This window comes from Archocentrus centrarchus, chromosome 7 (assembly GCF_007364275.1).
Source record: "Archocentrus centrarchus isolate MPI-CPG fArcCen1 chromosome 7, fArcCen1, whole genome shotgun sequence".
Classification (NCBI taxonomy): Eukaryota; Metazoa; Chordata; class Actinopteri; order Cichliformes; family Cichlidae; genus Archocentrus; species Archocentrus centrarchus.
The window spans coordinates 35843056-35987234 of NC_044352.1; the positions used below are offsets into that span (position 1 = coordinate 35843056).

Sequence of the window (144179 nt, forward strand, 5' to 3'; positions counted from 1 at the left end):
ACTTTGTAGCCTCCCTGAACTAATGATGGGCTCAGTTTATAATGAAGTATTACATAATATCACATATGCTTTTCATTTGTATGTCAAAAACCTATTCTCAAAATTTATAGCTCAGGCTGTCAGGCACATACCAATAAAGCGAAGATTATATCTGTTCTGTGTAATGTTTTCAGGTAGGCATATAAAGTATCAAAAATAGGTCTGCACACACCGCACTGTGAGGGGATTTTAAAGGGGGTGGGGGGGCTAACCTACATCTTACTGTAACGTGAGTAATGCCCTTCTCCGCTCTGCCTATTGGCTTTTAAATGATCAGGAAACTGTTACGTCAGACGCAGCTAACAATGTAACGACCAGTCGCAGCAGAGTATACCTTTGGCTGATGCAGTGTAGCTCAAACCAGGTCAGCTGTGGTTTATTTCAAAACTGCAGTAGAAGACCTGCAGACTGCAAAATCATCACATTATAAAAAAATTGTGTTTGGGGCTCTAACTGTGAAACACAGCCACATTCTGCACAGTGAAACCTCTCCTGCAATAACAAATAATGATGCTAAAGTGCACAAGGGCGTTATAAACTCCACAGAGATGCTGGTCTGGCCTTAATATGTCCTGTGCCCATACGGCTGTTGATGTAATATCCTGTTCCTCTTATTTATAGTTGCCAAGAGGGAGTTCATTACTCTGTTTCTCACTCTCTCTTTCACATTCATGCACACACACATTTACACACAGAAAACAAACATCTGCTTTCTGCTACCATCTTTCTCGTTTTTGCTTGAGGATCTTTGAGACTTTTTTAAAAAGAGGTAAATCTCATCTTAATATTGGTGCATCTCTCCTTCCTGGAGAATGCCTCATAGCAGCTGCCAGGCTTTCTTTCTGCATCGTTTCAGATTGTAAGGAAGGACTCAGCACCCCCCACATCAGTATCTCATTATTTCTTCTTCTCGCCGGTTTTGATGTGAAAGCCTGCAGGACTCCAAAATCAGACCAAAAGCGAGAACAAAGCAGGTCAATGCAGACATACAGTATAAAGTGAATCATCATTAGTTGGATATGCCTGTGTTGTCAGCCCTTCTTCTGAGGCTATAGCCGAGGCTGCTGCATCAAGAAACTGACCCCAGGTCGCCGCCATTATTAATTCATTCTCTTCTCGCTGAGGCTTTGTGTTTTGAAGGCCCTGCTCAGGCAGTTAAATACATTTTCTCAGTTCTAGCTAATGAATGGAGCTCTTCTTGTTTTTGTCTGAAACTGCTGCATTGAGCTATAGACTGTATCCAGAAGATGGACACAGCCACCAGGTCTGCAAAGTGAAGCCAGTGCATTCTTTGCTCCTTTAGGCTTTCACAACTGGACACATTTCATTGACCATACATGAAAAATACACCCAGCCAGCAAAAAGTCTTTGAAGAGACACTGAAAACAACTTTTTCCAGAAACCTTAATGTTCAGATTTGGACATTTGGAAAGTCATCTTCTCAAATCATTGAAAAGATGTCTTGAAAATGCTGTGTTCTCATGTCTTAGTTTGGCTACAGCACCTCTGCAAACTCATCAGACAACAAGCAGATCCAACCCACACCAATTTATCCTGTTCTAGCATGTGGAAAGCCCTGTACACAGTTCAGCCTGCAAAACAAAATGAGACATGACCTCATGAGAAACAGAAATACATGTAGCAGCATATACATGGTATTCATTTTACAGTACGGTATTTATTTAGTTGTATTTCTGTAATCAAAACTTTTTGTACCTGGAGTAGAAGTTGTGTGGCTGTCTAATCAAAACTATTTCACAAGAAAATAAAATGTCAAACAAATGATGAACGGACCGGCTCTAATACAGCGTTTTTCTACTCTATGTTGAGCACTCGACACGCTTTATACAACATACCTCATTCACCCACATCACTTCTTTGTAAGCTTAAGTTAACATTCATACTGACAGTTGCAACTTGGGGTTCAGTATCTTGCCCAAGGACACTTTGACATGCAGGCTGGAGCAGCAAGGAATTGAACCACCAACCTTCCAATTAGTAGATGACCTCTTCTGTGTACTTCGTGAGGTACAGCCACCCTGAATGTTGCAATAAACGAGCAAAGACACAAATTCGCAATTTGGAAATAATGGTTAGATGTGATCAAGACCTTAACTAAGCATTTGTTTTTCTGGCTTTTAAGTGGGCTGTAGCACTCTTGACTTTGGGAACCACTGGTCTAGCCAGTTTCCAGTTGTGGTGTGCAATACTTCAAATTTTGGTTTCAATCCGATACCAAGTAACTACCAATACATATACTGATACTTTTAACTTACAGTATAAAGGCAGTTTATGTAGCAGAGAGCAGTGTGCCATGATTGATGAGATTAATCAGCATTAATTTGCAAATTATGAACACATTTTAATAACCACTGAATAACTGTTATTTTTACTTTCCACCATAATTAGTTAACACAATAAAACACAACTTTCAGCTTTTCATATATTTTGAAACTTTTTTTCTTTGGGAGACCTGGGATGTAAGTGTGCATGTCTTGTCTGAATAGTCTATATGTAATCAATCTGCTAAAGTAACAATTTTGATGATCAATAACACTTGAACATTAATGAATCCTCTAGAGGATATTCAAATGTGCATTGGAGTTTGCCCTACCAGTCTACATGTGTTTGTGGACTTGGAGAAGGCATTTGACTGCGTCCCTCAGGGTATCTGTGGGGTGTCTGGTCCGTTGTTGTGGGCCATTCAGTCCCTCTACAACCACAGTGAGAGCTTGTTCTGTATTGCCGGAAATAAGTCGGACTCGTTTCCTGTGGGTGTTGGACTGCACCAGGGCTGCCCTTTGTTACCAATTCTGTTCATAATTTTTATGGACAGAATTTCTAGGTGTAGCCAAGAGGCAGAAGGCTTCCAGCTTGATGGCCTCAGAATCTCATCTCTGCTTTTTGTGGATGATGCGGTCCTGTTGGTTTCATCAGGTGGTGGCCTCCAGCTCACAGTGGAACAGTGAAGCGGCTGGCATGAGAATCAACACCTCTAAGTCTGAGGCCATGGTCCTCAGCCGGAAAAGGGTGGAGTGCCCACTCATGGTAGAGCTGCTGCTCCTCCAGAGCCACTTGAAGTGGTTGAGGCATCTGACTAGGATGCTTCCTGGGCGCCTCTTGGGTTCCAGGCATGTCCTACCAGGAGGAGGCCCTGGGGCCTGGGAATGCCTTAGGGTCCCCCCAGATGAGCTGAAGGAGGTGGCTGGGGAGAGGGAGGTCTGGGCTTCCCTGCAATCCAGCCCTGGATTTACAGAAGAGATGGATGGATGGATTGATGGATGGATGGATGGATGGATGGATGGGTCACTGATTTCACTCTAGTCAGTGATTGAAGTAAATAATAAGATAAATATTTAAATACATTGGTGTTTGTTATGTGGCTATGCACATGCTATTGTCATTATAATTATTATTATTATTATTAGTAGTAGTAGTAGTAGTAGTAGTAGTAGTAAGAATAACTTTATTGATCCCAGAGTGAAATTTTTTATGTCTGGCATAGCACATCTGTTATCTGTATGAGAAATAAAAAGTCCGATGGCTGTGGGTACGAATGATTTTCTGTATTTCTCTCCCATTTTACAACAGAGAGGGGAGTCTTCCAGTCTCGATTTTTTTTTTTTTTTTTTATTTGTTCCATAAAGATAATGATGAGTTGTTCAGGATGGTTTCAGTGGTGGTGACTGGTTACGTGCCAAATGGTGGTAAGACAGCAGCTCTGTGAGCTTCTTTGACATACTGGGGTACAGCAGATCAAGTGTTTTATTTTCTCTGGTAGGACAGTCGACTAACTGTGTGAATCCAGTCAGCTGGGAGGACACAGAAACAGGATTGTGTCGTGTACGAGTGGTGTGGCAAGCAGAGTGGACCCAAAAGCAGACTCCAAAACAGGACGGAAGGTTGATGGTGGTTTATTACTGAATAATCCAAAATATAAATACAAAGGCAGGGAGTATTTTAACAAAACTAAACTGATAAGTGGCCAACTGGATAACTGGAACAAAAACCCACACCTCCACGAGGGGGGGGGACGCAACAGAGAACACAGGGAAACGCAGACAATATATACAGAGGGAATGATGAGGGATAACAGGACACAGCTGGGGAGAACAGGTGGACAGAATCACATAATGAAAACACAGGAAGCAAAACTCAACACAACACACAGGGAACACAGGACTGTCAAACTAAAACAGGAAGTAAACAAACAAGACACAAATGCAGACTAAACCCAACATGAGGACTAGAATAGACAAGAGACCAGGAACTAACAGACACTGAAACACCGAGACGCGGGGAAGACAAGAACTGGATACAATAACCAGACTAAACTCAAAACCAAAACAAACTGAAAATCTACACGAAAGAAAACTAATAAACATAATCAGAGATATAACAAAACATTACCAAAATAACACAAGACACTGGGCCATCGGCCCAGGATCGTGACAGATTGAAGTTTCCTGAAACTATGAAGAGTCTCTCTGGGTGTTTACTCTGTATTCTTGCAGCGGTTTCATGGAGAACTTCACATTGAACTTTGGCCGTTGCCTCGGGTGGACTGTACAAGTATTGATATATGACTGAATTCTCTTGGCATATGATTGCATACCAACTGTCAATAATTTCAATATCACGACAAAATATCCTCTCCTTGACAGTGACGTGCAGGATTACATCATCTGTGGTTCACAAAAAAAGACAGACCCCCACCTTTTTTCTTGCCCCTAGCTTTAGCATCTCTGTCTGACTGTATGAAGGTGAAACCAGGTAGATCCTCATTAGAGTCAAGATAGATGTTTTGATTAAACCATGTTTCAGTAAAACACATGAGACTGCACTCACAGCATATAATCTGAGTCTTCACCAACATCTCCAGCTCATCATTGTTGTTGGGCAGAGAGTTGACATTTCCCATGATGACTGTTGGGAGAAAGGACTTCTATCTGCACTTCCAGACCTATTTTCCTCAGCTGGAATAGGGTGGTAGCTTCCAGATTTGCTCCATTTCAATGAAAAAAAGCTCTTCTCTTGAGTAAACTCTTCTCTCCTCAGAAGCTCCATCAGTACTTGAGTACACTGAGTGACCCTCATTCACCCAGGCACTTATTTCTACACCTCAGCGCTTTCTAACATTCACACTCCAGTGAACACATTGGAGTGAAACTCGGGGTTCAGTATGTTGCCTAAGGACACTTTGGCAATGCAGACTGGAGCAGACAGGAATCAAACCACAGATCTTCCAATTAGAAGTTGGCCTCCTCTAACTCCTGAACTACATCCACCCAAAATGACACCAAACAGTTTTTAAGGCAAAATCAAAAGTAGCTACAAATGGCCAAACATACTCTGGACTCCACAGAGGGCAAAATTTAATCTCCCTCAGATTCATCTGATATTTAGTGCACTGTAGTGGAATGTCAAGAACTAGTACCAAAACCATCTGTATCCAATCCAGATTCTGGATTTGCAGGCTAGTTGAATTTAATGTGGGGAAACACCATTTAATGCATATTTTTGGCCACATCTCAGCTGAAAAGGATACTCAGCATCCTCATTTGTTGCAGTAAGAAGGATATTACTATCACATCATTGATGGAACCTTTAAGACATTTTAAATACACAAGTTTGTACTGTATAGTTATACTTTTAGATGCTGTGTTGGGGCTCTTTTTGCACAGTGTTTCACAATGTCAAATTAGTTCAATTAGTTCAGCACTGATGAATAGAGGCACAGTGGAGCAGAAGTAAAAGACAGAGCTTTCAGTGAGAAACTTCAGCTTCACTGTAGCAGCAGTATACTGACGTCACTCATGACTGCATCCATGAAGATGTCAGAGAGTGTACATTTTTCACTGTTTTTCCAAAATATTTAAGCTTATCTTATTATTTGGAATGAAAAATCTTTAGAGCATTTGATATACAGTGATATAAGCTATATTTGCTTTTTACAAAGTGAATACACAGGTTAATATATAATGTTTCGTTAACCTTATTGCACAGAGGTGGCGCTGTTTCAGTGAAGAAAGCTGCCTGAAAAAGTTGATTAGTTTTGATCAGTTAGAATGAAGCCCACAGTGCTGTATAAACAGATTTCAATCATTTCTTGACTGTGTCAGTAATTGTGTGCATGCTCTTTGATGAAGTCAGCCTCACACTGTTTTTTCTTCAGTTGCACACGACAAACAGACTTAATGAAACAGACATTTTTAGCATCACTCAATACACTCCACACCCAAAGCACAAGCTCACACACAGCAAACATGTTTCTCTAAGGGGATTGTAATTAAATGGCAAACTGCTGAGATTCCTGAATCCTCCATGCCACTCCCCCACCCTACCCACAGGGAGCTTTCCCACTACTTGTCAACAATCATCACACTCAGTGTCCGCTTTACTAGTCAAGAGCCTGCACCCTTTCACAGGCTAACTCCAGAATCAGGTTCTATCCCAATCAGACAACACCATCTAAGGAGACATGTAAATGGACTGGTTTTTATGGAGGGCTTTTCTGCTCTACATGCCTCTTTCATCCCTTCACACAGATTCATTCAAGCACTTACTAAATGCTTTCTAACATTCACATACACACCAGTGGATGCATTGGAGCACAACTCAGGATACTTTAGCATGCAGACCGGAGCATTCAGGGATCAAACCACCAACCTTCTGATTGGTGGATGACCTGCTCGAACTCCTGAGCCACAGCCATCCTTAAAATTAGTCACCTGGGTTTTGGCCTACTATTCTCTGGACAGACCATGTCTGGGTATTCTGCTTTATTTAAGTCCAACTCCAGAACAAAATTCCTTTTCTATTGTGTATGCCTGTGTCATGTTTAGTGAAAATCTATTTCTCGATATACTCAACTCAACTCAACTTTATTTATAAAGCACTTTAAAATCAATGCCATTGGCCAAAGTGCTGTACACAAGTAAGAGCAAACAGGTTTAAAACACACATATAAAAACTAAAACATCACAGGGTCTCTGCTATAAACCAAGTCCGCATGCTTTAGCATTTAATCTTCACATTGTTCTACAGTAATCCCTCTCTATTTCGCGGTTCGCTTTTCAATCAATATTAATGTAAAATATTTATCGCGGTATTTTGGCTGTTTCGCGGGTTTTTGCGGTACTCGGTCTTCACATGCGTAGTACGTTTTGTACTGTAATGTATATATTTGTTGTATAAGTGTGTGGGGAGGGTTTATAAAAACTTAAAATAGTGTATAACTACTAAAATAATGTATAAGTATTTAAATAAATATAGCGTCCCACTTATCGCGGGTGGTCCTGGACCATAACACCCGCGATAAGTGAGGGATTACTGTATACTAATCTGAATCTGAAAACGACTCATTTTGCAACAGAGTTTACATTTCCCATATTCTAAAGTGTGCCTGAATGCGACATGTGTAATCATGCGCACTGAAAAATGACATCCGGCAAAACGTTTCCCTGCCATTTGGTTATGTATGGATATGAATGAGTCAAATTACTACGTCACTGTCTTGTTTTTCTATTTTTAAAGCTTTCATATTAGTTAAAGTGAAAAAGAGCGGTAAGCACCGACGTGGCCATCAGCCTCTTTTAGTCGATTTTAATGAGATCCAACAGGTGTGAGCTGTTATGCCACAAATCGCTACCTTCCACCATTCGGCACATCTTTGGTATCTCAGGGACGAGTCCTCGAAATTTCACATTTATGCCAGTCGGTCCAAGGTGCGCAAACGCGTAAATGACGAAGCCAGTTTACTGTCTGTAAACAGTGTTTCAAGATGTCCGCCTGGCAGAAGCGTCACAAAGGGCAAACGCGGAGGTCACGGTGAGTCAGCTACCATCGTTTGTCCTTCATCTGCGCACACCGCAGTTCGCTACATTACAAAACCTGTTAATATTATACCGTTGTTTATGTTTCGGACCAGTGACGTAATTTGTGTATTCCTATTATAGGATCAATTAAGGGACACCAGGACAGGTTTTAAATTCTCACACTGTGAACATATAAATATAATAATAGTGGTTAATAATAGATGTTATCAAGCTGTCTGATGTGCAATAAAGGTAACCATATTGGAGAAGGTGTGGGATACACTTTTGCGTGAACAGAGTAAAGCTCCCTTTTTTTGGGTGAGGACAGGAGTTTCGCGTGGATGGGTCAGCGCGTTTCATGACATTTGTCTTTTCCAGCTCATCATAAATGTATAATGTTCAAAAAAAATGTCCTGGAAAAATATGGGAGGTATATTCCAAACCAATAATGTGGTGGACTAAAGCAATATCATCATATAATGATGACATGATGATTCCCGCTCTCACAATTTTGTGTGCTATATGGCATAACCCATTAAATTATTGAGACATACATAATGTGCGTTGATCAAAGATAACTGTTCAACTCAGGTTTTAGATGGTGATTTTGTTTATTAAGGGGAAACGCTATCCAAACCCACCGTGTGAAAGTTATGGTGATGATGGTTTTTTGTTGCTGTTCTTAAAGATGTTATAAATTAGGTGACCAGAGTTGTTCAGGATGGCTTCTGTGGTGGTAAGACTGCAGCTCTGTTAGCTTCTTTGACACTGGGGTGCAGCAGATCAAGGGTTTTATTTTCTCTGGTAGGACGTCGACTACCTGTGAATCCAGTCAGGTGGGAGGACACAGAAACAGGATTGAAGTCTCCTGAAATTATGAAGAGTCTCTCGGGATGTTTACTCTGTGTTCTTGCAGCAGTTTCACGGAGAACTTCACATGAAACTTTGGCTGTTGCCTTGGGTGGACTGTACACAGCTGTTGTTATGATATGACTTGATTCTCTTGGTACATAATATGGTAAATATGGATTTCCATCTCGGATTGGACTGCTCTGGGAAGGAAGAAAAGGCAGAGGTGTGGAGCTGAGAGTAGGGACTCTACATGTAGGGTCAATGACTGGCAACGGGAGAGAGCTGACAATGGGATGGAGAGAAGGACGGTAGAGCTATAGTGTGTACGGTAGACCAGGTGGAAGGGAAGCAGGGTCAGGAGCGCTGGAAGTGGAGTTACACTTTTCCACTGTGGTGTAGTTAGGAAGAGAAATGGAGTAGGGGTGATGATGTGAAATAGAAAGTCTGCTCCTCTAAAGTCACTGACAACATGCAGGTGCAATGAAACCACCGTCTTGTGCAATACAGAATTCAAGTGCAATGCAAACTGCTCAGGTACCAGATCAGTATTTTATTTTTCTTTTTATAGTGAATTATTTATTCTGTTCTAGTTTCTTAAATTATGCTATTCTATTTTGTAAATGCATAAGTGTGTGTAGCTTTCTTTACTGGAAGGAGTGAGTTGGATGAAAGTGGTAGGGAATGTCCCCGGGGGGGGGGGGCAAAAAGTTGTGCCAAAAAGTGATTTCCAGTATTTGCCAAAAAGTGGTTGCCTGTATTTAAACTGTTGTAAATGATTGACCTATAATCTGTGAAACGTGTCAAAAATTTCTCTCATGAATGATATTAGAGTTTCTTTCATTTTTATGAGCAGTATATTAAAGTGGAGGAAGGTTCAGACAGGTGCACCTTATGCAGAAGGTGCAAAAGAGATAGGAGACTTGTGTTAGCTAGGCAGAATTGGGCTGTAGCCTGGAGCATGGTTTTAGATGTCAAAAAGAGTGAAGCGAATTAAATGGTGGAAAATGTTGCATAGAGTTCAGGAAGGAGTTGAGACAGGCTCTGGGTGACAGGTAACTGGAAAAATACACCTGTAGCGCTGTGGGAAACTGTCCTGGATGGAGGATGAGGAGACTTGATAGAAGAATGGGGAATTACAGGAAAGTATTCAAAGGAAGAGGTTAGCAAAGAAAAAGTGGGATAGTCAGGGAGGTTAGGCGTACTGCAAAGAAAAAAGTGGCAAAGGAAAAGGCTTAGTGAGTTGTACGTGAGGCTGGACAGCGAGGAAGGAGAAAAGGACTTGTATCAGTTGGCTAGGCTGAGATATTGAGCTAGAAAGGATGTGCAGCAGGTTAGGATAGTTAAGGATAGAGATGGAGATGTGCTAACAAGTGATGAGAGTGTGTTGAGAAGATGAAAGGAGTGCTTTGAGGAGCTGATAAATGTAGAAAATGGCAGAGAGAGGCGGATGGATGAAAGACAGTTGTTGAATCAGGAATCAGGAAGTGCAGGGGAAAAGTGAAGAAGAGGATGAAGGGTGGAAAAGCAGCTGGGCAAGATGACATACCCGTGGAGGTATGGAGATGGCAGTGGACTTTTTGACCAAATTATTTACCACAATCTTAGAGAGTGAGAGGATGCCTGAAGAAGGGAGAAGAAATGTACTGGTACCAATTTTCAAGAACAAGTGTAACATGCATGTCTGTATTAACTACAGGGGGATAAAGTTGATGAGCCATACCATGAAGCTATGGGAAAGAGCTGTCGAAGCTAGATTAAGAAGAGAGGTGATGATCAACAAGCAGCAATGTTGCTTCATGCTGCTACAGGTGAAATGTTTTCTTTGTGAGTGTTGATGGAGAAGTATAGAGAAGGCCAGAAGGAATTATACTGTTAGAGAAAGCATATGATGGGAGAGGAACTGTGGTACTGCATGAGGAAGTTGGGAGTGGCAGAGAAGTATGTGAGGGTGGGGCAGGACATCCATGAGGACAGCAAGACTGTGGTGAGGAGTGACAGATGGTGGGGGTGGGATTGCATCAGGGGTCCGCTCTGAGCCCCTTACTGTTTGCGGTGGTGATGGACAGACAGGTCAGGCAGGACTATGATTTTCACAGATCACACTGTGACCTCTAGTGAGAGTAGGGAGCAGGTGGAAGCAAGTCTGGAGAGGTTGAGGTATGCACTGGAGAGAGCAAAAATGAAAGTCAGTAAAAGCAAGGCAGAATATGTGTGTGAATGAGAATGAGGCGAGGTAAAGATAGGCAAGGTAGATGAATCCTGTGGTCAACCACCCAAGGCAACGGGCAATGCACAAGAGAAGTGAGGAAAAGTGAAAGCAGGGTGACAAAAGAATAGCAGCAAGAGTGAAAGGTAAGGTCTACATGATGTATATGATGTATAGTTTGGAGATGGAGGCACAGCTGAAGATATTACGAATTTTACTGGGAGGGAACAGAATGGGCAGGATTAGAAATGAGCACATCAGAGACACCGCTCAGGTCGAGCAGTTTGGAGACAAAAGTTAAGGTAAAGTTGATTTAGACATGTTGAATATGGAGCTGCCAGGCAGGAGGAACAGAGGAAGACCTCAGAGGAGGTTCATGGATGTAGTCAGAGAGGACATGCAGATGGTTGGTGCGACAAAAGGGGATGCTGGGGATCGGATGAGATGGAGGCAGATGGCCTGCTTTGGCAACCCCAGCTGAAAGAAGTAGTCCTTATGATTCAGTTGGTGGCCTGAGTTGAAGGGCAGATGATGATGGTGACAAGCAAAACAAATTCTAGTAATGAATCAGGACGGTTAGCTGACGCTGGCGGGGCTTCATGGTGTGGATTACTCTGCATCACTTTGTGCCAGGCACTCTGTTTAATTACAGATAACATGGTGAGAAGGTAAAGCAGGATTTAACAGTTTGCTGGGGACAGCGTACCAAATTAAGAGTGCTCTAAGCTTTAGGAGTGGGAGGATCATATTTGTGGTGATCTGTGAGGAAAGGCAACTTTCAAGATTATGAACGTGGCAGAGAGCCCTTTGCAGTAATACATGTGCTTGCTTAGTGGGGCAACTTGTGGTGTAGGGAAGTCAGTATTAATATGCAGTAATTTTAATAGAACTGACATCTAGCTTGTTTGATAGTCACTCTTTCTTTGCCTATTTTTAATAGTGGCAGATATATGCACAGAATATTACTTGGGACAGTCAGGTTTATCCTGCCAAATCCTCATAGTTCATCTTTGCTGGTGATGACACTTGCTCTAAGAGTTTGGAGGAGGAGGAATTGTGAGATCTGGCCTGCTTCTAATTTACTTCGTTGGCAGGCAGCGGCTTTCATAATAGGACAAGTTTTTGCCTGATGCTCAAAAAAAGCTTTTTTTTAAAAAATGTTGTTCTCTTGAACATGTTGCTTTTTGATTGGTCACACTCCACTGCACAGTGATTAATAACGACCTAAATGGACTGTAATGACATACAGGCACAGTTCATATCATTTGGATAAATACTGACGTTTCAGTCTTCGTCTTGCAAATGAGGCACTGAGTGGAGGAAACTGTTGTTTCTGTCTTTGTACAACAGTGCTTGGATTTTTTTTTTCTTCAGTCAACTTTTAAAGTTCAATACGTGTTGCAGAATAAGTGTTTCACTCCAGCTGGCATGAAGCTGGCTCATATCTTGGTCAGACTGTGATCTTATTTCACAGCAATGATCCAGTTTCTGTGGAGCAGAAAATCCACTGATTGTGCACATTCATGTGAGCTGGAGGCTGTGTCCGTACTCTGACTGTGGGCTTTTCACTGACCTCATCTCACTCAGTCTCTGAATTACTAAAATAAGCAAACGCAAAGATATTTTTAAACGTGTGCAGTGAATTTACATGGAAATTAACTGAGTTCAATTCTCCTGTGTGAACGGTGTCCTGTTGAAGACACAGTGGAGGAAATAAATGATCCTCGGCTGAATTTGCAAGTTTGCTCGCTTCTAAAGAAACGAACAGTCTCAAATTTTTATAGTACTTTCATTTTAATAGAGAAAGATGGAATATCAACCAAAGATCCAGAGGAAACATTATTTAAAAGTTATAAATTGATTTGCATATCATTGAGTGAAATAAGAATTTGATCCCCAAGCAAATCATGATTTAGTACCTGGTGGAGAAACCCTTGTTGGCGAGCACAGCAGTAAGATGACTTGCATACATCTCAAGAGGGATTTTGGTCCTCTCCTCTTTACAGAAACTCTCTAAACCCTTCAGGTTTCTTGGCTTCTTCTTTAGCTACTCCTTTGTTGCCTTGGCAGTATGCTTTGGGTCATTGTCATGCTGTAAGACCCATACACAACCCATCTTCAGTGTTCTGGAGAGGGAGGTCTGGGCTTCACTGCTCAGGATGCCACCCTGCGACCCGGCCTTCTCCTATTCCTCCTGCTCTCTGACGGAGACGGTCACATTCTCTCTCTCTCCTGCCTCCCTGCCCTCCCCCATCTCTCCTGCTTGCTGCTTACTATGAGAGCGTCTCTCACACACTGACCGAATAAGAATAAGATTAAGAAGCAACATGGATCTGGCAAACTGGGCCCTCAACACCACTGACTGAATTTTCTCCACTATGAGATCGGAGAAAGAGGAGCCTGCCTGTCCGAGTGGAACAGACCCGGTCGGATACGTCTTCGATTCTTGGAGTTCATGGAGACCTGTGTGCTCTCAGCTCTGGAGGTTGAGGACGTGGAAGACGTCTACATATTCGGCTATTTGGTAGCAGGATCTCTTCTGTCTGGGCTCGGAGGATACCTGATTCACCGGGAAATTAAGAAAATCTGGGCAGCAGTTCGACAGTTGCCGAATCTGCAGACCCAGGTGGATGGGCTGTGCAGAGCCGTACAGACTCAGACTCAAAGCCTGTTGGACCTGAGCTGCAAGCTGGACGCGTAGTCCAGCTGAGAGCGTGCTCGCAGGAGAAAGGGGTTAGATCTGGAGATAAGGTTCGGTTCCTGCACGGCGAGGACGGTAACTAATGAATTTGGATTATTGGATTACTGAATGGTTCCCCAGTGAGACTGAAGGCTGTTGGAAAAAACTAGCAGCCTGTTCCAAAACAACATCTGCATTATCAGGAATTCGGCTCCCTAGTCGGCCTTGAGCCTGGTAATCATATCTCTCCAGGACAATGTGTGATGGTCGCTCTTCCCCTCAGCCCTCTCTGTGATTTGTGTGAGCTGGATCTGGTGTACCACGGCCGCTGATGAACTTCCACCACTATCAGCGAACTGTTTTGGCTAGGAGCTGGAATCTGGCTTCACAATGCCCCCACCCTCTCATCTCCGTCTGCAGTGTTCATGATGCACAGTGCATACTGCCACACAGTTAAGCAGCATTTAAAGTGCGATTCATTATTAAAGACTGCAGTTATGGTTTCCAAAGGCTTTTGTTTAGACCGTAAGCGCTTTGAGTGCTCATATCTGAGTAGAAAAGCGCTATATAAGAACTAGTCCATTTACCATTTACCGTTTTTGACATTGTCCATTAAACAGTCCTAAAATGTAACTTTATATCTGAGTGTTGGTTTTAGACTAGCTGGTTAGTCTATTTATTCTCTTGTTTAGTCGACTAAGTCACCAGGAACATCCCTACTTGTAGTCCAGGATTTTACGCTACAGGCTCCGTCCACTGGCCCCTCAATGCAGTGAAGTGTTTCTGTAACTTTAGCAGAAAAACGGCCCCAGAGCATAATGTTTTCACCTCTGTGCTTGACTCTGGGGATGGCGTTCACTGGGTCATACTCAACATTTCTCTTCCTCCAAACACGACAGGTCAAGTTTAATCTGACCACAGCATTCAGCAAACTTGAGATGGGCCTATTCTTGTGTTTTGTTGAGCAGGTGCTGCAAGACCTCAAACCAGTCTGGTGTAGTGTGTTAGCAATGGGGGTTTTTTTGGTCACTGTGGTCCCAACTGCCTTCAGATCACAGGGATCTAGCCAGAAGAAATTCATAGCCCAGTACTGTCAGGTTCCCTGTGCATTGGACAACTGCTTGCTAGTGCTAATAGTTGCACCCGGTTGCTAATTGTGCTAATAGCAAACAGCTCTCAGCGTACCTGCGCCTGGTGCAGCGTTGGCTAGAACCCCGGATCATCAACAAGCTCCTCCTGTGCAGTTTTGGGCTGATCCACCACATTTCCCATGATCATCCTTACCCCATGAGGCAAGATCTTACATAGAGCGACAGACGGAGGGCGATTGATGGTCAGTTTAGATTTCTTCCATTTCTGAATAATTACACAAGAAAAACCAAAACTGCAGCCAGCTAATGTTACTATGAAGTATAACTTCAGTTACAGTTGTGTGTAAGCATTTTAGCAGTGGCAATACCAGTTGTCTTAAAAAAGTAAAAGGACAAAAGTGGAACATACTTCCATACCTGATTCTTACTGCCTTTCAGGGCAGAGTCATCATGGCATCTGCATGTGTAGTTTTCCTGTGCGTCTTCATTCTTTTTCTTCAGAATTATAAGGATGGATAAGAAGGCGTAGGTAGAAGGTGTAGGTATGCTGCCCCTGTCAGTTCCATAAGAATTGCAGCCTTGATACATACAGTACCTACAGTACCTGTGGTACAAAAAAAAACCCAGCCCAAGTACTGTTTTCATAACTGCATCAGGTAGCTGTGGTAATACTGTGGTGCATCCTCTGTGTTTAATCCACATGCTCTGCCTCAGGACTTTGTATTGGCAAGGAGAAAATACCTATCATGATACAGAGGTTATGATTTCATATGTTAGTACCCTGGGAAATGTGACACATTGCAATATTTTAAATTAAATTTTAGAATAACCATCATAGTATAAAGACGTGTTTGTTACAGACAGCATCAGATCTTTGCTTTTTATGCAGTCTGAACAAAGGTGTAATTTTGGCTGGTAATCAGTGGACTGTCGGTGATTTCCTTTGATTAAATATGGACAGTTGAGATGTGGTTTTTGAATCACGTCTTCTTACTTTTTTAACACGACACGCACGCTTTCCTTCCTGCAGCAGAGCTTTATGCTTCATGCTCATTGTCAGGTTTTGTCAGTTCTCTAAATAAAACTGTTCCATATTCAGTACCTGGCAGCTGTTTGTGGAGAAGACGAGCTGGTTGGTCAGAGGTCTGGATCCAAAGGCTCTGACAGCGTCTGCATGTTCAACAAGCTCAGGTCAAAAACCTGGAATTTGATCTGTTTCAGCTGATAGTTTGTTTTGTTCAGTAGGTGCTATGATGAAGTTCTAGCAGCCAGATTTATGAATCTGATGTGGGATAATGGTAAACACATCATATACATCTGTGGCTGCTTGGGTATGTGGGTGAAAGGATTTACATACACAATGAAATAACCATAGTGAGTTTTTAATCTGAGCCTCGGTAAGGCAGCCAGAAAGACAGAGTGGGTGCTGAGTGATTTGATGAAAGGATTCTTTAAACTTTTTTGGAGCTCGGCTGGGAGTATGTGATATGTGCAGACAGGTGAGGGTACATGAGACCTCTCTCTGTTCAGACCGTCAGAGGAAACAGCCCTTCACTTGACTGATATCAAAGAGACTTTTTAATTGTTCCTGGAACATAAAAGAAACTTTGTCTTTAGTTGGGCTTTTATCACGGCTTGATGGCTTTTCTCTCTTTTCCTGTGGGTCGTTGCATTTCACTTCACACGTTTAGCAAATCTCCTAGACCGGGATTACGGCTTCCTAGGGATTTAGGATTTCTGCCCGCCCAACACATGTTGCACAGTTACCTTTGCGAGTTGTGATTTCAAGTCTTTCCTGCTTTCCATTGCTGGAGCTGCAGTCTCTCTGCAGTCTCTCCAGCCGTTTTCATGGCTGAGCGCTAACTGAGGGAGGAAATAAGGAAACGATGACACAGCATCAAGACAAACTGTAGCTGTGGAATCATACATCTGCATCTTTCTGCTCTGAAATGGAAGAATATTGAGGAGATGGCTTTGCAGTAAGCAGGTTTGCTGGGGCAGTAACATCTGAAGATCAGTTACAAATATTCAGAGACTGAAAGGGATTTTTTTATGTGGGCTTTTCTCTTTGCTTCTGTTTTGAAGCTAAAAAGGAAAGCACGTACTGATAATTTCTTTCTTTTTTTTTTTTTTTTTGAGAGGTGAAATAACAGGATTACCCATAAAGAACATTTACTATAAAGCACTTGAAATAGACTTCTGTTTGCCAACCTAATTTATCCAAAGCTGAATTTATTCTTTCTGTGGGAACATTCGTGTGACTTCTAGACAGCGTCAATAACGATCTGCTATCCTAAATGAACAAATCCAAGATGAACAGCTTCTTCCCCGTCAGCCCGGTGTCTTCAGCCCTCACCGCTGCAGTGACCGGGGACAAGCCTGGAGCTCCGGCTAAAAGGGCTTTCTTCCCCGAGGAGAACGAGGACAAACAGAAGGAGCTCGTCCAGCAGCAGGCCTTTCTCACCCACGTGGTGGAGGAGTTTTTCTGGATAGGCAGCAGCATTGTGGCCTTTTCTAAGTGGAGGCTTGGCTACATGGGTAAGCTTAGTCAGCTGCAGTGCTGTGTTGGGCTGGTGAGAAAGTTGACAATCAAACTGTGACCAGAGTGAGACCGAAGAGAGGATTTACATGGAAGCAAACAGAGCAGTCACAGAACTGTGTGATTGGTTTTGTCAGTTTAAAAGCTGAACTGTTGTGTGCGGTTTATTAAATGCTCTGGAATCCATCTTAAAATCTATACAAGCAGGAAGTTTAAACTGTGGGCTGTCCCACAGTAATAGCCCCAACTCTAATAACAGGGGATGCTATAGCAATATTTATCAGGAAACTAGTGCCAAACATTGATATTTAGCGTGCTCTTTAAATGAGATCCTCTTGCTAATTTTAGATTTATTGTAGTCTCTACCTCAGTGACACAGTGACTGTCAGTCTTCATTATGTCTGCTGCCTCAGCGGGGCCATCTGCACCATAGGTTCACCTGTGTGTGTGTGTGTGTGTGTGTGTGTGTGTGTGTGTGTGTGTGTGTGTGTGGCTGCAACATATGGCCTCCAGACAGTCCAATCCCCCTGGGCTTAACCTGGTGGCCTGACAGAGGAGAGTAGCTGACTCCACCTCCTTGGCCCATATTGTGACTGTGGTAGCAGGTCAGCAGCCACTTAGGTCCCTGTGCCACATCACTGAGGTCCGAGCCTCAGCTTTGTCACTGTGGAAAGCTGCTACCTCCATTGCCACCTGTTGTCTGCTTCCTGATTTAACTTCATTAACAAAGCTAGGACTCCCAGAAGGACCACTAATGCCCGTTAAATACTGGATTGTTGATGTAGGTCATCCTGTTACACGGCATCCCATCCACCCAGGTGCTGAATGCAGCTGATGTGGTTTAACAGCCACAGAAACTACAGAACAGCTACAATTAATGAATCAAGTGCACCTTTCCTTTAGTGGGCTTTCGCACCTGCCTTCAGTTCAAAACTTACTCTCTGTTCAGTTCATCTTTAACCGTTAGTAAAAGTTCATCTGTAACCAAAATGACAGGAAGAGCCTTTTGGTCAACAGGAATTGTGTAAGAAGTAAAAGGTGTAAACGGTGTCTGTGGACAGTCCTGTGGAACAATCAGTAACAGCTGCCTGCAGCTGACTTTGTCTCCAGGGGTCACTCACCTGCTCTGCTATCAGCAGCTTGTGTTCGAGGTGTTGGTTGTTGGCCTCAGCTCACCATTGCCCCTTTGTGGCTACGGTGCAGACCTGCTGATACACACACACCACTGATCTGTGCACCACAGCTGAGGCTGCAGGCCAGCAGGGACACAGTTTGTTTCCCAAGACAAGTTAGCGTGGGCCTGCTGTACAACATGTTTTTTCCTTCCTTGAATTATGAACTCAAATTTAATTATAAGGAAATCCTCTGTTTTGAAACAAGACTTGCATGAATCTATTGCAAACCCAGAGTGCAGCTTTACCACGTGCAGAATAAATCGAGGACACTGAAATTTGTCCACCTGGATGATCTCACTGGGTGTCACCATAATCTGGATCCCAATAAAAATGTGCACTGAATTTTGTTGATTCAGTGCTTTTTTAAAAATTTGTTTTCTATTTACCTTTTGTTCAAAATCGGAGTAATTTCTGTGCATTTAAAGCATCATTTAGCTTCAGTTGCAATTTCTGTTCCCAAAGCATGATAATTGTCTCATATGTTTCAGCACAGCTGGCCTCACCCCCGTCTCTCTGTGATGTTTTTATATATGTTTTTTCATATCATTGCTACAGCTGGATAAAAACCATGCACTTTTGTTGAGCTGTTATCGCTCTTGTTGCGACTTCTGTAGCATCATTAGTCAAACTTTCAGACAGAATCTGAGCCTGTTTTCATTAAACACTTTAAATATGATGTTGTAACCATGGCAACAAGCCCAGCTCCCCAGAGGTAAAGAGTGTGCAGCCTTCCTGTGCGCCTCCTGCTCTAGTTTTGTCTCTAAGAGCTGTTCTTCATGTTTGTGATGGGGTTGTCTCTCAAAGCAGGATATTCTTATTAAACATTTATTTTGCTATTATATGAGAACAATTCTGTGTTTTTCCTGTGCACTAATTAAAAGGATTCTGCTGATGTTGTAAATCCCAGCTGTGGTTAAGGACAGAAGCTCAGAAACACCACTAGGTTGGAGTGGGAAAACAGCAGAGCGGAGCACAGAGCAGGATTTTCTCAAACTAATTGTGGGTTGTGCTGCGGCACAGTCAGAACAGCCGAGCTGCACAGCCTCACACAGGAGGACAGAAGAGTTTGCTTCTAGCTCACAGCATGAAGAGGTCCCAGATTTACACCCGTGGGAGAGCACTGAATCACTGACATACTTCTTTTTCTAGTTTTTATGTGTAAAGACAGCTAACGGGAACAGAAGAATAATATTTTATATTAGATAAGTTAATGGCTGAAGTTTTCCAGTGTATAGGTCAAGGCAAGGTCTTAAGGTGCAGTGAGCTGGCAGGCTTGTAATACTCTGGTTTTAAAGCATTATCAGGTCTCGGTTCACCACCTGTTTATCTGGCAGCAGGGTTCACCTTACGGCTGAACACATCGAGGCAGTCAGATTCTGTTATCTCTTTCATGTCTTCACGCTGTGTAGATGGTTGGTTGGCTGTCAGCACTTGATGCTTGTTAGGTTTTAATGTTGTGGTTGATGGGTGTATAGCTTAAGCTTGTTATTGTGTATAAGCTACACACTGTTGAAGAAATGCCACTTGCTACCTCATAAGCTTACCTGCATGTGTACACACTTCTAAATCAAGTTTCTTTATGATCTATAATTGATCTATGGGCCTCTTGGAGCGCTGGCTCCAACTGTGGACACAAAATTTTAACTAAACAACTGGGCTGATGCTGTGATTACAGCAGCCTGTGTTACCCAGGTTCAGTGAGCCTTCCACAGGCTACGATTAAACTTACAATAGGCAGACGGATTCCTTCATCTGTGCGCTGTCAGGTCCCTTTGTTGTTGTTTGTTTGTATTTTTAACTGTTTAAATCATCATTAATTTCACTGGTAGGTTGTGTCAGCGAGCTACAGTGTTTGAACACAAAAGTACGATTTAATTTGGACACCCATACCCTTCCCTGACCGGTTTTACTCCGCCAGCCGTTACCTCTCCATGAGGGCTCCATAGCTATTTCAAAGATTAAGCTGACTTCCCAAGAGATTATTCACACTTAGCCAGCTTTGAACAAACACATTCTCCTTTTAGCACAGCGGCAGGGGAGCACGAGTAACGCATGTCTTCCTTTGTTGTCCCCCCCATATCAATCAGTGATTTAATTATATTTAAGGCAACCACAAAGCAGTGTGTGTTCCATGTTTAAATGAGTCTCTCTGGCAGCATTTTGAGTGAAATCAAACAAATATGCTGCTTGCTTTTTTACTTTATGGATATCCTGAGAGTTTCCCTTCTAATCAAGAGGACAGTAGGACTCTACATGCATGCAGGCAAAGCAGGAAATGTAGGCTAGCAGACTGTGCTGGCTGCTAGAGTGCATTTCAAATCTGACCACTGATCAGTGTGTCAGTGTGCCACTCTGTTCAGAGGGCCTGCAGAGACCGGAGGCTCTGACAGCAGATCATCTCATGGATAACTCCCCCCTTGCTTGGCTGAAGGAGTGGAGATGCCTGGGTCCATTACAGCTACTAGGCATCAGGCACTGCAGTCAGTCAACAGCCACAGAAATAACTCTTCCCTTGAAATCAATAAAAAGCTGCTTCACAGCCATGTTGTAGTTATGTTACAAGAGAGGATCCACTTCTTTCCAATTTGTTGCAGCAGCAGGAATTTGTGTTGTAGTTGGGCTGCTGTGACTCACTCACAGGATGCTGCGTGTGCGCTCTGTGTACATGATCTCATCTCTGTGGAAGCCTATTAAGATATTTAAATCTTTTCATTATTAAAATAGCTTAATTGTAATAGTTCACACTCAGAATGCGTACCCTTTGTTTGAGCAGTAAATTGGTTCATGCTGTCCCAAACTATTGGGTCCTTTGGTTAGTTATTGCATGTCCTTAGTTCATGCACTTAGCCAGAACTGTTGTCTGAAGACTTATGTCAGCAATGTGGACAGTGCATCACTTTTTATTCATCAGCTATAGCATGATAGAAGGGTTAATACAGTGTCTGGCACAGTGTCGCTGTTAGTTTTGTCACGAGTTTTAATTAAGTGTGGAGTCCAGTGTGAATCTCACAGCTTGGCTATGCTATAGAAGCATTTTGCTGGCATGATATGGGGTCAGGTCAGTTATCAATATACTTAAATTAATCTTCTGAGATGTTATGTGGCCAAAGTGGGTCACACTGGGTGTGTTAGATGGATTTTGTCTGAAGGCCTTTACACACCAGACGCATAAAATAAATAAAGGTTTCGTGCGTTATTATTAATGCAGCCGTTCACACTGGTATTTATTATTTCACATCAAGTTCGATTTTTCCGATTTTGGCAAGCAAAAAAAAAAAAGATCTAACCAATCAGAGCACTGCATTTGGCAATCTGAGGTCATATCTCAGGTCGAATGTGCATACTGAATATACAGTGATGTGGGAGTAGTAAAATTATACAATTTTTCCTTAGACAAACAGCGAGATGCTGCTCCGGCTCAATCAAGCCACTGAAATTATTCTCTGCCTCCTCAGATGTAATCCCAACTCTGCCAACAAGAACTCAAACTGCCCCCTGACATCCTGAAAGCAGCCGTGATCCAGCTTCAACTCCGGGATCAAACCATGAAACTCTCCCTGCTGCTGTTTTCTCGTGATAGTTGGATGAACCCAGAATCTCTGCTTCTTCCTTCTCTCGATCGGAAACCTCAGGACCTCATGACATCATCGCTTAATGTCGACTTTTTCACAGTGCAAAAACTCAGTTAGTTCAGTGCGTATGTGTGTTACACGGCAAGATTGCATCCGAAAGATTCAGAATTTTTTTGTCGTTTTTTCATAATGTGTCCGTGTGTAAAGGCCTTAAGGAGGTGCCCGCAGATTCAGGCCAGCAGGGTTCAGGCCGGCGTTGTTCACACGTGCACACGCGATCTCGTGACGGTCCTGCTCACACTTGATTTCGTGGAGTTACAGAAAGCAAAATGGCGACCAGCGTGAAACCGAGGTGGAAGAAGAGGAAAAAGAGCTCAGAGGTCAATTTCAGGCTTCATGTAGTTTTTCCTTCACACTCTATATTGTTGTAGGGTCTTTATCTTACAATATAAAGCAGCTTGAGGTGACTGTTTGTTGTGATTTGGGGCTATATAACTAGAAAAGAATAATTTGGTTCATGGTGCATGCCAAAAAATAGTTGTGTATTGATCAGGGCAGGATCATTGGAATATGATGTCTAAATGTAGACCTATGTTACACTGTAGTGTAGTGTCCTTCACATTCAGTTTTTGCAGGTTTGTCGTGTGAGTTCGATCTTATACTGAGTAGAAAAGCGCTATATAAGAACTAGTCCATTTACTGTTTATATCAAGAACCCAGATGACTTTATTTGTGTCTGTGACATTTAAAACCAAACTGTTCATTAATGTTTTTCTGAGTGCTGTGAAAAGGCAGAGGAGACAGTGATGGCATGAAAACTGATGTACAGCATCTATACTTGTCATCACATTTGCAGTTGGAAATCTTTGCTTCATCTTTGCCCAAAAAACCCAAAAACCAATGTTGCATGTGCTGTGTGGTTTGAACAGTGTGAGTGATGCAGCATGAGATGCTGTGATGAAGTGTTGGTCTCTGGGCATTGTGGTGGCTGCAGTTTTGATTCTTCCTTTGGGTGTCCACTTTGCAAGTCCACAGGCCCGTCAAACACAGTACTATCCACTTTGTCAGTTGCTTTATTTTGCTGGCTTATTCACTGCGTTAGTTTACACACACCTGTAGCATGTTGATCTGCAGAAAGCCTGCTGTGACCATCGCTCGGTGTACAAACACTGTGTTTAAACATTCATATTGGCATGAAAGAATTTAGCCATTTTAGCTTTCTCACACAACCCACTTAAATGTATTTTTATGCAACAGTGGAAAGCTTTTTTCCCCAAAATTTTAGACATAGACCTGAAGTGCTTCACACAGCATCTTTAGCATGGTAGTAAAATACATAGTAACATCTAATATTTACATGTCAGAGTAAGAGGATGTGTGGAGGTCACCAAGATTCAATCACTGGGCCTCAGTCGTTTTATATTTACATATTTTCTTAAAACTTGAACATTCAAGTTGGATAACCATAAGCTGGTTAGCCAGCTGTTCAGGGCAGGTAAGGGCAGGTAACAGGTGCATCAGCAGTGATCGCCCGGTGTTAAAGGGTTAACTAGGTTTGGTGTGAATACCAATGGAATTAGTGTGGTGGAACTGTATGTTATTTATTGATATTAGAGTGTGAGTGTCACAAGCATATACAACAGGTGTTCTGACCTTGTCATTTCTTACATACTGGGCATGTGGGCTTTTGGCCACTGGTGAAAACACACCATTGTAAGGGAAAGGGGGTGCACTGGATAATTATTTAATTTCAATTATCCCGTTTTCAGAGTTGTTGGAAGTGTAAATCCTAATTGAAAATCAAATCAAATCAGTAGTATTGATCTTATTGCAGTATTTGAAATTCCATTTGCAGATGTTTTTGTTAAGAAGCACATTTTAAGGCTGGATTCAGCCACATATTTCAGATCATGTCCACCATTTTTCTTTATTGCTTCAATATACCTTACATGCAGCATTACTCACACAGCAGGCAGGCAGGATGTCATAGATGTCAGCATTGTGGTGGCATGGTTTGAACTGCTGCTGGGAGACACTTTGATAGGATGTGAAGACACTTGAGATCGGGTGTAACTGCAGCAGGGACACATGACTGCCCACACCAACTAGTGTGGACCTGGTGTGATTACCACACCGTTAGCTTCCCGTGGATGAACTGTCAAATTCTCCCTCTGAATAATGGCAAACTCTCAAAGAGGTTATCCGTATTTTCAGTGCTGTCAGTCAGGATTTTGGCATAGCAGTTTATGTAATTTTATTCTTGGAAGGCATGGCAGCATTTTGTTGTGTTTAGGTTACAGTGTAAATCCTTGTATCTACAAGGAACTTTATTGATTTATTTTTCCCTGTTTTTCCCGTTACTATAATTCATTTTTGCTGTCGTCTGTCTGCACTTGCTTTCTCTTCCTCCCATGAGAGAAACAAAAACCCTGTGGGCAGCGACGGGCACATCTAATGCATTTTCTCTGTGCAAATAATTCTGTTTGCGTTACACTCCAGATGGATTTTGTGGAAACACACACACACACACACACACACTTCTTAAATGAAAACATGTAGTGTACGCTCTTTAATTTTCTGTCACACACTTTTCTTTGTTTCAGCGCACACTCCAGCAGTTTTCCTTTTGGCAACATTCCAACCTTTTTTCCTTCTGTGTGTTTCATTGCTACAGTGGAGAAATGCATGAGCTCCATGCAGATGGGGACACAGATGGTAAAGCTCCGCGGCAGCTCCAAGGGACTGATGCGGTTCTTCTATCTGGATGAACACAAGTCCTGCATCCGCTGGAGGCCTTCACGCAAGAACGAAAAGGCCAAGAGTGAGTTTTCTCTTCTTAAAGGCACAGGGAGAAAACTGTCCTGCCACTCTAGTGCATGCAAGTACAGTTACTTCAAATATATGTGAAGCCATTGGTGCCATATTTTTTTATGACAGGAAAGGGTTCATTGGATGTTCCAAGGCACCCCACCATATTTGTACCCTAAATTTCCATATGTCAGCCTTCCAAATGGCTCTACATGGCTCTACATTTAGGGGTCCAAGTCATAAAGTTGCAATAGTTTTTCTACTGTAAGCGTGTTTGTGCTGCACATATAGATGGCACTATAACAATTAATCTATGTTTTAGAAATTGCCTGGAAAACAACTTGACCTGAAGTCAGTATTCTTTCATATATTCAGTTCACCAACATATTTTCTTTAAAAATGATAAAAACTGATCAATTTTTGTTAAAAATAGATCATTTAAAATATGAATTAAATAAGTTATTAGTCATTGTGTGTTCAGTTCTTTTAGGATATTTGCTTCTCACTGCTAAATGTTTCCCCTCGGCCGCAGTGAGCAGTGTGGTCTCCTGAAGTCAGATCACTTTAGAAACGAGGAGTGAACACAGTGTTCATCATGTGTTTGTTGTGTGCTTCCAAAATGTCTTGCTAAATAATAAATGTACTGGCACTTATATATTGCTGAGCACTCAAAGTGCTGTGAGGGTTAGACCCGAGAACACGCTGAGCTGACTGTGCTGTGTTCCCATGGAGATGATTGCACCCAGTATGTAATTACTTGTCATGATTACTGGGTAATACTTTATAATAATCACTGTGAACAAGTGATAAATTAAACAAATATTCACTGTGGGTAATGAATATTTACTTTAGTTTAACTATAATGTTAACAAACAGTATAATAATTATGTTTACAAATCCTCAGTAATTATATCTTTTCCTATTTACCTGTGAGTTTATGAAAAGACAAATTATTTAATTAATCTTATTAATCCGTGATTCAAAGATCAATCCATTGTCTTCTGCTTATGAGGGGCTGGGTTACAGGGGCACCAGCCTAAGGTGAGAAGCCCAGACCTCCCTCTCCCCAGCTGCCTCCTCCATTTTTTCCTGGGGAACACCAAGGCGCTCCCAGATGTAATCTTTCTAGCGTGTCCTGGGTCTACCCCAGGACCTCGTCACAGTAGGATCGCCTCATTCAGGAAGTGTCCTAGAGGCATCCTTGTCAGATTCCTGAACCACCTCATCTGGCTTCTTTGGATGTGGAGTATCAGATCTACTCTTAGCCCCTCAAATGACCAAGATCCTTACCCTGTCTCTAAGGGAGAGGCCAGCCACCCTTCAGAGAAAGCCAATTTCCTCCGCTTTGTATTCACAATCTCATTCTTTCAGTCACTACCCAAAGCTTGTCACCACAGGTGAGGGTGACTCTCTTCACCACGATGGACCAGTACGGCATCCGCATCGCTGCAGCCTAAAAGTCGGTGGCCATAGATTTGGAGGCTCTAATTCTGATTTCAGCTGCTTCACACTAAGCTGCAAACTGCTCTAGTGCCACATCATCTCCAAAAAGCCTCCCTCAGGTATACAGGACCGCCACCATTTTCCAGCTCCACCTGCATGCACAAGGTGTAGACATCATGGGAAATGAAGCAGCAGGTTGCCAAAACCAGTTTGGACTGCTCTCCCGTCACTTTCTCTGGAGATACTGAGTCGGCATTTTGTTGTTTCATTTCGTGGCGCTTCCTGGATCCGATTGCTCCTCGCTGGTTCCTGTTGGTTGGCTCGGATGAGGTGCAACTAATTTTTTATCGTAGTTTAATATGGAGAGAGACAGAATAGCAACCAATTATCCAGAAAAAAAAAAGTTATGTAAAAGTTAAAAATTTATTTGCATGTCGTTGAGGGAAATAAGTATTTGATCCCTTATGAGCCAGCCAGAATTATTTAGGTGCAGTTGTTTCTTTAGATATTTTGCACATTAATATTATCAGTGCATGTGACATCTTTAGCTCTTAGATGGTTTGGTGATTGTTTTGCTTCAGGAAAAGGAAGAATAGTATATTTAGTTTGCTTGTAATGTTAAAATAAGTTTATGTAACATTAGGCAAACATGTCTCTGGTAAAATAGTGGAAATGCTCCTTTGTTCTTTAATTGGTGGCCTTATGATGTATTATTATTATTATTATTATTATTATTATTATTATATTGCATCAGTATTGTGAGTCAGACAAAGAAGTTAGGTCTGTGGAGCCACAACATTGAATGGAATATCATATACAAAGCGATTTATTTCATTTGTAACTTTGTTTTGTTTTATTGAGAAATCTTAAAAGACTGTTTGAGACTCAGATGATGCGTTCCTGTTCAGTAGTATCATTATTATTACCACAATTGATGACAACAATAATAAAACAAACCAATGTATTGTATCACTGTTACAACTCTGGTGACTCTGACCTTTTACACTAAGGACATAATCAACATCTCAGATCGGCTTCAATTTAATTGCTCACCTAAAACCAGTACAACACCTTTATGTTAAATGTGCAGCGTTCAGCTTTAAGGTCTGCTAGATTTAACTCTGCTCCCATACATTTCCCACAGCGCCTGAAGTATTTAGCTAGAAATGGAAATTATTTTCTGTGCACATATCTGAAACAAAGAAAACAAAAACCATTCCCTTTAGTGTTTTATAATGAAAGAAAGCAAAGGGGACTTTTAGCAGTAGCTCTCAGCAGCGTCTCATGGGGGCTTAGGTGCTTGGTTTCCTGTTGCTCTCTCATCTCTAGCCCTGGATTTAATGAGCTTCTTAAGTCAGTTTAATTATTCATCATCTTTAATCTGCCCACATTGTGTCTTACACACACATGCCACTAAATGAAAATGACACTCATGCTTCACTGGCAGATAAAAACAATTAAAGCTTTGGGGAGGTTTGTTTTGTTTATGTTTTTAGGTGGTTGTCATCTTTGTTTTGTTGTTTTAATTCTGAAAATAAATTCGTGCACTTTGTCTCTGATTCAGCTCTGATGTAGAGCTCCGCTCTGTGATGCAGAGCAATGACCTGCCCACAGAATTATCTGGTTAGCCAGCAGCACAGAGTAACACATTCACAGCCTGAAGCAGTGAGGTGGCAGAGGCTTGCTGTCAGGCTGTCTGGAGAGGCAGTAATATGTGAAGTAAGACTAGCTTTAATAATCTTCATGATAATACCAAACTAAGCTTTGCTAAGCTCAGTGATATCATGTTGCCATGTGTACACAACAGTGACACAGACTCAAACAGAACCGCATGTCGACCTCTGGTGATGATGTAGTGCCAGAAAAGGGAGCTACAAGAGGTCAGGCCTCCAGCAATGCACAGTACTTAACACAGTACTTAAAGGTGAAATCCAACTTGTTGCAATACTAGAGGCAAAATACTTTAAAATACAACCAGGCCATAAACGTACACGAGGAGATACTAACACCTGGTGATGTTTAACTTTGAAGTAAGCAAATGACTGAACCGAGCGTCGCTGGAACACTAGCTAGCTGCACTCCGTACGACCGTAACCGTAAATGATGGATGGACGTCACTGATGAGTTACATGGTGGTAAAGAAGGGCTTTTGAAGGCTCAACCTAAGATATAACATCATGTAGAAAATATTTTTCATTTTCAGTTCTGTTGCGTCACAATTCTGTTCTGGATCCTAAAGAGTTACAAGGTTAATCTTAAGCAGTCACATTGCACCTTTACTCAGTATGTCCAGAGCAAACACTGCTTAGGCTGTTTTTGTGCTTACGTTTGACTTATGCTGTGTCGCTGCTATTACACAGTAATCCTGCTGCTGGCACCTTCTGGCAATAAGATTTACACTTTGAGTTTGGCAGTCTGTCATCAGTGACAGTAGATCACGGGAAAAGAAGGATGGAAGCTGTTAGATTTTATTCGCCCTCATCGGTTCCCCTAGCAAAGACATTTGTCCTGCACAAACTGAACAAGCCACACAAATATGAAAAAAGGGTTGCAATGACTGAGGCCAAAAGAGCAAGAATATGTTTGCAGCTAAGTTAAGACCAAAACCATAATTTAAAATTAAGAAAAAGAAGAATCGGAGAAGAGAGGACAATTGGTTCTTTGTCTTTCTGAGGAAAGTCGTGATACTCCCATTACTGCTTTAAGTTGATTTCATTTAGGAGGCAGCAGTGCAACGATCTTTCAGTATAAATATTCTGTATGTAATTTGATCAGAAATACTGGTGAAACTCTTGAAATATAGAAATACAGGTAGCACAAATGGACATTTTGATCTAATATCTTGATCCTTCTACGACTGGACAACTGACATTATCAATATGATCATCTTCAGCAGACAGTGGTGGCAGTGGTTCTCCTAAACCACCACATTTTGTACGTAGTGTGCACTCATGCATAATTTATAAACATTTTTCAATAAGGAGACATTGTACTCAATAAAAGTACTTATCATGCACTTGTTATCACAGGGGAAAAACTAATCAATGGACAAAAGGCAGCTAATTCAGCTAATATAAATAATTGATCCTAGAACACAGTCCTGTGGCTACAGCTCATTGAGCTGAGCAGCTTTATCCTGTACTTGATAAAGCTTGAAATCAGATTCCTCATTTAACAATCCCATAAGACTCCGCTCTAAAGCTGGGAAGTACTCCGGCATTTTTTGTCACGAGGTTCATAACTTGTCAGGCTACTAAACAGCAGAGGTGGTGCAGACATTCCTTACTCAAGTAGGAGTACAGGTGCTTATGTTTGAAAAAAGCATGTTGAAGTACTGATTCAGCTTCTTTACTCAAATAAAAGTGAAAAAGTACATGCTCTGAAATGTACTCAAAGTAAGAAAGTAAAAAGTAACTTGTGTTATATTAATATGATGATAAAATGATTAAAGACATGGGAAAACAAACTTTTTTTGACTTTGTCTCGACACCTAAACAGAAAAATGAGTCAATCAGGGGTTAAAGTGGGATTCAGCAGGTGGGGGAACCACAAAATCAGTTATGGCGGCTTAGTGTGGTATAAAGAATCCCAACTCCCAATAATTTGATCATTATAATTGATTCAATTCAATTTTATTTATATAGCGCCACAACGGTCACCTCAAGGTGCTTTATATTGTAAGTATATTGTAAGATAAAGACCCTGCAATAATTACAGAGACAACCCAACAGTCAAACGACCCCCTGTGAGCAGCACTTGGTGACAGTTATACTGTCTCTATACTAGACAGTATACAGTTGGTATAAAGGTGGAATTCAGTGAATGAATCTAAGCATCATCAGCTTAAATACTCAAGATACCTGAACATTGTGCTTAAGTATACTGATAAATAGTATTGAGAAATGTAAATAAGGTTAAAGAAACAAGAACAAGAACTAATTGAAAGTCATCGTAGAGTATAAAAGTAGGCACAATATCTAAAGCATCAAAAGTCAGAGTAAATCAAATTGTTTTATTATTATAATACAAAATTGTATCTGTCTGTAATTTCATATCTTAGCATATTACTGACCCATATGAATGCAGACGATGTCACAGGGTAACGGTTGGACTATGAAGACACCTGTCCAACCCTGCTGTCAGTGTCTAGATGGCGATATTTCCAGTGGGTTGTTTAATTTGTGCGGTTCTTGTACAATTTTTCCTTTTGTAGATTTTTGAATGCCGTTGCACACATTGTCCAAAGCCTAGGGAGCTGCTATCTACACACATGCAGTGGCTTCACGTACCTTAGAAATATACAAACCAACATCCCAACCAAAGTTGCACTGTGTGTTTATCAGTTTTATGTTTTGAGTTAGCAGTTTTTTTCCTTTTAAACTCAACTTTAAGGTAACTACTTTAAAAAAAAAGATTTCTGAAGCTGAGATTTTGCAAAGCAATATCATATGTAACAGATACCATGCATAAAGTTGAAATATACCATAGAGTCAATTTACCCCCATACTGTGTTACCTTCTACTACTGACTCGCTGACTTTTCCTACTACAGTCTCCATCGACTCCATCCGGGAGGTGTGTGAGGGTAAGCAGTCTGAGATCTTCCAGCGCTATGCAGAGGGCAGCTTTGACCCAAACTGTTGCTTCAGCCTATATTATGGAGAACACATGGAGTCCCTGGACCTGGTGTCCAGTACTGGTGAGGAGGCACGGACTTGGATCACAGGCCTCAAGTACCTGATGGCTGGAATCAGCGACGAGGACAGCCTAGCCAAGAGGCAGCGCACCCGTGACCAATATCCTTTCATCTGTACACACTGTTACAGCATGTGTCATTCACTCATACAAATACAAGTGCTTTCTATCTAACATTCATACACACAATCACACTCTGATGAATGCTTTAAGAGAAATTCATTATCTCGTCCAAGCCAGGGATCGAACCACCAACCTCCTGATTAGTAGATGACCTGCTTTACCCCCTGAGCACAGCCACCCACAGTTTAAAGCCTTGGGCTTTTTACAGACTGAACTTAGCCATTACAGTGAAACATTACAGACTGCTGCAGCTTTGAAAAGAGTAAACGTCCTGAATCTTTGTGCTGACTTTCCTTAGCCAGACTGTCGCGACATGGCTGAAGCAGACCTTCACAGAGGCTGATAAGAACAGTGATGGCAGCTTAAGTATCAGCGAAGTTCTGCAGCTCCTGCACAAACTCAACGTCAACCTGCCCCGACAGAAGGTCAAGCAGATGTTCAAGGTACAGAGCACAATCACATCAGGGACCTTCAGACTCAGGAGGGCACAGGGACATTAGGTGGGCACACAGGGATGTTAAATGATAGCTAAGAGTTGTCTGCTAGGCCTCATCCCCATTAATTCAAGTCACTGAACTGGAGCTCTCCACCTCTGTTTATGATGTTGGTTCCTTTTGGAGTAATTTAATGCAATCATCAGACAAATAATATGGCTTGTCTATGTGGTATAGCCGGGTCCAAGGGTCTGTGGTCCTCTGTTGGTGAGCATTAAATACTAAGTTCAGACTTCAGTTTAAGGTCTTGGTGATTACTTACAGAGTTCTGTGTACACTGGAGAGCTCTAAAACCCTTAATGCACAGCCCACTGAGGTCTTCTAACCAGAATCTGTTGGTGGTTCCTCGTTCTAGACTGAAACTAAAGGAGCCGGTGCATTACAGCTGAGGTCTGTGGGCTCGACTGAATCCTTTAAAGAGCAGCTCAAGACTTATATGCACAGACCTGCTTTTAACTAGTGGTTTGTGTGTATTACTGAGTATTACTGAGTGTTGCTCATACTCCACCTCCCATATGCCACGAACCTTCATTTTTCAACCTGAAAACATTCCTTCAGTGTTTGTTTGTGATGAAAAAACAATGCATGCATGTTTGAGGTAAAATATCACACAGCTAATATACTAGTAATGTGTTGCTTTGTTTTATGGTCACCCAGCAAAAATCAAACAGCCAGGCCTTTTAGGGATGGATAAGGTGGGTCTAAGAATTTGCTGGATGTGCATGTCTCAGTGTTATTTCCATGGCATACAACAAGTAAGAGCTAACATGTTACCGAGCTGAGTAGAATATCAGTCACAAACCTCTGTGGTCATAAAGGAATTTCCAGCTGTAGTTCTTACCATAATTATGCCAATCACAGAAAGTGACAGCACTGTTAGTGGTTTATATTTATTATGATTTTAGCATTTCTTATTCCTGGTTCTTACTCGCTTTTGAATGAATATGGTGAATAGTCACTGAGGCTTATATGCACTCCACTAAGATGTACTGAGACATGGTAATTATGTGTTCTAGATCTTGTACTTTCAGTGTATTTGTGCCACCTAAAGATTCCACTGCCAGGAGGCTGAGGGGGAGCACTGGCAGCTGCCAGTATTTTTAGAGCTGTGTGAAAGAAACTGTCATTTTTCACAAAGTTCTAAAAATCTGCATTTCATTGTTTGAAATTGTCTTCTGTTTATAATCATCCTGAATCTGTTATGGCCGATGCTGACATAGCTGAGCATTATAAGCCACATAATTCAGCCTGGAGGGCACAAGTTCCCCAGCTCTATTCCTTGAGTGGCAGTCTGTAAAACCAGTATGAGTTTGGCCTGTGTTTTACCTTTGTTTGGTTAAAACCTTTATTTTTACCAAATCATGCTTTGTGCCAAAAATTAAGTAATATCCAAGCTCCATCACCCCACCCCTGGCCTCCTTTATAGCATCATTTAAATTATGTAGTAAATTGAGTGTGTCGTTAGGCTGAGAGCTAAGGGGCAAATTAAAATTTGAAATTGTTATAAGTTGTTTCTCATTTTCTCCTCTCAGTTTGAGTTCCTTTTACTGCTCCTCCCACAAGCACGAGTACTGAGCCCCCCTACGCGCTAGAAAACCCATGCTACGAAGCTCAGTTTTTGTGCTGAAGTTAATTCCAGAGGCTGTTACCAAGTTAGGGCTGTCTGTTATTGACGGCGTTGGCAACGTTTATGCGCTTCAGCACTTGGTGAACCTGCTCTGTAGCTTTATGTGGTCTGCCATGTCATGGATAGTTTGCTGTTCCTAAACACTTTCACTTTGCACTACAGCTGCTCACACTTCATTGTGGAAGGTCTAGAAAAGAAGAAATTTAATAAACTGTCAGTGGCATCACGTTACAGTACCACACTTGGAAATCAGTGAGCTCTTTACAATGAACCAATCCTTCACAAAATGTTTTTAAAGGCCCGCTGCATGGCTCGGTGCTTAATTTTATGTACCTGTGGTAATTGGACTGAAAACACTTGAATTCAGAGGTTAAGAGGTGTTTCCCTGACACAGAGGACAGTATAATTAACAGTAGCTGCATAGACTAGTGACTGACACACAATTTCTTTTTTTTTCTTATGCAAAGCATACTGAATAATAAAACATCTCAGGCAGGTGAAGTGCACAGAAAAACAATCTGTTTGTTGGTTTAAAAACACACAACACATTTAGACTGAAGAAGAAAACAATACATGAAGCCGATAACTTGGTATAGGAACACACACACACCCACACACCATTTCTAACATCTGCTTTTGAGGCAGACACTGATTCTGTCTGCCATAATTGTTTTATGACGTACATTCTTCAGAAATGCTAAGTAGTGATTAGTTCAGAAACCTGTGGAATAATGTTCTAGTTCTCTAAAAGGCATCAAGTTACACCTGGTATCCCCATCAGCATAGCATTGGAGGAAAAGAGGTGACTGACTCATTGTAAAAAAAATATGGAAACAGATGCTGGCCTGGCAGTGCGAAGGCATCATAAAGCCCATAATCAATAATCCAATATGGTTATCACCCAATCTTGTATCATGTTTTGAGCTCATATTTGTGTACTGACAAATATATTCTAAACACCTTAATTCTTTAAATAAAAGTCTGTGGGATCAGTATTAGACATGGAAAAAATGTCATCTAGCCACCCCCTGTTCCATCTTGTTCAGGGTTCAATTTTAATGGAAGACAGTTACATATCAATTTTTTCCAGTAAGAATTTTTTTTTAAATCTTGTTTTTCACTTGACAAAATTAATATCATGTTTTGTAACAGTTAACTGCAGATTAGCACCTTGCTCAACTTGCTAGTTAACAGTGCTAACATTAGCTGCTAACTCTCCAGCACTGTAAAACCAAGATGGAGAAAGTCCACCTTCTTTATGTTTTGCTTGGAAAATGGGAAATAAACACAGTAATTTCCTACATTGCAGTGTGTTTGGGAGTGTTGAAAAATGAAGCCGTCGCAGATCAGATAGTTTCCAGATTATAATGCATGGTGGCTCAAAATCAATTCAATTCAATTCAATTTTATTTATATAGCGCCAAATCACAACAAACTGTCGCCTCAAGGTGCTTTGTATTGTGGGTAAAGACCCTCCAATAATACAGAGAAAACCCAACAGTCAAACGACCCCCTATGAGCAGCACTTGGTGACAGTGGGAAGGAAAAACTCCCTTTAACAGGAAGAAACCTCCATCAGAACCAGGCTCAGGGAGGGGGGGTCATCTGCCGCGACCGGTTGGGCTGAGGGGAGAGAAAGACATGCTGTGGAAGAGAGCCAGAGATTAATATCAATTAATGATTAAATGCAGAGTGGAGTATAAACAAAGTAAATAAGGTGAATGACAAGAAACAGTGCATTATGGGAACCCCCCAGCAGCCTAGGCCTATAGCAGCATAACTAGGGGAGGGTTCAGGGTCACCTGATCCAGCCCTAACTATAAGCTTGATCATAAAGGAAAGTTTTAAGCCTAATCTTAAAAATAGAGAGGGTGTCTGTCTCCTGAATCCAAGCTGGAAGCTGGTTCCACAGAAGAGGGGCCTGAAAGCTGAAGGCTCTGCCTCCCATTCTACTCTTAAGTATCCGAGGAACCACAAGTAAGCCAGCAGTCTGAGAGCGAAGTGCTCTGTTGGGGTGATATGGGACTATGAGGTCTTTGAGATAAGATGGTGCCTGATTATTCAAGACCTTGTATGTGAGGAGAAGAATTTTAAATTCTATTCTAGATTTGGTTGTACGGCTGTAGACTGTTGTCCTGACCTCCTCTATAGATATTGACAGTGAAATGCAAAAACATTCAAATATTTTGACTCATTACTCCATAAGACCTGTTGTCATTTTCAGTCTAGTTTTTGTGTAATTTGGTGTGCATCAGCCTTTTCTCCCAGTTTGCCTTCCATACAAAAAGCTTCTTGACAGCCACCCTTCCACTGAGATCATTTCTGATGAGGCTTAGGTGGTGGATCAAATGAGGGGCCAGATGCAGTTCTTGTGTCAGCTCTTTGCTGGATTTTGTCCTATTTCGTAAGGACATGATTTTCAGATAGTGTTCATCTGCTGTAGATTCTTCTTTTGACCTTCACTTGTGTGTCATTGTGTAGGACACACTGCACTGCTGGGATATGCCAAGTTTTCAGCTAATAGCTCTTTGGGAATAACCTTGTTGGTGCAAAAATTATATTTTATACTTTTCAAACTGTGTGTTTGGCATTCAGCTAAAGAAATGTGAACAAATTGTGTACTTTTGCCACAGATTATTCTTCTGTTCTTATTCTGGCACACCTCACATATTCTTCTGAAAATGTTAAGGTACAGTGACTGGACAGAAAATGAGTGAAAAAGCAGCCAATGGAAGACCTTCAGAAGGCCTGGAGAACTATTACTAAAGACCACTTAAAAATTAAAATAAAGTCTGGCTCCTTGGAAGCAAAATTAAATATATGTATATACATGTATACATATATACGTGTATATACATATATACGTATATATATGTATATACATGTATATATGTATATATGTGTGTATATATATGTGTATATACATATACATGTATATATGTATATATGTCTGTATATATATGTATATATACACATATATATGTATATATGTTTAGAGCAGAAACTTACTTAATTTACATACAGTAATTAAGCAGCTACTTTGTCTTTAAAGTATTTAGTTTATTTTTCTTTAGTTTTTTTGTGTTTTTATAAGTCATTTAGTTTATGTATGTGTGTGTGTGTGTGTGTGTGTGTGTAGGTGTGTGTGTGTGTGTGTGTGTGTGTGTGTGTAGGTGTGTGTGTGTGTAGGTGTGTGTGTGTGTGTGTGTGTGTGTGTGTGTAGGTGTGTGTGTGTGTAGGTGTGTGTGTGTGTGTGTGTGTGTGTGTGTGTATGTTGTCTGTCTCTGTCCATCCATTCTGATGGGATTTTAAACAAAGTAGGTCGAGTGTCGATCACAGTCCTGCGAATATTTGTACGCCTAATTGTGATAAGGCTTTGTAGGAGTTCATCGTAGAGGCATGATTAATTTGACAGGACAATATCCAGTAGTTGTGAGACATTTAATTAAAAGGTTTTCTTATAGGGGCCCTATAACTCTTTATTTTTTTAAATTTTATTTTTGTATTTAACCTTTATTTAACAAGGAAAAACACATTTAGAATAAAATTTTAAAGGAAACTGAATTTTAAACAGAAAGTAGCCATACAAATCATTGAGATAAGATTAAACACAGGATAATTAGGTATAAAAGGGTGTCATTAAAATCAAAACATCTACAACTCGATGTGGTCACTTGCAGATTATTTAAAAGGGCCTTAAACCCGTGTATTGAGAACAGGTCCTCACATTTAAGGTCTTTTTGTAATTCCTTCCATGTAGAAGGAGCAGTCTCAGTCCCTGCCTTGGGACCAGACAATAACAAACAGACTCAGAGTGTAAGGATCTGAACTCTTATGTTGCAAGTGGATTTGAAGATAAGAGGGAAGCAGACCTAATGCACACCTATTTTGAAGAACACACCAATGTTTGAATCTGCGAGCATGACCAGCCGACACGCTCATACAGCAAACAGTGATGACTAAGAGCCTTAGAGTTTGTGATAAAGCTTAATGCTCCATGATACACAGTGTCTAGAGCACGCAGACTGAGATGAAGCGTGCACATACAGAACATCACCGTAGTCAAGCACAGAAAGAAATGTTGCAGCAACCAATCTGTTTCATGACTGAACTGAAAAACATGATTTAATTCTAAAATAAAAACCCAGCTTCAGCTTTAGTCTTTTGACTAGCTGTTGAATAGTAAGGAGGAGTAAAAGAAAGAGATGTATCTGTTACGATCCCAAGATATCTGTGCTCTGATACACATTCGATTTGGGTACCCTGAGATATAGATATCCAGGGCAGGCTCACAGGTTTAGATTTGGAATTGGTGTTAGAAAACAACATGACTTTTGCTTTGTCCACATTTAAAACAAGTTTTAAATTGTTAAGATTTTGTTGTACAGTGTCAAAAGCCAGCTGTAATTGGGACAGTGTTTGTGCTTCAGTAGGTGCTGATCTGTATATAACACAGTCATCAGCATAAAGGTGAAAATGTGCATTCTGTACATTCTGTGTAATGATGTTAATGTAGAGAATGAAAAGGAGTGGTCCCAGGACTGACCCCTGTGGCACTCCTTTAGTTAAAGTAACTGAAGTTGAAATTACACCCTTGAAATGCGCACACACTGATGCAAACCCACTTCTACAAGAGAACATGATCAACAGTATCAAATGCTTTGGAAAGGTCTATAAAAAGAGCAGCACCGTGCTGATTATTGTCATTTGCATTAATAAAACCATTAAGAGCAGCTGTTGTACTCTGCATTATTATCTGCATATTCTCAGTCCTGATTGATGCAGCCATGTCTCTGTGAAGCATAACACGCTGCTCTCAGATACTCCCGCTGTCTTGCCAACAATGAGATTAAACCACAGCTATGAAGAAAAACACAAACCTACGGGAGCTGCTGCAAAGGCTCCCACTCTCACGGTGCCATCTGATGCAACCTTCAGGTTGTGTATTGATTCCACGATATGGCCTAGACACATTTCTTATGTTTGTATTGACCAAGCAGAGGTGTATTGTTATTGACAGCAGGATGTGTTATTATACTGCTAAATAAGAGTAAAGAAACAGAGACTTTATTCAATGATTAATCACAAGTGTTGGAGTGTTGCAGTTGTACACAGTTAGAGGGGAAGCTTTGTAGGGAGAGGACACTGCAGTACTAACTCTTGAAATAATCCATATTAGATGTTGAGCTTAAGCACCCAGTACAAGCCTGCTAACAACTTAAGTGGTTCATGGTTCATAAATAATAAATGAGAGTCAGTATAGCTAGATTGATGATTTCTGTCTCATTTTCAGTTGCACTTCTCATATTGTATTATCCTGCTGAGACCTGGTGTGTCTTGAAAAGGGAGATTATTTCTGAAAAGACGAATAACTAAATAATGACGCAGGTAACATGGTGTGTGTTATTCTTCTTATCAGTGCTGTTTATCACTAATTCCAAAAGTGTATTTTCCTGTTGTAATTGCATATATCACAAAGAACAAGACAAATATTTCGTTCTCTGTATAAACTGCATATTTGTACAGTACTGGCTGATCTCACTGTACCTCACACATTTTATCGTCTGCATTTTTGTTGATGGTGGTTGGCAAACAGCTTCTAGGTGCATTACTGCAGCTTCTGACATTAGTGCTGCATTACACCCTCCCTGCTGTTGGTAAACATGAGAATATTTATTTTCAACAAAAAATATTCAAACTACTTGATATTTTTTAATAACCTCTCCTGAACATTATAATGCTCCCACTAATGGCTCACAAGAAAACATGTTGTGACATAACACTTTAGGTGTGCATCTTTTAATGTTGACTTGTAGCAGATCAAGATAGTTAAGTTCCTGGAGCCCTTTAACGCCGGGTGATCGCTGCTGAAGCGCCCGCTTCTTGCCCTCAATAGCGGCGAACAGCTGATTGAGACGTGGTGTATCAGAGTCGCCTGATCAAAGGAACGTTGATCAGCTGGCTTATTACCGTAACTCGGCAATCGTTTGTCCTATCGAAAAAATGCAAACGGTTCCTGAAAGCTCAGAAATTGCATGTCACAGCCGTATAGGGGTATTATGGTATTTGTTGCCGGAAGTCTGCAAACGGCGGCACTTTTGAAGTATGTTGTGCCATGGCTGATACATTCGGAGTAAAAGGGTTAATATACAGTATTGTGTCTCAAATTATCCCTCATTTCATAAGCTCATAAGGTTACCTCTCATAATCTCTCAAGTTTCTTGTAGTTTCTTTAAATAGTCTTCAGGAATCTTCAGGCAGCTATTGTGTTTGTGTTGGTCACTCTGGCTCGAATTGTGTGCCCAAGCTGATCCCACAAGTGTTCAGTGGGATTGAGGTCAGGACTGCAGGCCATTCCATCCTCTCCACTCCCAAGATCTTCTCTGGCAGTGCCTTTTGGAAGTATTTTAAGGGACTGCAAAAGTAGAAGTCTGTGTATCATTTTCTAAATATGTTCTCAACTGGGCGTGCATTAAGCTGCTCTGAGGTCAGACTCCTACATCATCCCCCTACAGTCTCCAGTGCTGTTTGGGATATGTGGTCAGTCACAAACTGAGTAAGTTGAAGCAAGGATTACTTACACAGTCTCACAGTTCTACGTCTGTTTTTGGATCAAGTAGTTTGTAGAAAATCAGCTCTAAATATCAGAATAATCAATTCTGATTGGTAATTAGTATTTCATGTCCTCTGCTGCCCACATTATTTTGAGGTTAGTGCAACCTGCTGTCAACATTAATTAGTTGCCAAAATTAATGCTGAACTAGGCAGCAAATCTGTAAAGTTCTGGCTTGTTGCCAAACAGCAAATGATCACAGAAGAAAACTTTAGTTATATATAAATGATAGAACTAACTATAAGATTCCTTTTAATGATTTTACATGATTTTGTGTTAATAATTAATTGTAGGTTCTGTAAAAATGACTATACCATACTTTTAGTCCATATGTGCTGAGTGTCTGGTAAGAGTATCACAAAACTAAACATTTTTGGACTTGATTTGTAGGAGGCAGACACAGATGACAACCAGGGAACGTTGGGCTTTGAAGAGTTTTGCTCCTTCTACAAGATGATGTCAACCCGCAGGGATCTGTACCTCCTCTTGCTCACCTACAGCAACCACAAAGACCACCTCGACGCTGATGACCTGGCCCGCTTCCTGGAGACTGAGCAACAGGTACAAACTGAGTCTACATGGGACCCACAGTGAGAAAATAATCTGCTGATTGAAGCAGCTATTTTCTTTTTTATTTAATGTTCTTCTTTAATGTGAAAACCCATAATGTAACGCCGATGCAAACTGTTGGATGAGAAGTGTGTGTGTGTGTGTGTGTGTGTGTGTGTGTGTGTGTGTGTGTGTGTGTGTGTGTGTCATGATGGTAGCAGCCAATGTAGCATGCAGCTTTTAGCTGGTATATGAGATGAGGAGCAGTTCCAGAGATCTTCTAAGTACCTCAAACAAATTGTTTTACCTTTAAAAGTTGTATTGTTCATACCAGCCCATGCTGACTCAAGTTACATGAGTTCATACAGCAATCTCTGGAGACAACAGAGGCATTGTGCAACTTTTTTGTTGCTTGTTTACTGTTTGTAAACAATGATGACGTAGGTAGCGATGCACGCATTTTGGAAACGGAAATACGATGGAGTTCAATAGCGTTTCAATCTACAAGAAGGGATTATCAACGAAAGATCGTGAAAACTACCTGCAAATATTTATTTTGACCACCAGCAACCGACTCCGATCCCTGTGGTTTGTTAGCAAGTGGCCCAGTATCCGTGGGTGGATATATACGTGTATTTAGTGGAGAAACCCAGCGTATACACCAGAGAGAAGTTGCAGTGCATAGAAGTCACTGGATGCTTACAGTTATGTTGTTTGCGGCCGTGTACCGAACATCAAATATCCTGACACAGACTCTGAGTTTTGTGTCTTGAAGTCAGAAGTTCTTCCAAGTCAAAGACAAGGAAACAGGAGCGCTGTGTCTGAGGCTCGGGTCATTGTAAACAAGTCAGAGAGCTACGTCCTCACAGCGGATTGTACCTGCATGGCAGCCCGAGTACTTCATCAAACGGCTTTTCTAGCTTGTTAAGAGTTTTCTGGCTGCAGATATTATTGATTTACAATGAAAAAAAATATATGCTGTTCCAGTCACACTGTGAGACTCACTCAACCATTTATATGTGAGTCTGCTCAGACTTTTGACTGGCACTGCATTTTGTAATCTATAGTGCGATTAAATATTAGTTTAAAAATCAGGACTCTGAGTCCAGCGATGCCTCACCTGTAAACAGCCACACTACAGTTTAAAAGCCAAACAGCCTACCAGCTGATGCTGTTTACTTTAGATACCTGACATTTACCTGATATAAAATGGGCGCTTCAAACGTGAGCATTTCTGATCGTGTACTCAGTCCAATTTTTACCTCCACCAAGGAGGTTATGTTTTCAGTCACGTTGATTGGTTTGTCTGTTTGTCTGTCTGTTTGTTTGTTTGTTTGTTTGTTTGTTTGTTTGTTTGTTTGTCAGCAGGATTACTCCAAAAGTTATGAACGGATTTCGGTGAAATTTTGTGGATTGGTTGGAAATGACAAGAGGAAGAAGTGATTAAATTTTGGCGGTGATCCGGATTATGATCTGGATCCAGGAATTTTTTTAAGGATTCTTCACTATTGCGGGATAGGGGGTTATTGTTGTCTGGGAAAGATGAAAGATTATTTCACAGTATTTAGATACAGGGGTTGGACAATAAAACTGAAACACCTGGTTTTAGACCACAATAATTTATTAGTATGGTGTAGGGCGGTGTTTTGCGGCCAATACAGCGTCAATTCGTCTTGGGAATGAGATATACAAGTCCTGCACAGTGGTCAGAGGGATTTTAAGCCATTCTTCTTGCAGGATAGTGGCCAGGTCACGACGTGATGCTGGTGGAGGAAAACGTTTCCTGACTCGCTCCTCCAAAACACCCCAAAGTGGCTCAATAATATTTAGATCTGGTGACTGTGCAGGCCATGGGAGATGTTCAACTTCACTTTCATGTTCATCAAACCAGTCTTTGACCAGTCTTGCTGTGTGTATTGGTGCATTTTCATCCTGATACACGGCACCGCCTTCAGGATACAATGTTTGAACCATTGGATGCACATGGTCCTCCAGAATGGTTCGGTAGTCCTTGGCAGTGATGCGCCCATCTAGCACAAGTATTGGGCCAAGGGAATGCCATGATATGGCGGCCCAAACCATCACTGATCCACCCCCATGCTTCACTCTGGGCATGCAACAGTCTGGGTGGTACGCTTCTTTGGGGCTTCTCCACACTGTAACTCTCCTGGATGTGGGGAAAACAGTAAAGGTGGACTCATCAGAGAACAATACATGTTTCACATTGTCCACAGCCTAAGATTTGTGCTCCTTGCACCATTGAAACCGACGTTTGGCATTGGCACGAGTGACCAAAGGTTTGGCTATAGCAGCCCGGCCGTGTATATTGACCCTGTGGAGCTCCTAACGGACAGTTTTGGTGGAAACAGGAGAGTTGAGGTGCACATTTAATTCTGCCGTTATTTGGGCAGCCGTGGTTTTATGTTTTTTGGATACAATCCGGGTTAGCACCCAAACATCCCTTTCAGACAGCTTCCTCTTGCATCCACAGTTAATCCTGTTGGATGTGGTTCATCCTTCTTGGTGGTATGCTGACATTACCCTGGATACCGTGGCTCTTGATACATCACAAAGACTTGCTGTCTTGGTGACAGATGCACCAGCAAGACATGCACCAACAATTTGTCCTCTTTTGAACTCTGGTATGTCACCCATAATGTTGTGTGCATTGCAATATTTTGAGCAAAACTGTGCTCTTACCCTGCTAAGTGAACCTTCACACTCTGCTCTTACTGGTACAATGTGCAATTAATGAAGATTGGCCACCAGAAACCTCCCACACTAAAATGACAGGTGTTTCAGTTTCATTGTCCAACCCCTGTACACATATTACAGCGTCAGTGACCCTATGGCCTTGGTGGAGGTTTGCGCTCTCTGAGTGCTTCTAGTTATCATACATTTGATGGTTTACAACCACAGAGCCTCCGTTTTCTCTTAAACAGCCATGATCACATGGGATTCGGTACAATTTCAGTCCACTTTTGGTAGAGTAGAAATTCTGACAGACAAACATGCAACAGCAGACATTTTGATGCTGATATCGCTTTTAAATCACGTTTACACTCTGCCAGTATCGTTCTTATTGATTTGAATGGAGCAGCAGTTCACTTCTGTTACCAAAATGCGCACGCAGCCTTTGATGATCTAGGCAGTAAAATAGTCTATAGCAGTGGTCCCCAAACTGTGGGCTGCGACCCCCTGGTGGGTTGCAAAGGTACTGCAGGGGGGCCTGCATTAATAACAGAAATCCAGTGTGTGTGTGTGTGTGTGTGTGTGTGTGCTTCTAAGAATTCAAAGAATTGTTACAACAAAGGAAGAATTCTACCAACACATTGAGAATTGTAAGCTTCTAAGAATTCTAATATCAAAGCTAGTATTAAAGAAAGATCAAATTAAGAATTGTCACAACAAAGGAAGAATTCTACCAGCACACTGAGTATGTGTGTATATATATATATATATATATATATATATATATTAGGGGTGGGACTCGATTAAAAATATTAATCGAATTAATTAGAAGCTTTGTAATTAATTAATCAAAATTAATCGCATTTTAATCGCATTTCAATATTTGACATGAGAAATATTAATTTAAGTTTGGTTGATGAATGAATCAATATACATAAGCTTAAACTTCAAAATTTTGTTTATTTTCCCACCAGTCTACTACACAGACCAACGAAGGGTGGAAGTGCTCCTGTGATAAGCAAACTCCTGAAATTAAAGTTAAGCATCATAACTGGATAGTTTTATTCAACATTAATGTCTCACTTGTTATAGTTGGAAATTAATCATTCTCTCAGCTGTATTCCTTGATGTTGAAATGTGTTATGCTTGTTTTAACAGCTTATTTTCAATCAAAGACTTAAAATTAAACCACAAAAAGGAGCAAAAGTTCGTTCTCCGTTTAACAGCTGCTTTTACACAGCTGTGCTTCACATTCACGGTTGCTAGGCGCCATGAGCTACGCAGAGGTGACGGCAGCTGATATGAAGGCTAGCTGCTCACTTCCGCCCTTTGCGGTCTTCGTGGGCTCTGAAGGACGTGGGCCGGGTCCTTTGCAGGATGTGGCCCCTAATTTGGACATTGTGCGTCGATATAATCTGTATGCCGGGAACTGGTGCACTGAGAAACGTTCCACGGTGCAAAGTGCAATTAAAATGCGTTAAAATTCGTTAATTTCCCCGTAATTAATTAATCAAAATTAACGCGTTAAAGTCCCAGCCCTAATAAATGTATTTATATTAAAAAAAAAAAGTTAATTAAAACTGGTAATAGGACAATGGGCAGCAAGGTGGCATGGTGGTTAGCACTTCTACCTCACAGCAAGAAGGTCCTAGGTTCAATTCCACCTTGGCCAGTGCCTCTCTGTGTAGAGTTTGCATGTTCTCTCCGTGTTTGCGTGGGCGTTCTCTTGGTAATCCGGTTTCCTCCCACAATCCAAAGACATGCAGTTACTGGGTTCAGGTTAATTGGTGATTCTAAATTGCCCATAGGTGTGAATGGTTGTCTGTCTCTCTGTGTTGGCCCTGCAACAGACTGGCAACCTGCACAGGTGTACCCTGCCTCTCGCCCTATGACAACTGGCATAGGCTCCAGCCCCTCCTGTGGCCCTGAATAGAGAAGAGAAAGGATGGATAGTTTGTGACGTTGCTCATTACTCTGCCATAAATTTACTGCTCTTGTATTGAAGTTTGTGTCCCAGTGGCAGGTGGGTCGTTAGCAATTTACAAATGACTGGGCAGCATTAGCAATTTATAGCCAACGGCCTGTGTTTGTTTTTTGAATCAAATTTTCAAGGAAATCCATCACTTTCTCTGACAGGTGTCTAGCCAGGAAAATTTCACAGGCCAGTGCTATCATTGGATTTTCAGTTTTTTAGGTGGGCTGCAGCACTCTTGACTTTGGGAATCACTGGCCTATAGTACTCAAGAGCTGCAGACGTGTGTAAGGCTGTTCTCTTCATCCAGTTTTTGACTGGATCAAAGTACTTGCCTGTAAATATGTGATTGAGCACATTCCACTGCCACTTTGGGAAGGCGTGTTTCTAAGATTTTATTTGACATTCCAGTTGTTTCATATTTGTATACCAGTAAGTTATGACATTTTCAGTCAGGCTGTCATATTGTGAAGTTTGCAGATGACACAGCAGTGGTCGGATGCATCGCTAACGATGAGTCTGGCTACAGGCAGGCGGTGGAACACCTGGAGGGTGCAGAGAGAACCATCTCTGCACCAATGTGACAAAAAACAAAGGAGATGATCGAGGACTTCAGAAGAATCAGTCCAAATACACATTGTCCCCGTGTAGACTCCAATAAGTGTGACTGTTCTGTTTGCTGCTTAAACACATAAAGCAGTGTAGCAGCAGCATCTTGATTGTTCTCTGATACAAAAAGAAAAATATGACTGTCTTCCTCACAATGCTAATGTTGACACTGCAGTCCGTTATCGGTCAGTGCAGCCATCTGCTGTTTCTTTGTTTTAGTATCTCTGCCTCTCTGAACTCAGTCTGTTCAGTTTTTTCTCTTTATTTGCATTGTACTAATTTCATTACAATCAACTGCTTTCAGCATTTGTTCTGTCAACACTGTTTACATGAAAACCACCACATTTCCCTACTTTCTTAAAGATAAGCCCAGTCAGTGAGCTTTCAGTGTTCTGAGCCCTGAAATGGTGCTCCCTGATTACCAAACTAGTTAGATTTATAAGCCCTTCATGGGCTGCTACAGAAACATCTTTTAAACTCTCACAAGGATCTGGTTTTAGCTTTTGTGAGGTGAGAGATCAAAAGCTTAACTCAGAAGGGAAATGATGACAGTAGGGGTCCTGTATGAATTTGATCATTAGTACCATCACAGCATTTAGAAGGTAGTACTTGTGAGGGTTTATGGATGCAGTGTGTTTCCCTGTTAATGAGGCCATAGTCTTAAAAAAAGGAAAAAAGCTAATGAGCACCTAATTTTCTAAAACAGCCAGTGTGCTCCTCCAGCATATTTGCATTCTGACAGGCTGTTTTAGTGTGCAGAAATTTCATTTTGGAAGCACGAGGCCTTCTCTGGATAACTATCATTTCCACTCGAGTTGTATTTTTCTATAGTTATAATCACTTTAGTTTCTGGCATTGTGTATGAAATCCTTTTTGCCCCCTGCTGTTATCGGAGAGTGGTGGAAACAGTTTTGTGATGCAGTTTAATTTAAAAGATGCTAATGTGCAGTGCTGTTGATGGTATCGTGTGTAGGCAAATAACATAAGATGTGTAACACTTGTGTGGAATGATTTATTTAGAGGAGGGTTTCAGGCAGGATTCAGAGTTCATCACAGTACAGAAACATCACTAGTGAAGGTTACAAATGATCTTCTGACAGTGGACTCATCTCTGTGCTTGTCCTCCTAGACCATAACATTTTATTACGTAGGTATTAAAAGTACTTCACTGCTGTGGTATGAATCAGATCTATCTAATATACAGTACAATTTGCTCATGTAAACGGGGAGACTGTCATCTACTAATTGGAAGGTTGGTGGTTTGATCCCAGGCTGCTCCAGTCCACATGCTGTCAAGTACTCTTGGGCAGGACACACAACCCAGAGTTGTTCCCGATGCATTTATTGGAGTGTGAACATGTGTGAATGTTAGACAGAAACCATAGAACAAAGTGTTTGTATGAATGTGACTGTGAATGTGTGAATGAGACGTGCTGTATAAAGTGCTTTGAATACTCATGTAGAGTAGAAAAGCTGTATAGAAGATCCAGTCCATTTATCTTAAAGACCTCATAGTACCGTATCACCCCAATTTTGTCCTGTCTCTCTCCCCTCACCCCCAACCAGTCACAGCAGATGATCCCCCCTCCCTGAGCCTGGTTCTGCTGGAGGTTTCTTCCTGTTAAAAAGGGAGTTTTTCCTTCCCACTGTCACCAAGTGCTGCTCACAGGGGGTTCTGGGGTTTTCTCTCTATTATTGTAGGGTCTTTGTTTTATTTTGGAGCCATATAAAAGGCTCAGTATCTATGGCTCAGGAAGTAGAGCAGGTCATCTACTAATCTGAAGGGTGGTGGTTCAATTCCTGGCTGCTCCAGTCTGCGTGCCAAAGTATCCTTGAGCAAGATACTGAACCCTGAATTGCTCCCTATTAATTCATTCGAGTGTGATTTTGTGTGAGAATGTTAGAAAGCACTTAGATGTAGAAAGTGATTGTATGAATGTGAGTTAATGGCTGAGTCGGTGTGTGAAGTGCTCATGTAGAGCCCCATATAAGAATGAGTCTGTTTGTCTGGCAGGTTTCTCTCTATTATTGTAGGTACTTTACTTTACAATACAATTGTGATTTGGCACTATATGAATAAAATTAAATTGAACTGAATAGAGTAGTGTGTGTGTGTGTGTGTGTGAGAAAGAGAGTGTGATAGTGTGCAGAGAGAGCTGACAGGACCTTGGATTGTTTCTTCTCCTCAGAGCACACACTCATAAGGATGGGACGGCTATTCCTTTTAAACAGTTCAGACACTGATGTGGACTGGAACATTTTCTTTAATGCAACTGTCACAAACACACACAATGTCCTAGCCGAGGAAAGAGACCACCCCCTGTCAGTGATTAATACAGATGAGAATCTGATTGACCAATGAGGGGCTTTAAAAGTAGATACCAGGCAAATAACTCAATTCTGAAGCCAAGATGAAAATAAAAATGACATGCAGGCACATCACCTGGTGGATTATCCTTTCACTCTACAAAGGAGATTTCTCTTCAGTAATAGTTTCTTCAGTTTGGTTTCTGACATGTATTTTTCACACTTTATAGATGACCAAGGTGACCAAAGACCACTGCCTGGACATTATCAACAAATTTGAGCCATGCTCTGAGAACAAGAAGCAAGGAGTTTTGGGAATTGATGGTAAGTCCCTTTGAATTTCTTTTTTTTTTTTTTAATAATCTAAGGTTTCTTCCAGGAGAGGGTAATGGAGGTTGCATGTTGTACTGGTTTTTAAAGAGAGGTCTTTTAGTGCTGAACCAGGTTCAGTGGTTAATGTGAAAATGCTTATGCACATAGTCTTTATCTTTAGATTGTTGCACATTCTTATTTATTCAGACTCACAACAAGAGTTCATGCATGCAACGGGCAAACCAAGAGATTTAAGCCCAGAAACTAATTTGACCAAGATCTTATAGTTTCTTCAGCTTGTTAGAGCAGTCACTGTTAGAAAAGACTTAAAATGTGCCTTCAGTGGCATAAGGGCTTATTCTTGGTCTCCTTTGTCCTGCACTGACAAAGCAGGAAGCAAGATATTTTATTTCATTAAGCTGTTGGTTTTTTTTTTTTTTTTGGTTTGTTTGTTTGTTTGTTTTTTCCTTTCTTTTTATAACAACAGTTAAGTAGAGCAGTGAGGTCTGGAAGACCAAGAAACTCTGAAAAGTGCTTGTTGGATTGGTACCAAAGAAAGAAAAACTCTGAAGAAGACTTTAAGAATTTCTGCAGACTACAGTATATTCCCTCAAATAAGAATCCAACTCTTATAGCCTTAAGCTGTGACAGCTGATAAACTGGATGCTCCTGAATGTGCAGGATGCCTAAACCTTTGCTTAGGATCCTTTTTGCTTTTGTTATTTTGGCACTATTAAAACAACAACAAAAAAACCCTCCCAGTACTGTTAGAGTAAAGATATATTCTGTTTTCAGAAAAGAAGAAATGTGTTTGAGAGAAAAAAACCCAATATTTTGCTAATGTAAGTTTAAAAACAATATAATCCAGCTGTCTGTTTTTTTTTCCTCTTTAATACTGAAAAGTATGGGGCACCCGGGTGGCTCAGTGATGGAACAGGCGTTGCGGTCCGAGCGGCGCAGGTTTGAGTCTCGGCCTGTCGCCGATTCGCCTGCGTGTCTTCCTCCGCATCTTTCCCCCATTTCCTGTCTATCTTCACTTGATAGAAAAGCCGATGTGGCCAAAAACGAAAAAAATTAATAAAAATAAATAAATACTGAAAAGTATTTTCCTCCCAGATTTTTGTTCTCTTAATTTTATTTTTCACTTTTGTTCTCATTTAGCTTTTTAAGTAAATGCTATAAAACTGTGTTATTAAGCAGTTCCTGGTGTGAGATGTATGTTTGCTTGTTAATTTTACATTTAATTAAATCAAGAAATGTGGGTGAAATATAGACTCTGAGACGTTAAAGTGAACCTATTTCTCTCTTTTTGTATTTTCATATACACTATATTGCCATAAGTAGTCACTCATAGGAAAAAGAAGTAAAGTCTGCAAAGCAGAAGTTGCTCCCAAACAACTGTAATTGTGATCACCACACACATTATGGTTGCGACTCCTGTACCCACACCGCCTGGCATGGGATCTACAACGTTCTCAATGTCTTTTGGTTCCGTGTGATTGGCGATCCTTTTTAAAACATTTCTGTCTGAACGCGTTACTTTTTGAAAAGAAAAACATATACCTTTGGATGTCACTCAGAAGATCACATGTGCATATGTAGACGAGCAAATGTTTTTGCCAATATAGTTTATATCCTGTTCCAATGGTGGATGTTCATATTTAACATGCGCAGAGTTTCACATAATGAAGTCGGTGAACATGGGCGGCACGGTGGCAAGGTGGTTAGCATTGTTGCCTCACAGCAAGAAGTAAGTAAAATTTATTTATACAGGTGCTGGTCATAAAATTAGAATATCATGAAAAAGCTGATTCAAGGCCTTTGGTGTTGGTCCACTGTGTTTTCTGAGGTCAAAGGTCAACGCGGCCGTCTACCAGGAAGTTTTAGAGCACTTCATGCTTCCTGCTGCTGACCAACTTTATGGAGATGCAGATTTCATTTTCTGACAGGACTTGGCACCTGCACACAGTGCCAAAGCTGGCAGTACCTGCTTTAAGGACCATGGTATCCCTGTTCTTCATTGGCCAGCAAACTGGCCTGACCTTTAACCCCATAGAAAATCTATGGGCTATTGTGAAGAGGAGGATGCGATACACCAGACCCAACAATTCAGAAGAGCTGAAGGCCACTATCAGAGCAACCTGGGCTCTCATAACACCTGAGCAGTGATGCAGACTGATCGACTCCATGCCACGCTGCATTACTGCAGGAATCCAGACAAAAGGAGCCCCAACTAAGCACTGAGTGCTGTACATGCTCATACTTTTCATGTTCATACTTTTCATGCTCGTACTTTTCAGTTGGCCAACATTTCTAAAAATCCTTTTATTGTATTGGTCTGAAATAATAATCTAGTTTTCTGAGATACTGAATTTGGGTTTTCATTAGTTGTCAGTTACAATCATCAAAATTAAAAGAAACAAACATTTGAAATATATCAGTCTGTGTGTAATGAATGAATATAATATACAAGTTTGACTTTTTGAATGGAATTACTGAAATAAATCAACTTTTTCATGATTTTCTAATTTTATGACCAGCACCTGTATAGCACTTATCACAGATAAAAATCACAAAGTGCTTCACAATAAAAGACAAAAAATAAAAGTATAACAAACGAGTGCGCGGGACCAACAGTAAACTTTGACCTGATGATCTAAGAACTCGAGACGAATAATATGGTTTCAATAGGTCAGAGATGTAATAGGAGGCTTGCTCATGTAAGGCCCTAAAAGTTCAAACTAAAATTTTAAAATGAAATCTAAAATTTACTGGCAACCAATGAAGAGAAGCCAAAACTGGAGTGATATGAGACCTTCTGTTGGTGCCAGTCAAAAGTCTTGCCACAGCATTCTGCACAGTTTGAAGACGATCCAAAGCTGATTTGTTGAAGCAAGTAAAAAGACTGTTACAATAATCCAGACGAGAAGAGATAAAAGCATGAATAATCATCTCCAGCTCAGCCTTTGACACCAGTAATCTGAGTTTTGAAATATTCCTTAAATGATAAAAACTATTCTGAACCAGCTGTTTGCAGTGATGCTCAAGGGACACCTAAATTTCTGAGGCTTGATTGCACAGAGGGTTCTAAAAAGCTGATATGTCGCCTAATTTCCGAGATCATGTGGTCAGGAGCAATAATCAATATTTCCCTTTTATCGGTATTTAACTGGAGGAAATTGTCGTTTAACCATTGCTTGATTTCTGTCAGGCAATTACTTTTATAAGACAATTTATAAAACTCAGAGGCTCTGAAAGAACAACTGAATGTCATCAGCATAGAGATGATAAGAAATATCTTTGTAATGTCTTCTAATTTGGCCTTGAGGGAATATATAAAATAAAAAAGAGAATTGGACCCGAAACAGATCCCTGAGGTACCCCACAAGAGAAAACTGTTGTTTCAGACATCACTTGATCCATATGAACAGTAAAAGATCTCAGATAAATATGACATTAACCATTCTAAAACAACACCAGTATTCCCAAACAGATCCCTAAGCCTGTTTATCGTGATACTGTGATCAAAGGTATCAAAAGCAGAGGTGAGATCTAATAAAACCAGAACTGAACTCTCCAGAGTCTGCTGCCATCAAAGATACTTTAAGTAAGGCAGTTTCAGTGGAGTGGAAGTTTGAATGGAAGTCAGTACATGTGCAAGCAATTCCTGTGAGCCTAAAGCCCAGGCTTCAGACTGTCCTAAAGGCTGTCTTTCACCACTCTTGGTTTTATATGATGTCATAGAAAGTGGATATACTGTGGTTTTTCAGGCAGCTCTGACTGTGAGTCATCTCACCCACCTGTTCATACTTTGTTTGTGAGGGGCAGCCATTCAGAAGAAACCTGGCATATAGGAAGTGGGAACAGAGCTAAAATCTCTTGTTTCAGAGAGGATGCATAGCGGGGCTGATTATTTTGAACTCAGAATCATGTAGAGCTGCTCTTGTTGACTGCAGGAATAAAAAAGCAGAGCTGCAAATGAGCAGAAAATGTCCACTTTGCAGTATTATGATTTAATAACTTCTGATACAAGTGGAGCTACACTGTGGAAAAGATCTGAGAGCAAAATTAAATAATTGGAGGAATCCTGTAGAAAAATTCTTTGTTTATCTTTCCAGGTTTTACAAATTACATGCGCAGCCCGGCAGGGGACATCTTTAACCCAGATCACTACAGCGTGAACCAGGACATGACTCAGCCCCTGTGCAACTACTTCATCGCCTCATCACACAACACCTACCTGATGGGTGACCAGCTAATGTCACAGTCCAGGGTGGATATGTACGCCTGGGTGCTGCAGTCCGGCTGTCGCTGTATAGAAGGTTAGCATGGACTCACAGTATACAGGCACAGCTTAAATAATGCCATACTGTAAAAGCAAGCAGCAGTGCTAATTTTTGGATTGAAGATGCTTGTTTTAGTCATATCCTGTGGCTCCATGTGGACAACAGGATTAGGTCAGGCCTCTAGATTAGGGATGGCGTTCAGTAGCATCTTGAATCTGAATCTAGTCCTAAATTAATTTATCAGTTCTGAATTCTTTCATATCCTGTACCAGATCTTTATTTGTTAGTTTTATGGGGAATGAAGAACTGTTATGTTCCACTCAGTATCCTACTGTCCTTCACGTGTACAACTGTACTACAGCTATTCAAGCAAGTACTTTATCTTTTTTAGCAGACATCGGCTTACGTGTTCTGCATAAAAGATCTACTTGTTAAATCAAGAGTTCATAGAATCTGGTTCATCTGTTCACAGAGAGCACTGTAGCACCAATTAAAGGAATGTCATGGTCTTACTTTAACTGCCAAAACTTCTGCTTTTATAGAGGTGGTTACACTTTCTGATGTTCAATTAATCGAGTGTATTTGATAAGCAGCGCCTGGCTGCTACTTAAACTCTTAGTTCTTCTAGAAGCAATAATAAGGGTTTGTAATTTTTCACAGGGCTGCATAGAGTCCTGTGAAAACTTTATTTCGGTCTTAGCGATATATTTTGTTCTCAGCAACTAGATTGCAGGCTTCATTCTATATCTTACAGTTATGTTACATAAGCAAATGTATAGTAATTTGTATCCCATCATTGTCCAGCTTTAGTTAGTTTTGTACTGCAATGCCTGTCTCCTCTTTGCTGTCCACAGTTGACTGTTGGGATGGACAGGACGGTGAGCCCATTGTCCACCACGGCTACACCCTCACTTCCAAGATCCTCTTCAAAGATGTAATTGAGACCATCAATAAGTATGCCTTCATCAAGAATGAGTATGTTTACACTCTCTTACCTTCCATTTTTATTCTTTTTAACTGACTTGCACTGAGGGAGACACTGAATGCTCCAATAGAACAGATAAATGTGGCAGTAAGAAGAAGGTGCATGAGAAAATAGAGAAGGACCAGGGCCTGAAGGAACAACTGGTGCATGTTAATTCCAAAGTGCTTCCAGTGGTACTAGAAGTATATACTGAAACCAATCAGTTGATCTCTACTGCAGCAACAGTGATCATTGAGATGCTTGGCTATAAGATGAACAGCCACAAGGAGCAGTACCCTCCATGGAAAAGACCCTAGAGGCTAAGATCAAGGCAACATGGAGGGAAGTTAGCCAGCTGTCAGAGTTGCAGAAAGGTGTGAAGAAAGCAGTGCCTAAGAACTACAACCAGCTGTCCATACCTGAGGCCTCAGAGACTGCCAAGCAAAGACTCACAGCCTTCACTAACCGCCTGAAGAGGTCTACCAGAGAGATAGATATTCTCCACTGAACCATCCAAATTGTACTCTCAGTGGCAGGGGAACAACAGCCCACACACACACACACACACACACACACACACACACACACACACACACACACACACTCACTCACTCCATGGCTGACTGAAGGCCGGACTGTCCCCAGAAGGTACCGGTGCCATCCAACTACCCATCAATAACCTGCCTCAGTACAACATGGAAACTCCTGTCAGGCATCATAGCAGCTAAGATGAGCAGGCACATGGCTCAATACATGATCATGGCCCAGAAAGGAGCAGAGAGACCAGGGGAGCAAAACACCAGCTACTGGTAGATAAAGCAGTCACTTGAGACTGTAAGACCAGACTGACTAACCTGTGCACCGCCTGGATTGACTACAAGAAAGCCTATGACTCAATACCGCACACGTGGATCCTGGAATGCCTAGAACTACAGTATACAAGATCAACAATGAGTCTTCATCAGGAACTCAATGACCTCCAAAAAGAGTAAGGCAAGTCCTGAAGAGTCAGCTGAATCGGAAGAACAAGATCCAGGTAATCAACACCTATGGCCTGCCAGTTGTCAGATGCCCTGCTGGGGTAATGAGCTGGCCAAAGAAACAACAAAGATTCATGAGTACTTCAGGAATATTGTCACAAAGGATCATGTGCTTATAGAGTACCTCAGGCAGAAGAAACCTGATAAAACAGAAAAGCAAGACAGGCCCCTGCAGGGCATGTACCACCGGCAGACAGAAGAAGTGGCTGATACAGAGAAATCCTACCAATGACTGGACAAAGCACAGAGGCACTAATCATGGCAGCACAGGAACAAGCTCTGAGTACAAGATCGATAGAGGCTGGGGTAGGCCTGCAACTATCGATTATTTTAATAATCAAGTGATTATTCCATCAATTAATTGAGTAATCAGATAAGAAATATGTTTGTCTTATTAATGAGCAATAATAAATTTTCCAAAGGGAAAAAACAGGTCTGCTCATTGGTTTCCATTTCGAAATTGCAGTGTTTATAATAGTTTGACTGCATACATCTGTCAAAAAACACTAAAACCTTTCATTGTAAATACAGGCCATAAAATCATATTTTCTTAAAGAAAATGTTTTCTTAAATGCAAAAATAAATAATAATGAGTACAGTAAAGTCAAATATAATAAGTTATACAGCAGCAGTCAAAAGTGTTCAAATGTTTGACTGGTGCTGTACATACAACCTAAAGTAACACACACGCACATGTGTGTGTAGTACTTGATTATTTTATTTGTAGTCAAATGATGCTCAGATGCACACAACATAATCCCCCTTAAGTGTGGTTGGAGTTTGCTGTGTAGTAAGCCCCTCTGCGATGGAAATAAGCATCTTATTTAGTTTGAATGTTGTTCTTGAAAGTAATTTTGTAATACTGTAATCCAGCCATGTACATTCTTTGCTGTAATGTGTAGTGTCCTTCTACCTGCACTCATGGTCAAATCAAGAACACTCAAAGTGTGAACCTTTAATAATAAAATTGTGCTACAACAATCCACTGACATGGCACTCTTTTTCAACCTGATTGTCTGGCAGCTACCCAGTGATCCTCTCCATAGAGAACCACTGCAGTGTTCCCCAGCAAAAGAAGATGGCTCAGTACCTGATTGAGATCCTCGGGGACAAATTGGATGTCTTTAATATCAAAGCTGATGAATCTGGGCAGTTGCCATCCCCAGAAGCACTCAGGGGCAAGATCCTTGTGAAGGTAAAGTCAGAATGTGGATGTTTGCAAGTGACTGTTTTTCTTGGTGAGAGCAACCAGCCATCAGGCACTTAGCTCACTGGATGGAGTTTGAACCTCACAGTGTGACTTCAGAGATAAGAGATGGTGGGTTGAAGGAAGTAGCACGAAAAGCTAATATGACATGTCGGGATAAGAGAAAGAAATCAAAAATTGGCTTTAGAAATGTCACTTTTTATGGTCTGTTTGTTTGTGTTCACAGAAAACAATAGTCTGGGTTATGATCTGGGAAGTTATGTTCGCAATATCAGAAAATATCTTGAGCACCAGTGATTGCAGATAATTGGTTAAATGTGTTGTTGGCTGCAGGACAGGGGCAGTTCTAGATCATGAGCTGCACTCACACCACAGAGAAGCTCTGAAGGATAAAATGTTGATAGAGATGCGTTTCCGTCATTTACGATAATTTTAAGCCTTCCGATGTCCCAGAGAATCCAGAGTATTTAGTCTGACGTCCTCGAACCACCACTTTGGTAGATGGGTACAAAGTGCTGATTGAGCTTATCATAGCCAGCATTTTATTTTACTTTTATTTCAAACCACATCAACAAAAATGAAATATTTGGCTCCCTTTATAAGACATTGCTATATGGTGAGCATTTTATTAACAGCTTTTGTCTTGACAGTCTGGAACAAATGTTGGGCTCAGCTTCAGCTGTCTCCAGAAGTGGAAAGCTACTCAGATTGATGTTGTTTCCATTTCTTGTCTTTGCAGCAGTGAGGTGTCTTTCTGGTAGTTGATGCTGGTGGTGATCAGAGTCACTTTCCAGGTTTTTAGCCCATTATCTGCTCACTATCTGCTGTCCCATTTACTAGAATATTTGTTCTTCTACATTCATTTCAGAGCTTCCTCTGCCTCTCTGTCTTCCTCTTCCTTAAACACAGCATCTCATCTCACACACACACACACACACACACACACACACACACACACACAACCCTGAACAGGATAAGCAGAAGAGAATGGATGGATGGATGGATGGATGGATGGATGGATGGATGTAAACTTTGGCTGTATTTATCTGAGAGTAAACAACATAGAGTGCTATATTATCATAACATGACTGCTAATGCTATGATAATAGCAGTCCAGTGGGAAAGAGCCAGTCTGTTTATAGTAATATCAGTCCTAAGGTTGCAGCCTGATTGATTAGCCTGTGTTGGCAGCTTCTGATTGGCTGAATATTGCCTAACATGTTGGTCAGGGATGACTCATGGCCATAAATAGTACAGATTATGACTCCTTGTTGAGCAATACCTACTGCTCAGCAATATTGCTCAAATGTAAAAAACATGTTTGTATTATGTCATAATTCCTTGATATCAGCAGATTAATATTCCTGTACACACAAGTATAGACATTATGTAGTATGCACCCTTGTACTGAGTGCAGTACTTTCTCTAATTTGTTTACCATGGAAATTTTTTGTCTCTGTTCTAGGATGTGGTTCTCAAAATGAAATGAAATGTTAAAGATAATCTCTTACAGCATGATTAAAATCATTTAATGAGCACTTTTAATATTGAAAACATAATAATATTTTTGCTGGAATCTCTATTATAGCTTTACTAACCCAGCGGTGACTAAAGGTATTTGGATAAAAGTTTAGGGCAAGGCCTCCAAGTTAGGGCAAAATAGTTTTATATTAAAATAGTTTTGCAGAAGGTAATAAGATGTCCACTGAAAGGTTTTCTATTATGAAATGGGGCTTTAATAGTATCCTGACTTCTACATTTATGTTATATTTCCATTAATGGTGAGAGAATATCCCCATCAGTGACAGGTCTTGTCCATCAAATTTAGCGTAACTTTCAGCCAAGAAAGTCTCGCCGGTCATTATAAAACAGTTATAACAAACATATTTTCTCACAGGCATCAGAGTGCAGCCTGCCTGTGAGCAATGGAGGCAGTAATACTGAGGTTAATGAGCCTTTATCAACACCAGATGCTTTCGGTAAAGACGAGGCACCGTGCCAGTACCTGGCCTGCTGGAAACTGTTCACCCAGCTGTTACACCAACACTGTTATCTGTGTGTATACTCACCAGAGTGTTAGTGGTGGCACCAATATCTAAGTACTGCATCTGATCTGCACTATGTCAGCTTTTCTGCTGCTCTGCACTGTGGGTATGATCAGCCACACAGTGCTGCTGACCACCTCCACTCCATGACACCGTGATTGAAAGTGATTGCTAACCACAGGGAATTATAGCTCGCTTCATAATAAAAATCAGGCCATGAGAGAGGATCAGTCTCTTTTAATAATGTCAACAGCTGAAGGTGGACATCGCTCACCATCGATTTCTTACTCATAACTACCTCTTCTTCTCTGAGGCCTCCCAATGAGTGAAACAAAGTGCAACAGGTACTGAAAAAAAACAGAAAAATATAACAAACGGTACTGTAAGCTTCAAGGAGGGCTGGGTGAATTAAGCAGTTTCCTGTCAGCAGGATGCATTACTCTACTGAAAGCCAGCGACATCACAGGAGCAAAGCAAATGTTAGGGCAGTTTTTTAGGAACATATTGTTCACCTGTCTTTGGTTATTACAAAACAGCTCTTTCATGGAGAGTGCAACCAGCAACCGCTCATCTGAACTACATGAGTGAGCATGTGAGGTCTTTTGTCACATGAAACCACAGACAAAAATCTTTGTGAAAGTTTTAGGCCATCTTTAAAAGTTATACCTTTTTGGCTGACCTGCATGTTTTTTCACACCACTTTCAAAGACCTGAGGGTTAAGACTTGGTTTCAGGGCTAAAGTTAAAAGTGACCTTGGAAGGTGGAAGCATTGTAAAGCCTTAAACTCAATGATTGTCCACATAAATATATTTAGCCAAACCAACTGCAGGTTGTTGTCACTGTAGTTGAAACACTGAGAACTGTTTATCCAAACCACCTCCAACATAGTGCTGTACTTTCTCAGGTCTCTAGAAATACAGTACAATAGGGCAAAGTCCCAAATTGATTTCACCTGAAACCACAGATTGTAATGACCCCACGCCACCTTTCGCACCTTGGCGCATGTGAGTGGGTCACAACAGCCACCTCGAGGGGACATCACCACTGGGGTTTAAATACCTGGGTCCCTCCACCTTTTGGTTTGAGAACTCAAGAAGCCTTTTGTATCAGAGGTGGACTTCTCAAGAAACTTAAAGAAGTCCAGTCGCCTTGTTTCAAGCTCCAGGATGACCGACCTGGATGACTGGGAACCTACACAGACACCATGAAATATTTCTTAGTTGTGGCAACAAGGTCACAGTGCAAAAGCTCACTGAATCAGCCAAGAGCAAATAGACCCATCTAGTGGGAGGACCAGGGAGAAACTGCTGAAAATGTGCAAGGCTAGAAATGAGGACTAAACTGAGACAGAAAAGCTCTCTGGCTGGAGATTTCAGATACAGTGAAATGTGTAGAGATGAGACACAATTCAGTCGTTTTTGCTTGTTTAATCCTTGCCAGAGGTCCTGTGTTCATGGCCTGTTGTTGTCAGGACAAGGTAGGTGGTTTTACTATTGTGGCAGACAAGTGTAGTACATCAGTGTATGGTACATTGATGATTACACTACACTTTAAGTATCTTAGTCCAGGAAATCTCTCACCTGTCAGACTGTAAACATCCTCTGGTGTGATTTTAATTTTTGACAGGGGAAGAAACTGCCTCCAAACATTGATGAAAACGCAGAGGAGGGAGATGTGTCTGATGAGGACAGTGCTGATGAGATGGAGGATGACTGCAAGCTGATCAATGGAGATGTATGTAGCCTCATGGTATCTATCAGTTCTATCTAGCAGCAGGATTTGTCCTTTTGTCCAGCAGATGAAATGTGAATTGTGCATGTATTTCCTGTTGCCAATGGTTCATGTTTGAATGTTCTTCTCTCAATTTGCTTTTGTTCCTTTATTATATCTCGTGTACTGTTTCTGCTGTTTTCTTCTTTCTGTTTGTTCTCTTTTCTTGCTTTTCTTTCCGCTGCTTGTCCTTTGTTCAATTATTGTTTTCTTCTTTCAAAGTGGAAGGTACTGTATAAAAGGCGTACCTGGAATCACCTCAGGAATATCACACATGTGCTATACTCTCTCATCCTGTCTCTGAACAATTAAAGTTATAGTCCCAAATCAAACTCCATCACATGTGATGCATAAAGAGCCTTCATCTAGGATCCAAACAGAAGAGTTCAGATTCTCTCTGCTGACATTCTCAGGCCACCTGAGACATATAATTGCTCCAGCGTGTCGTGAGTCTACCCCGAGACCTTCTCCCATTAGGACATGGCACCTCACCCAGGAGACGTCCTAGTCAGATGCCCGGACCACCTCAACTGGCTCTAAGTGATGTGGAGGAGCAGCAGCTCTACTCTGAACCCTTCTTGAAAGACTGCACTCCTCACCCTATATCTAAGGGAGAAACCAGCCGCCCTTTGGAGAAAGCTCATTTCTGCCGCTTGTATCCGCAGTCTGGTTCTTTCAGTCACTACCTAAAGCTCATGACCATAACTGAGTGGGCGCATAGATCGACCAGTAAATCAACAGTTTGGCTTTTATGCTCAGATCTCTCTCCACCATGACGGACCGGCTCCAATCCATCTGTCAGTCTCCTGCTTTCCTCTCCTGTCACTCGTGAACAAGACCCCAAGATACTTAAACTCCTCCACCTGGGGCAGCAACTCGTCCCTGAGCCGGAGTGGGCACTCCACTCTTTTCCGGCTGAGGACCACAGTCTCAGACTTGGAGGTGCTAATTCTCATTCCTGTCACTTCACACTCTGCTACGAACCACTCCAGTGTGAGCTGAAGTCAACAGGACCAGATTCTCCATCAGAAGCAGAGATGAGATTCTGAGGCTGCCGAGGCTGAAGCTTTTCACCACTTAGAGTATGAACAGTGTCGGTGACAAAGGGCAGCCTTTTTGGAGTCTAATACCCACTGGAAGCAATTGTTGCTGTCAATGCAGACCAAGTTTTTGCAACAGTTGAACAGGGACTGAATGACTCATAACAACGGGCCAGACACCCCATACTCCTGAATCACCCCCCACAGGATACCCTGAGGCACACAGTCTCCAAGTCCACAAAACACATGTAGACATATACACACACACACACACACACACACACACACACACACACACACACACACACACACACACACACACACACACAGGAATATCCTTACGAGCATAAAGAAGTGGTGATCCCTGTTATAGGTGGAGCACTCCCTCTGGTCCTCATTCTTAAAGATGGGAATTACCACCCTATCAATTCTTGATAATGACCTAAATATTTTTGATTGATGTGAATTTTTCTCAAGTACCTAACCTGTGTTTAAGAGCCACCTCATGCCCTCATGCTCGGGCCCTCTGCTAATGTACTATTGCATGTAATTCATTATAAATGATGCAAATCTATCTTTATAAGACAGTTTTATACTTGCCTGCAAAATAAAAAAAATAGTGGAAAATGAACTGTGTTCCCTGCTATACTTGAAAGTCACCCTCACCTGCTTTGTCCCTGCTGTCATTATTCTCTCCATATCTCCTCCTCCAGACGTCAGCCAACAGGAAGCAGGTGGAGAACATGGCTAAGAAAAAGCTGGACAACTTGATGAAGGAGTCCAAGATCCGAGACAGAGAGGACCCGGACAGTTTCACCATCACAGCCCTCCCTCCTGCTGGGCAGCTCACAGATAAACCCAGCAGCAAGGTAAACACAGACAGCAAGTCCTGCATAGCAAACGTTTGATCTCTGTATGTGTTCCAACCCTGTGGACATACGATCTTACTTTCTTTAAGTGCTACAAATCAAGAACTGCAGTAGTGAGTACTAATAACACAATATGAAGACAAGATGGAGCAATAATGACATCTGGGTTCATGTATTTGTTTTTTGGTGTATATGACACAATAACCTGTGTTTAAGCATTCATAATCTAATAATATTTTCAGTTGTTGCTTTAAAAAAAGACACTGCTGAAAAGAGACATTAAATTCAAAATATGCTGTATGAAAGCAGCTGAACATAAGCATGATGTTTTGGATGAAGCAGTCATCCAACACTGTGATCACACTTGTTATAGTGTGGCTATCTGTTAACTATTAACTTGCAGATTAACTTGTGGAGAAGCCAAAAGTTTTAGGTGAACATCAGAACCTGTATATAAAAGATGGACATTAAAGCCAGTGAGGAAGTGGCTTAAATGTGCATTCACTTTGACGGGCAGTAGAAGGCAAGTCTGTGGGAAAGAAGACCCTCAATGACATGTATGTATGTATGTATACATACATACATACATACATACATACATACATACATACATATGCTTGGCTTCTTGTAGTGTGAGTTTGTGATAGGTTTTAATGTGAGGTTTTGCACCACTGGGGAAAAAAATCACTGACTTTCTTGCCATAAAAGTGGCACCTGATGAAGTGTATTTCCTTTAGAATCTTTGAGCTCTTTAATGCACCATAACTAGCCTTCCATATTTATCATGAGTCTAAAGATGGAGTTCCATCTTTAGCAGTAATCTTAACAAAAACAGTTAAAGTGTCTTCTGTTTAAACATCCCAAACAAATGCTGTTCAGTCCAGTTAGAGGTGGAAATGTAGATTTAAGCTGGTGATACATTTTCTTCTTATTTCAGATGAATTGTTGCCTAAAAGCATACATGTTTCCTGTCTTGTCAGGGTAAAAGTAAGGATGGGATCAACACCGCAGATGTGGCTAATCCTACCAGCAGTAACAAGCGCACGGGTCGCTCCTTCATAGAGAGCTTCTCTAAATGCAAGGTTGGCCTTTTTAAAAGTTAAACCTTTATTCAGTTTCCTGCACGTTACCCCGACTTTCTGTGAAGAGAAGAAAGGAGCAATTGTTTTCAGCACTGATGCTGTACAACAGATTTCATGACATGGTTGCTGCATTACTCTACAATAAAAGAATATAAGTATTGAATTAGAACAATTTAAATGGGCAATTAAATTTATAATTTCAGTTCAGCTGCAAGAGAAATTATAGTGCTGTCTTCAAGCTGATTATTACGACCTTTTTTGTACATTATGCTTGTTGGAATTCAGAAATTATTTTGAAGTAGATTACAACAAATTCATGCATGAACAAAAAATTGTCCACATTAGCATGCAGAATTAAAATAACAGACTCGATGCCGTGAGTAGAAGGGCCTAATTTGTGTTTAATGTGGTGCAATTGTTAAAAGGTGTTGTGTTTAGTTCTTAAATCATCTGTTCAGGTGAAGACAGCAACGGCCTGCTGTCGCTTAAATATCAAAACATATTTAAATAAATGCACAGATTTTTTGTGCTAGTTAAAGCAGGAACCAATTAATCAATTTATGAATATACTGTCTTCCTGTATTTGATATTGAGTTAATTGGTTGCTCTTACAAAAGAGATTTTTAGATGTAAATATTAATCTTGATTAATCTCTAATGATAAATTATTTGCAGCCTTTGCTTTGATGACAAAAAGACTTTTTTCCAGTTTGTTGCAGCCTTAAGTTTGGGCCAGTTATACATTTTATCAAAAGCATCCAAGATGGTTTTTTTAAACCTCATCTTCCTGTCTTTTCAAAACTGGAGAGAAAACTCTTTCAGCGGTCTTCTGTGGTCCTCATTCCTCAGAAAAAGGCATCCAAGCTGAAAAAGACGTCAAGCTTTGAAGACACAGACACAGACCAAGAAAGCACAAGTGGCACTTCCCGCGCTCCACTGCATCATAGCAAGTATGACACACACACACACACACACCATCTAGTTCAATATTTCATACAGACACAAATGCACAGATGCACTTGTATGCAAGATGTTAACACAGAGCTGCTGTAATTGCTGCCAAAGGGCATTTAGAGCTAAGTGAAGGGGTCTGATAACACTGAGTGCGTATTTTAGTCTGTTGCATATTTCAAACTGTATTTGTTTGGTAGTTGTGGAGAATTGTGTGCCGACTGCTTTGGGGGGGAAAAAGGAATGAAATCACTTTTTAGACAAATCTGAAATGTGGCAGTTTCGATAGAACGCTCCACTATGCTGAAGACATGCAGCCCACACCCACTGCAACAAAGCAGCACTCAAAGTCTTCAGTCTTTATTTTGAGGATGTTAAATACTAAATAACCAAAAATATATTTAGAGTTTTATTTAGTATCCCACCCCATGATGATGATGATCATTATTATTATTGTTATTATTATTATTATTAAAGTCATAAGAGGGCCCTCACACCTCAGTGCACGTTGAAGTGCTGCAGCTGAGCCATGCTTGCTGTTGCCCAGGGATGCTGTAGAGGAGGAGTGTCATGTGGATGTGTTAACCCCAGGATGCTAATAAGGTCTTCCTACTTTCTGTAGGGTTTGGGTGATGGGCCTATAGTCTTTTGTACACACGCAGTGGGGAAAAATAAGTATTTGATACACTGCTGGTTTTGCAAGTTTCCCACCTACAAAGAATGGAGAGGTCTGCAGTTTTTATCGTAGGTACATATCAATAAAAATCCAGAAAATCACATTGTATGATTTGTAAATAATCAATTTGCATTTTATTGCATGAAATAAGTATTTGATCCAATAGAAAAGCAGAACTTAATATTTGGTACAGAAACCTTTGTTTGCAGTTACAGAGGTCAGACGTTTCCTGTAGTTCTTGACCAAGTTTGCAGACACTGCAGCAGGATTTTGGCCCGCTCCTCCATACAGATCTTATCCACATCGTTCAGGTTTCGGGGCTGTCGCTGAGCAACATCGAGTTTCAGCTCCCTCCAAAGATTTTCTATTGGGTTCATTTTTATTTGATTTGCCATTTTGGCAAATTCCTGGCGTTACACTTTTTCAGATGCCTCCTAGAGTTTTAATGGGATCAACTTCCTATTTGGTCAGTCTAAACTACAGACGTAGTTAAATGTAAATTGCGACCCTTTTGAATTTTGGTTGAAGGGTGTGTCTGTGGCACTGTGGCAAATTTTGATCATTTGCCCTGAAATTTTAAGTTGCTGTCCTTTCCCAATCTGAAACAAACTTCTCTAGTGTAATAAAGGTCCGCCTCTAATCAAATCCCTATGATATTATTTAATGATGGTCACAGCGCTACCTAGTGGCAACAGGAAATGACACGTTTTACACTTTTGAGGCACAGCTTCAAGGTGGTTGAACAAACCCATCTCAGATTGGATGAGGAGAGCCTTACAGAGTTGGTCTTACATCACTTTGAAAACTGGCACCATGGAAAATTTCAGAAGATTCTGGAGTTTGACATCAGTCTTCAGGATAGCGACAAACAGCATCACCATGTTGGTCCAGATGTTTCAATTTGGGTTCAGATGTATTCTATAAAATTTAAATAAACATTATTTATATGTACAGGTGAGTGACCCACTCAAGGCATTGCATGATGCAAGAAGGAATCACCTGCCTTTTATATTAATATCATGAATATTAATGCAGGGTGTCATCAGACTAAGCAAGAACAGTCAACTGTTACACACAGGAATATTATAGTAGGGTGGCAGTGCATAGACCTCTTATTACAAAAATGAACAGACATTTGAGTGTTCAGCTTTGCAAAAACTACAAAGGCACTGGTCTACAGAAATATGTAGGCAAGTATTTCCTCGTGGAAACCAGGAGAACAGTACAGGTCTGAGCCTTGAGACAGTCTGGAGTGTTCACCTCCTATGATGAAACATTTCTATCCTGATGGGAGTGGTCTTTGCCAGCATGACAGTGCCTCAGCCATAGGACCTGAGGGCTTACTAAAAGGTATCAACCCAAATACCTATGGGTGACCGCCATGTTAGACGGCATGCTCCACCAACATCACTGAAACCCAAGTGAAAGAATATCTGTTGAGACTTGAAGGAAACCAAAACCAACACTTTATATTTGTTTTCTTTTTCCTGTCACCTGTTTGAATGCATGTGTGACCTTTGTCAACTTTACAGAAAGAAGAAGACCATGAAGCTGTCCAGAGCTCTGTCAGATCTGGTCAAGTACACACGGTCTGTGGGTCTCTATGACATTGAGGCACAAGGTGAGCAGTTCTCTTTATTCAACACATTTTTTAGCTTTACTCTTTTAAGCAACTGAGCATTGTTAACCTAATGCTAGCTGCATATTGGGGACAGTACAATATAAATGTATCATACTCATACTTGCATTTATAAAGCATTTTTCTAGTCTTACTGCACACAAAAAGGTCTAGAGAAATTCTTTGATTCTTTAATGTTAGAGATACATTTGGTATTGATTACACTATTTCCATGGTACATTAACAGTGTAAATTTTTACCAGCTCATCCCTACTTTGTAACTTTTGAAGTAAGTGGAAGTTTATGAGGCTCAGGAAGAAATCAAAGATGTATTTGTGCTGTCTCTAGCAGCTTACTGTGGCTGGCAGGTGTCGTCTCTGAGTGAGACCAAAGCCCACCAGGTGATGCAGCAGAAGGCGACGGCTTTCATTCAGTTCAACCAGCGGCAGCTGACACGTATCTATCCTTCTTCTTACCGTGTGGACTCCTCCAACTTCAACCCTCAGCCCTTCTGGAATGCTGGTTGTCAGCTTGGTATGATCCCCTCCCCACATGTGCTTTACACTGCACACACTGCATTTCATATAGTCAAACATTTAGGATATGAACTGATTCCCTCTGTTGTCACAGTCATTAATGATTCTGCAGTTTGTCAAGACTTTTTCTAAACTGCTGCAGCTGCTGCTGATGGCTTTTGCTTTAACAACAGTGTCTATTATCCAGCACATTAAAATAAAAACTTTCAGTCTATCAACAATAATGAAGTCAAATACTTTGATTTCAGTTGCACTAAACTACCAGTCTGAAGGCCGGGTCCTCCAGCTCAACAGAGCCAAATTCTACAGCAACGGCAACTGTGGCTACATCCTCAAACCTGCCAGCATGTGTGAAGGTCAGGACACGTTTGTCATTTCATTTTCACTTTTATCCACTTTCATATTTCTAGAATGGGAGTTAATTCGATGAGTTTAGTTTATTTTTGACAAAGTATTAACGCTTAAGATAAGACACTGGAGGAGAGAGATTATCCATAACTGTACAGAAGGTGTTCTTTAAGGCAGAGGTCCCCAACCCCCGGGCCGTGGACCGGTACCGGGCCGTGGGACATTTGGTACCGGGCCGCACATAAAGAATAAATAACTTAAATTATTTCCGTTTTACTTATTATCTGCGCCTAAACTATATTTTATTTTGAAAAATGGGCGGATTCGCTCCGTTACTTCCCTCCATGACTTCCTCTTGACGTGTCAAGACGTTTCTGCTCACATGATACGTCACCGCTAAAATTAAACCCAGAAGCTTCAGGCCTGTCTAACGAAATCGGTTGGTTGACCTACATAACGCTTCTTTAAATTTTTGAGTGCTCAACAAGAGTAGAAAAGCGCTATGTAAGAACTAGTCCATTTACCATTTTTATTTATCAACACCGGGGATAGCAGTGAGGTAGACCCAGCCATCAAACTGACTCTCCAGCGCTTGACACCGCGGCTCTGCAGCCACGCTCCATGTGAAATCGGCCGAACCCAGTCAAACCAGAAGCCAGCAAAAATGAGTATCAGAGAAACAAGCTCAGGGGGCTTACACTGATTCAGTGTTATGGTGAGTTGTATTTTTCATGCGCTTTATACAGTAAACATCACCTAAGTCGAAGTCGCACAAATCGGGTTTTCGCTCTAGTTGGATGGCATCTGCAGGTCCTGATTTTTTCTAACATTAATTCCAATAAAATCATCACATAAATCCGTCGGATATTCACCTACCTCGGATGAAAAATCTGGTCCCATTGTAATAAATTTCCAGTTAAATGTGATCGCATAAACTGGATGAGTTTAGCGCTAAAACCCTCCTCAGCTCCTGTCCGCCCACTTCCATGCATCGGCTCGTTCGTGCACAACTACACACACACTAACAACGCCTGGAAATTGTTTTAGTGTTTATATCAGTTCATTTCACCGGGGACAATCGTGGCAAGTGTAAGCTACAAACTTGCACTTACGAGTAAAATTTCAGATTATAAAATTTGCAGAAGCAAATTCATAGATGAAGCAGAAGCCATTGCAGCGAAATTCGATAATAGACCCCAAACTGGGCCATTTGAATCCGACTGAGGTGATTTCTACTGTATTTGTTTTTGCGGTGTATCTTATTTTGAAGGCATGTTTTACCATGGCTCTAACAGCTGACCAGGGAGCGCTGTGGGCAGAGAGCCTGTTATTCATGTTGAGGCGGGATGTTACGAGAACGCTGCTGATAGAGTTGCATACAAATACAAAGTGGATTCACGTTTTTTATTATTATACGTAGAAAATATCACACTTGGTTATGGTCGTATCATTTATTTTGACATATTTATTCGCCACACCTTAAAAGCCGGTCCGTGGAAATATTTTCTAACACTAAACCGGTCCGCGGCTCAAAAAAGGTTGGGGACCACTGGTTTAAGGATTTAAAAGTGTTATTGACATAAGCAGTACGGTAGGTGTGTGCGTGTGTGTGTGTGTGTGTGTGTGTGTGTGTGTGTGTGTGTTTGTTTGTTTGTTTGTTTGTTTGTTTGTTTAAAACTACAGTAAGTTGGTTCCTAACTGGTGCTCATTTTTCTGCATTAGTATCTGTTTTTTATGCCCTCCCTCTCCTTCACTGTCCGTTGCTTCACTTGACTTGTCTAATGTCTGTGAACATACATTTACATCAGTTCAGTTGCAGATATTGAGCCAGTGTACTCTGGCATTTCAGCATCGTGAGGTCAGTGTTCAGTGGTCTTAAATATTTCAGTTGTGTGGATTCTAGAGGATTGAAAAAGTACAGTTATGTTTATGGGATTACACTGAATCATGAAAGATTAGCTCTTTAAAAGAACCTTTGTGCTTTTTAAATAGTGTTACAAAAACTGACAGTTGAATTGGTTTTGAAGAAATCTGTCATTTTATTACAATAATGATCACAAATGATGTGCAATCTTTTTACCCACTGCAGGTGCCTTTAACCCCAATTTGGAGGACCCAATGCCCGGTAAGATGAAGAAACAGCTGGTTTTAAAAGTCATTAGTGGACAACAGCTGCCCAAACCCAAAGACTCCATGCTGGGAGACAGAGGAGAGGTAGGACCAGGTTTTATTTAAAAGGACTTAGCTTCCAGGACTTAGCTTTAGGGTGGCCATGCTGACTTTTGTACACCATCGAAAGCACCAACAGTGGGCATGTGAGTATCAGAACTGGGCCACAGAGCAATGGAAGAAGGAGGCCTGGTCTGATAATCACATTTTCTTCAAAGTAAACATCTGTCATGCTACTCTTATCTTTTAAAAGTAAATAGTGCCCAGAGAGAGAGCTCTCTTAGTGGAGGTTTGTGCTCTCTGTGAGGTGAATGCTTAAATGCTATTCACTGCAATATACTGACTTAGATTCAGCACACTGTTGAAGAGGGCTGTCTTATTAATTTAGAAAATAAATAAAAATAAAAAAACTGCACACATGGTCCTTGATGTTTGTCTATTTGCAGATCAGAGTGAATGGGTGCACTTGCATAATTAGAACAAATGAACTTAAATCAATAGTCTCAGATCAGAGGGCAGTAATACAAGGACTGACAGCTCACTCTCAATTCTTTTAACTCGTAAGAATCAGAAGGTTATGTGGTAACATCTGGACTGATGGGGCTGCGTTTACAAACAGCATTGTAGTCATTATTACCTCCACCAAGGAGCCTGTGTTTTTGGTAGTGTGTGTCTGTTTGTAAACACAATAGCTAGAAAAGTTTTGAATTAATTCTGATAAACTTCGTAGAGGCGTAGAGTGTGGTCATGTTAACTATGCGTTCAGATTTGGCTTACATCTACCAAGGTCTTCAAGGTCAACTTACTGTTAATGTGGATTCTAAATATCACATTATAGTTTACATCTAAATGTCATGTTACATTTGAGCTCTGAATTTTGCTTTTACATCTCATAACTGCCTTTTCAAGTTGAAATGCATTATAACTTTAAAGAAAGTAGTAACAAAAAGGGAATGAGCTGCTTAATTAGAAATACACACTGTTCAAAAAATTAAAGGAATACCTTCTAATCACAGTACAACATCAAGTTAATTAAACTTCTGTGATATTGATCTGTTCAGTTAAGTAGTAGAGGGTGTTTTTAAAGAAATTAACAACAGCTTAACAGCCCTGACCCTCTTGTCTCTGGCACCCCCCCCCCCCCCCCCCCCCCCCACCCAACCATATTGCTATCCTGGCTTTAAATGTGCGATATGCTTAGCTAAGGTGTTTTTTTGGACCCTGGCACTGTGCTCATATATGAGCACAAAGCACTTTATACGAGCGCTACGTAGGTCAACCAACCTAGTTCTTTAAGGCCGTTACACACCGGACACGTTGTGTGGGGGGGGGGAAATGAGGTAAATCAAGCGATGATGTAATTGAGGTCCTGATGTTTCTAAACATGTTTGACATCAATTCATGGACCGGAATCGGGGGGGCAGAGGCCAGAAGTGGCCCGCGGGCCAGGAGTTTGAGACCCGTGCTCTACAGGCTAGGCAATGGCACCATGGCTGCCATTAGATATTGGAATGAAATCCTTGGACCCACTGTCAGACCCTGTGCTGGTGCATTGGGTCCTGGGTTCTCCCTGATGCATGGCAGTGCCTGGCCTTATGTAGCGAGAGTATGCGGGCGTCTGGGTGTCTTTGAATTCAGCCCTCTGTAGGTTGATCATTTTCATTTCCATCACACGATGTGGCATCCAGTCATTCTTAACACATTACCCAGTCCAGTACACATCTACATCAGTATACATGTAGATATCCAGCTTGACTTTTTTACCACTGGGAGCTGAAGAAGTGTTTTCAAAATGTTCCTGTAATTTTTTTGAGCAGTGTATAATAAGCTCAAGTTATTCATGTCAAAATAAGTACCTCTTGTCCATTACCTTTTGTCTGCCTAGAGAGTGTTAGTGCGTTACCTTTAACAGGTGGTCAGTCCACTGGTGCATACTCTGAGGAGCAACAGCAGAGCGTTTTTCTTTTTTAAACACAAACTTAATAGCAGAACATAATAAGACAGAAATATGGCATTCAAAGAATCCTGAAATGAAATCTATTGCAAAGTATCCCACAACAACAAATACGTTGGTAAATGTTTTGGTTAAAAACCCTCTTTTGGTTCAGAGTCAGCAAAGTTTTTAAGAGTTTGCCCTGGTAAAGTTCATTGAGATCATATTTACAACTCACAGCCTAAATAAGTGCCAGGAGACATTTCAAGGTGGCAGCAGAGGGATGAGAATTTCTTCTTGAAAAAATTTTGATAGCAATGACCCCTTGATACCTTCACTAAATGGGGAGCTGGTGATGTTCAGAAAAGGAGGTGTGCAGTTTAAGAAAAACACCAAAGAAGGAGTTAAGAGGTAATGATTGAAAGCTTTCATAACTGCGTGGGTTAGAATATCTTAACCCTGTGCAACATCTTTCTGACAGATCATCGATCCCTTCGTGGAGGTGGAGATCATTGGTCTCCCAGTGGATTGCTGCAAGGAACAGACCAGAGTAGTGGATGATAACGGTGAGTTATCTGTCTCCATAAATTAATAAAATGACAATCTCAATTTTATTTATGTTGCACATTTCATTTTACTCAAACTCAACGTGCTTAACACAGAAGGCAAAAATATAAAAACCTATGTATGTTTACAATGAAAGTGTGGTTCTCGGGCGCCTTGGGCCCCTGTCCTTGGCTTGTGCTGGGGCAGCTGGCCTGTGGCAGGGTCGGCTGCCCGTTGCCTCTGATTCTCGGGGGCACTTGCCCTCTGACTGAGGGTGCTTCTTTTAGGACCTCCCTCCCTCTTCCAGTTGCCCTCAGGATGTCTTTCCTCAGGTCTTCAGTGCTCCTGGGAGGCTGCAGATGGCCCAGGTCTCCTGGGTTTTTCTTCTGTCTGCCTCTGGTTTCTGGGGGGCATTATTGCAGCTTCTCTCCCTCATTATCAAGTATATTTCATGACAGGTGATGCTTGTTTTGTCACAGATGCAGCAGCTGTGTTTACTTGTGGTCTATCGTCTACTTTTATCTTTTTCCCCGTCTCTCTCTGTTTCTGTCCCTTTTTATTTTTCTTTTCTCCTCCCTAAAAAAGGCTAGTGATATATCAGAAGAATACCAGGTGACAGAACAGAATAGAATAGAACAGAATAGAATAGAACAGAATAGAATAGAACAGAATAGAATTAACAGATATCTCAGCCTGTAGCTCGTGGTACATATGACATCTCAGCTTGCCACCTGTTTCATCTACAGGAGCAGGACACCTGCCAATATTATCCTGCTGCATTCTGAACAAGCTGAAGTCATCCTGCTGATGACTTGGATTTAGTGTGGCCAATAAAGCATTACAATAGCTAGACCTGCCTGATATGAATGCAAACTCACTCTGGATTTCTCAGAAGGTTGGTGGTTTGATCCCTGGCTGCTCTAGTCTACATGCCAAAGTATCCTTGGGCAAGATAATGAGCCCCAAGTTGTTCCCAATGTGTTCATCAATGTCAGATAGAAAGCACTTAGACACAGAATGTGCTTGTATGAATGGGGTGTGAATGGATGAGACATGCTGTATAAGTGCTTTGAGTGCTCATGTAGAGTATAAAAGTGCTACATAAGAACAAGTCCATTTATCCTTTACCTGGGACTCACCAATCATTGCAGTTTCATCCCACAGGTATGACCAAGATTTACAAAACAGACTTATCTTTTTATTCAGTATGAGTCAAATTGTGACTGAGCCCATAATCTCTGCAGGAAAGAGTTTACAGAGGTCAAGTCAGAAAGTGTTTTTCATCTAGATTTCTATAGGACCTGAAGTCTTTTTGCAACCACAGCTACAGCAATCTGCAGCCCTGCAGATAAAATGTGGGTTTTCACATCACATCCCAACATGAATGTTTATAGACTCTGGATGTCCGTATGTTTTCATATTTTAAACTCTGCAGACACCATCATTAGTCCCAGTAAATTGGAATGAGAATTTCTTTCCTATCAGCTTGTGATGCCATAAACCACAGTACAAAGCATTTATGCCCAATGCTGAACTATCCAATACAGTTAAGTCATGTCAGGGCTACTCTAGACGAAATAAATAAACTGGGAAGGGGTAATGTCAGGAGAAAAATCTGAATTTGCAAGATGAAAAGTTCTGTCTTAAAGGCTGGATTAGACTCATCCCAGTACATCATTGCTCATCGTACCTGCAGTGGATGACCTAATCAAATTAGTTATTGAACTCAGGATTTGCACTCCTCACCCTGTCTCTAAGGGAGAGGCCAGCCACCCTTCGGGGAAAGCTCATTTCTGCTGTTTGTATCCACAATCTCGTTCTTTCAGTCATTACCCAGAGCTCGTGGTGGTGAGGGAGGGAGGGTTCACTTTTATGCTTTGCTCTTTCTTTATCACAACGGACCAGTGTAGCATCCACATCATTGCAGCCCCAGCCCCAATCCTTTTGTCAATCTCCCACTCTATCCTCCCATCACTTGTGAACAAGAGTCCAACATACTTAAACTCCTCCATTTGGGGCAGCACCTCATCCCTGACCTGGAGTGGGCACTCCACCCTTTTCTGGTTCAGGATCATGGCCTCAGACTTAGAGGTGCTGATTCTCATACCTGCCGCTTCTCAGCTGCGAACCGCTCCGGTGCGAGCTGGAGGCTCTGCTGAAGCCAGCAGGATCACACCACCCTTAAAAAGCAGAGATGAGATTCTGAGGCAGAAACCTTCCACCATTTGGCTACACCTAGAAATTCTGTCAATAAAAATTATGAACAGAATCTGTGACAAAGGGCAGCCCAACTCCTACCAGGAATGAGTCTGACTTTTTAATAATAATACATTTTATTTGTAAGTGCCTTTCATGACACCCAAGGGCACCTTACAGGGGTAAAAGCAAAGCAAATCACATAAAAGCACAAACAGAAACTAAATGACCAAAGGAACTAAAGTGAGTGTGCAGTTTTGAACAACTAAGTTTTGAGTTGTGATTTGAAGACATGAACAGACTCAATATTGCGAATGTCTGGTGGGAGAGAGTTCCACAGCTGGGGAGCAGAGTGGGAGAAAACTCTGTTCCCCATGGTGCTGAGGCAGGCAGAGGGCACAGTAAGGCAGATGGAAGACAAAGAATGGGGGGTACGGGAGGAGGTGATGTGAAGAAGTTCAGCTAGATAAGGGGGGGCGAGGTTGTGGATGGCTTTGAATGCATACAGGAGGATTTTGAAATAAATTCTGAATTTAACTGGAAGCCAGTGGAGTTGTTGTAGGACTGGGGTGATGTGGGGAAATGAGGGGGTTTGGGTAATAATGTGAGCGGCTTGAATGATTTGAAGCTTCTGGAGGGATTTGTGAGGAAGGCCAAATAGAAGAAATAGAAATATAGAGTTACAGTAATTTATACGGGAGGTAACAAGACTATGAACAAGGACGGCGGTGGTATGTGGGGAGAGGGAGGAGTGGAGGCAATTTATGTTTCGTTGGTGGAAATATGCAGACCAGGTAATATTATTGATATGGGAGTGAAAGGATAGAGTGCTGTAAAGGATGACACCCAGACTCTTAACCCAAGTGGAGGGGAAAACTGAGGAGCTGCTGATTGTGAGGGAGAAATTGCCAACTTTGGATAAGGTAAATTTTGTTCCGATGTTTGTTTGTCGCTGTTTAATTTAGGAAAGCTTGAGCTGAACCAGGATATTATTTCAGATAAGCAGGTGGTGAAGGAGGAGGGTGGGAGGGAAGAATTAGGTTTGGTGGATAAGTACTGTAGAGCTGGGTGTCATCCGCGAAACAATGGGAGTGGATGCTGAATTTGCGCAAGACATTGCCATGGGAAAGGAAGTAAGTGATGAAAAGGAGGGGCCCCAGGACAGAGCCTTGAGGCACACCTGAAGTTACAGGAGAGGGGTGGGATTTAAGAGACAAGCTGGATGAACTGAGTGTGGCCTGTGAGATAAGTTTGCAGCCAGTCAAGAGGAGTGTGGGTGATGCCAATAGAAAATAATATATTGAGGAGGATGTTGTGGGAGATGGGGTCAAAAGCCGCACTCAGATCAAGGAGGATGAGGAGGGAGAACAGTCCGAAATCGGCTGCCATGAGAAGATCATCGGTGATTTTTGAGAAGAGCAGTTTGAGTGCAGTGAAAACAGGGTCTTGGTGTTGCCTTCATTGGAGGAAGTAAGGCCAGAGTAGCAGGACGATTTGGTTTGGGTAATTCAGTCCTTATAATGCAGTATGTGAGATTTTGTACATGTCTTTGTGGATGGTGAGACCATTTTTTTTAATGGAGATGCTCTAATTGATGCCCTTTGTTTTTCACTGACTGGAGTTCAGAGGTAAACCAGGGTACAGGATGAGTGAAGGAAACAGACCGTGTTTTCACTGGGGCGAGAGAATTGAGAATGTCAATTAAACAAGTGTTATATTGAGCAGCCAGTACATCTGGGGTGGAGAAATCTTCAGGAATCAGAGCACTAACAATAAGTAAATGTCCCTGATGTTCCTGAATGAGATCAGCCGTGGTGCTTTATGCTGCTTTTCCATTAGTACCTTCTCAGTGCGGGTTGACTCGGCACGACTCGCCACGGTCTTGTTTTGTTTCCATTACAATTAAGTACCACGTTAATGTGGGTGGAGTCAATATAGCAGGGGTATCCGGCATTCGGCCATGCCCCCTACTGCGATTTGATGTCAAAAATATGACAATTTGGCCCTTTAAGTTACTTTTTTGACATTTTGCTAACTCCTCTTAGTTGGAGGGGAAAGCGAAATGTCAAAAAGGGCCAAATTGTCATATTTTTGACATCAAATCGTGGACCAGAAGTAGGGGGCGTGGCCGGATGCGGCCCGCGGACCGCGAGTTTGAGACCCCTGCAATATAGCAACGCGGGCAGTGGTCTCTAGACGTAATTTGTATGCGACTCAAAACACAACACAGCAATTGATGAGATAGAGGCAAGCTAAGTAGGTACTAGTGGAAACGTGGCATTAGATAGGGAGAGACGGAGTGAAACACTAAATGAGAGCAAGAAATAACCTGTAAAATGAAGTTGTTCTGCAGAGCAGTTGGAAGGGGTGAGGCCAGAACAACAAATTAGGTCCAAAGTGTGACCTTTGGTGTGAGTAGGGAAGCTGGTAAACTGATAAACTGGTAAACTATTATCTGCTTGTTTGCCTAAATTCACGTCTCTTATTTGCTTCACACTTATTTTCTCCTATTTCTCCTGCTCTCCCTCTGCACTCACCTCACACATCTCTGACATCTCTCTATATAAATAGAATTGAATTTAATTGAATCTCTGCTGTTTGACCCATTCTGTAACCTGTTTTTGGGATGGTCCTGTAGGGTTCAATCCAATGTGGGAGGAGACCCTGGTGTTCACGGTCCACATGCCTGAGCTGGCCCTGATTCGTTTCCTCGTGTGGGATCATGACCCCATTGGCCAGGACTTCATCGGCCAGCGTACCATTGCCTTTAACAGCATGATGCCAGGTAAGACACGGTGCTGCTTTTGGATGGAGCTGAAACCCGTGTCATGTTTTTATGGTGACCTCTAAAGGCTTTACTGCTGCATTATGCTTATTGTGTTCTGGTGATTTTCTATACTTAACCAAGGAACTTGAAAAGGTTAGGGGGAAGTTTTATTAAAAGTCTGACATGTAGCTCATGTCGTTCTCTTTCTCTAGTTTAATTTATATGGTAAATTATACTAGAGAAAGTTTCATCAATTTAAAATTCCATCTGAAGTTCTTTAATTAGCATGTTGTATCTCAATTGTTTAATCCATGCTAGTGATACTGTTCATATCATCATGAATTTGCCCAGACTGCTGAGTCATATAGTTTAAGATAAGAGAGACCGGTGCCTTCTCAAAAGTTGGAAAAAATATATATTTTGACTTTATTTGGTCAGAAATTTACTAAGAGTAAAATCCTATAACTGCACTCAGACTCTTGACCTAATCTGAAGACAGCTGCAGTAAAAACCAAAAAAGCACTTCACAGTAATAATGTGAATTTTAATTTAATATTTGACCTGTGTGAGGTGTAGAAAATTGCAAAGTATCGTTAGGTCTTCCCTGATATTGTTCCAGAATAGTTATTTATGATGAATAATTGATAAAGTCAAAGGCAGTAGCCTAAGCAGAGAAACCCAGACTTCTCTCTTCCTAGCCACCTCCTCTAGCTTATTTAGGGAAATACCGATGGGTTCCCAGGCCAGCCAAGAGATATAATCTCTCCCATGTGTCCTGGGTCTACCCCAAGGCCTCCTCTCAGAAGGACATGCCCAGAACACTAGGAGTCTGACTAGGAGTCCTCCGAGTCAGATGAACCACCTCAGCTGGCTCTTTTTGATGTAGAGGAGTAGCAGCTCTATTCTGAGCCCCTCTCCAATGAGTGCACTCAGGAGGTTTGGGCCCATGTCTCCTCTTCAGGCTGCACCCTGCTGGGCCCTGGGGTAAGGTCTGGCCACCAGGTGCTCTCCCTCAAGCATCCTGTCCGGGCTTGGCTCCAGGGTAGGGCCCAAGTAACCCTATCTCAAGCAGGGTCAAGGTTTCCTTGATTTTCCTCTCATAGGGGTCATCGGAACAAAATTCAGGTCTCATTAACCTTTTGTTAAACCTGGATTACAATATGGTTAATCCTATTAATATCCTTTTACAGACCAGTCTGTGTTTGTGCCTCTGGCATCTGGAGTACATGAACTATATTTTTTCTGCCCTTTTTATACACCAGTTTTATTGGTGAAATGTGAAAAAAAATGTTTACAGGGGTGCAGTATGTTTGTACTGTGATCAGGAGGCTGTTTTACTTGTTACTGTAACCATGGCTTTAAAAAAATGCACTCGCTCCCACCCCCAAACTAGTTTTTGAGCCCTAGTTAACTGACTTTGTCATCCAATGCACATCTCTGAATATAAGCAATTTAAGCATTGGATGTGGCTCATATTGGCTGATGCCTAATATTGAAATTACTTTGGTTAAGTAAAAGAAAGAAAAAGATCTCATTCAGAAATGTATTATTGTAAAAATACCAGTTTATAGTTTTAGGGGGAGTTTCTGTATGGAGACAGGACCAAGTTGGAAAACATTACTGAGGGATCCCATAGCTTTAACACGGCCTATTACATTATCTAGAACAGACCTGGGCATTGTAATGCCTGCGGGCCACATCCAGCCCATTGGTTTTCCCTGACTGGCCTCAGTGAGGTCAATGGGAAATAAGTATCATCATGCAGTTTGTCCCATTTCAGCCACCAAACGCTCTTTGATAAACTCCCAATCAGAGAATGTCTTACTCTTATTTTTGTTTTGTTTTTCGATTTTGTGGGAAATCACAATACATCATTTGTTGCTTTTATTATGGAGGTGACTTTTTTTTATGTACGTACCTGTAGGCAAGCAAATGCAGCTTTGCTGTAAATGTGTTGGAACCAACTAAGAGATGCAAGTTTACTAGCCCAGAAAGATGACCGTACAGTTTTTAACAAGATGTGGACTTCTAAGTATTTATTCATGAAGTCAGAGGTAAAGCAGTGTGCTTAGTTTGTGGAGAGCAGATTGCTGTGTTTAAGGATTACAATTTGAATTGCCATTATGAGACTAAACACACAGATAAATACAATAACTTGACTGATGCAGCATGGGACCAGACATCTGACCCTTTGCTAGCAAAGCTTCAAAACCAACTTTTTAATCAAGCTTAACTCATCCATATCCAGTGAAACATAAAGCTGACAGTTTTGACATTTTCTCAGTGGCTCTGAATGAGAGCTGTGAAGTCTGCGACACAGCTCAGTTACTCATCTTTGTTCACTGGGTAATGAAAGTTTGAGATTATGGAGGCTCTGACAGCAATGTGCTCAGTGAAAGGGATTACAAAAGGGTTGTTCACGGAGGTAAATGGATGCTTGGACAGGCTTGGGCTGAAATGGGACAGACCTGGCAGGTGTTACAGCAGATAGCTGTCCAGATCTAAGAGGGGAAAATGTCATACTTTTGAAGCAGATGTAAGATAAAGTGCCTATAATGTACAAGTATGGTAAATGGTAAATAGACTGGTTCTTATATCTTTTCTACTCGAGTGCTCAGAGCACTGTAGAAAGTCCTCATTCACCTGTTCTCACGCACATGCATAAAAGCAGTTTTTTCTACATCTAAGTGCTTTCTGTTAAGTATTTCCCCATTGCTTTGTAATAACCTTATTCATGTTTAATTTTAAATGAAGAAACTTCAGTATATTAAAGTTAAATATATTCTAACTGTCGCTAAATATATTTTAACTGTGGCTCCACCTTTCAGTCTTAAAGACTCTGGTCGTACATACAGTTCAGTATTCTGTAAACCTTCAGTGAGTTACGTTTGCATCATGCAGTAAATATTTGTATGTTCCATATCACTTTATGCTTTGTCTGTTGCCTTTTTCTGTTGTGAAGATAGCTCAGACTTGTTTGAGTAGGTAGCAGTAGGCAGCACTTAGCTAATAGCTATATCATTTTTGGTGGCCACGCAGACAGTGATAAGTGGTTCAACTTCTACGTGCCACTGTTCACTGTTCAGGTCTGCTTGTTGGGATTTTAAATATTTTAACACCAAATAAAAATTAATGAAATTCTCAACCCATACATACCATTTTCAATAAGTATTCCAAAATCTTAATGTTCATAAATCCACTTAGAGAATTATTGCCACATTTGGTTGGTACGTACCCAGCTGACTGTTTACCTCAAGTCACCCACACTGCTCCATTTCAGCAAATAATAGAATAGAAATTTTCCTCATGCAGAGTTATGATTGGAGCTAAAAATAAATCGTCTTTATTCCCAAGCAATCTGTAAGTGACCCTGAACACGATAAATGGAAGAGAATATTCCTCCTGCTCTCTGACGGGGACGGTCGCATTCTATCTCTGTCCTGCTTGCTGCTTGCTGTAAGAGCGTCTCTCACACACTGACTGAATAAGATTAAGAAGCAACATGGATCTGGCAAACTGGGCCCTAAACACCACTGATTGAATTTTCTCCACTATGAGATCGGGGAAAGAGGAGCCTGCCTGTCCGAGTGGAACAGACCCTGTCGGCTATGTCATCGATTCTTGGAGCTCGTGGAGACCTGTGTGCTCTCAGCTCTGGAGGTTGAGGACATGGAAGACGTATACATATTCGGCTATTTGGTAGCAGGATCACTTCTGTCTGGACTTGGAGGATACCTGATATACCAGGAAATTAAGAAAATCTGGGCAGCAGTTCGACATCTGCCGAGGCTGCAGACCCAGGTGGATGGGCTGTGCAGAGCCGTACAGACTCAGACTCGAAGCCTGTTGGACCTGAGCCGTAAAGCAGACACGTAGTCCATCTGAGAACGTGCTCGCAGGCGAGAGGGGTTAGATCTGGAGATAAGGTTCGGTTCCTGCATGATGAGGACGATAACTAATGAATTTGGAATATTGGATTACTGAATGGTTCCCCAGTGAGACTGAAGGCTGTTGGAAAAAACTAGCAGCCTGTTCCAAAACAACATCTGCATTATCAGGAATTCGGCTCCCTAGTCGGCCTTGAGCCTGGTAATCATATCTCTCCAGGACAATGTGTGATGGTGGCTCTTCCCCTCAGCACTCTCTGTGATTTGTGTGAGCTGGATCTGGTGTACCACGGCCGCTGATGAACTTCCACCACTATCAGCGAACTGTTTTGGCTAGGAGCTGGAATCTGGCTTCACAATGCCCCCACCCTCTCGTCTCCGTCTGCATTCCCTCCCTAGCCCACCATATTGCTATCCTGGCTGGCTTTAAATGTACAAATATGCTTTGCTAAGGTGGTTAAACATACCCCATGATGTATGTATGTTTGCTTTTTCTGGGGACTGATTTGGACCCTTGAACTTCCTGTGGCCCTGAAACACAACAGTCCCAGTTTCTCTTGCGGCCCATTGGCAAATTTAATTGCCTAGAATCTTTTTGTTGCGTAGGATTTGTTCTGTACGTGAGTGTGTTATAATCGATTTCCCAAATAATTTGGGTTCCATTTTCATAGTAAAATGATCAGATGGATCGAGCTCTTTAAGCTGAATCTGTGGCTAGAAGTAAACACAGTTCCAGAACAAAACATCACATTGATTGATTACAGTTTACAGTTTAGGTTGAATCATCAGGTATTTATCTGTAGCCAATTCTAACGTGCGCTGTTGTGTTTGAGTCCCTGACGAGGCACCTGTCTGTTTGTATGTAGGCTATCGCCATGTGTACTTGGAAGGTATGGAGGAGGCTTCCATCTTTGTTCATGTGGCTGTGAATGACATCACCGGTAAGGTAGGTAGTACTAAAGGAGCCGGCTGAACGTCTATGAAATGTGGTCACCTTTGCTCTGAAACTGAAATGTTAAAATATTTATGCATTGACAGCTTTTCAAGATGTTTCCCACACTTTGGGAAACACTGTTGTAAGGTACTACAATAATACAGAGAAAACCCAACAGTCCAAACGACCCCCTATGAGCAGCACTTGGTGACAGTAGGAAGGAAAAACTCCCTTTAAACAGGAAGAAACCTCCATCAGAACCAGGCTCAGGGAGGGAGGCAGGACAAAAGGCACACTGTGGAAGAGAGACAGAGATTAATAATAACTAGTGAGTAAAAGGTGAATGAAAAGAAACAGTGCATCATGGGAACCCCCCAGCAGCCTATAGCAGCATAACTAAGGGAGGGTTCAGGGTCACCTGATCCAGCCCTAACTATAGTGGCTTGCAAAAGTATTCATACCCCTTGAACTTTTCCATATTTTGTCACATTACAACCACAAACATAAATATATTTTACTGGAATTTAATGTGAAAGACCAACAAAGTGGTATACAATTATGAAGTGTGGTGTGCAAAATTATTCAGCCCCCCTGAGTCAATACTTTGTGGAACCACCTTTTGCTGCAATTACAGCTGCAAGTCTTCTAGGGTATGTCTCCACCAGCTTTGTAATATGACAAAATATGGAAAAGTTCAAGGGGTATGAATACTTTTGCAAGCCACTGTATAAGCTTGATCATAAAGAAAAGTTTTAAGCCTCATCTTAAAAATAGAGAGGGTGTCTGTCTCCTGAATCCAAGCTGGGAGCTGGTTCCACAGAAGAGGCGCCTGAAAGCTGAAGGCTCTGCCTCCCATTCTACTCTTAAGTATCCTAGGAACCACAAGTAAGCCAGCAGTCTGAGAGAGAAGTGCTCTGTTGGAGTGATATGGTACTATGAGGTCTTTGAGATAAGATGGGGCCTGATTATTCAAGACCTTGTAGGTGAGGAGAAGGATTTTAAATTCTATTCTTGATTTAACAGGGAGCCAGTGAAGAGAAGCCAATATGGGAGAAATCTGCTCTCTCTTTCTAGTCCCTGTCAGTACTCTAGCTGCAGCATTTTGGATCAGCTGAAGGCTTTTCAGGGAGCTTTTAGGACAGCCTGATAATAATGAATTACAATAGTCCAGCCTAGAAGTAATAAATGCATGAATTAGCTTTTCAGCATCACTCTGAGAAAGGATGTTTCTAATTTTAGAAATATTGCGCAAATGCAAAAAAGCCGTCCTACATATTTGTTTAATATGTGCATTGAAGGACATATCCTGGTCAAAAATGACTTTCTAGATTTCTCACAGTGTTACTGGAGGCCAAAGTAATGCCATCCAGAGTAAGTATCTGGTTTGACACCATGTTTCTAAGATTTGTGGGGCCGAGAACAAGAACTTCAGTTTGATCTAAATTTAGAAGCAGGAAATTAGAGGTCATCCAGGCCTTAATGTCTTTAATTGTTTTTAGCCAATTGGTGTGTGTCAGACCAATAATGGTTTGACACACTAAAGTAAATAACCACTTTGTTGTCCACGTTGTCTTTGCTTTGAATTTGCCTTTCTTAGCTTCCTGTTGTGAATTCTCTCCTAACCCCCACCCCACCTGTTTCTCTCTCTTGCATCATTCTCCTCTCTGATTTTCACTCTCTCCCTGTCTGTCTGTGATTGCAGTGGACCTCTCTTTTACCAAATGCTCCATATCGATACAGAAAATTTTTAGGAGCCCTGAAGCTGCCACCCAAAACTCAGGTGTAGTGAGATGCAGTCAGCATCTTGCATGAGCCACACGCCCCACCCTCTTCAGTGCACACACCCCAAAACTACAAGACCAACTCATGCCTCACATGAGTTATGAAGACTTTAACCTACTTGCATTTTCATTGACATGCCCTAAGTATATCCAGTATCATAAACCTACATGGGTAGAGCTAGAAAGAGCAGAGAAGAGAGAGCTGCCACTCTGCAGTGACGTTGGTCTGTTTTTTGTTGTTGTTTTTTCAGAGTTTGGTTTCTCTCAACTCCAGAGTTTTTTCAGGGAGCTATGCTGCAGGGGTATACAGTTCCAGTGTCTCTGAGGACAGTTTTTTCTTTTTACCCTATTTGCTCACTACAGTTCTCCCTTCCTCTTTCGTTACTAGTTGACTTAATTTTGTTAGCTTGTTTATTAAATATTGTGAAACTTCATTTGAGCAACAGGGCAGTGGCTTCATGAGAGTGAAATTTTTAGAACATACATTTAAATCTGCGTTTAAGGAATTCACTGATGAGGTTGTTGCATGCATGGAGCTGTTATAGGAGTTAAAATGGGAATTGGCAGGTGTGGGAACTGCGTACTGTAGTGGAGAAAAAATGGCTCAAATTCAGTTTTGAATTTGAGAATCTGTGGTCTCCTGCTTTGAGCTTTACTGCATGGTTGTCATAAAGCTAGTATAAAGGTGGAATTTGTGATACTAAAGAGCATCATAAGCTTAAATTATACTTAGTCTAACAGTGAAAATGGACAGTACATCCTGCACTGCACCACTCCAACATAGTCTGCTAATGTAAAATTTAGCCCAGTGCTGCTAAGAAAGGATGGCACGCTGGTGCACTGGTTTGCACTGTCACTTCACTGCAAGAAGGGTTCAAATCCAGCCTGGGACCTTTCTGTGTGGAGTTTGCATGTTCTCCCTGTCTCTGTGTGGGTTCTCTCCAGTACTCCAGTTTCCACCTATAGTCCAAAGACATGCATGGGGTTAGGTGGGTGGACAGACTGCTAAAAATTATCATTTGATTTGATTTCAAAGACATTTAAAATATGAAACGAGATAACCTTGGAAAGACATCATGAAGAACTACAACATTTGACTTTTTTCCCCTGGAAAATACATCAACTCTACCTTAAGTTAGCAGACGGGCTGTAAGCCGAACTGCACAGAAACTGTTTCTGAGTTTGTAATATTTATGCAGCCGTTTGAAATGTAGCTTTCAAATTACCTGCCACTTAAAAAAGTTACCTAGTTTTATGTTTGCTGAAGTATCACAACAAATTTGCATGAACATATTACAGGAATGATGTAAAGTGGTATGCAAAAGTTTGGGCACCCCTGATAATGTTCATGATCTTCCTTTATAAATGATTGATTGTTCTGATCAGCAGTTTCAGTGAAATCTATCATATAGCAGATGAACACAGTGATATTTGAGAAGTGAAATGAAGTTTATAGGATTTACAGAAAGTGTGCAATAATTATTTAAATAAAATTAGGCAGGTGTATAAGTTTGGGCACCCCGACAGAAAAATGACATCAATATTTAGTAGATCCTCCTCCTGCAGAAATAACAGCCTCTAAACTCTTCCTCTAGCTTCCAGTGAGAGTCTGGATTCTGGTTGAAGGTATTTTGGACCATTCTTCTTTCCAAAACATCTCCAGTTCAGTCAGGTTTGATGGTTTCCGAGCATGGAGCTTTAAATCCCACCACAGATTTTCAGTAATATTCAGGTCTGAGGACTGAGATGGTTGTTCCAGAACGTTGTACTTGTTCCTCTGCATGAATGATTCAGTAGAATTGGAGCAGTGTTTAGGGTCGTTGTCTTGTTGAAGTATCCAGCCCCGGCACAACTTCAATTTGTCACTGATTCTTGAACATTGTTCTCAAGGATCTGCTGATATTGACTGGAATCCATGCGACCCTCAACTTTAACAAGATTCCCAGTACCTGCACTGGCCACACAGCCCCACAGCATGATGGGACCACCACCAAATGTTACTGTGGGTACCAAGTGTTTGTCTTGGAGTGCTGTGTTCTTTTTCCTCCATGCATACCGCCCCTTGTTATGTCCAGATAACTCATCTTTAGTTTCATCAGTCCACAGCACCTTATTCCAAAATGAAGCTGGCTTGTCTAAATGTGCTTTAGCAGACCTCAGTGACTCTGTTTGTGGAGCGTACGCAGAAAAGGCTTCTTCTGCATTACTCTCCCATACAGCCTCTCCTTGTGCAAAGTGCACTGAATAGTTGAACAATGCACAGTGACACCATCTGCAGCAAGATGATGTTGTAGGTCTTTGGAGCTGCTCTGTGGGTTGACTGTGACTGTTCTCACCATCCTTCTCCTCTGCCTATCTGAGATTTTTCTTGCCCTGCCACTTCGGACCTGAACTAGAACTGTGCCTGTGGTCTTCCATTTCCTCACTATGTTCCTCACAGTGGAAACTGACAGCTGAAATCTCTGAGAGCTTTTTGGATCCTTCCCCTAAACCAGGATGTTGAACAATCTTTGTCTTCAGCTCGTCTGAGAGTTGTTTGAGGCTCCCATGTTGCCGCTCTTCAGAGAAGATGCAAAGAGAAGAAACACTTGCAATTGGCCACCTTAACCCTTTCTCATAATTGGATTCACCTGTGTATGTAGGTCAAGGGTCAGTGAGCTTACAAAACAAATTTTGTGTTCCAATAATTAGTGCTAAAGTTATTCAAATCAATAAAATGACAAGGGTGTCCAAACTTATACACCTGCCTAATTTTGTTTAAATAATTATTGCACACTTTCTGTAAATCCTATAAACTTCATTTCACTTCTCAACTATCACTGTGTTCATCTGCTATATGATATATTTAACTGAAATTGCTGATTGGAACAACCAATGATTTATGAAGGAAAATTATCAGGGGGGCCCAAACTTTGCATACCACTGTACAGGAGATGTAGTGTGTGGGGGTGGGACCATTTGGTGACATTACTCTCTGCAGCATGGCAACAGTCAACAAATCATATGCCATACTCACTATGCCATACTGTCACATTTGACAAAAAAGTTCACCTTCGATATAATTATGTATTAAATTTCCCTTCATATTAAAGTACTACCCTGCCTCCAGTTTTTGACCTAGGCGCTGAACTTCTTTCAGTTTGCTGTAGGTGCTTTTTCCAGAAACTTCAATTTAACAAGAATTAATTTCCATGAACTCTTTCTAAAGTAGGCAAAGTCCCAGAAAGATTATGTGAGTTGGTTCGCTGAGACTGAAAGTTTCTCTAAATGTTGCCATCTATAAGGATGGGCAATAAAGCTTGGACTTGGTCTGTGTTCCTTTGGTTATACATGCAAACGTGCTGCTCTAGTAATTTTACCAGTCAGTAATGTTCAGCCGTTAAACCCTCTAGTCCAGAAACAATTTCACAAAATATGATCTCCTGGCAGCGACTGTTTGTGGATTTACAGCGGTCTCTCTAGAAGTTCATCTAGACCCTGGTTTCTCTGGTGGAAACACAGGTCGGGAAACTGATTTCCTGCTCCCAAGGGAATTTTACTGGGTTGCAAATGTATCTTATTCCTTTGCACTGTAGACCTCCATGCTGTTTTGCATTTGAGTTGACTGGTGCAATGTCATCTAAAAGAGTGAGTTTTACAAACACTGCTGTCAGGGTTTCAGTGTTACCTTACCATTTTTGTCCCAATCATTGTAGCTTCTAGCCTTCCATGTAAGTGCCTAAAGGTACAGGAAACATCCATGCAATGTTGAGGTTTTTGCTCAACTTTGCAAGCTACCTTCAAGCATGTGTTCATCTAACTAATATTTTACCACTGGGACTTCATTTAGGTGCTGAAAATGTCTAACATTTTGAATCCAAGTGGATTTCAAAGCTAATCAGCATGGATTACAGCAGAATGATCACATTAGTGTTGTCTGAGTGATCATTCACACAGACATTTCTTTAGGAAATGTGGATATTGATGAAATTTCTCATTTTAAGCATGCTAACTGTACTAAACCTGCCTATGTACTGTACTGCAATAAATTCATTGTGGACCAGTGCCATCTGTAATATGGCAAACCTTTTTTTTTTCTTGAAATATCTCCAACCTATTTATTAATTGTGTTTGGCATTAATGTTTTGTTGTGTTTTTTCAGGCCAGAGCAGCCAGCGGCATAAAAGGGCTGTTTCACAGAAACCCAAAGCAGGCTTCCCTGGACAGCCATGCTGCTGTACAGCATGGCCGTAAGCACCCGTTTGGGGCCCATCTGCTGCGCCGCACTGCCAGTGCACCTACCAAAGGTCAGCCCAAAATCAAGAAAGGCTTCCCAGACATCACCATTGACACCAAAGACTACAGCTCAGAAGGCGCTAGTGAAGAACAAGAGTCTTGTGACAGGGAAAAGGCCTCTGTTGCCACCTCTCATGAGTTCACACCAGCACAACACCACAATGGAGATTCACTGGCATCCCACCAACCCAAGGGCCCCTGGGACCATCCTGACACCAATTTTCAACCTGAGGACGGTAAAGGTAAGAGCTCATTCTACGCTCAGCGACGACCCATGAGTGAACCTCTCAAGCGGGCCATTCGGTTCCACTTTCATGACCCACTGGACATGAAGCCAGGTGTGTTTGCCCGTGTTGCTGTTAACAGCTCCGGCAGGGTGGGGATGTCCTCCAACTGCATGACATGTGTGATTGGCTCAAAGGAGAGTCCAGAGGCTGAAAGAAAGTGTGAGAGTGAGCAAAGGCAGGAATGCAAGTCCAAGGTGGCAGATGGGGAGAGACCAAAGAAAAGTAACTCCTCCTCCTCCTCATCTAACAGACAAGTCCAGTCAGAGCCTGTTGCTAAGCCCCAGTCCATAGCTGCCCAGCCAGACTTACAGCAGGTTACTCCCAAACCCAAGGCCTGCAAGGAGGCCCAAATTCAGTACTCGCCCCAGGCTCTCCTCCAGACCATCCCTTTCCCCAGGTCCAAGCTCAGACAAACACTTGGTACCCAGCATATCCAGCATCAACCTGGCACATCACACAGGTATATCCGTTCTTGCAGCATTCCCCGTAGACATTCCCCCAATGCTGTTACACCAGCACCAAGCCTCACACCAGACTGCAGGACCGATCTCAGTTGGCAGCAGACAACACCTCCCAACTATGGTGCTGTTTTTGGCTCAGCAGTCACCAAATTCACAAACAGTAACACGAATGCAGGTCTCTTGCTCAGTGACAGTAGCAGCTGCCACAGCTTTGCCAGTCTGAGCAGTTTGGAGTCTCTTCCTACGCTGCCCCCTCGTTCTATCCTCGACAGCCGCAAGAGGGCTGTGGGCACCCTGCAGCGAGAGATGAACGCCCTGTTTGCCCAGAAAATGGAAGAGTTGCGCCATAAATCACCCATGTTCTTTGCCGGTAAGATGTATCTGAGGCAGATGTAGAACCCACCATTAGATACTGTTATAGCTATATTGGTGGCATGTGCTGTCAGCTTTCCCCCTGCTATAAGTTAGATCTTTGTTGTTCCACATGTCCCTGATAAAGTGAAGTCAAATTCAACTCCAATAATTGTTTCTTTCCATCATTCCCAATTTAGAGTTCAGCTTTGGGTTGTGTAACTTTCTTCAAAACCTTATTATTTAAATTGTTTCAAAATTTGCTCGTGTCCTTAAATTCCTCTTACATTGCCCACATGCTTGACAGATGAGAAGAGTGGTAAGTTTTTACCCTAGAAACAATAGTAGTAATTCAATTTTAACCAAATTATTTTGATGTTTCTGGTCAGAAACAACATAAATACAGAAAATTTTAGACTCACCTTTAAGCAGTTTTCTTAGCCTAGAAAATGTTGTTCAAGGGAGTCTAGTGCTTCAGGGGTGAATCCTCATGTTTCAAATATAGAAATACTCAGAGTTTAACATCAGACCAAATATCCATTACAAAATTTTATGTATATATATTTTGGATACCAGAGCAATATTGGATTTTGTCTAAAATTTCATGAAACCCTTTCCTTGGCGCCATTGCACTTAACTATCTATCAGTGGACATTCAGCCTGAGACCTGGTACATATTGGTACATATTTGATGAGAACTGGCTGAGGGCTGTGAGTCACGAGGTACTGCTGTCTGCACTGCGTCCAGGCAGTCCCCCTTTTGTCCACACATTCATTTCTTTCAGAGTTGAGTTCCTGATAAACACCAGCTGTTCCACCTAAACCAGCTCCCCTTGAACCCGTCACAGTTCATCACTGTTTGATGAACCGTACGGGGAAAGCAAGTATGCGTAGCGAGCTCAATTACAAGTTTTCTGGCCGTGTTATAAGCTGATGTTGAAGCTCACATCTGTTAAGTCACATGATGCCGACAGAAGAATCTTGTATTGTTAGAGGTTTATCACAAGGCTGTCCTTCTAGCAGCTTTACCGTTTGTCTTTCTTTTCACTGTAACAAACTGAGATTTGCTCCGATATGGAGACCAACTTGCAATAAGCTGCTTTTTTAAGATTTTTTTTTTCTGTGCAGGAAGCTGTTTGCTTGTCTTTTCCCAATTTGGCTAAATTACTTTTTCCCTCTCTGTCCCTTTTTGCATGCTCTCTAACTGTTCCTAGTGCAGAATTGAGGGGATGACCAGAGCCAGGTAAACTTTGCTAAATGCATGCAGCCTTTTAAATTCATCCTTCACTCATCAGTCTGTCTGTCTCATCAGCTTGTATCTCTTATCACCATAGCTGGGGTTTGGAATCCATATTCCTCTTAATTTTTTCCAGTTCTCAAAAGTGCGATACCTCACAGTGCACCATATCAGCTTCATTGTTGAGCAGGGGTGTGGCGGGAGACTCAGTGTGGACAATTGTGGATACTTTCACTATCATGAGGCTGTAAAGTGCAGTACAAAAAAAATCTTGAAAAACGGAAGTTGGACTGTAGAGGAATTAACATTTAGCATGCATAAGTGGCCGAGTTAGTTGCACAACCTTTTACATTGTAAGGGTATTTTATACTAAACCTTTCATCAGAAAGTGCAGTTGGGAGTAATGATGAGAAGCAGTTAAAACCTCAGGTCCAAGAACTGAGTTTAATTTTCCATGTTTTGCCAAAAGTGACTCAAGTTAGCCTAGCTTCACCAGACAGTGCATTATAAATAAATCTTGACCTTGTAAGGTAAGTGTTCCTTATATGCAGTTTTATTTATATAGCGTCAAGTCACAACAGTTGTCTCATGGCACTTTATATTGTAAAGAAAAACTGTGCAATCATAGGGAATCCAGTGTACAGTCAGATCTGTCTTTTTTATTCTTGAAGGAATTGTTACTTAACCTGAGAAATGAGATTGTTTCCAACTCTCTCAGCTGGACTGAGACTTGGGTACGAACTTTCAATGAAAATGTTCACTAGTGGCACTTTCACTCCAACAGTCCACTTACCACTAACATTAACAACAAGCAAGCAGCTCACACCACAATACAGACACAAATAAAGTAGGAACTTTAGATGTAGGGACAGGTGGCTGTAGCTCAGGAGGTAGAGCAGATCATCTACTAATCGAAAGGTTGGTGGTTCAATCCTTGGCTGCTCCAGTCTGCATGCCAAAGTATCCTTAGGCAAGATACTAAACCCCAAGTTGCTCTCTGATGCACTCATTGGAGTGTGAATGTTTGCATCTTATGCAGAAGGTGCAATCTGAATAAGAGAATTAAATTAAACTAGAATTTTATATTTTTAACCTAGATATTTATATATATTTTATCTTGTGTGAGGTGATGTGTAAATTACTTATTTTATTCCCATTTATATATTTCTGCGATGTGTGAATTTCTTATTAGATATTTTATTACTTACGTCAGCTGCAGGTACAAATTACATTTCAATACTGTGAATTGTACTGAATGTAACTGCATGTGACGATACACTTTATCTTATCTTGATAGGAGACTTAAAGAATGTAGCTAAGCAGCATTGGGTGATAGTCTGCAGGAAGAAGCAGAATCGAGTGCAGACAGGGGCAAGGATTAAATTAGATTAGATTAAACTTTATTAATCCCTTTAAGAAGATTCTGTCAGGGACATTAAAGTTCCAGTAGCACCTTACAGATAAAAAGGGACACAAACACAGCAGAAGTCACAAACATGGCAGAAAGGTAGATATAAAATGTGTAGCACATAACCTTGTTATTGCACATTTTCCAGTATTTCTTTATTATATTGTGTTGTGTTAGGCCCAGGCTGCCCCCACACACCACACCCCCACCCCTTCCTGCTAGCTCCACCCCACCCCCCCCAAAAAGGAGCTGTACAGGTCAAAGGAGTTTTTCAGTATGTTAGTCCTACACTCGGGAAGAAGCAGTCCGTCAACAGGCTCCTCTGGTTGCTGATGACAGTGCGCACAGGGTGACTGGCATCATCCATAATGTCCATAATGTATCCATAATGTAGTTTGCCCATAGTCCTCTTCTATGCCACCGTCACCAGAGAGTCCAGTTTCATGCCGACCCACCTGATCAGTTTGTCCAGCCTGGATGTGTCTTTCTTGGCTGTGCTGCCCCTGGAGGTGCTTGAAGAAGGAAGAATGTTGCACAGAGTTCAGGAAGGAGTTGAAGTCGGGTGGTAAAGAAGAGTTACCAGATGACTGGGAAAGTATAGTTGTAGTGCTGAGGAAAACTGTTAAGATGTTTGGTGTATCCCCTGGAAAGAGAAAAGAAGAGAAGGAGACTTGGTGGTGGAATGAGAAAGTGCAGGAAAGTATTCAAAGTGTGATAGTCAGGGAGATGAAGAAAGTCAGGAGGAAGGGAGTCGAGTTGGAGTCTCCTTGGATTATAATCCAGGCAAAAGGAGCCCCAACTATGTACTGAGTGCTGTACATGCTCATACTTTTCATGCTCATACTTTTCATGCTCATACTTTTCATGTTCATACTTTTCAGGTGGCCAACATTTCTTAAAATACTTTTTTTGTATTGGTCTGAAGTAATATTCTAATTTTCTGAGATACTGAATTTGGGTTTTCATTAGTTGTCAGTTATAATCATCAAAATTAAAAGAAACAAACATTTGAAATGTATCAGTCTGTGTGTAATGAATGAATATAATATACAAGTTTGACTTTTTGAATGGAATTACTGAAATAAATCAACTTTTTCATGATATTCTAATTTTAATGACCAGCACCTGTAGACTAACCTTTACTTTCTACAGGAATAACCAAAACTGAGTTAGCCTGCTAGCTGTAACTATCCAAGTAAAGTTTGTTGTCACTATACTCAGGTATAAAGTTTGTATGTTGCTCTCTCAGTTGTTTAACATACATGACATATAGATGGGTACATCTGGTAAAATGTCAGTCATTGTATTAGATGTACCCATTAATAAGTGATGAAATTGGCCTGATCCTGAGAAGGGTGAATAAAAATGTGTTTGAACAGGAGGCAGGCCACACTCTGCCAAAGCAAATAAAACATGAACTCTTAAAGGCAGGTCTCATAATAGAAACCTAAATTTAAATGCCAAACTAGGATGAAGGGACAGGTTGCATCAGGAAAGGCATCTGGATCAAAATCTCTGCCAAATCAAACATGGAGATAATTCACTGTGTCGACCCTCTTGGGAAATAAGGAAAGTTTATCTTTCTCGCATCTGTGTGTAGATTATAATCCCCTGTATTACACGCCTGTTCCCAACTTAATGTAGACATGTCCATAAACCAGTAGTCACCATTTATACCTCTTTATTGAATCTTTATTTTATGGTGAATTAAATTAGCATTTCACTGCCTGTTTGACAACCAAGATAAATTTTCACCTTCTAGTTTTTAGAACAAAAAATAAATAAATGAAGCCACCATTTAGTTTCACATTAGCAGCACATGTTCTGGTTTCACTAAGTATAGATATCAACGTTAACAAGTCAGTATTCAAGCTGATACCAATCCAATAAATCAGATCAGCAGAACCTTAGTTTTCAATTGATCAGCTTTTTATCCCCACTAGGTCAAGTGCCAATTAATAATATTGATAAACCTGACACATTTCTTTCTCTTTTTTTCCACAGACTGTTCTACAGTGCACAGACCAAATGCCCCTCTTCCATATCTTGCACTAAGCTCAGAAAACGCAGAGAGCATCCATTCTGTCCGCCCTGCCTCCACTCCAGAAGACTGTCTGTCTTCACATCACTCCACATTTACACTGCTGCGTTCTTCATCCGCATCAGTAAATGCAGACTACCTGCTGTCCGTTCCTTCAAATAAGATGGTACACAGTCCAATCAAAGTTAGCAGGGATGCTAAGAAATCTACATTTTCCCTGCTGAGAAATCTGTACTGTCAGAGTACAGTAAAGACCCAAAAACCAACAAAAGCACTCATTTTTATATGAGGCACAAACCAATGGCTGAAAAGAGAAGTGGTTCAACAGAGTTAAAATCTGATAAAAAAGCAGAGCTGCCTCTTGTTTCAGCAGCGTCTGCTGGAACCCCTGCAGTCCTTCCAGTTCACACGGCCCAGACCAGGAGTGCTCTTTTTAGCTATGAGCCATCACACACACCAGTAAGAAGAACAGAAAGTCAGGGCCATGTTCGAGGGGGTGTAACCTCAGCTAGTTCAGCCCAGTCAAAAGTACCAGAGGTCTGTAGAGATGTTACTGTGAATGACCATCTTTGGTGGAAGCTGGACCCAGGCAACCACCGTGACAGCATGTCTTCCTCCTCTAGCATCTCTTCAAGTGACAGTGTCATTGACCTCTCACTGCCTAACCTGGCCAGAAGAAGCCTCACCAGTCTGTCTACAGCCACCAGTACCTGCAACCTCTCCTGGGTCAACTGTCACGACTCTGCATTAGTCTGCTATGATGCTCTGGAAGTCAGCAAGAAGAAGTCTAACTCCAGTCTTCAGGAAAACGAGTGCCCCAGAGATGAGCTTAATCCCCTCCTGCTGCAGCCAGCCCAGGGAGCATTGGTAAATTCAACCAGCAGACTCACTCAAAGGAGGCACACCCGGAGCCAGCTCTATACAGAGGGACTCAAGCAGTCTTCAAACAAAAGGGCTCCAACAGCTACAGCTTCCATGTCCAAAAGCCTTGGGGATCTAACCTCTGATGACATCAGTACTGCAGCATCAGCTGCAGTTTCACTGTTAGCCCAACCCAAGGCCAGCTGTACAAGGGTCGTCCACAGAAGTCAGCTAGTGACTTGACAGAACAGCTACGGAAGCTGACTGATGTGAAGCCCCCGACTGTTAGTGATTCTGCTCCACAAAATAGGCCTAGACAGTTACTAGAAGAGCCAGTGGATGAGACCCTGGTGCACAGGACCTCCTCCAGGAGCCAAAGCAGAGTGTGGTACATTGCAAACTGGGCCAAGAAGGCCCAGGAAAGGGTGAAGGTTCAAAGCCTGGTCCAGGGTAGAAAAGCAAGCTTTAGCCTTACTGGTAGCATTGGCAATGGAAGTAGTGTTAGCCCCATCGAGGAGCGGGGGATCCCTGAAGGCGCGTGTTGTGTTGCAGCAGCCTGGACCTGCTGAGTCCGCATGCCCCCGTTGGATCACCCTCCCTTATACAGTCCCAGTCCTTTCATGACCCTGAAAACAGTCAAGTCTTTTTCTTGCTCAAACTCTAAGAACTGGCAAACTTGGAAGTGAGCATGAGACACACAGCCAGAAATTAGTTTGGAATAACTTTCCTCCAACAGAAAACTTCCTTTTACATATCTTGCAGAATACTGGAAAGGAAAACGGTTCCACTAATTAGTAATCCGTGAACAACCTAATGTAATTTATCTGACATCTAAAGGTTGTAAAAGATCATTTTCTTAACCCTGTGCAATCAGAAACCATTCTCGTGAAGCATCAATCTATCAGTTTTCTTCCGCTTATCCAATTCAGGATCGCCGGGGGGGGGGTCTGCCACCTGTCCCAGCTGCCACAGGGCAAGAGGCAGGGAAGTAGTTCTTTGAAAAGCAACAAGAACTGACATCTGTTTGCACAAAATGTTAGATATTTGCCAGAATGTATTTAGTGACAAATACCAGGATTTCTTTTATGTTGACTGTCATCTGCTGTCGTGTTTGAGTATTTTCGGAGCATTACAGTAGCAATAGAGCTGACCTAGAGGACAGGATTTTAAATATTGTTTTTCTTTACTTGAACAGGAATGATAAACTTTGACTGTGTTCAGTTACATACTTTAAGTTTAGGCATTATTAAAATCCACTAGCAATATTTTTAAATTGATGGCATGGTATCATTGTTGAAGATAATGTACAGTTTGATGCTAAAAGCTGAGGCTTGTCTTATGTCTTTGCTGAAAAAATGGAAAGGAGTAATTCCTACAATGCAGGATTAACAGTCTTTTCTTTGTGTAGTGGTTACATTGTAATTTGACTGAGCTGCCAATATTATGCTTTCTGATCTGTGGCATGTCACAGCATTTAGCTGCTGTGTTTTAAAGAGTGCTGTACTACTCCGTACCAAGTTTTAGCTCTTTTATGTTGACTGCATGTCTTTTATGCATTGTAATGTTTATCCTAATGCTGTACTGTATTTTACAAAGAATTTTTATATGAAAACTTATTAATACTCCAAACTCTTTTTTATTATCTAATGGTGGTCACAATGGCATCATGTCTGAAACATGGTGTTCTCAGTAGTCTGTGATGCTAAAACAAGATGGAAATGATCCATGTTGTAGCTCGTTTATTCATCGGCCTGCTGTATTGTTTGCCCTGCCATGCCAGTTGTTTGTCCAAAATGTTAGGCACAATATGTAATTTAGACAGTGTGCAATAATGAGCTGAATAAATCTTAAATTAATATTACTAAATGTTTCACAGCACATTTATTTAAGTTGTACTTAATCTTGTCTCTAGTTTTGAGAAAAAGTCATTAGCTGGTTATATTGAGCCTTATACAAGCTGACATGTAAAAGCCCTTGGCCTTGGTTTTGGCAGCGTGTGCTGGCTGCTCTAATTATGGACTCTGCTTGGGTCTGTGTTTACCAGCCGTCGCCCCTCTCAACCTCTCTGAGAAAAAAACCCAAACCCTGGACCCCCTGCAGGAAGGCACAATGTTCCTGAACAAAGACTCGAGGCTTTAAAAGAGAAGACAAACTTGTTAAAAGAGAGAAAAACTTCTTTTCAAAATCTTTTACCACCCAAGATCAGATTTTTTTGTTTTATTTTATTTTAAAGAAACAGTACCGTTTACTCTTTTGGAAATTGTTTTAAAGACATGTATTGCAGGTTATCTTATATCTAAAATGTACAGATACACTCATAAAGTGTGTGTTTTGACTAAATTGAAACAATTTCTGGATATGTATGTTTGTGCCTGTTCGCAGCAGACAGATTGTGGGTAGCGTACTGTGTTGTTATAAGTCAGATGTGACAAGCAGGGGTAGGTCCGACTGTGAAAGGACGTCTCCATCAGGTTAATAACCAGTTTCTAAAAGAACTTTTTGTTTCACTGTATTTTATGTTCATCATTGGCATGATTTAGGTTTCAGGCTTGGTTTTATAGTTATAATTACATTTAAGGTTAGTATTCGTGTTTGGCACTTAATTGTGACGGTTAAATTTGGATTTATGAGACTTGTTTAATACATTAATATCAGTGACTGTTCAATTAATTTCTTTTTTTTTTTTTCCCAGTTTTGTTTTTCTAGTCCCAGCTCACAACATTAACATTAAGATTCATCTCCTGGTGCTTTCTGGGGAGGGAGGTGAAGACCCTGTAACACTGGAGCTAAAACCCTGTGGTCAGACAATCCCCTGTAAACAAGCACTTGGCAGAGATGGAAAATAACAGGAAGAGACATCTGGCAGAACCAGGTTCAAGGAGAGGCAGCAGTCTGCCCTGATGGGTTGGACATTGAGCATCATATGAGGCACAAAGTCCTCACAAACAGCCAAACAAACCTGAGTGTGTGCAAACACACAGTGGGGCCGGCAGTGGTCACTCTAGGGGAAACATCCATAACATAAAATTGATTGACCTCCTGAGACTCGAGCTCCTGTTTGCCATGCATTTTCAGTTTCTCCTAGATATTTGTGATTAGATAGACCTGAAATGTGACTAAGCCTCCTCTTTGAACAAGACGGTGTATTTTGTTACATGGTTGTTACATACTTTTGTGAGAAAAAAAGATGTCCTCAGATGTGCACACTGGCATGATTTTATAGCATAACACAACAAAAACAATGTGGCTTAACAAAGTATAAAATACTGGAGCACAATGAAGTATAAGGTGCAGCAAAGCCAAACTGTAATGTCCCCATATGTGGACGCAGGGTCTCCGGAGGTTAAATATGGAATCTGCTTGTCCAAATGACCCTAAACTCTGCTCTGCACAGTAAAACATCCACAGAAGGTGAAATGGATCAAGAGTTGTCCAAAAAGGTAAAGAACAGACAGTCATACAGACATTTCTCAGTTTGTTAGTAAGCTGGAATAAAATCCAGTCATTCAATGAACGACTCACAGGAGTTCCTAACAAAATGTAAATGCCTGAAATCTAATAACAGTAACTATATTTACCTTTGTAATGTGTTTGTATCAGGTGCTGACATTCTGATCCATTTGTAATGAATAAAAGAACAGTTCAGTCTTTGGTTTTACATTCTAATATTATACTTGGATCTCAGAGGGGTAAGGTTTGACTCGAGCGCTAAGAATCCTTGCGTCCTTTCTGTGTCTGCTTTCTGAAGCTGACAGCCACCTCTGGCGAGCTGTCAGACGCCACTAAGCCTCTTCTTCAACTCTCTAAGACTGTGAAGCATGACATGGTCATTTTAGCGCTGCAGACTCTGCTTCAGCCAGCACACAAATACAAAAGACAGCTTCATTAGGATTCCATGAAATCTGCCGAAAACCTCTTCAAGCTGTATTTATCTAGACAATTTGGCAAGTTTTGGCCTCTCAACTGAGACCTCCAGGCCCTGTCCAGCACTTCAAGCCTGAGAAAATGTTTTTGTCTCACAGAGTGAATGCAGCAGTCTCTCCTTTCAAGATCAAATCACTGCCTGTTTTTTTTTTTAAACAAATAATTAATTTAATTAATGTAATTTGGTTTGCTGTAGGAATCTTTCTGAGACTAAGAAACACAGTAGGTGGGGGTGGGAGTACATTTAGCCTACAGAGGGAAAATGAGAATATAGTTTCACAGAGCCAGACAGTTGCAGGAGAGGTTGAATTTTCGATGCTCTCGGGGTTTGTCAGGAGGGAGAGGAAGTATGCTCCAAAACACACCCCTCTTCCTCTGAGCCACCGGGACGCTGAATCCATCCAGATGTAAAGCTTACTGTACAATTGTCCTGTGAGCTCCCAAACCCTTGACCCACCATGTCCCCCCCTCCTTCATTGTCTGTTATGCAACCTTGCAAAACCACATGTGGTGACTGCTTAAAAGTTTGAAAATGTAAGACAGAAAGTTATTCTACACTAGAAAAACATCCATCTTGAGGACACTGGCAGAGGTGGCAAAAGTACTGACATTCTGTACTTAAGTAGAAGTATAAGTACTTATGTTAAAAAATACTTTAGTAAAAGTCAAAGTACTGGTTCAACTTCTCTACTTAAGTAAAAGTAAAAAAGTACAGGCTCTGAAATGTACTCAAAGTAAGAAAGTAAAAGTAGCTCTTTGGAGGATGTTTCTACCTGCTATTTTTGTGTAAAACAAACCGAACCTCATTATATATTATTGTAATAATATAAAATAGTACATGAGAATACAAATGTTATTCCAATCTAAATTTTAATTCTAATGAATGCACTCAGCTTGAATCTGTTATGTAGGACACAAACTGTGAAAGGGAATTTAAACACAGCTCTGTTCTCTGTGTCCTCCATAGTAGAGGGTGACTGTGCCTCCACCTAAACACCAACATGAGGATACTCAGGGGTTACAGTGGGATTCAGAAGGTGGAGGAACCCTAAGATCAGCTGTAGTGGCTCTGAACGGGGAGAAGAATCACAGCTTTCTATTGTGAGCTGCAGTAAATGATGTTGGTGTGCAGGCTGTGATCAGCTGACCTGCTGCTGCTGCTCTGAGGTTTACTGCTCTGTGTGGATGGACTGAACTCACAAAGATGTAACCCAGTATTTCACAGCTATCTGAGCTGATCTCCATCCCCTACACTGACAGCATACAGGCTGTAGAAATGTTGGATTCAGTGAATGAATCTCAGCATCAGCAGCTTTGATTCAAACTCATCTCTGCTGCACTGATGTAACCTGTAACTCTGACCATGAACACAAACACTGTGCTCCAGTCCAACACAGAGCTTTACTGTAAATACAATACAACAAACTAACCTATTTATTAAACACTAAACTGCAGTATTTTCATACAATCTTTGAATTACACAAAGTCAGCATACTTCAGTTTGTTTTCCAGTCCTTACCTTTAACTCTAACCTCTCTTCTTCCTCTCCTGTCCTCTTTCTCCATCTCTGAGTGAACCTCTCTCTCTTTGCTCTCCCTGAAATGCAGCAGCTCTTCTTTTAGCTAGCAGACACACTGTGTGACAAACTGCACACACTTTGTGTGTTTGCTGATATTTGTTGAGCATTTAGAAACGTTGCATTTACCTGCCACACGTTACTCCCTTCATGCTCGCTCCTCTTCAGTAGCGCTAGCTAAGCTGTTTATGTGCCGCAGCGCAACTTACGGACTCGGTCCGGCCCGATTATAGCGCTATAAATGATACATTAATTATATGGGTTTGCGTATTTAATCCCTTTGTACGAGATAAGCCCCGGTGATGGAGGATACGCAGTACGATTGTCTCTTATGTGTTATTATTCCTCCGTTTAGGCTCAGATCGTTTGATGTTTGACGGCGCACTGACCGGAAATGCAAACTTCTCTCTGACGTGTTAAAAAGTAACGAGTCTGTTTGAAAATGTAAGAAGTAGAAAGTACCGATACTTGCGTATAAATGTAGGGAGTAAAAGTAAAAAGTAGTCAGAAAAATAAATACTTAAGTAAAGTACAGATACCTGAAAAATCTACTTAAGTACAGTAACGAAGTATTTGTACTTCGTTACTTCCCACCTCTGGACACTGGATACCCCCTCTTAAGACTTTTTTGTTTTTTGTTGGCCCAGAAGTTGTGGGTTTGTCTCTCTTTGAGGCCCAATCTCCTCCCTCCCCGTGTTTCCCATATAAACCCCCCACTACTTTCTGCTGCACAAGTCCTTCCCACTGCCTGCTTATACAACGTTTCTGAATTTCTTACCCATTTTCTTGGACTCATCCCTTGTGCACATCGAGTTTTTTCTACACCCCGTGCCTGACAGAACAGAGGTAAGGAAACGAGGGGTTTTTCTTTATAAGTAACAGCAGCAAACAGCAAAATAACATAGTCAGATATGTTGTTTCTGCAGATGATGTAAATGTTAATAAACAGACATTGCTGGTCTCATTGTGTTTATACAGACATTTAAATTAGCTTCATTTACAGGGTGGAAACATGAAAGTCTGTGTGGCTCTGTTCGTCTGTGTGGCAGCTCTGACTGCAGGGCTCATCACTGCAGGTAAGACTAAATCTGAGTGGGCCGATGTGCAATGACTGGGTTGCACAAGATAAAAGGGTAAAAGTCCACTGTGTGAAGCACATAACTCATGAGTTACATTAGATCTGCGAGATGATGTTACCTATGATCATAAAACCGTGACCTTTTAACCGTTTTGTTATCTGAAGCTAACTGAACACAGAGTCTGAAAGCAAAATCAAAAAATTACAATTTAACGAGACACAAACTCAGATCTCCTGGTTGAGTCCAGCAGCTGAGTAACGAGGCCTTTCACATTTACTCCTGTTCTGTTGATGCCTCGGCGAGGAGAAAGTGTACTAGCAGGGAACTGTACACAGCCCCTTGTAATGTTTTAATCAGTATGCGCAGTTGTGTCTGCTAACGTCACAAGCGGTGATTTTCATTTGCATGATGGGTTTTTTTTTCAAATGCTTGAAAAACAACATTCCTGCCAGCTTTTTTACTTTGTTCTTTCCCAGCTTTGTAAAGGAGCTGGGACACAAAATGGGGTCTACATTTCCCTTGGAATTACACCCAAAGAAGTTACTGCCAGAGTTAACAATCAGAGGCAGAGCAGTGTCTCCTTTGAGTGGCCAAGCTAGAAATGATGGTGAGGCGGTAATGGCACTGATGAATGGGCATGTGAGACATGTTTGTCTCTTGTCAAAGACCTCCAATTATCTTTCAGTACTTTAAAAGCTTAAAATCTGTTTAACTGTGCCTTAATTATTGCATTTTCTTCATAAACTTCACCATAAAGTAGAACGAATGAGTAGGGGGATTAAACATTTATAATTTTACAAATTTAAAGAAAGTAATCAAGATCTGGGCCAGCTTCTATCCTTTATGTCTCCACCCATTAATTTTTCACTTCTCTTTCCTCCTGCTGAGCATCCCTGTCTCTGCACAATGTCAAGGTTAAAATAAAGCTTTAGTCTGGCAGGCTCAGACTTACCTATGAGGCTGGGTCATGCTCTCAAATAATTCCTTACATGTGACTCTCTCTCGCCCCACTGGCCCCATTGGACTGCTGGAAGCCCATCAAACTACAGACGGGGTCCAATCCACACTGACAGAATCCCATTTCTCACCAGTGGAGGGGCCACTGCCTTGCTGTGCTCCAGAAAGCACTGTAATGAATCAATTAACTGTGTGAGAGGAGGACTCTGCAGGCAGGCGGTGAAGTGACAGGCATCTCCGCAGATTCTACATCCTGCCATCATCTCTAGAGGAGACTGACAGGGTGTCACAGGCTGTATATGACCCAACTGGGCCTGCTTTTGTTTTGGAATGCAATTATGAAAAACTTGCACCCCTGGCATCCCCACATGCTCCACACCCCCGATCCCTACCCCTCCCCTCATCTTCCCTTCTCTAACCAACCCTGGCAGGGCATGTTAGGTCCTTCTGGACATGCTGGGAATGCCACTGGTCACAGTTACAGCAAGAAGAAAACAACTGTGAGTGCCATGAGTAATGATGGGTTGGGTTGGGGGTTTTATTTCCTCGTTACATGTTGATCAGGGGGTTGGTCAGTGGTGGGAGGGGGTGGTTAAATTAGAACACATCCTTTGAGGCAGGTCCCCATTTTGATCCCCTCAAATGAGCCTCGTTACCCCCTTCATTGTACCGCGCAACCTTCCCTCAGTATGGAGCCACTTTCTCAGCTCTTGTGAAAAACAACCAACAACAAGATGTGATTGTCCCTCACTGGCTGTTTGGTTGATTTATTGCTGTGGCTGAGAGAAAAACATGTGAAAGGGACTTAGTACAACAATACACTTCATTAGGCTTTCAGAGGCCGCCCTTGTATAAGCTTATAGACTTAAAACTGAACCACTAATCAGCAAAAGCAGAGCCGCAGACTAAATCCTCTTTTTTTGCACTGCTTGATTACTTGTCTCCAGGAGTCAAAAATTTACTGTTGGTTTTTGTTTTTGTTTTTTCTTATCTAGATGCCAAGGAGTTATCCATCACAACGATAAAGGTACTCTTTCTTTGCTTCTCTCCCTGCTAGAATGCCAAGGTGCAGCTGTGAGGGGAGGTCAGGAATACAAGAATGGTCTTCTTTTTAGTGTGGACATTGTTTCTGTTTGAGTAATAAATTAGTACTGGCCACATTTATAGTTCACATCATACACAGTGGTGGCATCAAGTTCCGAGTTCTGTCCATAAAAACCTTATTTAAAGCTGAATTGAGAGCTGTCCTTCTCAAGGCCATCTCCTGAGAAGAGCTGTACCACTCCCAGCACTGCTGGTTAGATTGCAGCAACCTCCTCAGATGAAACTCGGGCAGCAGGGTCATCACTTTGACACAGTGAAAGAACTCTGTGCAGGTTGAGTCAGAACAAGACTTCCATGAAGCAGTCTGAGCATGAGCACCAGGAGTGGTGCCTTACAAACTTCTTACAAAGCACTCACTGTAAAAAGTCAAGAAACACAGGCAGAGAGGACGCAAATAAACCTTCAAGTGGCTCAAAATTTAGAAGACATTTTGAAAAAGGCTGAAGGTTAGGTCAATGTTAGCCAAAAATGACCTTTTATAAACTACAGTTTGTTTTTTTACAGTTTACATCTCAGATATTAAACTTCATTGTATGTTCAGAATGACTGTGACATCATGTAATGCTATTTTTGAATTTGGGGAATTGATTTTACTCATTTGAAATTATTCATTTTAAAGAAAATTGAATAGATGATCTTACTGTATCATCACCACCTGCACAGACATTGCGTTTGAATTGAAGTTCAACAGAATTATTTTAAAAGACAAACTGATGAGAACACTGAAAATAATTTTGCCATAGTGTTAAACTAAAGTGTGTCCTGTAATTACCTATTTAAAACAGCTGAAGGGACATTTCTACTGTAAAAGGTTGAAAAGAAAATGTAATATGAGGCTTATCTAAGCATGCTCATAAACTCATAACTAAGTGGGAACTTTTTAAAAAAAATCTAAGATATTTTTGAGCATACTGTTAATGAAGAAGGGCTTTTATAACTGTCCCATATGCTACCACTTTAAGACATGTTCATGTGTACTTCAAGGTTCAACCCAATGACAGTAGATGGACAACACGCCTCCACTCCAATCTCATTGTACATCCTGTATAATGACAATAAAGGCATTCTATTCTATTCTTCCCCCCATTGGTCAAAAATGAACCCAAATTTTTTGCCATCTTGCATTTTTGGAGCCAAAATCTGCGCAGTAGGGATTTTTGGGTTAAGTCACTGGATCAAACTCCCACCCACACACCCCCACTGAACTTTTGACAATTTTTTTTACTCCAGTTTTAACAACGATATGAACAGCCAAGTGTGTCCAAACTTTTGACCGGTACCTAATATACACCTACATTGCTCTCATATGTTTAAATAATTAGTCACTCTTTAGTTTTTTAATTATTTTAGACAGAGATGATATCAACTGCACACTCCAGAGACCCACAGTTACTATAAATATCAGAATTACCTTGAAATTAAACATTGCCTTTTGAAATACTTTGTTAAAAGGAGACTGAGAATGATATAAAGAAACTTTTACATCACACATTCACAGGGCACTCTGCAACCTGGTAACATGCAGACGGACACTTTCTTTTAACAGCAGATCTCAGAATCCAAATTCCCATCGACAGCTACATTCACCCTGAGGAAAAATGAGTGAGGGAGACCATCGGACCAAGCTGGGTCTGGATTCCCGTGTGTAGTGGTTTGGAAAAACATCTGGGTATCAAGTAGGACTCTTCATCGGCAGCTCCTTCGAAACCTTTTTCATAAAATCCACTGTAGGCCCCAGAAAATGGACTAAAACCAACACTTTATGAACAGTGTGACCTTTGCTTTGTGTAATGTTAGAATTACTACACATAATAATGTTACATTCAGTCCTGTAGAAAATTACATATTTAAAATATATATTATCCTCTCTGGTTACACTGGTATGAATACCTCTTAATTTTATGGTAATTAACAAAACACAATGTGAAAGAATTCCAGGTTAAAGATTTTAGCTCAGCATACAAGTGAAGACCTTTTACATTACATCTGTCATGGCAGGCAGTGTGGCAGGCAGCAGACTCGGGCCCCGTTCACACGACAGCGTTTCAGAAACGATCTGCGTTTACACGAGGACACGTGAAATGATGAAAATGATGTCGTTCCCATGCAAGGCCACAAGTTGGCGTTGGTTTTCTCTTTGCAAAGCTTGTTTACACAAGACGTGCATGCTTGGAGTGACACAGTAGGAAGTGCGGCAAATTGTTCATTACTTACAAAACGGCCAATGTGAGAGGTTTTGTGTGGACTGCCGATGAGGTTGGATCGCTGCTGCACACAACGCTGAATTACAAAATGGTGAAAACACAAGAAAAGCACAAGAAGCACTCGTGAATCTGCGAGTACTGTTTATCAATTTGCGCGAAAAACTGTGGCCATCGCAACCATAGTGCCCATGTGCGAGTCACCCGTTTTCAAATCACGCCGGTTTCAAGCGTTTACACAAGAACGCAAGCCGGTGCGTTTCTGAAACGCTCCACTCTGGACGCCGTTTCCTAAACACATCGTTTTCACTCCGTGGTCGTGTAAACGGGGCCTCAGACTCAGCAGACAGACATAACTTAAACGCTTTATTGTTGAACTCGTAAACAAAACCTCCGTGAGGCAGAACTAAAGCAGGTAATCCAGAAACTTCAGGAACAGACAACACACCACCACAAGAGGACCTACTGACGTCAACAACGCAACAAAGAACCGACAACACAGAAAATATATACACACCAGGTAATGAAACAAAGGGAAACATCCAGGGAGAACAGATGAACACAAGCACACTATACGAGACCAGGGGAAGTAAAACTGATCACACTGCACAAGATACAAGACACTATCAAAGTAAGACAGGAAGTGAAAAACACAGACCTGAACTGAGAAAAGTGAACTTGACACACAGACTGGAAAGTAAGAAAGTAAATACTCCCAAAAGAACCTCATCAGGAAAAATACAAAACTCAGAACTGCAAAAAACTGCCAAAACACTTTTTTGCCCAAAACACTGGGCGAAAAAAAACAGGACCATAATAGTACCCCCCACCCCACCCCAACAGGCCAGCTTCTGACACCCACAACCAGAAAACAAAATCCAAACCCGGGTGGGTGGAGGGGGGCCAGGACAGAGGGCTCGAAACAAAACAAACAAAACAAAGGAGCAATAGAGCCCAAAAACAAGCAGGTCAAGGGTCGCCCAAGCCATAGGAACGAAAAAAAAAAACACAGTGAGCCCAAACAGAAAGTGGCAGCACAAGGCCAGGAAAACAGTCCAAAGCAGGATACTGACGGCGAGGCAGAACAGTAGCCAAATGCAGTTCAAGGCAACACAGTTCAGGGGGGCGACTGCTAGGCCAGTGGCAGAGACGGAGCAGTTCTGAGGGTTGACCACATGGTCAGTGGCAGAGACATATATCCTCTGGAGGCTGGCCGGGTGGCCAGCAGTGAGAATGAAGCAGTTGAGGAGGCCGGCCATGGGGCCAGTGACCTGAAAGAGGCAGATCAAGAGGCCAGCCGCAGGACCAGCGATGAAGACGAAGATTCTCCAGAAGCTGGCCACAGGGCCAGCGGTGAAGACAACGACACCCAGGATGCTGGCTGTAGGGCCAACAGCATAGACACTCCGGATGCCGGCTGCGGGGCCAGCAAGGAAGGCTCTCCAGAGCCTTGGCAGGTGGCTGCTAGGACACCTCTGTTGACTTGATGAGCAGCCCAAGATGGCAAGGGCGGCGAAGGCCCACAGGTGGCATAACAGGAGGTCAACGTCTACAGCAGAGATTCTCTGGTGGCTGATGGAGAAGCTGACGGGACACCTCAGGTGGCTTGACTGGGACTCGGCCATAACAGGGACCCACAAGTGGCCAACAGCGGAAATGGAGACCCTCGGGCAACTTGATAGGAGGCCAACGGCGGACACAACAGAACCTCTGTAATAACTTGACTGGACTCATGAGCTGGCGCTCAGATGGAGTGGTACCCTCTGCAGGCTCAGACTGAGCAGAACACAGGAGCAAGGATGAAGATTCTGATGCAGGCGCTGCTGAAGACTGATGTCGGTAGTACAGACACTGAAAGGTCCGGCGTGTATGAAGATTCTGGTGGTTTTGACAAGGACAGAGGCTCTGGCTGAAGCTCTGCTTACTGCAGGTTCTGAACGCATGGTGGCTGAAGGCTCTGGAGATGATGCAGGTGGCACAGATGCAGAAGATGACTTTGGTGGTGCAGGCGGTGGAGCTGCAGACAGTAAAAACTGATGAAGCCTAGCAGGTGCTGCAGACGCTGGGCATGAGGACTGCGGTGGTAATGTAAATAACTCTGAGGACTGACGAGGCTGTAGTTGATGTGCTGCATAACAGATTATCCAATTAACCTAACCCCAGTGAGTGCATGTCTTTAGACCAGGGGTCTCAAACTTGCGGATCGCGGGCCGCATCCGGCCACGCCCCCTACTTCCTGTCCGCGATTTGATGTCAAAAACATGACAATTTGGCCCTTTAAGTTACTTTTTTGACATTTCCCTAACTCCTCTTAATTGGAGGGAAAAGGGAAAAGGTAATATTTGCTCGGCTATTCTAGTAGATTCTAGGTACCTAACAGTTACAGTTACAGAAAAACCTCTTTGGAGAGTAAAGGCTACAAATGTAATGGCAACTGCTGGTTACACAGCCTTGGGTAAGTGTAACCACAAACTCGAAGGCATCAACACCGCACTGACACCTGCTGATCCCTGGTAGACCCCAGCCACCAGGTAGATGCCTGGTAGCCGCTGACTGAAATGTGCCCACAGCCAATACGCCAAGCTCCGAGGAAGAAAGAGCTGTGAATGAGGGAGAGAGAGACTGAGCAAAGAGAGGCCAGATTGGCTATATCTGTATGATTCCTACTAACATTTCTCCTGAGCTTGCCTCCAGTTGCACCTTCAGAACAATCGCTCTTTTCCAGCAGCACAGTACCAATGTCTAATTTAACAGTGGTTGAATGAATGAATGAATGAATGAAGTTTTATTGCCATGTGGGTGAACAAGTTCACACATTGGAAATTGCAGTTACAGAACACCATCCAAATACACAAACACAACACACATAGGGGGATATGTGTCCTTGGGTCATGCAGCCGTTTCTTACGGCGCTACCTTTGGCAGGAGGAGAAAACAACACATCATGGGGAAGTTAGGTTAAAAAAAAAAGTCATCTGGTACAGTGCTCAAAAAGAGCACTATACCAGGGTCCAAAAAAAACCACCTTAGCAAAGCATTTGCACATGTAAAGCAAGGACAGCGGCGGTAGGTGAGGTCAGGGCGGGAGGGGATGCAGAAGGAGACGAGAGGGGGGGGCATTGTGGAGCCAGATGCCAGGTTCCAGCCAAAACAGTTTGCTGATAGTGGTGGAATTTCATCAGCGGCCGTGATACACCAGACCCAGCTTCACAAATCACAACGCGGAGTGGGGGGGAGAGCAGCCGCACACAGTGCCCTGGAGAGAGATATGGTTGCCAACCCAAGGCCGGCAGGGGAGCCGAATTCCTGATAACAGAAGTTGTTTTGGAACAGGCTGCTTGTTTTTCCAACAGCCTTCAGTCTTACTGGGAAACCATTCAAAAATCCAATATTCCAAATTAGTTGATTGCCGTCCTCACTGTGCAGAACCGAACTATATCTCCTGATCTAACCCCTCTCGCCTGCGAGCTCGCTAATCTTGCGGCTCAGGTCCACCAGGCTTTGAGTCTGAGTTTGTGCGGCTCTGCTCAGCCCTTCCACCTGGATCGGCAGCCTCTGCAGATGTCGAACCGCCGTCCAGATTTTCTTAATTTGCCAGTAAAGCAGGTATCCACCGAGCCCAAACAGAGAAGATACTGCTACCAAAAAGCCGAATATGTAGGCGTCTTCCACGTCTTCCACTCCAAGGGCCGAGAAGCACACAGGTCTCCACGAGCTCCAAGAGTCGATGACGTATCCAACCGGGTCAGTTCCACTCGGACACGCAGGCTCCCCTGTCCCGGATCTCATAGTGGAAAAAATTCGATCAATGATGGAGAATGCCCAGTTTGCCAGATCCATGTTTCAATCTTGTTCTTATTCGGACAGTGTGTAAAAGACGCTCTCACAGCAAGCAGCAAGCGGAGAGATGGGGAGGGCAGGGAGAGAGAGATAGTGCGACCGTCTCCGACAAGAGCAGGAAGAGAATGGATATAGCACTTTTCTGCTCTACATGAGCACTCAAAGTGCTTTAATTGTTCAAATTGTTGTGATAAGGAAAAAACAAACCACGACTACTAAATTTCTAAGCCCAAACATGGGAGGGGCTACCCCAAAAACTTCAAGATGTGGGAAGGTTCTTAAATGGTACCAGAGAGCGCCTCGTCCCCACCAACGCTGGTCTGGTGGAAAAGGGGTAGAAAGTGTGTCAATACTCTGGATAAACAGCTGGTCTCACCTGTTTCAGTATTTAAGTCTAAAAAGCAGACCTGACCTTTGAAAACACTAACATACAAGCTGCACACATTGTATTGTTCCCTGTAAACAGTCCTTGTAAAAACATTGTAAACATTTTACAATTCCTAACTCAAAACTTTACAAAACCTGAAGTTGTAAGAGCAAATTGGTCATTTTCCTTACCTTAAAAGTATTCATGACCCTTCACTGACACCTTATGTATTCTCAGGATAATCCATATGCCATGAGCAAGGGCTCTGAACTAGAGGGCTACTGCATTGATCTGATGTCAGAGCTCTCCAAAAAGCTGGGTTTCAAGTACAAAGTGCATGTGGTCAAAGACAACCGCTATGGAGCCATGGACTCAAGTGGCAACTGGAACGGCATGATCGGTGAAGTCATCAGAGGGGTAAGTCATAGAACATCAACAGCACTGGCTATATCTGGCAGTGTGTTACAGTGTATCTGTGTTGGAGTATGTAATATGATGCAGTAATGTTTTTTGTTGATTTTGTTGAACTAAGTTTTGTCCTCCAAGCTTGGTTCGTTTACCAGAGGCCTGGGAGATTGAGAGTCCTGCGCGGTATCTTGGCTGTTCCCAGTACTGTGCTGTTCTGGACAGAGATCTCAGATGTTGTTCCTGGAATCTGCTGGAGCCACTCTTCCAGTTTGGGGCTCACTGCCCGAGTGTTCTGATTACCGTGGGGACCACTGTAATGGTCACCTTCCACATCCTCTCCAGCTCTTTTCTCAGCCATTGGTATTTGTCGAACTTCTCCTTATGTTGCCATCACTGGGTATGGCAGTGTCTATGACTACGGCTTTCTTCCTCTGTTTGGTGTTCGGTCATTCTCAACCACCTGTGGGGGCATATCTCATTTTGACCTTGGGACATACTCAACACAGCTGTTCCTGTATACTATTTCAGCCACATAGTTGTGGCTGTATGCCTTGCCTGTTAGCATCATGCAGTTATGTGCTGGGTTGTCTCAAGGACATCTCTGCACAGCCTGAACCTGAGGTCTGGGGTGACATCCCATTCTTAATCCATAGAGTTTAATGTGATGTTGTAGCTATAACAGCTTCAACTCTTCTGGGAAAGGTTTCCACAAGGCTTAGGAGTGTGTTTGTGGGAATTTTTGATTTCCGGAAATTTGTGAGGTTTGACGAAAAGGTATGGCACACAGTCTCCCACAGCAGCCCAGTTAAGTTCTTCCACACCAAAATCACTCATCCATGTCTTTATGGGCCTCACTTTGTGCACTGGTGCACAGTCATGTTGGAAGAGGAAGGGGCCATCCCCAAAGTTAGGAGTGTGAAATTGTCCAAAATGTCTTGGTATGCTGACGCATTAAGAGTTTCTTTCACTGGAACTAAGGGGCTGAGCCCAACTCTTGGAAAACAACCCCACACCATACCCCCCTCCACCAAACTTTACACTTGGTACAGTGCAGTCAGACAGGTACTGTTCGCCTAGTAACTGCCAAGCCCAGACTCATCCGTCAGATTGCGAGACAGAGAAGTGAAATTCATCACTCCAGGGAACACATCTCCACTGCTCTAGAGCCCAGTGGTGGCATATTATACACTATTCCAACTCAGACTTTACATTGCACTTGGTAAGGCTTGGATACACCTGGACTTGGCCATGGAAACCTATTCCATGAAGCTCTCCACACACTGTTCCTCAGCTAATCTGAAGGCCACATGAAGTTTGGTGGTATGTAGTGATTGACGGCAGTTGGTGACCTCTGGACGATTTTATTTTAATTTTATTTTTTCTTGTAGGTCTTGAATGATGAGTGTTTCATGAGCCACTGGTAAGCTTTGCAAAGATTGGCCTTAAAAGGACTTGTACTGAAAATACAACAGGGTTGTATGGGGTTACTGGGGGCTCACCCTGGAACCAGGCCTGGGGAGAGATCTCAAGGGAGAGCATCTGGTAGCCGGGAATTAGTTCATGGTGCCTGGCCAGGTGCAGTCTTAGGCCTGCCCTCCTGTAGGCCCACCACCCGGAGCTGGGTGGGTGGGTATTCTTATTTCCTCTCACCTTGCTGCCTGTGTTTTCACTGGTGGACGAGAGGGTTGCTTCCCTGTGCCTTTGGGCCGGGGAACAGGTCCTTACCGTTGTTTGTGCTTATGCGCCAAATGACAGGTCAGAGTACCCACACTTTCTGGAGTTGCTGAGCAGGGTGCTCAAGGGTGCTCCATCCAGTGACTTCACTGTCTTACGAGGAGACTTCAACGCTCATGTGGGCAATCACAGTGAGACCTGGAGGGGCATGTTTGGGAGGAATGGACTGTCTGATCTGAACCCGAATGGTGTTTTGTTATTGTACTTCTGTGCAAACCACAGTTTGTCCATAACGATCACCACGTTTGAACATAATGATGTCCATAAGTGCACGTGGCACCAGGATGCCCTAGGTCGCAGGTCAATGATTGATTTTCTAATCTTATTGTCAGATCTGCAGCCATATGTTCTGGTGATGAGAGGATCTGAGCTGTCAACTGATCACCACCTGATGGTGAGTTGGATCAGGTGGTGGGGGAGGATGCTGGACAGACTTGGTGCACCTAAACATATAGTGTCCTGCACCTGCCAAACACTAGTGTCCTGCGGGCAGACGCAGGACACTAGTGTTTAGATGCTGGAGAAATTGTATCATTTGGGTGGCCTGGGAACGCCTTTTGGTGCCCCTGGATGAGCTGGAGGAGGTGGAGAGGGGGGCCTGGGGTTCTCTGCTTAGGCTGCTGCCCCCGCGACCTGGCCCCGGATAAGCGATGGATTGATGGATGGATGGATGGATGGATGGATGGATGGATGGACTCTTAACTCGTCTTTTTTGTCATTGATTGCATCCATGCCTTTTCGTATGATATTCAGTTCAATTCAATTCAATTTTATTTATATAGCGCCAAATCACAACAAACAGTCACCTCAAGGCGCTTTGTATTGTGGGTAAAGACCCTACAATAATACAGAGAAAACCCAACAGTCCAAACGACCCCTTATGAGCAGCACTTGGCGACAGTGGGAAGGAAAAACTCCCTTTAACAGGAAGAAACCTCCATCAGAACCAGGCTCAGGGAGGGGGGGTCATCTGCCACGATCGGTTGGGCTGAGGGGAGAGAAAGACATGCTGTGGAAGAGAGCCAGAGATGAATAACAATTAATGATTAAATACAGAGTGGAGTATAAACAAAGTAAATAAGGTGAATGAAAAGAAACACTCAGTGCATTATGGGAACCCCCCCGCAGCCTAGGCCTATAGCAGCATAACTAAGGGAGGGTTCAGGGTCACCTGATCCAGCCCTAACTATAAGCTTGATCATAAAGGAAAGTTTTAGGCCTAATCTTAAAAATAGAGAGGGTGTCTGTCTCCTGAATCCAAGCTGGGAGCTGGTTCCACAGAAGAGGGGCCTGAAAGCTGAAGGCTCTGCCTCCCATTCTACTCTTAAGTATCCTAGGAACCACAAGTAAGCCAGCTGTCTGAGAGCGAAGTGCTCTGTTGGGGTGATACGGGACTATGAGGTCTTTGAGATAAGATGGGGCTTGATTATTCAAGACCTTGTAGGTGAGGAGAAGAATTTTAAATTCTATTCTAGATTTAACAGGGAGCCAATGAAGAGAAGCCAATATGGGAGAAATCTGCTCTCTCTTTCTAGTCCCTGTCAGTACTCTAGCTGCAGCATTTTGGATCAGCTGAAGGCTTTTCAGGGAGCTTTTAGGACAGCCTGATAATAATGAATTACAATGGTCCAGCCTAGAAGTAATAAATGCATGAATGAGCTTTTCAGCATCACTCTGAGAAAGGATGTTTCTAATTTTAGAAATATTGCACAAATGCAAAAAAGCGGTCCTACATATTTGTTTAATATGTGCATTGAAGGACAAATCCTGGTCAAAAATAACTTTCTAGATTTCTCACAGTGTTACTGGAGGCCAAAGTAATGCCATCCAGAGTAAGTATCTGGTTTGACACCATGTTTCTAAGATTTGTGGGGCCGAGCACAAGAACTTCAGTTTGATCTGAATTTAGAAGCAGGAAATTAGAGGTCATCCAGGCCTTAATGTCTTTTAAGACATTCCTGCAGTTTAACTAATTGATGTGTGTCATCTGGCTTCATTGATAGGTAAAGCTGAGTGTCATCTGCATAACAAAGAAAATTGATGCAATGTTTTCTAATAATACTGCCTAAGGGAAGCATGTATAATGTAAATAAAATTGGTCCTAGCACAGAACCCTGTGGAACTCCATAATTAACCTTAGTGTGTGAAGAAGACTCCCCATTTACATGAACAAATTGGAGTCTATGAGATAAATATGATTCAAACCACTGCAGTGCAGTACCTTTAATACCAATAGTATGCTCTAATCTCTGTAATAAAATGTTATGGTCAACGGTATCAAAAGCTGCACTGAGAGTAAACTGAGTAAATTGCTGAATCATTGGTAAGGTCAGATGAAGTCAGTTCCACGAAGTAAATCACATGATTGGCAGATGCCCATTAATACAGTAAAGCCTAATGAAGAGCCAGTAATGTCTTAATATGTCTTGCTCTACCCTCCGTCAGGATGCTGACCTAGCTGTGGCCCCACTGACTGTCACTGCAGTCAGAGAGAAGTTTGTGGACATGACCACCCCCTTCATTCAAACTGGACTCAGTTTCATCCTGCGCAAAGAAGGAGAGTCTGAAGATAGCACCTTCAGCCTGTTGGCACCTTTCTCCACTGACATGTGGGTCGGCATCATCATTGCTTTCCTGCTAACAGGTCTCTGCATATTCCTGGTGGGCAGGTCAGTGCAATAAACCAAATGTCCCTAAAATGTTATTGTCTGATACTTTGATGCCTATGTACAGACATTTAATGTTCACTCAAACAAATAAAAGTTATCAAACAGTTGGAGCATAAGCCAAAAAAAAAATTCTGTTGTACTAACAAGTGGACAACAAAGCAGTTTTTCCCCATCATTTTCAGCCTTTGTTTACCAGTAATCACTCTAAACCTGGAAGAGCAGACAGCTCACTGTATGAGGGAGCGTATTTCATTGTATTGTTGTCTAAAGCCTCTTTTCCACTAGCACCTCCTCAACTTGACTCTACTGCTCGGTTTTGGTGGTTTTCAATTACAATTGAGTAATGCTTCAAGGTGGGTGGGGTCGAAAGTCCCGTGATGTCATTTGAATGCAGCACAAACACAAACAGTCACTCCATCTAGCTCCCTCTGGATTCTGTCATCAACCACCAAGCTCAAAAACGTCTGCACCTCCTACTGTAGATGGACCACTGTGTTGGTTAGTGTGTAGCCATTTCCTTCTTGCCGAGTTTTAAAAACGACAGGTTTGATTCTTGTAAAGGAGTCGCTCTCATGATTCACTACTCTGGACTTAACTATGGTGTTGCACTTGCTGACACATAAGTCAGTGGTTAAAGCCCAGCTAGAGTTTCATTCTTGCCAGAAGTTGAAAAATGCATAAATGCATCTGTCCTTCATGACACAACTATAATCTTCACTCCCATACTCACACTACAGCGTGTCATATCAACACACAATTACACCAAAAAATGCAAAAATTACAGAAACTGAAAAAAATCACTATAAAAATACAAAACTGACAAACAGCTACAAGTGACACAGTTGTAGTCTTTTTCACTCTGAGGTCTTGCTCTATGTGGGAAAGTTAGTACATTTATATTATCCATCCATTCATCCATGCTGCAGGCCCCTCATCATGCTCTTCAAGTCATTCTTGGCCAGGCTTTAGAATGACAGTGTTTGGGCGTGCTGGTTAATGCCACTGCTGTCAGGTGTTGGTGTTATCACAATGGTAAAAATGACATTGTTTATGATGCTTTAATTTGATCCAAAATGAATATTCCACATAGCCTGCTACAATTTATCCCATATAACATCAGTCAGCAAAAAGGTTTGAGCCTTTAAAAGATTTAGTCAGTAAAAACTGTGCATTCTGACTGCAGTTCTACAAGAAAGCTACCATACAGCCAACTCACAGCAGCCTGTTTCACAAACCTGAATATGACAGCTACTGGCACCATGAGGAATTCAGCAAAATCTAAAACATCCTGATGCAAAATCAAAGCATTTAATGTTTAATTTGCACATTAGTCTTTGTCTTTTACCAAGTGGCTCATGATTTTTACCCCACCCCAGGAGGGGGAACAGGTATGTTCAACAATTTTACAGCAAAAACTTCCAGTCCAATTCATACCAAATTTGCAAGAAATGTTTTGATTAAATTAGTGCCATAATTGGGTCAGAGGTCAGGTTTTCTGAAAATATTGTGAAGGTGATAATTCAAGGACTGCGTCACCTAAATTCAGACCATAGAAGCATCTACTAAACATGTCCGACAGCTGAGTTTTTACCATGCCAATCACAGAAAGTCACAGTATTCTCATTGGTTTATATTTGTTATGATTTTAGCTTTTATTTTTCCTAGTTCTTACTTAGCCATTTGAAAGTCACCAAGGTCCATATGCACCCCATTATAATTTACGGAAACCTGGTAATTATGTGAACTTGTGCTTCCAGGGGATTTGTGCCACCTAAATATTCTGCTGCCCTCTGGCAGGAGCTACAGGCCCATCAAAGCCAGAACAAACCAGAGCAATCACCACCCTGAACTCTCACACTCACCCACTGTAACTGTGCAATACCCACATCTCTGTGCAATATTATATTATTCATACTGAACAATATCCGGCTGACAGTATTTTGTTTTTTCAGTCGTTGAAAAGCATCTTTTCATACTTAAATTTGGTTTAAAAGTGAAACCGATCCAGTCTAGATTCTGGATTTGCAGGCTACTTGATTTTAACATGAGAAACTCCATTTACATTCATAATATCAAAGTTATTTTAGTTCAGCTTTTAAACCTTGGAAAATTATGAGCATGGACAATAGGACCTCTGTGTTATCTTGGTGATTCAGCTAAAACCTCTGCTGGGGGCGGGGTTTGTTATGCTTGTTTTGACTTCAGTGATTTTGTTGTGGCTGTATGTTTATATACAAATGAATCTCACTGTTGTAAGAGCAGTTTTAACTGTGGGATATGAAGCCTTTCGATTTTCTTCTGCAGGATCAGTCCCAGTGAATGGGCTGAGCCAGACACAGATGAACACCGCTTCACTTTGCTGCACAGCTTCTGGTACATCACAGGAGCTCTCACCCTGCAAGGTAAGCACTCACCTAAATCAAAGCACAGAAACACACTCTTCTGCTGCTTACCGCTTTCTACGTGCCACAAAAAAACAAACATGTAGTAACACTGTACACAAAAATGTTTGTAATACCTAAAGAAAGAGGTCAAATAAAGAGTGACAAAATGAACTAATGGTATGAAGAACAGCCCTTGGAGAAAACTCCCTCAAACATCGGTCCAGAATTAATTTTAATGCAAGTTTCACATGCATTAAAATTCAATGTAATGTATTTTAAATTGTCCTAATGCTTGTATCAATGTCTGCTTATAGTCAACAACTGGATAACTGGAAGTAAAATAAAGAGGACACAGTTCAATAGTATTTCAACAATGTTTGATTCATTTTCATAATAAACTGGAGGGTACTCTAATAATAAGGTAATAAAGTGCTTAGTCTAAGAAATAATGAAAAGGTGTAGTTTGAGTTTCACACATAGGTTTGCAATATTCCTCTGAATAAAGTTTTTGATTGGCTGAGTAGCATCATGTGGGATGAGTTACAATGCAAGCAACTGATCTGTGAGTTTGTTTGTTGACTATCATGAAGACAAAGGAAAAAGCTGCAGTTTAAAATAACCTGACTGTAAATATAGAACGGAGTCAAGAGCTGATTTGTTACATCATTTTCGATGTTAAGTGTTCTAAAGTACTGTGTTTATGTTTGTGTTTATGGATCCAGCTGTTTGATAAGCTGTCAATTTCATTTTGAGTTCTGAGTGAGTTTTGCTGATCATCAATAGGAGACCCTGCTTTATTAATTGAAATAAATAGTTTTAGCAGTCACCTGCTGCTGTGGTTGCTTTGTTCTGCAGCTGCTTGACTGTTTTCCTTCTGTCTTCTCAGGAGCCGGTCCTCACCCCAAAGCATTGTCTGGATGCGTAGTTAGCGCCATCTGGTGGCTGTTTGCTGTACTGCTGCTTGCCTGCTACTTCAGCAACTTACAGTCAATGTTGAACTCCGACAGCAAACACGTTTCCATTAAGAGCTTTGAAGACCTGGCTAACCAGGATGTGATTGATTATGGCACAGTTGAATTTGGATCTACTATGCTCTTCTTTAAGGCATGATCAGTTACTCCTAGTTAGGACTCATTGTCATTACTGCTGCTACATCTGGGAAAGGTTGAATAAATATTTAATTTCATTTTCCTAGAATTCCAACAATCCTGTGTACCGTCGTATCTACCAGCACATGGAGCGTAAGAAGAGCTATGTGTCCAGCATGGAAGAGGGCGTACGCCGCACACAGGAAGGAAACTTTGCGTTCATTGGTGAAGCAGTGTCCTTGGACTTGGCAGTGGCTCACTCCTGTAAGCTGACCCGTTCACCAGAGGTCATCTCTATGAGATCCTATGCCATAGCGGCATCTCTGGGTGAGTTGCTTTAACCTGTCAAAAATGTTGGTGTAGCTTAACATTTTAAATTTATTGAACCTGTTTTAACAAGTTAAGTTAGTTCAACCAAATGCACTGAAACGTCCTTCTTAAGCTGGAGTAACAGAAAAAAATTCAGTAACTTTCTTCTTTAAATTGTCCATATTAGGCTCATTTGTAGGTCCTTAATTCTGTTTGGGGCAGGGTGGGATGGGCTGTCTACTAGAATATATTAACATAGTTTTATGTTTAAAAAACAAATAATTTAAAGCCCCTTATGAAAAACACTCAGTCTGCTCTAATTGGTCACCTGGTACAACAAAACATGGCACTGGTTATAATATCTGTCTCTCTCCCCCCTCAGCAGATGACCCCCCCTCCCTGAGCCTGGTTCTGATGGAGGTTTCTTCCTGTTAAAGGGAGTTTTTACTTCCCACTGTCACCAAGTGCTGCTCATAGGGGGTCATTTTGACTGTTGGGTTTCTCTGTAATCATTGAATGGTCCTTACCTTACAGTATAAAGTGCCTTGGGGCAACTGTTTGATGTGATTTGGTGCTATATAAATAAAACTGAATCTCTGTATAGATCCCTAGTCATCCAGGTCATGGTAGTCACAAGAGCTTTAAAAAAGGCAACTGGACGTCTTTAAATTAAAAAGATTTTTTGAAGATGTTTCACCCTCTTACAATATAAGGGGCTTCTGTAGTTCTAAAACCAAAAGGTGGAGAGTCCCAGGTATTATATAGTTCTGCCTCCTTATAGCTAGAAGAACAGCTAAAAGCTCTGGGTTTGATTCCACCTCGGCCCGGGCCTCTCTGTGTGGAGTCTACATGTTCTCCCCGTGTCTGCGTGGGTTTCCTCCCACAGTCCAAAGACATGCATTTACTGGGGTTAGGTTAATTGGTCACTCTAGATTGCACATAGGTGTGAATGGTTGTCTGTCCCTCTGCGTTAACACTGTGACAGGCTGGTGACCTGTACAGGTGTACCCTGCCTCTCGCCTTATGACAGCTGGGATAGGCTCCAGCCCCCCCGAGTCCCTGAACAGGATAAGTGGAAGAGGATGGATGGATGGATGGATGGATGGATGGATGGATGGATGGAGTTGAGTTACTTACAAGCAGCAATAGTGAAAATGATTTTTAAAAAAAGGAAAAATACCCACGGGTCAGCTCTCATTATCTGCGGGACAGTTGTCTCTAATGGGCAAACTTCTCCTTCTGGCACGGCGATGTGTTCTGTTCCAATGGATCAGAGAGAAACCCCCTTCAGTAACTCAGTGGTATAGAGAGACATTCAAGGTGTTTCCAATGGAACGTATCAGCGCCACACTAAAGGGCAATGATGATATATTCTATTCTATCTGGCAGCCTTATTTGGCATACCTTCGTTGTGATCTTGCAGACTTCTTGCAAAAGGGGCGACCGCATTTAGTTTTCACAAATAAATCATAGTAATGTAACTTCTTTCCCTGGTAGAGTACCAGTGCAATTTGTGTATGTATGTGCAATTCATGTAATGCATATATTTAGTTTTTTTTTTTTACTTGTTTCATTCACTTTTGACTGTCTTAACCTGTGCTGAAGGTTTTGTTTTCTTGTTTGTTATTGCAAAAACCAATAAAAAACATATTTATAAAAAAAAAAAAAAAAAAAAAAAAAAAGGAAAAATAACTGGAGTTAAAATACCAATGAAGGCTGGCTCCGAAAACAAGTCATTCCCATTAGAGTCATGTTAAAATATGCAGCCATAACAACCAAATTAACATGCTTATAGCCAAATACAGAATGGTTACAATCATTGTGGCTAATTTGTGGTCATTCCAAAATTGCTGATAGACTCAGACCAAAAGAGCATGGACAGCGGTGATAGGACTGTCCACGCTAACAAAAACGGTTCAACCTGGTTTGGGCTTTAATCTTCAAAGCTTAATATGCCTCCAACTGTTTTTCTACATCAGTAATCTAATGACAAGCTTCTCATAACCTGACCTTTATGAAAAGCTATAGGGTGAAGGTGGTGAGTTGTGTCACTGTGGGAAACAGTTAATGCTTGTGGTAGTGAGTTGAGACATTCCAAAACGTCGTTCTTCCTTTAAATCACGTTGTTCCCTGTCAGGCTCCCCGTTGGTGAAGAACCTGTCTATTGCCATCCTGCAGCTCAGTGAATCTGGCGAGCTAACATATCTGCGCGAGAAGTGGTGGGCCAGTAGCTGCATTGGCACCAATGGTGCTCATATCTCCAAGGCCCTGCAGCCCCATGACTTGCAGGGACTCTTCTTCCTCCTGGGACTGGGTCTGGGCATTGGGCTCCTGCTAGCCCTGCTGGAGCTATTATCAAAGGCCCGCAACCAAGCTAAGGATGGCAAGGTAGGAAATATTATCACAATGTAATCATGGTATGGATTGTTTTATTCTGTAATATTTCCTCTATTCATTCACAGAAATCTTGCTGCTTGGTGTTGACATCAGAGCTGAACCAGAGGTTTGGCAGCGGAGGGGAGAGCGCAGAGTGCGACAGCTCAGACAAAAGCAAAGCCTGAAGGAAACCGTTCCCTGTTGTCATTTAATAAGATAGTGTCAGATAATAAGCTGAGAGCTTTCTGTGTTTTCCTAGTAAAAGCCATGTGTTGTGTTGTTGTTTAGTGTGTTTTATATTCTTACGAAAAGCTTGGCGACCAATTTTAACAACTAGCAGCAGCACATTAAGCAGCAAACTCATGGATGTAGACTTCAAACTTAATATCCTAATCAGCCTTTTTTTGTTTGCTGCTGAGTGTTTTATTATCATGCCTAAAGTTTGTCTGTCATAGCTGTAACTTTGTCTGTTTGCTTATATATTCCACATAAATACCCCAATATCTTAAATGCTCTGTTTTTCAGTGTATACAATTTTATTCTTCATTGTAGAAATCATTTTGATTTATTAGAGCAAAACATTAACAACACCGAGGACCTGTACTAACAACCAAGTTCAGCATAACAGGGATAGCCTGTCGTTATCTGCCTTCACCCACTGTGTTTGTGTGAGTGAAGAGGCGGGGCTGCCAGTCAGACGTGGACAGGTCTCGTGACAGCAGAGAAAAGGGCAGAACTATCAGACTTAAAAAGAGGCTGAATACAGAATACATGCATCACAGCACCTGCAGCCAAAGGGTGAGTGACAGGTGTGTGCTGCATGAACTTTGAGTTCATGGCAGAGAAAATGCTAAATAAACTGATTAAAGCTGGGAAGATGAGCAGGCAAAGAATGCAGACGTGTCAGTTAATAGTCTTATCAGCATTACTGCTCTATTGTTATGTGTAAAGATGTCACTATATAACTGTAACTGTACAACACATTATTTATTCCAACTGTAAGAATGTGTGACACAGTCTGAGAGCAAGAACAAATTATTAAAAAAAGTACACAGGCTTTCTTTCAAATTTGATCTTTTCAAGTTTGACTATAAGAGTTCCCTATTTTAGGACTATATTGCTATTGAGGCTTATTAAACAATTAAAATGATTGCAATAACAGGCAAAAAGATAGTTATTCCTACTAAGAAATGACATTTCTTACTGGTGCTTATCTGGAAAAGACATAAACATCAGATGGTCTCTAGATATATAGACCCTCTGACTATCTGTGCAAAGGAATGGTGGCACAATTTTTAAACCTCAGCTTAAATACTTGAAACTGATGATTTGTCTTTAAAGTCAAAGTAAAGAGGTTGGTTAAAACACCTACTGACATTTATACTGTAAAAGTCTGAAAAACAAATTTAATATGAATCTTATCTAAGCACGCTTATAATCTCATAACTAGAAGGGCTGTTATTTAAATGCTTTTGATTTTCTAAAATGAAGAAAGGGATTTTATTTTAAAACTTCCACAGCAATTCTCAAAATTCAGGGCAAAGTAGCACAGAGTATGACTCCTACTCTGAAACCCAGTCATCGGTCCGTTTCAGTGTCTGTGGGGAGTCATGAATGAACCACTTCTGACAATGTCGCGGTCACAAAAATATTGATTGTAGCAAAGTGGCATTAGCATTAGTAGCTATCACTGCTAAAGCTGCTGTGGTGTATGGGCCGTGTTAAAAATCAACATGTAGGTTCTCAGTCAGCCTCCAGAGCTAGAAAAAAAGGCGACTGGACGTCCTCAAGTTTCTTGAAGACCTTTCACCTCAGGAAAGCAGTACACTCAGGTGTACTTGAAGGCACTACATATGGAGTATGGTCAGTGCCTTTGTAGGCAACAGATGTGCTCATGGATGCTGGAGAATAACTGATTTAAAATTATATGTGTGTGTTTGACTGCAGACATACAGTATGTGAGACAATCACAGACAGTCAGGGACAATAACAGACTCGCTAAATTAGACTGAAATGTGTCCAAGTCCATTTCCAGCATGTGCCTAGAATCATCAAAGGTGCCCTGAGTGTTCCTAATGAAGCCACAGGTGTACCTCATGCAGTGGTTAAAACTGTACCTACTTAGCTTTCATGTAATGGTTTATTTTTCCCATGCTCAGTATCCACAGTGAAAATGACAGTCACTGACAGAAAGATGAGTGTTTCATTAGCTTTAAAGCGTGTGTCTTGTGAGAAAGAAAGAAGGCTGTAAATCATTTCAGTGTGTGACAAAGAGGTGGACAGGAGCCACTAAAACACCTAAAACTGTGCTTGATGTTAGGACGTACAGAACGCACTTAAAAATATGTGTTTGTCTTTTCCATGCAGTATGTTCATGCTTAAAAACACAGATAGTCCGGGATACTGACAAAGTTGGTTCAGCTGGTCTGGTGAGAGTGAAGTGCATTTCAGTCAGGACCTTAAAATCTATGAAAACCATTTTTTACAGAGGGAGACACGCTGAAAAAAAACAAAAAAGTCCAGTAATAATAAAGAGAGAGAAAGATCCCTCATGATCATATCTGATGACAGAGCCGATCAGAAGATATTATTCAAATAACTCAGCTCATTAACATTCGTCAGCTGCAGGTGTCACAGGACAAGCTGTTCAGTTACCATGGTGATAGGGCTCAGTGCATGTGTGTGTGGTTTCAGCGTGCTGTCTGTGGAAAGTGACTTTTTATCTGATTTAGTGCTCAGTTCAGATAAAATAATTATAGTGGGTGATTTTAACATCCATGTAGATGCTGAGAATGACAGCCTCAACACTGCATTTAATCTATTGTTAGATTCAATTGGCTTCTCTCAAAATGTAAAGGAGCCCACCCACCACTTTAATCATACTCTGGATCTTGTCCTGACATATGGCATAGAAACTGAAGACTTAACAGTATTCCCTGAAAGCCCCCTCCTGTCTGATCATTTCTTAGTAACATTTACATTTACTTTAATGGATTACACAGCAGTGGGGAATAAGTTTTATTACAGTAGAAGTCTTTCTGAAAGTGCTGTAACTAAGTTTAAGGATCTAATTCCTTCATTGTTATGCTCTTCAGTGCCAACACAGTGCAGAGCAGCTACCTAAACTCTGCTCCCAGTGAGGTCGATTATCTCATCAATAGTTTTACATCCTCACTGCGTATAACTTTGGATACTGTGGCTCCTCTGAAAAGGAAAGCTTCAAATCAGAAGTGCCTGACTCCGTGGTATAATTCACAAACGCACAGCTTAAAGCAGATAACCCGAAAGCTGGAGAGGGAATGGCGTCTCACTAAATTAGAAGATGCTCATTTAGCCTGGAAAAAGAGTTTGTTGCTCTATAAAAAAGCCCTCCGTAAAGCTAGGACATCTTACTATTCATCATTAATTGAAGAAAATAAGAACAACCCCAGGTTTGTTTTCAGCACTGTAGCCAGGCTGACAAAGAGTCAGAGCTCTGTAGAGCCGAGTATTCCTTTCACTTTAACTAGTAGTGACTTCATGGATTTCTTTACAAATAAAATTTTAGACATTAGAGAAAAAATTATTCATAACCATCTCAAAGATTTATCTTCATGTTCGGCTGCTTTCAGCACTGCTGGTATTTGTTGAGACTCTTTGGCTCCAGTTGATCTTTCAGAGTTAACTTCAATAGTTACTTCCTCCAAACCAGCAACATGTTTGTTAGATCCCATTCCTACTAGACTGTTCAAAGAAGTCTTTCCAATTATTGATGCTTCTATCTTAAAAGTGATCAACCTGTCTTTATTAGTTGGCTGTGTACCACAAGCCTTCAAGGTGGCTGTAATTAAACCGCTACTTAAAAAGCCATCACTGACCCAGCTGTCTTAGCTAATTATAGGCCAATCTCCAACCTTCCTTTTCTCTCAAAGACTCTTGAAAGAGTATTTGTAAAACAGCTAACTGATCATCTGCAGAGGAACGGTTTATTTGAAGAGTTTCAGTCAGGTTTCAGAATTCATCCTGGGCCTCTCTGTGTGGAGTTTACATGTTCTCCCCATGTTTGCATGGGTTTCCTCCCACAGTCCAAGGACATGCAGTTAGTGGGATTAGGTTAATTGGTAAATTGCCCATAGGTGTGAATGGTTGTCTGTCTCTCCATGTTAGCCCTGCAACAGACTGCTGACCTGTACAGGGTTTACCCTGCCTCTCACCCTATGGCAGCTGGGATAGGCTCCCAGCCTCCCTGCGACCCTGCAAAGGATAAGCAGAAGAAGATGGATGGAAAAATGCAGCCTGAAGCTGCGTTGATGGAACTTCCAACAAGAGAATGAAAAGAGTGACAGAGCACTTGCACTGCTCAGTGTAGTGCTGCTGGGTTTTTTTTTGTTTTTGTTTCTTTGTTTTACTTTTTTAGCCTGTTTATTAGATTTGACTGAAAAGAATGAATGAAGAGAATGTTTGCATGGAATAGTTTTGGTGATTTGCAATGGAAAATGTCTGAAAGGTCAGACTGATTAACATTTTATTTTATTAGATTTTCAAAACTTGCTTCACCATTTGTAGTACCTGTAGTTCAGCTAGTGAAAATACTTCAGCATCAAATGCTATCAAAACATTTGGGAACCACCAAGTTTTTGTGAAGAAAGCGCCATCTCTTGGTGACACTCTGCAATTGAGCGAAAGGGGCGTGTTCATGGTGGAAAGCAGATTTGCCCCAGTATATTATATAGTATATGTGTGTACATATACTATATACAGTATATGTACACATATACTGTTTATAGTATATGTACACATATACTATAAAGAGTATATATATCTGTAAGTATACGTATTTCCGTATGTATCTGTATGTATGTATACTTTTGACCGTGTCTGGATTAGAGAAAATTCTAAATAAATTAAAAATTCTGCACCCAGTTCTTGTTTATTAAAGTCATTAAAGATGTATGCTGTACAGTAATTCCACCCTCAAAAATGAAGAGTTCAAAGAAGTTATTAAAAGTCCAAAATTACATTTATGCCAATGATGAGTGTATGGAAACTTCTGACTACAACTGTATATCTAGAAGCTGGTCCATTGAAAATGATTGTTTAATAAGGATTAAATAAATGTGATTATTTGTTATGGTGACCCTGTCCAGTCAGTCTGTGAGGGCCTGTGGTTTCTCTCTATTGTTCCTTGCTTATAGGTATTACAGTTGTCTTATTTCCATCCATCCATCCATCCATTTTCTTCCGCTTATCCGGGGCCGGGTCGCGGGGGCAGAAGCCTAAGCAGAGAAGCCCAAGCTTCCCTCTCCCCAGCCACCTCCTCCAGCCCATCCGGAGGGACCCGAAGGCGTTCCCGGGCCAGCCGAGATACACAATCTCTCCAGCGTGTCCTGGGTCTACCACGGGGCCTCCTCCCGGTGGGACATGCCCGGAACACCTCACCCAGGAGGCGGCCAGGAGGCATCCTAATCAGATGCCCGAGCCACCTCAACTGGCTCCTTTCGATGTGGAGGAGCAGCGGCTCTACTCCGAGCCCCTCCCGGATGGCCGCACTCCTCACCTTATCTCTTATCTCTAAGTTGTCTTATTTACCAAGGCTAAATCAGTTTTGGGCTTGTGGTAGCCTAATTGATGAAGATGGTGGGAGTTTATAGCATGCACTTAAATAAACCACTGACTGCAGTTGCTGTCCATGGTGCTGATCAAAAGCTGGAATGATGATATTACTGATTATTGTTAGTTAATATTATTTTTGCAGTTTGTGTGTGTGTGTGTGTGTGTGTGTGTGTGTGTGTGTGTGTGTGTGTGTGTGTGTGTGTGTGTGTGTGTGTGTGTGTGTGTGTGTGTGTGTGTGTGTGTGTGTAATTGAGAGTGTGAAAGAGGGAGGGAGAGAAAGTAAGATAGTGTGTGAACTTTTGATAGGAAGATAGTAAAACATTGAGACCAATTCCCATAAGTGTTTTCATACCATCCCGAGTTCATAAACTCCTCACCTTTCTTGGACTTTGGAAAACTGGACTGTCAAAACCAATAGTTAACCTGCTGTTCTTTGGGAGACAGTGTTTTAGCTCATCTTGAGTCCACTGGTGTTTCTTTCCCAGGTACTTCTTTTCTGATCCATATGTAATGCCTTTTTCAAAAATTGGGGTGAGAGGTTAAGGTTAGCAATATGGAGGTTAGGGGGTCAGGATTAGAATTCAAGTCACATTTTAACTATACATGTAGCCTGGCAACTCCAGGCTACATGCCAATGTATCCTTGGGCAAGATACTTAACCCTAAGTTGCTCTCCGACCGTTCTGTCGGAGTATGAATGCGTGTGAATGCTAGTTAATTAAAAAAGCACTTAGCTTAATTAATGATGGAAGTGCTTGTATGAATGGGAGTGCATGGGTGAATGCAAAACAGGTTGTATAAGCGCTTTGAGTGCTCTGATTGAGTAGAAAAGCGCTATATAAGAACTAGTCCATTTACCATTTACCATCCATCCATCCATTCATTCTCTTCCGCTTATCCGGGTCCGGGTCGCGGGGGCAGGAGAATAAGCAGAGAAGCCCAGGCTTCCCTCTCCCAGCCACCTCCTCCAGCTCATCCGGAAGGACCCCAAGGCGTTCCCAGGCCAGCCGAGAGATATAATCTCCCCAGCGTGTCCTGGGTCTACCACGGGGTCTCGTCCCGGTGGAACATGCCCGGAACACCTCACCCAAGAGGCGGCCAGGAGGCAAGTTTCCTTCAAAGGGAGGCCAGCCACCCTTCAAAGAAAACTCATTTCTGCCACTTGTATTCGCAATCTTATTCTTTCGGTCACTACCCAAAGCTGGTGACCATAGGTGAGGTAGGAACGTAGATCGACCGGTAAATTGGGAGCTTCGCTTTTACACTCAGCTCCCTCTTCACCATGACAGACCAGTGCAGCGTCCACATCACTGCAGAAGCAGCCCTGATCCGTCTGTCGATCTCCCACTCCCTTCTCCCATCACTCGTGAACAAGACCCCGAGGTACTTGAACTCCTCCACTTGGGGCAAGAACTCGTCCCTGAGCCGGAGAGGGCACTCCACCCTTTTCCGGCTGAGGACCATGGCCTCAGACTTAGAGGTGCTGATTCTCATGCCAGCCAGCATTCACACTCGGCTGCGAACCATTCCACTGCAAGCTGGAGGCCACCCCCTGATGAAGCCAACAGGACCTCATCATCTGCAAAGAGCAGAGATGAGACTCTGAGGCCACCAAGGAAGAAGCCTTCCGCCACCTGGCTATGCCTAGAAATTCTGTCCATAAAAATTATGAACAGAATTGGTTACAAAAGGCAGCCCTGATGGAGTCCAACACCCACAGGAAACGAATCCGACTTATTACGGGCTATATGGACCAAGCCCTCACTGGTGCTCTCACTCTCACACCCATACTCCACCAGGACCTCCCACAGCACACCCCGAGGAACATGGTCAAATGCCTTCTCCCAATCCACAAAGCACATGTAGACTGGTTGGGCAAACTCCCATGCACACTCAAATATCCTTGAGAGGATGAAGAGCTGGTCCAGCGTTCCGCGACCAGGACGAAAACCGCATTGTTGCTCCTGGATCCAATGTTCGACTAACGGGCGGACCCTCCTTTCCAGCACCCTGGCATAGACCTTACCAGGGAGGCTGAGGAGTGTGATCCCCTGAAAGTTGGAGCACACCCTCCAGTCTCCCTTCTTAAAGATGGAGACCACCACCCAGTCTGCCAATCCAATGGCACTGCCCCAGATCTCCACGCGATGTTGCAGAGGCGTGTCAACCAAGACAGCCGTACAACATCCAGCGCCTTCAGGAACTCAGGGCGAATCTCGTCCACCCCAGGGCCCTGCCACCAAGGAGCTGTTTATAAACCGTGTGAGTAGACTCCTCCTGAGTCGCCTGATGGTTTGCCAGAATCGCTTCGATGCTGTCCGGAAGTCTTTTTCCATAGCCTCACCGAACTCCTCCCACACCCGAGTTTTTGCTTCGGCCACTGCCCGCGCTGCATTCCACTTGGCCTGCTGATACCTTTCAACTGCCTCCGGAGTCCCACAGGCTAACCAAGCTCAATAGGACTCCTTCTTCAGCTTGATGGCTCCCTTCACCTCCGGTGACCACCATCTGGTTCGGGGGTTACCACCACGACAGGCACCTTGCAGCCACAGCTCTGAGCAGCAGCCTCAGCAGTGGAGATGTAGAACATGGTCCATTCGGACTCATTGTCCTCAGCCTCCCTTGGAATGCTGTCAAAGTTCTGCCAGAGGTGGGAGTTGAAGATCTCCCAGGCTGGGGCTTCTGACAGGCGTTCCCAGCGCACCCTCACAATACGCTTAGGTGTGCCAGGTCTGTCCAGTATTTTCCCTCGCCACCTGATCCAACTCACCACCAGGTGGTGATCAGTTTACAGCTCAGCTCCTCTCTTCACCCGAGTGTCCAGAACATAAGATCTGATGATACGATTACAAAATCGATCATCGACCTGCTACCTAGGGTGTCCTGGTGCCATGTGCACTTATGGGCATCCTTATGTTCGAACACACTGTTCGTTATGGACAAACTGTGGTTTGCACAGAAGTCCAATAACAAAACACCATTCGGGTTCAGATCGGGCAGGCCGTTCTTCCCAATCACGCCCCTCCAGGTCTTACTGTCATTGCCCACGTGAGCGTTGAAGTCTCCCAGCAAGACTATGGAGTCACCAGATGGAGCACTCTCCAGCACCCCGCCCAGCGACTCTGAAAAGTGTGGGCACTCTGAACTGTCATTCGGTGCACAAGCGCAAACAACAGTCAGGACCCATTCCCCGGCCTGAAGGCACAGGGAAACAACCCTCTCGTCCACCGGTGAAAACTCCGACGTGCAGGCAGCAAGCCGGGGGGATACCAAAATACCCACCCCAGTTCACCGCCTCTCACCGAGGGCAACTCCAGACTGGAATAGAATCCAGCCCCTCTCCAGGAGACTGGTTCCAGAGCCCAGGCCATGCGTTGAGGTGAGCCCAACTATATCTAGCTGGTATCTCTCAACCTCACACACTAGCTCAGGCTCCTTCCCCACCAGAAAGGTGACATTCCATGTCCCAGTAGCCAGTCTCAATAGCCAGGGATCAGTCCCCCAGGGCCTCCGCCCTTGGCCACCGCCTGACACACACTGCACCCAACCCCTACGACGCCCCCTGCAGGTCGTGGGCCTACAGGAGGCCGGGCCCATGTAATCTCTTTGGGCTGCACCCGGCCTGGGGAGCTCCCTCCCCAGGCCTGGCTCCGGGTGGGGCCCCGGTAACCCTATCCCGAGCAGGGTAAACTGTTCCCTCGTTGTTGCAGACATAGGGGTCTTCTGAACCGCTCTTTGTCTGGACCCTCACCCAGGACCAGTTTGTCCCCCTACAAGGGGGACAAGCCCCCGGGCAATATAGCTCCTGGGATCACTGGGACACACAAACCCCTCCACCACGATAAGGTGGCGATTCACAGAGGATTCACATTTTAACTATACACACAGCACTTTATTCTAAGCACTTTATCTGAGTGCTTAAGTGAGGAGTTTCCTGTTTGGACAACTTATTATTTCAGCTGGGTGCCTGATGACTGGTAGTGTGTACATGTTAATTGCTTGGATTATTATTTCTGCTGTTGAACTAGCTTCTCATCATCTGTTGTGGGGTGGCTGTTCGATTTCTGGCTGTTCTGGGCTGCATGCCAATGTATCCTTGGGCAAGATACTGAACCCCAAGTTGCTCTCTGACGCAAGCATTGGAGTGTGAATGCTAGACAATAAAAGCACTTAGCTTAGTTTCATACGGAAGTGCTGGTGTAAACGTGTTGTATAAGCACTTTGAGTGCTCAGAGTAGAAAAGCGCTATATAAGAACTAGTCCATTTACAATTACAGATGTACCCTTGATAGCGCTGATGTTCCCCAGTGGGCGTGGATAATTATTCAAGACTGGTTTGAAGAACAGAATCAAACGGTCAGCATTTTAGATTATATTCAGGACTTCTTGCTGCTCAGATGTAAATGTTTAAATTCTGTGAAGGTATGCTGCACTTGTCTGATAAGATTTTTATTTTAACAATATTTGAAATCCTACTGTTTACATAAATTCATTGATATTTTAATAAAATCAATTTAAATATTTTCTTGTGTTGAATTTATTGTTTATTGGTCTATTTAAAAGCATTTTAGCAATTCAAAATAAAAGGAGAAAAAATATTTTTGGCTGAAATATTAACCACTAACACAATAAAAGAATTGTATTTTTTAACTAGTTTAATGACATTTGTGTGGTTTACAGAAAATGTCGACAATTAAGTAGGCAACTGTGACATTGTAGAACAAAATATGAGGTCAGTAACTAACAGTGGTTCAACCACATGTTGTTTAGTGCCATGGCCAATTTATCTAAAAGAAACACTTAAAATTTTAATATTAATTTATGTGTAAATTGCATTCTCAGCATTTTGATAGTTATATTCATTATTGTTAATAACATAAGCCCAGGCGGTGTTCATTTGGAACAAGTAAAATGTCCTAAGTCTCAATTTTCTAAATATAATCTGAAGATGAATCAAGAAAAGGCAGGACAGTCACACTGGGTGCCCCAATGCAATACAGAACACTCCTTCCAGCAATGATTGCAATAATTAAAAAGCTTATTTAAACGTGTATGAAAACAGAAACACAACAGTTTATCAACAGATTAACAGACCTAATCTTCTGTTATAAATCTTCTGAATAATTTTATTGTATACATCTTTGATATGAAATTAATTTTAATATCAAAGATAACCCGAGTGAATACAAAATGCTTTTTTTTTTTAAATTGATGATTCCATAATTTAGGAAAAAAAGCACCCCCAACCCCATTTTCTGGAAAACCAAGTTTGATTTCCTTTAGCCTGACCCAGACCTGATTACAGATAGACCTGCTAAAGGAAGAAATCACTCAAATGGAACCTGTCTTACAAAGTGAAGTAGGCAGAAAGATCTCAGAGTAACACATCATGCCACGATCTAAAGAAACGAAGAACAGATGAGCGCCATCGGTCTGGAAATGGTTACAAAGCCTTAGAAATGGCTTTGGAACTCCAGCAAACAAAGTTTTGGCTGTGGTCACCTGGGTGGCTTAGTGGTGAAGCCGGCGACCACATACATGTGCGGGCGGCACGGGTTCGAGTCCCTGCCCGTCGCCAGCTTGCCTGCGTGTCTTCCCCTGTATCTTTCCCCCTATTCCTGTCTCTCTCCACTGCCCATAAAAGCTGCTGTGGGCAAAAAAAAAAAAAAAGAAGTTTTGGCTTGCTGGACTAAAAACAAAAAAAAAAAGTTTTGGAGTGGCCCAGTCAACATCCGGACTTGAATCCAAATGAGATGCTTTGGCATGACCTTCAACAGGCCTTCCATGCTCAAAAATCCTCCACTGTGGCTGCATTAAAACCATTCTACAAAGACGAGTGAGTAAAAATTCATCCACGGTAATGTGAAAGACTATTGCAAACACTTGACTGCAGTTCTTGCTGCCAAGGTTGGCAGTCAGTTATTGGGTTTAGGGGCAATTGCTTTTTCATCCAGGGCCAGGTAGGTTCAGATAGCTTTTCCCCCCTAAATCAATGAAATCATCATTTAAAAACTGCATTTTGTATTTACTTGGCTAAACACCACTCCACCGTGCTGCTGAGGTCACGCTAACATTACAATTTCAGGAGTACATTTATGTGAAGAGTAAATGTTTTTCCTTTTTTTTTTAGAAGTGTAAGGAATGAGGATATGTATTACAGAAATGAGATGCATTCAGGACCAGCCTAATTATTATGATTATTACTTTTATTTTACCAGGAATCTAATCTACCTGTTCATACATTGAGTGTGACCATGTTCAAAAGATGCCAACACACAGGCATTATGTGTTAAAGCAGTATTAGTTTAAAAACAGTGGTATAGCCTGTATCTCAGTGTGTATTTGGGTGGGATTTATTAACAGATCTACTTGTCAGATTTTCTGAAAGAAATGCAAAACTGAAGTAAGAAAATCTGACACCCAGTGGTCTTTAAAAATTGTAGCATCGTGAGTTGAGACGTTGAGACCGCAATAGGTTACATGCAATTTAATGTAAAAGCTGCATTTAACAACTACCATAATATACAATCAACATACACCAACCTGTTTAATAGATACTTTTAACCTTCACATGAAATTCCACTGGATAAAAATATAAAATGTATGCATTTTCTATATCATTCACAGTGGCCTGTCAAACTTGGCTTGCATGTTCTATGTCCCAAAAGATGGCATTATGGCAGACACAATATGGGGCTTTTATTCTTTTTTTCTAGAATGAAAATCATAATAAAAACACACTGAATTTTTTTTTTAAGGTTACATAAAACCAAACGCTGAGTTTCAGCTCACCATTTAACTAACTGATGAGAAGCTAGACAAGATTTCAATAACATTTTAAAAACAAAAGTATAAGTTCATTACAATATGACGCATATTTGTAATGTAGTAAGAGAAAATATGATGGAAAGTGAACAACTGCATTAAAATCATACTTTGCTGACTACACAGTACACATTTTCTTCTACTGAGCACTACTTCATTCTTGATATACATTACTGTCATTAAACATCTTCAAACTTTGAGTTTGCATTGCCTCAACATCATTGTCAATTAGTCATGTATCCGAATGAATTGCATCCAAAAGATGATTCTGCATATGAAGATTGGATGGTGAACATCAGCATTAACAGGAAGTGTCATTGCAAGAAATCGAGCCTACTTTGGAACTACTGGAAAGTGTAGGATGGCATGATGAAAGGGCACGTTTATGTCCGACGTCGATACATTCTCAGACCTGTTATTTGGCTTTTATTAAACCACAATCTTCCTCAATAGAAAGCAAAAAGGATCTTGTCAGTGAACACAGCTCTGGATATGTTTTTGCTTATCATGAAGTTCTGGGCAGCATGAGAGGACATAGCCTAGGCAGCCTAGTCTGTATCAAAGTATCAGGGGAAACTGGACTAAGAAAGAAGCCACGTTTCATGAAACCAAAATGAAACAAAACTTTTCTGTTAAAACTGTGATTTATTTAAAAAAAAAAAAAAAAGAATGAACATCCTCTAAGTGCACCACAATTTTCACAAGTGGTTATAATAATGTGACTACTGGGTTACGGGTGGGGGTGGGGGGTCAGTAATGCATATGCTTTTCGTAGACACCCATCAAACCTATTTTGTCCTGTTAATCTATCATCCAATAGATACAAAAGAAATTTGTCATAAATTAGTTTCATCCTACACTGTGAAAGCATCCTACCACTAGAAGCATATAGTTGTGCAACTTATATTGTGGAGGATCAACATACTATATATCTTGCTATTATATTATGTTGGCTTCTACAGTGCTATTTTTATGTCTTGAAAAATGCATTTGCTTTTGATTCATCAGGTTACCATACATGCCACAACTACCCTTTTAAAGGATGAGATGAGATGTTACTTCAGTACCTGCCTGTACTGCTGTTAGAGGACATGGGATTAATGGTCGTGTTGTATCCATAGAGAAGACTGTTCTTTATGCCAGTTCTAAAACTAAAGCTGGATGAAATATTTTTAACCAATCAAAGACAATAACTGAATTACTTTGATCTGGTCTGACATCCCACTGCCTGCACCTACTGACATGACTGCACATACTGGCGTGAATTTCCCTGCTGTTTTGATGTTTAGTGTCATTACAAATTTATTAAAGATCAGTCCTGTATCAAAAGCAACATGACAAGTAAGTACAAGGTGACAAAGGAGCTGACACGCTTTCAAATCCAAACATATGTAGAACACCATGAAAGCCAGTTTTTCACTGGAAACAAGTGAACACATTAGAATTCTTCTCTTACACTGGTTTTTTTTATACTGGCAGTGACTTTACAATGAATTTTCAAATTATAGTAGAATCACAGCCATTGGCAATAAGACATTAGAATATGTTAAAGAAAGCCAGGCACAGTGACGGTGACAGGGAAAGAACAGCTTCATCTTTGTTCACAGAACATTCCCTTACCGGATAAGCCAAACAATTTGTAATCTTCCTAGAAAAACCTGGGGAAAATGAAACTAGTCTGAAAATAAGTACACCTCCCACTGGGAGTAACTTGTGAACATTAAGTGTGTTTCCTGCATTCAAAAGAACTTCACCTTAAAACAGGATTGTATAGTATCATTAGAGTTAAAAGTTTTAAATGAGCTAACATACCACAAACAAGAAATTGTTAAATTCAATGCACTTGTTTGATCAAAACTCCCCTCCTTGAAGAAAATGAACAGCTCTGCATTCAAATAACGCCAACCTGTAGGCATCGCCTCTTTGCTTTCACCAGCAGAGTTCCAGATCTCTTTGCATGCTATGCTAAGGGATGCCAAGTGGATAACATATGACCGTAGTTCTCAAATAATTAATGGGGTGACTGGAAGTTCTTCAGTTCCTTTCAGGCACCTCAAACAACCACATCTCACTCTATCCCCTACCACCTGGAGGATGCATCTAAGATACAGAGTCTTTGTTACCCACTGGTGAGCTTCCTCCACTTGTGACCAAATTACGGAGCAGTTTGCGTCGACCAGCTTGGTAGTCCTCCTCGTCAACATTAACTAACAGTTTTATAGCCTCATGGCCTACAGCCTGTTTTAGGGAATCTGTGATAAAGACCCCTTTAAGGGCCTCTAGCAACGATCCATTGATGTAGTCCCTCCAGAAGGCATCCAAGTAGGTGAGCTCGGAAAACTTGATGTCACAGATGATGGAGCCCAAGTCTCGCGATTTTAGGATTGTGTTGGCCTGGTTGAAGCGTTCAAATTGCCGCTCCACGGCCTCTTGCTTGTTGGAGAAGACGTTGCCCTGAAGCGCAGATTCATGCTGGCAATATTCAGCACGAACCCGGAGGCGTATATCTGAAAGGGTAGAACAAAAAAACAAAAAAAGTCAAAATATTCTGAAGAACGTCTTTGGAAATAATTTTCTTTTCTGAAAGAATTTTCTTGCAAAACATTTGCAAGAAAATTCTTAAGTCATTACAGTGTTCACAAAAAATTGGAGGAAACACTAAAAAAAAAAAAAAAAAAAAAAAAAATCACATCTTGATGAATGAAATGTTCTCTCTTCATGTTCTCCCCCTGACACTACAACAAAATCACATCAAGTGCAAAATACGATGCTTTTTCTGTTAAATTCTGTACAATCTGTAGAAAACAGCAAACCTGGTAAACCACAAGTGTAAGATAAATATTCCCCTCCTAAAATATTGAAAGGGAAACACCTATAAATACTTGTGCAATAAGGCTAGCTGAAAAAATAACTGAGTCCATGCCTTTTAGATGGTGTGCGGCTGTCCTGGTTGACACTTCTCTGCAAAATTACGTGGAAATCTGGGACAGTATTTAAGAAGGAGATCCAGAGGGTGTGCTACAACTTCCAGGTCTATTTTTCCATAATTTTATTCAGAAAGATAAACTGTAATATAATCTGTATTCATTCAACACCAAGTAAAATATGTGTTTGAACTGTGATGATTATGTCTTACAATTCATAAAGATTAAAAAATCCAGTATCTTAAATTATTTCAATATTTCATTCTGAGTTTGAGTAGATGAATATTCAAAGTCTATAAAGAACAGTGTCTAAATGACACCCATCAACACCCTCCACAAGGAGAAAAAGCCAAAGAAGGTCACGGCTGAAAAAACTTGGTAAAGTCTGTGCTGGTCTTCCAGTTGAGCCTCCAGCCCCAGAACTCGTACTGCTCCACCACACCAGTATCTTCTCTAAGGACAGACGTGGACCATGTCACCATTCCTTTTCCTTCTGACGTCAAAAATCTCTCTGGTCTTCTTAATATTCAAAAGCAGATGATTTCTCCCAGACCACACCACAAAATTATTATCAGTTAATGTTCTGTACTCCCTGAATGTTCTGATCACATGCATTTTTGTGGGTGTGATTACCTGGAGTTGTACTGAAAGCTTGTGATCTACAGGTTTGCAGTGTACAGGAAAGGAAACAACACAGAGGTCACACCACCCAATCAGACATAGCGCTGCTCAATCTCATACTGTGGTCTGTCTGTCTAGATTTAGATGGGAAGATGACTGGAAGCTCTCTGCAGCACGATCTGGCTGATAGAGGGGTTGAGTCTCAGTCTCAGATATGCCAAGACCAGTCTCTACCAGCACCTTCATCACATTTGATTCGAGGGCAACTGCTTGATGTTCATTAAGCTCTGATCTTATCAGATCTATACAGTACTGTGCAAAACTCTCTTTTTATTTTGCTTCCATGAAAAAGGACTCTTGTAACTTTTTAAATTGTACTTAAGCAATAGTTCTCCAAGCTTTCTGAAATTTTTTGTTGGGCATCGGCTTTTTTCACATATTTTCAATCCAGACTGTAATTTTTAAAAAACTTATAAGCTACCCAACAGTGGCCCATAAATTATTCAAGCATAAAAAGGCACCTAATTCAAAAACTGAAAAAATATTGTGTCTACATATAACATACAGCAAAGAACAAATCTGAAATGTATGTCTGAATGCAAATTTGAAATTTCTGGTTCAAATCATCAGCAATACGTATGGAGGAGGTCGAGAGAGAGGTACAACTGTGAGTGTCCACAGACATCTGTAAAACACAGTGGCATGTCTGTTATGGTCTGGAGCTGTATTTTAGCCAGTGGTGCAATGTGCTGAAGAAGGTAGTAAAGTGTAGTGGTAAGATTATTATAGTCTTTGGAACAACAGGTCAGGGGTTCAAATCCCAGCTAGGGCATGCATCCAGAAAGGGTCCCCAGGCTAGACAACCCATGCTACCCATCCATTCTCTTCCGCTTATCCTGTTAAACTGATGATAAGTGGGCTACTGGAACAAGGATACAGCATAAATACAGGCAGCGCATACATGGAACGCCGTAACCAAGGATGGTTCTCTATCAGCCACTTCTACACTCTGACATGGACTGGTTCTTATATAGTGCTTTTCTACTCTACTTTGAGCACTCAAAGCGCATGTGGGGCAACAGGAGAACAGGGGGCAGCAGCTGGAGCCTGACCACAAACACAAGGTAGCATAAAGCAATACTGGACAATGGGCAATATCAAGGTGCAACACCACATCATCTTATTCATTTAAATCTTCCTTTATCTTTACTGTCTTCTTGCATCTTTATTATTTATTTATTCATCTGCTTGTTTATTTCTGACTACTGTTGTGCTTGCTTGTGAAAGTGCTGCTGGAACTTTAATTTCCCTGATGGAACCCTCCAAATGGGATTAATAAAGTTTAATCTAACCTAATCTAATATCATCTTTGTGTCACATCCCATGAGACTAATTCCCCACAGCAACATTCAGTTGGGGTTTTATTTGGTTAAGTTTAATGTAGCTGATTTCAACGAGTCAGGGAGCAGCCCATCTGGTCCAAGTGTTTTGCCATGGTTCATATTTATATTATGGTCATATATATATATGGTCATATGGTCATTTCCTTACTTTAAATCATACACTAAAATGCTAATAACTCTATATTGGATTTCTTTTTTACCGCATGTTTGCTTCTCCCTGCAGTCAGCTGAGGAATTACTTCTCTTCCGTTTGCGGTTTGGTACAGGAGGAGCTGGCTTTGTTTGTGCAGGACTCACATGTGGTGCTGATGGGGAACAACAAATGACTGGCTGCGGACCTAGAGAATGACATTATCATCAGGTCTTTCAGTCATCTGCATTAAACTGTAACGTGAGAACAGGAACACAGACGCAAGCACCTACCTGTTCTTCTGTGAGGTGCAGCGTCCTTGTTCTGTAGTCTTCCTCTTGGTGAAATGTAGCGCACCGATGTCTCTTCCAGGTACTTGTCAACAGGATCTGGGCACACTGAAACAAGTTCATTTCTGATGTTATTTTATTTTCAGTGCTAATGCTCTCCAAACTACAGGAATCGGTCACAATGCAAAGATGACCAACAAATGAATTAAATTTGATGAAATCATTTTTATGTTTGCATTAAGACAATACACAAGTAAGATTCTTCTCTTAAAAAGTTGATTTTTAAGTAATAAAAACAATAGACTAAACCCATCATAACTTCTATTTTGCCCAGTACAGTATACTTTCTAAAGTACAGAGCTCTGACAACTTTCCAGATGTGCCAACTCACATCTTTATTTTAAGCCTCGTGGTTATAAACAAAGGTTTTGGAGAAAAGAACAGAGCGAAGAGACACCTTCAACAACAGAGTGTGCTAACAGTGCACCATTTTATTGTTTTCCACAAAAAACGATGTAGGAGCTGATGAAGACAGTTTTTATAAGTAATAATGCTTAACACATTTTCTCTGTGACTGTGTGGGCTCTCTCTAGGTCCTCCGGCCTCCTCCCACAAACACCAAAGATGGCTCCTCGGTCCCTCTGTTTGCCCTGTCCCTTTCATTCAGTGACAGCTAGGGGAGTCTCCAGTGACCCCTCCAGCCTAAAACTGGATAATCAGTTAAGAAATTGGACATCTTGGAAAAAAACAAAACCAAAACAACAGCAGAAAGAAACAACAATATACGAATGATTTTTAAAGTAAAAGTAACATCATGCCCAAACTTTTGTGCCACTTTGAAATTCATGTGTGACAATGACACTGATCATCATCAAATTACAGAACACAGGACGATATTTCTGACTGCTGGACTGTTTTTGGTTGTTTTTTTTAAACCTAGAGTGTAAAGTGCCTGCGCAAATACTGAGACCTAATTTACTGTATACTGTTTCCTTAACTATTATCACACCAGGTGAAAAACTGCTATGTGTGGGGAGGGGTTAAGTAAAGACACAGGTGAAACAAATTAAAGGAATTTTTTAAAAATCTGTACTGATATGGACTTGATAATGACTTAGGAACAATAGGATTTTTTTATAGAAATTAAAATTATCAACCTGCGGAGGGCTGAAATCAGACAGCCTAAAAATTAAATGTGAAGGCAGAGCAGCGAATGCTTTTGGTGATATAGTGTAGGTCAGGCGAGCATGGGGAACAGTAGGGATGTGCAATTAATAGAAATTTCAGCTCCAAATAATCACAAGAACCGCATAATTGACAAAAAAAAAAAAGAAAATTATTAAAATTATTTTGTCACATTATGCTCTGCAAGTATACTTTTAGCCATGATTTATGCAGCAGCATTGAGTCTTTGAGTCATTGAGTCTTTCACATTGCCGCCAGCGACATTGCCAGCTTGTGCGAGGTGCATTATGTGTTAATTACTGCTAATCAGCGAGCAGGAAATCTACACAATAATCTACAGTGTAACCTGGCATGCACCGCCCAAGAAATTTAACTACTCGTTGGGTCAACAAAACCTGCAACAACTGTGATTGGCTCGTTCAGCATGGTTGAGTCTTCCTGTGCATTTCCAGCTACTGTTACGCCACAGTTCTTGAATTTATCAGTGACCAAGTAACAATCTCATTTTAATGAAAATAAGACGGAGGCAATCGTTTTTGGTTCATGCGTCACTGGGGGGTCAACTTCTGTGGATCTTTGTCCTTTATCCCAGTATGCAAAACCCGTGGTCACAAATCTGGGTGTTAAGATGGATGAGAGTCTTAAGTTGGAGGGTCAGATCACTGCTGTGGTGAAATCTAGTTTCTTTCACCTGCGACAGCTCGCCAAGATTAAAACCATCTTATCAAAAGATCATTTTGAAGCAGTAATCCACGCCTTTGTTACGACCCGGCTGGATTACTGTAACTCTTTGTATATTGGCGTAAACCAGTCCTCATTGGCTCGTCTTCAGCTGGTCCAGAATGCCGCCGCACGGTTTTTGACTGGAATACGTAAGAGGGAGCACATTACTCCTGTTACATCTTCATTGCACTGGTTGCCTGTTTATTTTAGAGTTCATTTAAAAATTATTTTATTTGTTTTTAAGTCTTTAAATGGCCTTGCTCCATCGTACCTCTCTGAGTTACTGCACCTACACTCCCCTGCCCGCTCGCTCAGATCAGCCAACAAACTACTTTTGGACGTGCCGAGGACTAAGAGGAAGCTTTGGGGGGGGACAGAGCCTTTGTGGTGGCAGCCCCTAAATTGTGGAACTCGCTGCCATTGACAGGCCTCTTCGCTGGCCACTTTTAAATCTTCTCTTAAGACCCACTTATTTCAGCTGGCTTTTGACCAGGTTTGAGATGCTGTTTTTAGTTGTGTATTTATTTTTTATTTAATTTTACCTAGTTATTTTACACTGTTTTATTGTTTGATTCATGATAAACTATGTATGTTATTGTTGCCTTTATGTGTTATCTTTTTATCTGCACTTCCCTTGTGTACTGTTGTCTTGTTTTCTTTGTTCAGCACTTTGGTCAGCGCTTGCTTTATAAATAAAATTGGCTTGGCAATAATCAGGTCAATATAAGGCATAATGATCATACCATCAATATAAGGACTCACAAATGGGAGGGAGATTGCTAAAACTATTGGAACTGATGTGAGGAAATGAACAAAGAAGTGGAAAAACTAGAGGGACAAATACACTCCACAAAGAGCGAGGGCGCAGGAGGGGAAAAGAAATTCCCAGCATTTTATTTGTTTCTATCAGTCAGCACCAGATATAAAACTCAGCGATATGACCGCAAAGGTAATTAACACATACATTAACGCAGAATTGCTACATGGTGGTATCTGCACCATCCGGCAATGCAACCAATCTGTTCAACCACCACAGCCCTGCCAGTATAGCCAGTATTTGCTGTGTTGGCCTGAATAATTCTGATTTAGTCTGAGGCTTAAAATGTTTTGTTTGAGTTACTGACTGGAATTAACTCAATATAAATTTTGCATGCAGCAGCTTTCAGTAAGTTGTGGCAGTGAAAAAAAATTAACTTGGTCCCATTTCTTCTCAGCATAATTAGATTGATAACTGGTATTAATTTTCTATTTATTTATCTATTATTTGTGTTTAATTTATAATGTATTTATTTATATTGTAAGCTATTTATGTATTTTTTTATATTTTATTTATTTTTTTTATATTTGATTTCATTTTCAATTTAGTGTATTTTTCAAGAAACTGTAAAGTGCACTAGATTTCAAGGTAGTCACTGTTCTTTAAGTGCAATAAATGCAGTGTGTTTACAAAGTCAAAGAGAAACTGTTAAATAATGGTGATTTCAGCACTGACCAAAAATAATCGTGATTATGATTTTTTTTAATCATCGAGCAGCCCTACTGGGCAGTGAACACAGGACCCCTCAAAGGACATCTGCCCCTCAGGCAGCCCGTGTACTCATCCGTTTCACATCAGTAAGCAACAATGTTATCGGTCACCAGTAATTCCAACGGGGGACGATTAGACAACAATTATGGAGCAAATAACACTAGTTTTTATCCTGCACAAAAAACAAATCTGCATCATCAGATTCATGAAACATGCACAACAACCCATTTTGTTCTCACCACCTAAACCAGTGCTTCTCAATTATTTTCTGTTACGCCCCCCCTAGCAAGAAGAAAACTATTCGCGCCCCCCACTCCCCACCGTGACTATCCATCTCTGCATAACATTTTATCCTTATTAACATTAAAGAAAAGAAAAAAAGAAAGACATATGGTCAAACTTACAAAGAATAACTTTATTAAATCGTGTTTTAAGTCTGCAACAGAAAAGATTTTAAGTGCATCATTGCCTGAAATTAAAAATAAATAAATCCTTGTTTAAACTGTAAACATGTTTGACCAACTAATTGCACCATTGCAAAATTAAATCAAATCAATAAATAATATTTAATAATTATAATAACTAATAAACTACAAAAACAAAAAAAAATAACTAATTTATATTCAGTTCAGCAACATTAACTCAGGAGCACAATATATAAAACACTTGAACCTACAAAACAAAAATGAATTAAACATTTTGTGCTCATTTTTTCTTTCTTTTTTGATCAAAATGAGGAGGAAGTCAGGTTTAATGGCTACAATGAGCACGTTTTGCAGTGCACAGCTTTTCGAAGCGAGGTTCGAAGCATGATAGTGCAACTCTCAGCTCCTGCTCAATGTTTAGCTGGGACCTGTACTTGGTCTTCAGTGCAGCAACAGCAGAGAAGCCAATCTCACAAAGGTAAGATGTTGAAAAAGGAAGAAGAATGCTTATAGCTTTCTCCCCTAAGAGTGGATACTGCCTCTCTACACTCAGCCAGAATGCACTGAGTGTCTGTGATGTGAACCTCAGTCTCAATGTGGAGTCAGACGTCATGTCAATGAACTGCTCCTCTTCTGCAGAGCTGAAACCAGTTGGAGCTGGTGCACTGAAAGGGTCTCTCACCCAGTCATACTGGGAACTGTTTTCAGGGAAGTACTTTTTAAAGAATCCAATCAGTGAAGAAATATGCTGCTTAATGTGTGGAATCACTGAGATAGCATCATAGTCATTAGTGTCCACAAATTCATGCAGGTTCTCAAATGATGGTCGGTGTTTCCTTCATCAAGTTGCCTGCCCCACATTGCAAGCTTTCGGGTGAAAGAGCTAATCTTGTCTGTGACCTGAGGGAGGTGTTTATCTTTCCTTTGAAGCTGTAGATTCAGTTCATTTAGCTTTCCAAATATGTCACTCAGGTAGGCCAGTTTTCCCAGGAAGTTCTCATCACAAAATTTTTCTGCCACTTCATACTTGTGCTCCTGCTCAAAAAACACTCTTATTTGCTCTCTGAGCTCAAAAACTCGGGACAAGACTTTTCCTCGTGACAACCACCTTGCTTCACTGTGATAGAGCACAGCTTGATGTTCGGCTCCCATCTCCTCACAGATGGCAGAGAAGACTCTTGTTTTTAGTGGTCTAGTCTTTATAAAATTGACTACACCTATGATGTCAGTCATAACCTCACTTAATTCAGGGGAAAGTTGCCTGGATGCAAGTGCTTCTCTGTGTATAATACAGTGTGTCCACTGTGAGGCTGTCTTGATGAGTGCCCTAAGTCCTTTTCTCTTCCCTGCCATGGTTTGTGCACCATCACTGCAAACACCAATGCAGTTCTCCCACTTTAGCCCATTCTCAGTCAAAAAGGAGTCCAGAATTTTGAATAGCTCTTCAGCTGTGGCTCTGTCTCTGACATATTTACAAAAAAGTAGATCCTCACACAGGGAGTTTGACAATTCAAAACGTACATAAGCAATAAACAGACAGTCTTTGTTGCTGTCAGTTGCTTCATCAAATTGTAAGGCAAAACGTTTGTCTTTGAGTTTATCTACCAGCTGTTCATGAAGATCGTTAGCAATGTCATCTATAGGTCTGGCGACAGTGTCATTGGACAGAGGGATAGTTTTTAGTTTTGCTGCACTGGCGTCATCCAGCATGACAGAGACCATGTCTAATGCTGCAGGCAGTATCAGCTCCTCTGCTATGGTGTGGGGCTTTTTGCACAGCGCAATTTGGTACGCCACCTTATATGATGCTAACAGCGCTCGATGGTTTACTGAAGTAGCCTTCACAAAGCGGGATGACTGTTGGCAATATTCAGCACGTTTTCGCTGAAAAAACTCTAGCGGCTTACCGGCGTGATTGGAGTGTAACGTATTTAAGTGACGCGCTAATTTATTTGGCTTCATGCTGTCCGCTGCGAGCATTTTTAGACACAGCAAACACACCGGTCTTTCCTCTTCTCCAACTGTAGTGACAGTGAAGCCAAGCGCTAAATACGCTTCGTCGTATTTCCTCGTCTTAGCTTTCGGGTGACTTTCTTTTGTCTCATTATCTTTGTCTCTCTCCGCTTTTCTTTTCATCCCTGTTAAAAACTTTTTCATGTTGGGGGTTGTTATGTTGAATAACGGAGGCTATAGACAGAACGCAGTCGGAGCTTTCTGTTGACTCAACACTGCTAACCAAGGCAAACCTGTTGTAACAATGACAGCGCCACTGCCGCCTACTGTAGTGGATGCGCAATTACACTTTATACTAGTACGGCCCAAAAAAAAAAAAGCCTGTTCCCCAGGGTCACACGCGCCCCCCCAGGTATCGCACCGCGCCCCCCAAAGGGGGCGCGCCCCACTATTTGAGAACCACTGACCTAAACCAACAGGTTTGTGCAATCTGCATACTGAGATGCCCCCATTTCTCTGTATAAAGAAACACAATTACCACTACGTGAAGTAAAGGGAGCAGTGATGACATAAGAATGAAGCCTGCAACATTAAGGCAATAAAGCAGAAAATAATCCAACTCAAGAAACTGCTGCAATAATATTCGAGCAGGAAGCCAGAAAAGATGTAGCTTTTCAGTAAAAAGAAACAAAACTCTCAAATAATTGAGAATATTGTTTCCCTTGGGAGACTCACTGTAGATCAAAGTAATTAAAAAAAAAAAAAGGCTTTATAGTTGATACGGAA

The 144179-nt window shown here is 41.7% G+C and overlaps 3 protein-coding genes across 3 annotated transcripts in view; 2 read left to right on the plus strand and 1 right to left on the minus strand.

The window, feature by feature from the left end:
- The first annotated feature begins 16997 nt into the window (after positions 1 to 16997).
- Positions 16998 to 94720, plus strand: plch2a (phospholipase C, eta 2a). The gene is given in 25 exon segments (XM_030733220.1): positions 16998 to 17223; positions 24646 to 24792; positions 30774 to 31017; positions 31353 to 31482; positions 40164 to 40334; positions 48132 to 48225; positions 52332 to 52535; positions 53354 to 53474; positions 55527 to 55698; positions 59383 to 59490; positions 61280 to 61435; positions 62416 to 62517; positions 63366 to 63466; positions 65676 to 65764; positions 66113 to 66295; positions 66546 to 66653; positions 68735 to 68859; positions 71229 to 71313; positions 76128 to 76274; positions 81010 to 81089; positions 87000 to 87375; positions 92882 to 93127; positions 93130 to 93930; positions 93933 to 94322; positions 94325 to 94720. Coding segments are annotated over 25 exon segments (4725 nt in total). The 3' UTR covers positions 94444 to 94720.
- A 5274-nt stretch (positions 94721 to 99994) lies between these two features.
- LOC115782945 (glutamate receptor U1) lies at positions 99995 to 120518 on the plus strand. Its single transcript, XM_030733496.1, has 10 exons — positions 99995 to 100125; positions 100283 to 100355; positions 102311 to 102342; positions 109065 to 109244; positions 113415 to 113638; positions 115943 to 116040; positions 116909 to 117126; positions 117218 to 117437; positions 119557 to 119807; positions 119882 to 120518. The coding sequence occupies exons 2-10, from the start codon at positions 100292 to 100294 to the stop codon at positions 119978 to 119980; spliced, it is 1386 nt and encodes a 461-aa protein (XP_030589356.1). The 5' UTR covers positions 99995 to 100125; positions 100283 to 100291; the 3' UTR covers positions 119981 to 120518.
- An 11386-nt stretch (positions 120519 to 131904) lies between these two features.
- The window catches only part of dedd (death effector domain containing), a 17494-nt gene continuing 5219 nt past the window's right edge, over positions 131905 to 144179 (minus strand). The window contains exons 3-5 of the mRNA XM_030734697.1: positions 137583 to 137687; positions 137360 to 137497; positions 131905 to 134718 (exon numbers count right to left, since the gene is read on the minus strand). Of these exons, the coding sequence (XP_030590557.1) occupies positions 134312 to 134718; positions 137360 to 137497; positions 137583 to 137687 (650 nt within the window). The 3' untranslated portion in view covers positions 131905 to 134311. The remainder of the gene's footprint in view (positions 134719 to 137359; positions 137498 to 137582; positions 137688 to 144179) is intronic.

Bases quoted from the DNA above. Each gene is read 5' to 3' on its own strand.
- LOC115782945 (XM_030733496.1), top strand. From the start codon at position 100,292: ATGAAAGTCTGTGTGGCTCTGTTCGTCTGTGTGGCAGCTCTGACTGCA. The intron at 100,356-102,310 runs GTAAGACTAAAT...TTTCTTATCTAG, and splicing joins TGCAGGGCTCATCACTGCAG to ATGCCAAGGAGTTATCCATC. The intron at 116,041-116,908 runs GTAAGCACTCAC...CTGTCTTCTCAG, and splicing joins AGGAGCTCTCACCCTGCAAG to GAGCCGGTCCTCACCCCAAA.